The sequence below is a fragment of the Phaethon aethereus genome, assembly GCF_964289735.1.
Source record: "Phaethon aethereus genome assembly, chromosome: 4".
NCBI classification, from domain to species: Eukaryota; Metazoa; Chordata; class Aves; order Phaethontiformes; family Phaethontidae; genus Phaethon; species Phaethon aethereus.
In genome coordinates, this window is record NC_138578.1 from 38872478 (window position 1) to 39016656 (window position 144179).

At 41.5% G+C, this 144179-nt stretch overlaps 2 protein-coding genes across 3 annotated transcripts in view; both read left to right on the forward strand.

Annotated features, from left to right (window-relative positions):
- Positions 1-1332: 1332 nt before the first annotated feature.
- FNIP2 (folliculin interacting protein 2) lies at positions 1333-49795 on the forward strand (the record flags this gene model as incomplete). Its single annotated transcript, XM_081999021.1, has 18 exons — positions 1333-1427; positions 24282-24408; positions 27845-27979; positions 28831-28931; positions 29009-29080; positions 29731-29831; positions 29976-30065; positions 31209-31280; positions 31882-32011; positions 35438-35639; positions 36219-36307; positions 37146-37292; positions 37419-37588; positions 40996-42307; positions 43111-43267; positions 44443-44643; positions 48337-48452; positions 49717-49795. The coding sequence occupies 18 exons, from the start codon at positions 1333-1335 to the stop codon at positions 49793-49795; spliced, it is 3396 nt and encodes a 1131-aa protein (XP_081855147.1).
- Positions 49796-111377: 61582 nt separating this feature from the next.
- Positions 111378-144179, forward strand: part of RAPGEF2 (Rap guanine nucleotide exchange factor 2) — a gene marked incomplete at both ends in the record, with an annotated part of 191771 nt that continues 158969 nt past the window's right edge. For both annotated transcript variants that reach the window (XM_081999653.1, XM_081999654.1), the window contains one exon: positions 111378-111781. In XM_081999653.1, the coding sequence (XP_081855779.1) occupies positions 111713-111781 (69 nt within the window). The remainder of the gene's footprint in view (positions 111782-144179) is intronic.

Genomic DNA, 144179 nt, shown 5'->3' on the forward strand with positions numbered 1-144179 from the left:
ACAAACAAACATAAAGCTCCAAATGTCCCACACACACTGTAGCATTATCTAATTATTTTGTGAATGAAATAGATCAATTAAAGAGAAATGAGTGAAAATAGGCACCATCCCAGCAGAGATACCTTCCTGCAAAAATGTTCTGGCTTGTCTCGTCAAAGGCTGAAGTCAAAGTTGAGATTCTCGAAGGGAGTCGCAGTATTTCCACCGTTTCATGCCGGGGGTCTCGCTGTTACAGAGACCAGGATTAGAAAAAAAAGCAAATTAAAACTTTCCCAGACTGGTGACTGCAATTTGTGCGTGGGGCAAAACCAGGGATGTGAGCTTCCCGAAAACCCAACGGATGTTTGTTGGGCCATGGGCTTGGCTGGTGTGAGGGGACAGGGAGGAGGGGACACTGGAGCAGCCGCCGCCACCGTGCTTCACTGTCAGGCCAAACGGGGAACGGCCCCATCTTGACGCAGGCGGTTGCTTCATTCACGCTTACTTCAGCGTGCAAAAATGTTGCTGTAAATCACATAATTTACATGTGTTTATATACAGGGGATGCATACATACATATGTATGTGTATTCATATGCACACATATATCTATGTAGAGAGAAATGTATTGCAAAATATACATTATAAATATATATGTATATGCACATGCTTATTACTACGGATATATAATATACGTACACGATATATGCACATATATCCGTACCTCTGCGCGCACGTACAGGCCCACCAGGCCGCCTAACCACAGGCACAGGCACAGGCACAGGCACAGGCACAGGCACAGGCACAGGCACAGGCACAGGCACAGGCACAGGCACAGGCACAGGCACAGGCACAGGCACCTCTCTGCCCCGCCCCCCGCCAACGTCCTCAACCGCCGCCGCCCAGCGCGGGGCAGGGCCCGTGTCCCTTTAAGCTGCCTCCGGCCCCTTACCACGTGCTGGGGGTGGGGCAGGGAGCGCCGCGCAGCCAATGGGGAACGCTCGGGGGGCGCGGCGCGCTCGCGTCCTCGTTCCCGTCGCGCGGCTGCTGGCGGCGCGTTGTGCCGTGCCCCGTCGGGCGGGCGGGCGGGCAGGCAGGCAGCTAGGCAGCTGTCAGCGCCGGCGTGCGGGCTCGGCCCCTCAGTCAGGTGACGGGCGGTCGCCGGGAGCGGCGTGGCGTGGCGTAGCTGAGCGGGCAGGCGCTTCCCCTCGCCTCGCCTCCGCGCAATGCTGGGCGGCTCTGCGGCGGCGGGGATGCTGCCGCGGCCGCCGCCGCTCGCCGCCCGCTGAGCCGCTGCGAGAGGCGCGGGTGGGGCCGCCGTCCGGCGGGGCGGTGGCAGGGGCAGGGCGGCAGTATGGCCCCCACCCTGCTCCAGAAGCTTTTCAACAAAAGGGGCGGCAGCGCGGCGGCCCCCCACGGCCGGGCTCCGGGGGAGGGGCCCGCCTTCAGGTGAGCGGCGGGGACAGGGCGGGTCGGGGCTCCGGATGGGTGCCGGGGGCGGCGGCGGAGAGGCCGGCAGGGAGCGAGGACATCGCTGCCCGCTGCCGCCTGCGGAGGGGCTGCAGAGCAGGTGTTGCCGCAGCCCTTTTGGGGTTCCTCCTCTGCCAAGTTTCCGCAGGGGCCGGAAGGAGCGGCCGGCGGGGAGGGGGCACCCTCGGCCGGGACGGGCGGGGCGGCGCCGGGAGGGTGGCTCTCCCCCCGCCTCTCCCTCGTCGGATCCCTCAGCCATTTTATGTCCGAGTTGGAAGCGGCGCGCTCGGGGGCCGTGGGGCGCGCACCGCCCGGCCCCTCGGCAGCAGCGGGGGGAGGCGCCTGGCCTTCCCTTCCCTTGCGTTGGTGTGCGATTGATGTGGTAACTCGTGTTCAGGTCTCATCAGCACAGGAAAGTGAAAAAATGGCTTAATTGTCGTGACTTAAATACACGTGCATAGTCTGGTGACCCACTAGAGCGTTAGGTACTTTTCACCCGTGCTCTCTGCTTGTGATATCGCAAATCCTTAAAGGTGCGGTTTAGCCACTTCAGGGCTTGAATATGTAATCTTTCTTAACCCTCGGGGACAGCATTTTGCTCAGGTTTGGTGGTTTGGAGCTTTGTGACTTTCAGCATCTGTTCTGCTCACAAGACCAAACCGGTCCTGGTGAGCTCAGTGACTATCACATGCATATCTGGTAAACTCTGTGTCTTTTTTCTGTTCGGCATTAGTTGAGTAGTCCTGTGATCAGGTAGTATACAGGACTGAATTGGATTCTGGGCTTTCACTGCTGAACTACTAAGAATGGTAAGGGAGGGGGGGGGAAAGTAGCTTCATCCACAAAGTGCCATGGTGCCAAGAATGAAATATCACGGTAGTGGAGCCATTATGATTTCAAAGATGGTCTATGTGGGCCATGGTCATATGCGTGGCCAGAGTTGCAAGATTGTGGTGAAGAATGGAGTAACATCAAAACTGGCATTAGGATATTTGGATTATAAGGTGATTTATTTGAAAATGGTAGGACACAGTACTGATTCTGCATTCATGTTGGAGAACAGGGCTGGTGAACTTTGGGAGGCTGTAAAGTCTATATCCTATACTTGCTAGTTACTTTTTGTAGCACCTATCCATCCTATGAATTAAATATCTCCTTTAATTTGAAGGAAAACAAATATATTTTCCACATTTAAACTGAGTGTCAATTCCTGACTAACTCTGTTTTGCGTTGTACTTAAAAATCTTACCAAGTACTCTGTATCAGAGACCAATGCTATTAATGAAGGCAGATTCCTTGCACAGTGTCTCCCCCATTAAAATCAGTAAAATTGCTCCATTTGGAGTATTTTGTGAGGTTAGGGAGTGTATTTTCTTCCTGTTTGCTGGGTAGGATATTCCATACTCAGTTTTCAGTTTGAATAACATTTAAATGATTTAGTACTTCAAACAAAAACTATTATCATTAAAATACTATTGTATGTACCCATCACTCTTTATCCCTTATTTTCCCTCATTTCCTTGCTATCTGATTAAGTTTTGGCAAACTTAAGGTTAGTAAAGTTATCTGGTGCATTTTGCATGTGGGGTGGTGTTTGTTTTTTTTTTTTTTTGCCTGTTAATATTGCATTAAGCTTCTTCCTTACAACTTCTAAATGTGCTGCAATGCTTTTTCTTTCTTTCTAGTAATCTGTTGATGACCTGCAGGAGCATGCTTACAGGGTCTTAGAAGGTCTACTACAACATTTTTAATAGACTTTCTGTTGAACACTAATCTCTGTTTGAATCGAGAGACGTGATTGGACCCAAGTAAAAGGGAAGACTTAATCCTTTGGGAGCTTCTGTATTAAGCATATGCTGCTGGTCACTGTTAGAGGCAAAGCAGCAAGATCATTTTCAGTTCTAATGGCAAGCCTGTATTTTTAAGGATTTTAGTTAGTTTTATTCCCCCTTTATTATTTGGTTAGTAAGGTCCCTCCACATTCAGTATGTCTTGCTGTGTATAGTTCTCTTAAGCGACCCTGTAAGACCAGTAACAATCTGTATCCTTGGACTTTGAATTGTTATGAAAGTCTTGAAAGCCTCTGTGTATTCACTCACCCTTCTTAGCCAGAACAATAGCAGAATCACCAAAAAATCTCTTTAGTAGATAATACCTCCTCAAATTAACTTAATTTGACAGCTTTGTTCAAGTACGTTGTTACAAACTTCTCTTGGGAAGACTAGGAACACTGTAAGTTCTGTTGCAGAGGGCCATCAACCAGGCTTGAGGTTTGCCTGTAACAAGAACCACATATGCTTGTTCCGTTGCCCCCTCCCCTTTAACAAGAGCTAAATCTTGACCAAATATTAGTGCTGCTTCCTCTCTTTGGCTCTGAAGAAAACAGCAAGCTACAGGGTCCATGCTGCTTACCAGGATGAGCTGGCACAGCCTCAAAGAGAGAGAGAGAGACATAGTGCCAATAGCTGAACGTGGAGCCACGGGAAATGGTTTCTTGGGTGCATGAGCATTAACATCTTAATTTGGATCAGGAGTGCTCTTTTAAAGAAAACCTCTCAATTGTCTCCACTTACTATACTTTGGCTCACAGAGCCAAGCTTCTTTGGTGCGTAAACTGGATTCCTCTTGGAATGAATGAAATTAGAAAGTGTGCTCCAACCACTAATGGGCATTTAGTCCCTGGGACCAGAATACAGCTGGTCAAAAGTAAAACCCCAGAACAGGTATAGTGTGGGTGTCAGGTCCTTAGCACCAATTAATTTGCTCTCTGCATCTAGTCCTGTTGGGCTGCACTACACATTCATGTAAACACAGCCCTTACTTGCTGGGTGAGGAGAAAGTAAACATAGGGTGTAGATACTAATATAGATCTATTAGGATAGTAGGACTTTCTACTGGCCTGCACCTGTATGAAGTGGTAGAAGAGTAGTAGTTAGAATTGTAGAATATCTTAATTCTCTCTTCTTTTTTTTTTTTAAAGAGAAATTATAAGACAGCTGGAGAACAGATGGGTATTAGTGACATGATATAGTGTTTGTTCTGAGCAGTTTTTACACAGTTCTTCAGCTTCTGGTTTCTGTTGCTACTGCTTTTTGCTTCCCTTAACTAAAAATATCTGTAGATGTGTTTGTGTATGTATGTGTATAATGCATACATAAAAATATATGTGTATATACATGCGCATCCCTTTCAACAGAGACATTTGAGTGACTGTAGTTCAATATATTTCTTTTTAGCCTCTAATGCTCTGAGGAAATCCTAATTACTTTGTGTGTGAGAAATGTGTATTTATGTGGCTAAATTCCCCTAGTATTTCGTATTTCCTTATCAAATGTTACCTCCCTTACAAGCTTGATTTAGAGTAGTTTGTATGGGTTTTTGGAGTGCTACCAGGGTCATGTGCTCAGCTGAATGGTAGTTGTCACTGCAAAACCAAAGCATCCTACTCCTCATGAATTTTAAATTTTAGGGATTAAATAATTTTATAAGCACATAGTATCTCAAGACTAGAATGTCTCAAGTGCTAAGCATATATTTGAGTAAGGTATGGGGGAAGGCTGTGAGGAAATGGGTATGAGTTGCAGATAGTTTGATTGTACTTAAATTTATGGTAGTTCCTCTGTAATTGTGTTTACCTGACTCTGGAATGAGATTTCACATTGATGTTTTTCTGTAGTTTTCAACAGGAAAGATTGGTGTTATCCTTAAACTGAGGGCTAAGGTTTGACACTAATTTCAGTCTTTAATAGTTGGTTTTGGGGTTTTTTTGGTGTTTGTTTTTTTTTTTTTTTAAACAAAGTACCTATATCCAGGCATGTAAGAACGAAAAGAAATGCCTTGGAGTTCTTGGAAGTCTGTGCTTTCACTGCTGAATGTTTAATTATCTGCATTGCAACCTCTGATGAAATTACTTTGATATTGGCATGTTTAGTGAAGGAATGTTGTAAAGCAGGGAATAATTTCATTTCATGTGAATTCTATTTAAAAAAAAAGGAGGTTTTGTTATTTCAGCTGTGTCTGAAACTTGCAAATGGGCTGTTTCTTCAGCTTCAAGTATCAGCTGCTCCTTCTGGTGTCTATAATGGAGCTGATGTCATGTTGTAACTGCAGGATATCTATCTGGTAACAGTTTGTTAGCTTTGGTATATGAGATCATTTGTTTGGCAGCTGATACTAGTAATTCCTTTGGTCATAGCATTGAAATGCTTGGTGAGATCCTACTGGCTAAGCATTATTTCACAGCATTTATTACCAGCCTGGCAATGTTCCATCTTCTGAAAAAGGAAAGAAAGCGGTAGTGAGCTTTGAGTCTGCTTGCATGTCAGCTTGTCGTATCTTTGTTAAAATGAAACACTCCTCAGTACATTCTTGTAGCCTAATTGGGTTTCTCTTGAGCTTCTTGCAGCTTTGTAGACATCCACACAGCAATAATGCTACTGAGCACCCATGTACATCTTCATAGATGGAAAAAACATTAAACATCTGGCTGTAAACCCTTCAAAAAAACATTTGAAAGAAAATAGCTATTTTATATGCTGTAGGAAGGGCGATGCAGCCCAGGGCCAGATCTAAGCATGGGGGCAGGGAAAGTTAAACAGCAAGTCTAAGCCACATAGCTCCTAGCTGAAGGTGAGCCTTAAGTTGCAGTAATGCCAGCACTCCTGCTCTGGCATTAACCTTTCCATAGTAATGACAACTAAAGAGTAAGTTCTGTAGAAAGAGATTTATTACCGTCTCACTCAAGAAAATGGCTTAGAGAGGAAGGGATTGAAAGCATGGTCTTTTGACATGGAAACCACACTTCCAGCCTGAGGCTGTTTTGAAGGAAAACAAAACCAACCCCAAGTCCTCCAGCTTTTGAGCTTTGCATGAACCAAGGCCATTCTCCTCAAGTTGTTTGGATTTCCCCTCCCCTACATACTTGTGTAACTGAACAACTCGTGGTTTCCTCTATCTTTGCTCTGAGACTAACTCATTCTCTCTTAAAGTTGCAAGAAGACACCCCTTTTTTCTTTTTTTTGCCACAGATACAAATTTCCATTGTGTGGAAATGCATAGCTACTGACATTCTGAGAGGAAGGGATGGATGTACCTTGGTTATTTAATTTAATTCCATGAAAAGATGCATTCTTGCCTGACTGATCAAATTGGGTTTGCTAGTGGGTTGTCTTATTTCTGATTTACAGGTAACTTACCCATGTGGCATAACCAGCTAGTAGTGTATTTCCTACACACCTGACTCTTAAATTGATGTGCATTTGGATGGTAGGTGCTTGATTCCTTATTCTTAGGGTACTTTTGCTGTTTACATGTCCAAAGTGGGTAGGTGAGTACTCTGCCACATCCTATGCTCAGTAGAAAGTGATTTGGGGAATAGTAGCAACAGAAAGCCTTGGAGCTACCTTCCCTTGTTGGTAGCACAACTTAAAGCAGAATATACTACAATCGGGAGCAATGTTGCTAATGCTGTAGGGGAATACTTGTCTGACGTAAATGGATTGATGTGGGCGAGAAAATAGAGCTGCTTGGGGCTTAAAAATGTGGACATTCGTTCATTCATAAAAGCTGAATTCATAGAGAAAATTTTTAAAAGCTGATGCAGAGCTTTATTGCCAGTAGAGGCTAGCTTCATGTTAACTATGTAAATTTTATAACTTTTCTTCTGTAAACTTAGTTGAAGTAGCAGAGTAGCTTTATTAAAACTTGAGAGGAAAGGAAGATGGAAGTGGTTTGGCAAAATGTTGTAATCATTAGTCATCATGTCATCCCACTTTGACATTGTGGAATTTAGGTGTTCTGGTGCATGGTCATGGCCTTTAGCTGTAGCTTTGGTCTGAACAGTGAGTAACAGCAGAGCAAAAGCCCGGAGAGAGTAGGTGTGACGAATAGTTGGAGTCCGAGGGGCCAGAAAATGGAGTAATTGTTTTCATGAAAGCAATTTATTTCTTATTCTGGCATTTCAGTAACATTGAAGCTGCTGAGGACTTCTTTTGCAAAGAGAGTTCTTAGGATTAATACTGACTATGTGTGCTGCAAACCTTGGTGACATACCTGTTCCTTTAGGTATTCCTTCTGACACTAACAATCATGTGCTTTCATCTGTAATTTACTTTGCACCTTAGCGATGTTCAGGGATGGCTTGTGAAGAGAAGACTTAGTTTTAAAGACATGGGTTGTGTTTTATATTTGTCAACAGTTGTTTCTACTAAGTAGACTTTTCATCAAGAGCACGCTGTCATCTTGCATGCCTTTTAGACAAAGTGTTGCAAGAAGAATGTTCTTATGCTATCCTAATTATCAGTATTTGCTATGTGAAGGTTTCCATGGGTACACTTGTTAGACAAAAGATGAGGAATGCAGTTCTGTAGGATGGTGGTTAACAGGCTTGCTAGAGAGAATAAGCGAGAAAAGGAAGACTTTGAATTGGGCACTTCTTGTGTGAAGACAGCAAATGTGTCTGCACCTTTGCATGCGCTTCCTGCGATAGTGTCAGATTATTACTGATCTGACTAACAGGCGTGGACGTGGTTGTTCACCTTTGCCTGCCATGAATTGTCTCCTCTGTGTGCTCTGCCTCCGCTTCTTAATCTTCAGGCTCGCATTCTTCTCCATTCTGCTTTCTCCTCACCTTAACAGTTCTTCCTGCCTTTCTTGCCTCACCCCACTTGCTCTGTTTGTATGCATTTGCCACTCGAATACTGTAGCAATGTCATGTTCTTATATGCAAGATTGAGGTCACAAGACAAGCTGTTGCGCAGACTGCAAGGTGAAGCATTCTCCTTAGGCACTGAGAGAACTAGCTTAGGAGTTTCAGTAGTAGTGCCTGTGCCTTCCGCACTACAATTAGGGCAAGTACAGGTGCTTTTACATGACCAACGGCCAATATATCTGCTTTGTCAGTCAGCACTCTTCCTGGATATTGGTGAGATTCTTAGAATTGTACTGATAAATGGGCACGAGGGATTTACACCACACTTGCTGCTGTTGAAGCTGACTCATGGTTTTCCTTCCATAGACAGTGCTGAAGTGAAACTTGAGCTGTGTGTGATGTAATTACTGAATCAGTATGGAGCTTTCTCTGCAGCGTGTTCTCACCTCAATGCAATACACTTCAACTTTTCTCCTCCAAGGTGCTCAGTGGAGTTTCGCACGTGCTAATGAAATCAGTTGTATTAAGTAAACAGTCTGACAATATTTATTTACTCTTCTAATAGAGGTGCTAACAGGCTGAATTTGGTATTAGCACTTTCAAATTAGAAACCTGAATGCTTTAGTACTTCATATTTTATAAGAAGTCAGGAAGTTTCTTATAATAATAACTCCTAGCTTTTATTGTCATTAAGTTTACTGACCTTTATGAAAGAAAACAGTGGCTTGAATGAACTCAGTGTTCTGGATTTCTGTGCAGAGTCTCTGCTCTGAGTTCTGAATCCAGATATTATCTGACACCTGAAATTGCTCAACTGTTGGGGCTGGGTATGTGAATGCACAGCTTCAGGGGCACAGAAAATCTGAGCAGAGTACCTAAGATGTTCTTGACAGAAACCCCAGGGAGAATGATCTACAAACTGTTGAATACATATTTCTAAGCAAGTTATTCTTAAATTGTTATTCTTTCACTGTGGATCGCTTTACAGAATCCACCATAATGTAATGTTAAAGCCCTCTGTGGTCTGGAAAAGACAGTTATGGAAATTTTTAAAAATCTGCAACTGAAAGGAATTAGCTTACATTCAGACAAATTTTTGTGTCTGTTTTCTATGTGGGCACATGAGCTTGTCCGGCTATCGCTGATTAGTTGAGTGCTTGTATCTGTCATCTCTCCATGCCTTTCCTTTCATGTTCCCACAAAATGACTTTCTAAAATCTTCACATTTAACACTGCTCTCTAACTTGCATTCTAAAATGGGTTGTGATTTTTTTAAGACAAATCCTGCTATAGGGAAGGTCATGGGTCTTTTGTTTCTAAGTCCTGGCTTGTTTAACATGACTGGGTTAAACAAGCTGGGCAGAGACCTGTTAAGCTGCCAGAAGGGAAGGTTGGTGACCTCCAGTGCACGCACAAGGAAGGAGTGGGTTAGGTGCAGAAACCACTTTGCCCAGCTGTACAGCAGAGTGGTTAGTCCATGTGTGTTAACGCTCTGGTCTTGGCAGATGGCTGCAGTGGTACAAGATGCTGTTGCATTCTCCGATGCTGTGCTGAAATTGATTATTTTCTGGACATTTGTCACTTCCATGGTAGTGTTGATAGAGAGTGGTGGAGCCCTGCTTGGTCATGTCCTGTGTAAAGGTCAGTGATATAACCATCTCTTGCAGTAGATTGTGTTAAGCTGTCAGACTTCACGCAGAAATGGTTATGGAGAGCTCATATGTTCTACTCCTCAGTTGTTTTGAGAAGACTGGAGTAAAGAGCTGGGGATTGGTAACCACTTCAGTTCACTTGGCTGACAAATGTAGTGACATGTATGTGAGCTCTTATTTGATCTGGACTTTTAACCTGAAGGAAGAGGTTGCTCTCATGGTAGCCAGTTGGAACAGCTTCAGGAGTGCCAACCTCTGCCTTAGCAACTGTTAAAAGAGGTTCTAAATCACATCAAGTTGAAGATTTGAAAAAATTAATCCTCTCTGATTATAAAGATCTTTATGACATCTGGCTGTGGATATATAGCATGCTTACTAAGCACTAAAACGATTTCACATACAATTCCAAGTTCTAGAGTGGGTGAGTAACACCTGATGACTAAAGTATTTGAGAGACTCAAGGGTATAAGTCAGTCATCCACTGTGGACTAGATCAGAGTACTAAACTACTTTTCTTCAGAAGTTCCTGTGTGCAATCTTACATACAGGAATATGTTTGGGAATGCTTTTGAATGGAACTAGGAAAATAACGTGTGTTATTTGAAAACTAGCTTTTTCTGTTTGTCACTTTATGGTGTCATTGGTAACTGTAAAATGCCTATATGTAGCTGGCGTGGATAATAGGTCCACGGGTAGGTATGCACTGGAGAAGAAAATGAGAACAGAACACTGTATTTTGTAGTGGACATGTTTTGTTTTTTTTTAAACAGTCAACTCAATGAACCTGTGTACACACTGATGCTACATCTGCCTGATTTCTTTGTTTTTAAGCAAAAAACACCTGGGTGGAATGTCAAAGGTGACTTGAACCTCTGAATTAAGCTTTGTTTACAGCCTAAATAAATAATTGTATATTTGTATTGAAATGTGGTGTTGGCATGTGAACTAGAAATCTGATTGAAGCAGTGGCTTTTCGTTTGCATTACTGAAGCACTGAAAGTTGGCTATGGTATAGACTTCATTAGAGTTGTATCCTTGGGCCCTGTTTTGACTAGAAAAGAAAGTGAGAGTTAATGTTTGTTTTTTAATGAAGTTGTCCTGAATCTGTAATTGTTAAGAAGGCTCCTAGTGAGTCTGCTCTTGTAGACTTTCTCTTGGGAGAAAGTCAGGTCCATTATAAAGTGCTCTTGTATACGATGTTTTACTGGGGAACGCTGACAGAGCTTGACCAATTCTTACCTTCGCCGGAGGAGAAAGGTTTCCAATTTGTCTAAATAGATAATTGCTACATAAGCTTGCTGACTGAAATTTTAGTTTGTTTCTATCACTGAATCTTCAATGTGTGAAGCATTTTCCTATTGCATGACAAGGTTGCAACTGGCTCTTTTTTTGTGATTTTTATTTTTTTTGTCCAGATATTTCATGATTGACAGGCTGCTACTTGGCAGCCAAATCTTAGCATGTTACTTGGTGTGGTCAAATGTAATTATGTATAAGCCTGGCTGTATAAACTTTTAAGTCTAATATCATACCAGTATTTTGAGAAAATGTTTAGGATCCTATGTGAGTAGTTAGAGTGGTTGGCCTGCTTTAAGGAGGAGGCTAGTTCATAACTTAATGACTATTTATACATTCAAAGTCCTACGCAATTGGTGGTAAACAGAACGTAACTCTTGCATAGTGTCTTGCAGCAAGGTTAGGTTTGTCCATGCCAGTCGACTGCAGGACTGTGGTTTGTTTGGTTGGTTTTGTGTATAGTCTTTTTCATTGAGAAGATATTATGGTATGAGTGATTTAATTACCCTGATCTTCTGTAGGGGGTCCTAAGACATGGCTTTTCCTCCCCTTTCCAGTGAAACTTGAAAATAAATGTAGGTAAGCCTTCAAGATTCAGTGCTAGTTACTGGAAAGCTACCTTCCACACTGTCTACAAGAGAGGGTTAAGGAAAGTGTTTTGGATGGAATAGGCAAATTATCATAACAACAAGAGGAACAAAACATATTTTTAGCTATAACTAGTGAAAAATGCCGGAGCTGACGTTATATCCATCAGTGTTATCGCTTCATTCAATCTAAGTCAGGATTTCCTGGCATTCATCTAGACAGAGGCAATGCTGTTCATGCTATAGCAACTTCTGGGTGATAAAGCATGGCTTCTTGTGTATGTGGTCTTTCCCATATCCTTGCAAGTTGGGTAAAATTTTTTTTTTTAATTTTCACAAATATTTTCAGTAAATTTTCACAAATATTCAGCATAGTTTTTCTTCATTCCTGTCCTGATTATTGCAAACTAACTTTTCAGTTACAGTCTCTATTTTAAAAGAATCAAGAACTGCCTTGCTCTTACAACAGTCTGACATACCCATTTACAGAGAGCTTACCAATATTATGTTAGCGGATCAAAAAAACTGGGCTGCTTCAGCTCTCAGCACTGGTAGAGCACCACATCGATATCTTTGTTTTCCTATATTATGATATGGAAGGTTGCACCTACAACTAGGTAACTTTTAATTTATTATTTTTTTAAACTGAAATCATACTCTGAATATGCACTTTTGAATTAATTGACAGTGACTTCGTCTGAAGCAATTTCCCTTGGAAGAAGGGCATGGGGTCCCCAGGTAGCGCTTGCCTCTAGCCCCGCTTGAGGGCGTTTCCTTGTGCAGTGGAAGTGCGTGTTCAGAGCAAGGACAAGGATGGGATCTGCAATGCTTTCAGCACCCCTGGAGAGAGTACCCTAAACTTATTTGGCTGTAAAGTTTGAGAGAGAATGCCATTTCTTCTTTAGTTTACAAAGCCTTTTTGTGAATGTAGCCTTTCCAGAGGAGGAGTGGAAGATGTAAAGAAACTGTTTCTGTTAATAGGTGGGCATTTTTAGTTACTTTGAGTGAAGGTGTTTGTGTGTGTTTTAGCAAAAAGGACTATTTTTTCAGTTAACTAGAAAAAAATTGGGGGCAGGTGTTGAATATCAAACATTGTTGTTCATATCTCTGTATCAGTTGGCGTTAATATGTATTTACTTATGTCAAATCATTGTTTTAGTCATGTTTTTTATTTTCATATTCTAAAACTACTCCTTTGAACGGAGGCTTGAAAGTTGCGTACAGGCTTTTTCTTATTAAATAAAATAAATTTAAAAATAGGGCTTTACAGAAGAGGGAGAGGAAACAGGAAAGAGCAGGGAACCAAACCCATGCCTCAGGATACCGCCCCTAAGATGTGTTGGTGATGTCTGTGCTGGCCTGCTCATTTACATAGGAGATACTAAGGTCTGAGATCCGTCAGTACTTCCATACAGCGTTGAAAAAAATGCTGGTACGGTGTTATAAATACCAGATTCTGCCTTGCATTATTGCTCAAAATTCTCCTTCAGCTGTGCAATGTGTAGTTCTTCCTTCTGTTCAAGAGAAGGTGGGGAAAGGCAGAGGCAGTAAAGCTGGTAGGATAAGAGGTTTCTATTCATCTAATTTTCTGGCAGAGGCAGTTGTGAGACGTGCCTTGGCAGTGTCTGTATTTAGTAGCCGTGTTCCTGGACGCTGGCCCAGTCACATGGCGCCACTGGAACAAGTGACATGGGAATGATGCATTAGCTGAGCCCCGGCACTGCCTGCCGGAGGAGGTGGGGTGGCCCTGCCGGCCAAGCGGCCTGCGCCCGGGCCCTCAGCAGAGACGCTGGACTGAGCACCACTTGCTTGTGGATAGCTGCTGCCATTTGGCTCAACCTGTTTGGCCCCAGTGAAAGCTGGAAGTTGGCTACTGGAGGTGCCTTTAAAAAGATAAACAGGAAAAAGGAAAACCCAGAATGCTAAAGAGCATTAAATTAACAAGTAAACCTTCATCTCTTTGAAATGATAAAGATTATTACTATGAAACAACTTCTGCAAAATATTTGACTTTATTTAGATCAGCTGAGCTCTCCCAGCTGTTAGGAGCTATGAGGGTTAGGGGAGAAAGTGGGATGGAAGGGAGAAAGCTGATTAAGCAAGACTTTCTGTACTGAGGAGAGGACTAAGTGGTGGATTTAGGGTGCTAACTTTATTGTATATTTTATCCTTCTTTGTTTAAAGACCTAGTTTAACAAAAATAAACACAATTTTCTTAATGGTAAAACACAATTATAGATATGCACTTCTCATGCAATTACAAGTCTTGAGCTAATGAGGAATTCCATTTCTGGAGCTAGCACTGTCTCTGTGCTGTTCATGGTACTACTTCAAACGCATTGTTCTTTCTGGGTGTTTTGTTTGGTTAGGGTGGGTTGCTTGTTTTTTCTTTTTCTGTTTTTTTACATTATTGCTGAGACAATGTATGAAATGTAGCTTCCAAACTTCTGACTTGTAGATAAACCAATGAACAGTGAATACAAAGTTAGGAAAGTTGGATGAGTTGTGAAACACTGGTTTAGTAGGCTGTTCTTGATGTTTGTGGAAAGCTGATGTGGGCAATTTATGGTGACTTTAACTTGTATAGATCTGTTTGTTAGCCTCTATCAGGTGTGTGTGGTTTTTGTGGTCACTTTTTGTGCATGTGTGTGGTGATATTGCTTTCTAGCAACAGCGATGATGAAAAATGCTTCCAGCCTTGCAAAAATCTGGTATATTCTCCTTCCCCAAGCAGGGAGTCTGTGGAATTTGAACTTTTAAGTAAACAAATATATCCAACGTTGGTTTACTTTTCATACAGTAACATATAGAATTATCTTTAAAAAAAAAAATAACCTTTTTGTACAGTGGTGTGATATTGAGAACTTTATTTTTCTCCACCAGAACTCTTTCTACAGGAAAATCTAATCTGAGAGAAAGAAGTACTGCAAATAACATGTTCCTTCACTTGTTGCATGACTAAGCTGCAACGTATCCCGCCTAACTTGTGTGAAACTAGTAACTATGTATCATGCTTGAACAAGGTGGTTCATCTGAGGTTAATAGTGCTTTACCATATTAGGACTACTTTAGATCATGGTGGAAAAAGAATGTGGTGTGGCATCAGCACAACTCTTCCATAGCCAAGGTTTTAAAGAGAGGAGCAGCAATGCAGGGTAAATACTTCAAAATGGAAGGGGAGAAGGGAACCTATATTTTCTCTATAAGCTATTCAACAGACTGAAAGGGGGAAATTCATCACTGAGCAATCCCAAATAGATTCCACTTCACCTTTAAACATGTGTTTTGGCACTCATCCTGAATGTCTGGGTCATAGGCATTTTTTTGTGTATCAATTTTGTTAAGTGTATGTTTTGCAAAAACAAATGCTTACTGAAACAGCAGGCATCATTCAAACGTTCTGTTTTCCTGTGCTTCTCTAGCCTGCTTCTAAAAGCTGTTTGGAAAATAAAAGCTTGCAGGGGGCCCCGCAAACATTGTTAGATTTGAAAACGGGGCTTGAGTTCTACTGGACAGCTGTAACTTATACAGAAAATTATTCCTAATTAGATAACTCCATCATATATATTTCCTCTTTCTCCCACCCCAAATTTTCTTGCTGAAGTATTACCTTGAGTTTAAGTCATTTAGGCAATTGTCTTGTAGTGGAGGTGAAGGACAGGAAATGACCTACAAACAGAGCAGGTGACATGCTGTCACATAGCCTAGAACAAGAGTGATTAAACTCTGCTTCCCAGAGGATTATATCTGGAGAGCAGGGCACTTTCTTCCATTTTCTGTATTATTTACTCCTTGGACTGAGGGTGTTTTCTGTGTGTGGGTTTGCATGTTTGGTTTGTTTGTTCAGAAACTGTTCTGTGGATTTTTTGGTGGTAAATCCCCAGGTATTTTAGGATTTATAGTATTCTACAGATGACCTCACCTACAGATGAGGTAGTGTTGTGAAGCAGGTCTATTTAGTGATCTTACAGAAGTCCCTAGTTCTAGTCTCTGACAGGAATCCAATATAGTGGTCATTTAACTGAAAATTTCAGAATTTTGTTTTGGCTTCAGTTTGTTTTTGTTTGGTTTTTTTTAAAGCAGGGATGGGGAAGCACACTTTGTTCTGCAGTGGAATTACCTAAGCCTGAACAAAAGATAGGACAGAAGTGAAGGCTATCAACTGCTGATCTTAGCCTAAGTGTGGGAACCTGGCCATCAGTTGCTTGTTTCATTTGCTCTTTAAAGGTGACTAGGAACACTGATGTTTAAAGTAGTCTTCCTCCATGAGGTGAGGGCTAGGAGTAGCCCTAGATCGTTTGAATAACTTGAGAACAGGGCAAAGTTTTTCACTTGTTTCCCTCACTTGGGAGGAGTGACTGTGATCTAGTACTTGTCACTGCTCTGGGAATTGAAACTGAGCTTTTTTTTTTTTATTGCTATAGGCTTTCCTCTGCAACTGGGCAAATTGTTCAACCTAACCTTGCTCTATTTTTCTGCTTGACTTTTGTCCAGTGTTTAGAGGTTGGGGTTTATTGAGATTACAAAATCCCTTTTAACAAGGGCGCTGTGCTATTTAGCAGGTAGCACGTAGCACTAGGTTATGAAATCTTACTGTGCTTTCTAACTCTACTGCTTTATTTTTGGGTGACCATTAGCAAAGTTATTTTCCCTTTTTAATCTTGAAGGGAAGTAGCACAATGGCTGTCATCTTATAAGATATCTGAAGTTTACTGATGGGGGAAGCTATATAAGACATGAATTATGAGCAGACATGTATGGATAAGTTTGTTTTTGTTTGGTTTTTTTTAAAGCAGGGATGGGGAAGCACACTTTGTTCTGCAGTGGAATTACCTAAGCCTGAACAAAGCACCAGGTCCCTTTTTCTGTTTAAAAACTTAAATTTTCTTGGTCAGAAGTATTTTACTAGATATTTTTGTCATCAGTACTGCCATTAAATTGTTTTAATAGGCACAGGACTATAAATTCTCATCAACCAACCTGATGTGTGTGACAAGCTTTTTTTGTGTGGTTGTTTTCCCTTCTACTTTTTTAAAAAAGCTTTTCAAAATAACAGTTTCAGATTCTTGGCCAAGTGTAAATACTATTTGTCCTTAAAAGTAAAAGCATTACAGTGCAGATTATCTAGTGTGTTTCTTGGTGTTGGTCTCCTTTTTTCCTTTTTTTTTTTTTTTTTTAGCTGATAACCATATGGCAATGATGACAGATTCTTATTTGCTCCTAAGCTATATGAGGTTGCTAGGGCTTGTCAGATGACACTTGCTCACATGAGAGCCATTAACAGGGTGTTGTAGCCAGTGTTAGAACAACCTTGCAACTAAGGGCGAGTCACTGCAAAAGCAACTATGCCTTTTTTTTAGAGGCCATATGGTTCAGTCTTGTGACTACATAATTGCCAGCTACCTAATCACATACCAGGAAACAAACATAGTTAAAGTCAATATTAGCTGTTGTATCTGCTACAGCTTTGTACTAGGCTTCGTAGGAAAACCTAACAGCAGCAAGAGCAAGTCTGCAATGGCTTCTGAAACTTGAAAGGCATGTCTACTCATCTGCCTGGAATAATTGCAGCAGTACATTAGCTACAGCTCTCTTTCTGCATTAATGGCTTATAGAATATGTGAAGATCTCTTTACATTTTTTTCCCCTAACAGGAAATTCAGCAGACTCTGTTCCTGTATAGGGAAGAAAGCCGATGGTAAATTACCATTGTTAATGGTTGATCTATAGTAAAGAAATCTGCTTGAGGCTGTATCTCTTCAGTGGGTATTAAGTTTCTTTGAGGGAGCTTTACAAGAGGATTTGTAGCAAAAGAAAATGTGTGGGGGTACACCAAAAGCTACAAATGGCACAGGGGGACAAATAGAAAGATCAAGAAACAACAACGATGTACCACTTGGAAATAATCTCTCTTGTACCAAATTGGAAGAAAGGATTAAAAAATCTTTGAGAGACCAAAGTGTCAGCTGTGTGAGCAAAGTGACTAGGCTGCTGCAAAACAGGTATGCATGTAACTTTTTTTGATATAGATGATTTTTACAGAAATGGACATTTTTATTTGATATTAGATTTATAATCATGTGCCTGAAAGGCTATTTTGTAAGTGATTGGAATAATTCTATTAGAAGCTTATTCTTGCTGATTGTGGTGACTGATACTCCAAAAAGTCTTCCTGTTGTTTGAAACTGTATGTACGTTCTTGACTCTCATATGTAAGACTTATGTATATGCAAACTGAGGCATGGAGGATAATTGCTTTTCTTTTCAGTTAAGGTTAAATAATCTTACCTTCTCTTTCTAGTTTTCTAATTAGTTTCTCCTCTCTTTTTGCCACCTCCTATGTTAGTGGGTCAAGTAGTAACAGTCAGGAGAGAATGCTGTGAAGTGGGGGAAGAATGGAGAGGGGAACCTTCTGCTTTACTTATAAATGACCTCTAGATCAAGCATTACATCAAAGTAATCTGGAGTATGAATAATATTTCTTTGACTTTGTGGTGTCTTTTTCACATGTGTGCCAGCATGTCTCCAATGTCTTGAGTCTCTTACTGCTACATAACCATGCTGAAAATATGGTTCAGGGCAGCTTCTTCCAAATTCTAACACCCAAGGGTGTTAGAATAAATATTCTACATTCAGGGTTACTGATCTAAGCAACAGAAAAATACAGATATATAGGGATACAGATATGTTTCAGTCTTTCTAGTCCTCTAGCCTATAGATGTTGCACTGAAGTAGTGAGTGGTTAGTCGCTTTCAAAAACGTTTTAAGGTCAGCTGAAGTAGTTTTTGAATAGAAATTAATAGGTCACTCTTCAGTTATTGCATGCATGCTGATTATTATAAAGGTGAGCAAAAAGCTTTCTTTGTCAAGATCAGGGTTTGGAGACCTATATTAACTGAAAATACTGATTCAGGGCAGAATGGGGTAGATTTTAATGACTTTTTTTTCTAGAAACAAATGAGTCTGCTTTCACCTAAGTAAGAGAGATCTCCTTGTTTCCATGTCTCATATCTGTAATGGAAGAAATTTTGAACAAGCCAAAAGAAAGTAGCTTCTATGCCAATTTAAGAGAAAATAAAGCAAACTTAAGCTTAATATGGTATCTGGGGCGAGAACTTGCCAGGATGTCTGTAAGCTGTTCCAAACTTGTGGCTTTCTTACAACAAAAACAAAACAAACAAACAAAAAAACCACCAAAAAACGAAAACCACTGTAGTGTTTTACTGTCTTTAGTAGACCTGGTTTTCCTGTTGTATGAACAGAGACAGCTTGGTTTCATTTATTTATTTTACCTTGAAGATGATGTTTGTTCTAGCATCTTCCACATGCAGGAAAGATCCACTCTGAAGGTGAGGCTAGATAAGCTGAGCTGTTCAGACAGACTGCTGATTCTGAAGGGAGTAATCACATTGCCTCTTCTTCCTTTGCTTTCTGACACAATGCTCTTGTCCTTTTTCCCGTTGTGCTGGCTTTGGCCTTTCCAATCCTTCTGGAACTGGCTCGCCTTAGGGAGTCAGTTCAGCTCACTAAGCAGGCAGAAAACTGGCTCGGGAGCAAGAAAACTCAATTAACATTCTAACTAGCCCAAATATTTACTTGGAGTGTATAAGGAATATTTTCTTTGTGCCCTTTCCTAAAGGTATATAACTCCATGGATGAAGTGAGATAGTATAACTCATGCTGCCACCAAGAGGTGGAGGTTCCATTGCCTTCTACTTCTTCCTTCTTTTCTCCAGCTATGTTTCTGATCTGTTTTCAGGTGCTGGGACAGACTGCTGCTGCTGCAGAGAATTCACTTAGTTTACAGAAGGGTCCAGCAATTACCAGAGCAGACATGAGTAATAGGAAGGGTCACGTAGTTACAAAAAGGGGAGAAAGGATATGTGGGGCTTTTATTTTTGTGGTCAAATAAGGAACATTACATTTGGTCAAAATAGCCACATTTAACCTGAAATATGAACATCCCCACAAGCTCTCATTACTTTAATGCAGCTAATTTTTAAAGAATATGCCAGACCTGGCATAATGCATTGTTTTTAAGCCAAAGTAAAACATTTCAGTTATCTCTCAGTCTTTTTACTTCCTTACCTTTCTAGGGTGTAATGTTGTCAGAAACCTGTTTTGTCATTTTGTAGTACATTGACACTCAGGTGGCTGAACCCTCCTCACACTATAATTTCCTGAATTTTATTTGTAACATTTGTTTTATAAGTCACTTAACATGTATTCCTTCAGCACAGTTCTCTTATTCTATTTATTAAGTGGTTCTTAAAAAGGAATTGAACATATAAGATCTCTCTTGTATAAGCAGAATATATAGACAGGGCTAAGGCAAATGATATTTCATTTAGTGCTTATCAAAACTTATTTTGAAGATTTTTTTTTTTAAGCTGACTGAAAGAAGCAACAATTTTTATACAAAAGTAGCAATTGTAGCACATTTATTCTTGCTAAACAGTCATAAGAAATACGAAGCTTACGCTGGGGATTACGTGGGTTTGTTATCAGAAGTAACAATTTCAACAGTAGGTACATATGCAAAACTACTCATATAAGTCTCACATAACTTCCTTCAGTACTTAAGTATGTTTCCTTTTTCTCTGTTTCTGTCTAAAACAGCTTACCCAACCAATCTACAGTGTGCCAGTTTAGATTTTACCAAATGAGTATAAGGAAAACAACTGAGTCTTGATACATGAAGTAGGAGAGTGTCAGGAGTGGTGGTGAAGAGCTAAAGGGGCACTTCTGATATGAATAAACATCAGTATTTGTTACAATTGGACATGGGGTAGATTGTTAGAATCTCATAGTGTAGTGCAGCTGGAAAATAAGGGGCTGCTTATAAGTGTGTTGAGGGTTTGCTTTCTAGTCCAAAAGTGGAAGAATTAATAATATTGTTACAGAGTTGTCAATGAAAAATAGAAAATTCAGTCTAATAATGTGCAAGTTCTGGAGCAAGCTTTCCCCGTAACACTTTCAGAATTTTCTCCTTCCTCATCCTCTACCTGTCTCTCACAAATACATCCTGAGAATTTTTTTGTTGCCTTAAAGTTAATATTAGTTCATATTGTGGCCTTGGAGGGGGAAGGGAAAGAGTATGTTATCTCCTTCACTATTTATTTTTGCAGGATAGAAATATATATCCCTTGGTCAAACTTGGTGGTTGAAATTGATCAGTGAATTAACAAATAATTGGGAAGGTGAACCTGTATGGATATAGGTTGCCTGTGAGCATACAAGCCTTTTTTCCCTAGGAAAAAACAGGCTAAAATATTTCTGTTGCTTATTTCAGATATTTTGGCCTTACAACTGATGGAAGAGTGAAAGGTTTTTTCTTAGTCAAACCCCTAAGCTATTACTTTCGAACATCTAAAGGAATGTTAAGCTATACAGTGCACAAGTGTGGTGGGTTTTTTTTATGAACTGATATTTTGTGCAAGAGAATCTTACCTCTTTTTAAAAAACTATATATGAAGAAGCAGCAAAAGGATGTGCATGCCTTTCAGCATTGCTAAATAAGCAAGAAGCTGATACAGAGCTAAGTAATGGTTTGGAGGTTTTGTTCTTACGCATGTGAAAGCGGAGCTGACTAATGAGTCTGTGTACTGCCTGTGTTCTTCAACATTTTGTGTTTAGGAGATGATTGAATGCTCCCGCTATCCCTGTTTTGGGGGCTGTATGTTGTATAAGCAGGCTTAAACAATAAAGGGTAGAAGTACGGTAAGCAGTCTGCTCATCAGCTTTTGTGATGGGGAAAAACATCCAGTCATCTGACCAGTCTTAGGCCTGGTGCTAGATTCCTCGTGAAGTAATGGAAACTATGGGTTTATATGCCTGAATAACTTGCCTATAGATACGCTCAATCTTCTCAAATGAGGTTTTAGTAGGATGGGTCTCTTCTGTAATGGGTAGGACTGCTGCAGGAACTGCATCTGTGTTCCGGGTAATTCAAAGCCTGAAAGCAAAGACTTCATTGAAGTCTAAGTTTGATAGTTGGTTAGTACTGTAAGAAGTACTATCTGAAGTTACTTCCCTAGATTTGGTTCACTAGTCACATAAAGCTTTGTATGCTAGATTATGTGTAACTTCTTAGCTTGTTGCTGTCTGGTGAAGAATCTGTGTGAAGCTCTGAAAGATTGCAGCAATCTTCAATTCTAGTGTGGTATGTGGAAAAGGCACCTCAGCAGGCCATTAAATTGGCTTCTACTTCAGCATCTGTTATAAAACCCAGTTCACGTCTTATACAGAAGTTGGCACCACACAGACAACATGAAGTTTGCTTTAATGCAGAATGTGGGGGTTCACCTGTTTATAAGGAAATCTAAATTCATGCAACACAAGTATTAAGCATGCTTTTAGCATTGGTGAGCAGATGCAGGGCTGGATTGGCTCAATCTGTACCTGAAATGAACCTTTCTCAAGGGTCTGAACTATGGATCCTGCTTGTGGCAGTCCTGGAGATAAACAAGGCTTTGCTCTTGTGTACAATTTAAATTAAGGCCATAGAGATGTACCTTTTCTTTGTTGTTAAAAGGACGGAAGACCTGTGGCCTTTTTAAGAAAGCAGCATAGTTACTTCAGGTATCATCTGTTGCAGAAAGCATATAAATAAATAGGTAGCTGTATAACCGAAGAGGTATCAGAGTATCTGGTACGGAAGAGCATCAGATTCATGTGGCAGACTAGACTGAAGTCTATTGGTGGCTCTGACTTCTCTTGCATTCTGTATAACTGGATTTTATAATGGCATTGCACAGGCAGTGGGCTGAGAAACTAGTAACAGACTTCTAGAACAGATGGTGTAGTTGCAGCTCTCTCTATATTTGAGGTGTGTAGGATCTTTGTTGGGCAACTATCAATAATGGTATCAGATCTGATTTCATGCAGGTTAACTTAATGCGGTGACTCCCTTTGAAAGGGAAGACTTGAAAAGAAATCTGCCTGACACTCCTAGCATTTTGGAGGCAACATGTTACAAACACATCAACAAGTTTCTTCACTGTTGATGGCGAAACAGCCTTTAGCATTGTTCCATGATCTGGCTTTGATGTGTACTGGACCCCTGTATATTATGAGCATAGAGTATACTTGTATCGCAGTACCTTACAGTGGAGATGAGTACCTGGTTTATTCTGTCCCAAGGCATTTAAAAATGGAATAAAACCTTCCAGATTTATGAGGTCTTTCAGCTTTGAAAAAGGTACCTATTTAGGCTTATTTTTCTTTCTAGCTACATAGAAAGGGCAGTTGATCTCTGAAATGTGAGATGAAGCACAAAGAAGAAATTAAGATGGCTTTACTTACAATGATTTTAAATTTGCAAGTTTCTGAATGTGCTCCTAAAACAGTTGCCCGTGATTACCTTTACTGACTAACAGGAGTTGATGGTGTTTACCTCACTATTGATTTATGGCTATTAACAGAGCATGGAATAAAAGAAATAGCTTCAGAAATTCTTGTCTTTCAGCTGTATAGAGTTTTTGTGCTCTCCCCTCAATTCTCTGCTTTCCTCCTCTATAGGGCATAGTTTGGGAAAGTGCATAAATAAAACAACCTTTTGAGTGGGAGATGAGTGTGGCCTTGGCTGAAGTCTGTTATGCAATTTGTTAAACCAACAACTATTAATAACACTTGTACTCTTACCCCCTAGATACAGTCCATCCAGGTCAGGGATGAGGCAATATGACTGAGCATTAGTGCTGATTGGCACTGCTTTATGCAGTAGTAGTTTTTTCCCATTAATTCAAGATTGTCAGCTGCATAACACGAAAAGCATTTTCTGTAGCTGAACCTGAGACCAAGCAAACCTCCGTGCTCTGATGTGCAGGCCAACTGCCTGTGGAATTAGGAGGTAAAGTCTCTTGCCATCGCAGCCATGGTCAGTTGTGCTCCTCAGCCTCCTGCAGTAGTACAAGGAGGCAAGTCATGTGCTATGGTATCTCTGAAGAACACACAGATTCTGGTTTGGCAGAGTTGTTTTGCTTCAGATTGAATCTCAGTGGTATCTTGGTTTCATCTGTTAAATGAGTTTCATCGTAGCCTGAGATCAAGTCTCGATAATCTATAATTGCTCTGTAAACCCTGAAACATCTCAGAAAAGAAAGGGGAAAAATAATGGAACAGTATAAACCTTGTCTTTCAGTTACAAGAATTAAACTTTGGAAAAATTGTAACTTATATTGACAGGAATAGGTCAAAAGGAATTGGGTTTATGTTGTCTAGAGGAAAGAAGGCTGAGGGAGTATGTAAGCCTTGAGCTTGTGAAAGTCTGTAGTAAAGAGGACAGTAATCCGTTGTTCTTTATTGTGGCTGAGAACTGTGCAAAATAGTCCACCTACCTTGCAATAAGGATGATCCAGACTGTACAGAGAAGGGAGTAAATTCCCTGGAGCAGATTGCTGAGGCAAAGTTTTGTGTTCTTTCTGGAAAATTTTGAAGGTTGGATGAAAATTGAGTCTGGCTGTGCCTGTTTGTCAGTGGCACTGGGCTTGGATGCTCCTTTGAGTTCCTTTTTAGTCAGTTCTGTGACTAAAGCCTAATTCTTGTAAATGCTGAGTAAAAGACATATTTGCCAAATACCTGCTTCTTCACTTAAATAAGCCTGCAAAGTAAGCATATTATTTTAACTTTTTGTGTTTATAATCTGCAGCTGGTCCTCTTCAGAGTTTGACTTGAATGAAATCCGCCTGATAGTTTACCAAGACTGTGAGAGGAGAGGCAGACAGGTCTTATTTGATTCCAAAGCAGTCCGCAAAATTGATGAAGCTGTGGTTCAGGTATGAAATGCTGATTTTTCTTTTGTCCTACTGCTCTTTTGCTTCCCTTCTCAAAAGCAGGACTTCTAATATGACAGTGTCAGCTGATTAATCTTGTGATCTTTCACTTGATCTCGATTCTGTATGATAGCTGCAACAAGAGTGTGTTAGATCCCAAGAAGCCTATGAACACATACCTGGTATTTGGTATTTATAATATACACAAGGTATTGAGACTCAACAAGTTGGACCTGATTGGCTTTCAAGCAAAGCAATTTGAACCCCTTTAAACTGAGTATCTCCTTAGCCTTTTTAATGTTGACTGGGATTGCTTTTTGTTGTTAGCCTTGGCTGTGCAGTCCCATTGTTCCAGTGATGTCTAGCATGTTTCTAAACATGCTTGTCGTCTTCTGGTGTTTGGATTAGTAAAGTTGTTGGCTTTATGTGAATTAAAGCAACTCTACTTTGGCTAACCATGCTGTAATGTGTAAGACTGACACATGGCAATATACAGCCAAGTAAGTTTTGGTGACTCACGTAGAAGGAAGGGTAGGTGCTGTCAAGATACAAATTCTTTGTGCTGCTCTGCAGGCACACAAATTGTGGGGTAATGCTTCCAGCAAACTTAGGTGATTTTAGAACAAGTAAAACAATATTTTTTTCTGGTTTGTGGTTGTTGTTTTTTTTCATACTAGCTCTGTGTTTCTCTTCTACATTGAATTATTTCAATTTTTTGTTTGTTTTGAAGCCTTTGTTACCACCAGCAGCTTCAGCCTGTCAGACTAGCATGGTTTATTGTAGAATCACTAGCTATATACGAATAGTTGTGGCTTGTAGAAATTACTTATGAAGATGCTTAAAAAACAGCAATCTTTATTCCAGTCACACTGCAGATATGCCATTGTGCCAAATCAGTAAGACTGGTGAGCATAGTCAGCTGATGACTGATCATCTACTTAAGAGGGTAAATGGGTCAGACTGGTCTGTTAATCTTGCCCCCCTCACCCACACCTCCCCCCCCCCCCCCCCCCCCCCAAATCAAGGTTATTACTTTGTATCTTAAAGTTGGTTTAAAACACATAGCATCTGAGGAGGAAATATATTTCTGACTTCATTTAAATACTGACATTATTCCACTTGCTTGAATACTGTAAATTAAAAGTTTACTACAGAATGTCTTATCAGAAACTCTATGCAAGACTGACATAAAACAGATTATAGCCTCCCTCATAATACATGATACAGGGTATAATCTGTTTTCTAGCCAGACACTAATCTTGGTACCCTTAAAAGGGTAAGTAAACAGCTTTTTGGCAGTAAACAGCCAAAGCACTTTGAATGGCATGCAAACACATAGATGTTAAAAGTGATCTTCCATGTTTGGTCGGTTGTTTTGTATATTATCAAACAGCGAGCCTAAAACTTGATTCATTTAAAGTTATGGCAAAATTACTCTCAAGCTCAGTCCTGCTTAAACTAAAGTCAAGCAAGTGTGTGTATGTGTATACTGTGCATTTATCCATTTTCCTGAAATACAGTAAAGTTTATTCACTTTGAATGTTCAAATTAAAGTATGCAATGAACTTACCTGGGGGAGAAGCTCTGTAACCATCAGTTTGTTTAATATACTGCATTTCTTTTTGGTATTCTTAATCTAATCTACAATTCTTTATGCAGATGGCATATATCAGACCACTTTTATTAGGCATTGCTCATCAAACACGTGACTACTGACACTGGTGCATTTCTAAACCCCTAATGACAGTCACATTGGGATTAGATAGCAATAGTACATAAATACTATGCCAGGAAAAACTGCACAAAAGGAGTGCAAATATGGATAAAATATAGAAGTCCAGGATTTTATTGTTTTTAACATACTAGTAGGCTTAATTTTAAATCAGTAGAGGAGCTGTACTATCACTGTAGTTCAAACTAAAATTTTTTAAAAATCACAGATCATCTACTCCACTTTTCTTGGCTTGCTCTTCTTCTTTTTCTTCTGCATCTTTCCTTCTGCCCATTTCATCACCTTGTCATCATGACTTGACTGTTCTAAAACATACTACAGCTACTGCGCTGTAGTAGTCAAAGTGTTCATCTTAAAAATCAGGCTTGTGGAATACTGGATTCTACTTTTATTTCCATTTAACTTCCTGTTATCATTCCTTTCTCATCTTGCTGAACCAAAAATGTGATGTAAATTTGGCTATGGCTGCTTTTTACTAGCATCTAGGTTATTACTACTTCTTTTTGCCTGCTTGCTTTTTTTTTCTGTAGACTATCTACCTGTACCTTATTGTCATTTTAAAAGAATTTAGTTGATCTCTACCAATGCACGTTCCGGATGAGGTAAACCATGCTGGTACAAAATGAGACTTATAAAAATACACTTAAATTCTGATGTGCACCAAATGAATGAATGTTTACATTAATACACATTAAATATATGTTCATTAAGGGATTTTTGAATTTCTTAAATATATGAAAAGTTTAGGGGTATGAGAAGTTTTCTGAGACATTCTAAGCAATTTTCATTGCTGCAAGGTTACAGTTTTGCTCCCTTCATAGAAATCATTTCAAGTGTGTGTGAGAAGTATGTTCGAAATAATGTGGCCCTTTTAACTGACATCTAATGGACATTCAAGCTGGAAAATAAAAAAGCAACCGTTAAAGAAAACAAGAAACTAATTGGGTTTTGTTCAAGAAACCTGTATTAAACAAACCCCAATTAAAGAATTGCAGCTTGTCTTATGAAATGTGTACGAATAGTATTAATGTAATCAATATCTTTCCAATACTTCCTTTACACCTTTCTGATCAGTTCTAAGGTGTTAAAACACAGTGACCTGAGACTGCACGTTGAATTAAACAGTCATCTGGATTTAAGCATTCATTTGCTTGCTCTGTTTTTTCTAACACAACTCCTTTACAGGTTTAACAACTAGATTTTATAACCTGGTAATTCTACCAAATGATGCACTATTCACCCCTTGTTTTTCCTGGCTGTTTTTCTGTTTAATCTGTTAACCAGTTGGGGAGCAAAAGTTTTATGCAATTTGAGTGACTAATTGTGCAAACGACTACAGAAACTGGTTTGTAAGCAACCCATAAGCTGAGATTTTGTTTACATAAACTTTGGCAAATGTTACACAGAGCAATTTATAACAATTAGGACCGATCTTCCAGTGAACCTTTTGACTAATTACTCTGACTATGTGTGATACTATGAAAACTTGTCTGACAATATAAATGCGAGAGTAGTTCTGCACTTTCTCTGATGCTGGCCTTTTTAAAAATCTTTTAAAATTCAAAACTCTTTTTAACCAAATAAGAGTATCTTTTATTTCTGTTGCTTACCTGTAGTTTAAGAAAAATCTTGCCATGGTATGTTTACAGATGATAGTTCTCATGTTTGCTTTAATTGTTTTCATCATACTGCTCTGTTTTGACACAGAAAATGTCAGAGGATGCTTCTGTAAAGGCTTCTGCCAAGAACTGCCAAGTAAGCAATGGGAACAACAATATTTCTTCCCATAGTCCCTCAATAAGCTGTATGCACAATATCAAAGAACAGATACCGAAGTATCAGGTAACGTTCATTACTTTTCTTGCTTATATTTATCCATTTTACTGAAAAACTTTGTATATAAAAAGCTTAACTTACATGCATTGAATGAGTAGTTACGCTTCTAGTATATTACAAGTTAATCTGAGCCCTGAAATATCTACCCTATCTTAAAATTGTAGAGTAAGAGCATGTGGGTACATCTTAACCTTTTGGTCTATCTTGGTCTTGTCTTTGAAAGAGTTACAGAAGATACTTAATAGCAGTATTATTTGTGAAGGTCATAAAAAGCACTGTACTGTTCTCTGTTCTTGTTTTGAAAGATGCCTACCTATGCTTCAGGTAGTTCTGAAGAAGCTGTTGAACATGATATATTGAGTCCCTTTAGTCTGTTTTACTACAACATGAAATTTTTGAGAGAACTATTTTTTAGGTACTCTGGCTGTTTTTCAGTAAAAGCATAAACATTTCATAAGCTAAAAAAATGTAATTTGAAGAATGTATAGATTAAGGTAGAAAAAATATTTAAGTAGAAGGTAAGTGATTTCCTTCAGAATTAACAAACTTCTGTCCATATTTACTATTGAAGATCAGTCTTTGAAACAAAATAAGAAATCGGTCATCTTGTACTTCACGAGATCCAGGAACAAGGGTAACTATGCCCATCTAGTGAGCAAAACGGAGTATGTCTTCCAGCTGTACTTGCTTGTACTTGCACTCAGTGTGTTAGAACCACACAGGATCTTAGTCTGTGTGGAAAAGCAGAACTTATTTTGAAAGGAGAATACAAATATAGCACTATTGTACTAAATCAAATTGAAATAGTATGCCAAGTTATTAGTGACTTTGCTCTTTCCATCATCTTGTCTGTGTAGTACACCAGACCAGCCTCTGACGTCAACATGCTGGGAGAAATGATGTTTGGCTCAGTGGCAATGAGTTACAAAGGCTCCACCTTGAAAATTCACTATATACGGTGAGTGTCCTTTTCTGTGATGCACTCTCAGGCACTTGGAATTGATGACTCACTGAAATGACTGTTTATCCTTTCAGCTCTCCCCCACAGCTGATGATAAGTAAAGTCTTCTCAGCCAGGGTAGGAAGCTTCAGTGGAAGCAACAATAAGTAAGAACATTTTTTTTTTTTTTTCCTTCCCTATCCAATGCAGTTGTCTTTCCTCCTTTCTCCTTTTGTAGTCCTTCTGTTGCTGCTTCTAAATTTGACTTAGCCGAAGTGGAAAAGTCTAGCAGAAAATCAGAAATGGCAGCTGTGGAAAAGGATTCTCTTGATAGATCCCAGCCAGGCCACCAAAGTTTAAAAAAAACCCCAAAATCTCTTTGAATTTCTGCTCCTTAATTTGTTCAGGGCATGCAATAAAGTTCAGAGGTTAGGTGCTTTGGGCAATCAAAGACTATCTCTTCCTGCTGCTGGAAGGGTGAAGAAAAGGGGTGTATATTGAAAAAGCTTTGTGTCACTGTACCCCCCTTCTGTTTACTTCAACAGTGATACACTATTTCTAATCTCTTTTCTTTTTCCTGGTCCCAACTGAATCCCAAATGTGACATACAGAAACTTGCAATAACTCAAAAAGGAAGCCTATGTAGAAAATTAATGCCTATTTCCTTACAGTTTCAGAAAACCTACTGGTCCTTGAGTTTGATTGTAAAGTTCATCTTCAGTCTTCTTTTTTCCATAGAATGAGCTTAATTCTCAAGCTAATAGTAATGCCTATTGACCACATTCTTAAGGAACACTGGCTTTTTCCCCTCTTTTAGCTTACAAGATAGCTTTGAATACATCAACCAAGATCCCAGCCTGGGAAAGCTGAGCTCGAATCAGAATGGTTTGGGAACCTGTCGCAGTGGAAGTAATTTAGGTAAATATTTCCAGGTTCTATGTCTTTCTGACAACATGAGGCCATCTGTTCATTCAGTTGGGTTTTTTCCCTGTGCATTGTTTTCTCTCTTTTTTTAGTTACTTTTTTGCATTGCATTTTCTCTACATTGCTTTTGTTTCCTAGGTGTGTTACAGCTGTGTAGCAGCAAACTGCTGCAGGGTGTGTCTGAAGGAGGTCCCCTCCGGCTCATCCGCAGCGCTTCTTTCTTTGCAGGTTTGTGTGGAATGCCAGACACAGTGTGACCCATCCATATGCACACACAAATCCAGCTCTTTCTGAATCCTTACAGGACATACATAATTACTCTCTAGAAACAAAGGGCTAAATAGTGACAATAGATGTATCTGGCTTACACTTAAAAATCTTTCTTCCAAAAGATAGCTAAATTAATGGCTTTTTGCTTATATTTCTTTTCTAATTCCTGTGTTTAATTTTAAAAGTATTTTTATAAAGTGTTTATAATAATAAATGAGCCCTTATGTTTCTTAGAGAACTTATGTTTCCTGGCTTATAGCTGGTTTCTTGCTAGTGTGCAGGTGTCTTGCTGGTGTACAGCTTTTTCTTCTCTTACCTCTTGCTACTTTTTTTAATTTGATGGCTGACATTCAACATTAATTCTTGAGCTAAGTCTGGGAGGCTTTAAGGTTTTTTCTTTAATAATATCAATTTCTTTAATTTTCAAAACTTTAAACTACATAAAGTCTCCTTTTACAGGCATACCGATGACCCATGCAGGTGGGTAAATCTTAGGCCTAATTAGTTCTGTTAATTACAAAAATGTGAACTGGAATACCAATGCAGTTTCTTCACAGCCTTTGCAAATCTTGCATGCTCTACAATTTGAGTGACTCTGTAGTACTAACACTTCAATGTGATACAACATAGGCTGAATGTTTCTTACTGTGAGGCTTTGTGGACTGTAAATCTCTGCCTGGGGAGTGAATCGGAAGCTTAATGGACCTCATATTTGACTATGTCACTTTACATAGGTTAACATCATAATGAAAATCTTGCACATGCAAAAAAATGTCAAGAGTGACAGATGGGGGTACCACCAGCCCTCATTTTCAAAGCATATCTGATTTCTGATAATGTAGATTATATTCACATTCTTAAGCTTCTTAGAGATGGTTTTAGTTGGTTATTTGCCCCAATCTTCCTCTAGTAACATGATACTCAGTATGAGACTACTGTTTGCTACCAGCTCTGCTCACACCATGCAGCTTATTTGGAGTAACAGTACAGGATGTAACGTTGCTGTTTTATGACCTTTAAACTTAAAGATTTTTTTAAATGCTGACAAATAGTATGATGAGTTATGTAATATTTTCTATTGATCTGATCTGTTTGTTTTAGCACACAGCACGCCTGTTGATATGCCTAGCAGAGGACAAAATGAGGACAGAGACAGTGGCATTGCTCGGTCAGGTATCTGCTGTCTGTCTTGTTTGCCTACTTTTGTAATTATGTTACAGTTCCTTGAAGTGATTCACCTGAAATCTAGGCACCTTATGACCTGTAAATCCATAATTTTTTGGATCTGCTAAGCAGTTTTCCTTCTGCTTTTGCCCCAAGCCTTAATGCAAGAATATTTGTAATGATATTCTTTGTTTACAGTCATCATTTTCTGGGTTCTTAACCAATTTATAATTTGGAGAAAGAACTAGCTGGAGCCTTTAAAGCAAGGGAAGAGAGGATGCTTTTGCACTGACTAGGAAAGGAGGCCAGGGGAGCAGGAGATCTGTCTATTATAATGGGAGGGCAACACCTCTTAGGACAGAATGCTTTTAATGAGAATAACATGACTTTTGGTATGTTCTAGTAGGGAAGATCTCTGACTTAATAAAAAAGGAATGTCCTCAGGCAGCAAGATTAATTTAAAATAATTGTCTCTCCTGTTGCAAGTGAGTTAGGTGAAAAAGATCAGCAAACAAGAGCAATATTTGTTCCTAGTTAGAGTATGAAGAAAAATATTTAACCATCACTCTTTGTAATTTAGCGTATGTGGGGTTTCTTGCTTTCTTGATAGCATCTCTGAGCAGTCTTCTGGTGACTCCTTTTCCATCCCCAAGCTCTTCATCATCATCTTCTAGCAGCTACCAACGTCGCTGGCTCCGAAGTCAGACAACCAGTTTAGAGAATGGAATTATTCCAAGGTGGTGAGTGCAACGCCTTTCTTCTTACAACAGCTGTTTGGCAGTAATTTAAGCTAAATAGAGCTTAAGCCTCTTTTCTTTAAAAGGACAAATCCTGTTATTAAATGCTCTCAATTCAGTCTAACTTCTGTGCATGTAATATAAGATTGCCAATATGAAGAAAGATCAAGTTTTGGCTGCATATGAACTGTAAGGCCCAAATTTGAAATAAACTTATTTTTATTGAACATATAGGCTGTATTTGAAGCCACATTCTGAAAAGCAAATTAAACTGTGTCTGAAGGAGCAGAGCATCCTGTTGAGGTGAAAGGGACTGTAACAGCACTGCTGCCATAATTACATTATACTATGATGAAGTCTGACTCGTGAGCAGTTACTGAAATTTTGGAGTAATCGCCCATGACGACTGTCTTGGCTGGTACAGGATGTTCCTGATGTGGCTTCTGCCAAAACAGGAAGAAAAAAGGAACTGTGATCAAAAAGCTTGGCCTCTGTTTTGGAATTTTATTAGCTTTTGTAGCTCAGTGGCATAACAAAGCATGGAATGCAGCAGACCTTTCATAGCTAATAAGCAAATTCTTCCCTTGTCAGTTGCGAAATAACAAATGGTTCTTGATTATCTGCTCATATGTACTCATCCACCTATGCCCAGAGACAGCATGGAATTAGTGGAGAACTAAAAGAAACTGCTACTGTTTGGCATCTCTCCCTCTTCACTGTTTTCAGTTAACAGAAGCTTAAAAGCTGCCAGTTAAAATATGTGGTCAGTAAAAAAACAAAAAAACTTTTTGAAAGGTTTTGGTTTTGTTTGACAGTCTTTTATTTTTGAGGAGACTTCTTTCCCTAGTGTCAACACATGAAGCTTTTTCCTGGATATTCTTACTGAATCATTTTTAACATGAAGAATCGTGTAATGGTGCTCATGTGGCAGTCATGCTTTCTAAATCATGCTTGCAGTTGAGAATAAGATAGTAAACGTTTTGCTTTCAGTAAATTTAAATACTTTTTAGTCTAATTTCCTAAAGAAATAAGACTGAGAGCAGTGCATGCTAAAAAGTTAAAACATTTAGGGTAAATAAGAGAATTTCAGCCCGGTTTAAGGAGTAGCCAAACTTTCACAAATAGAAATTCCCTGAAGGCATTACAAAAAAAACCAAATTGTTTAGAGGAAAGTAGCCTTTTAGGCTGCTTGTTCACTGTAGGGAGTAGGTTGTGTTTCTTCCATATTGGAGAATCTATATTGGGGAAAGACATTGGAAACAGCACGTTATTATTTTCGCTATCTAGATCTACTCTTAAATTGGAGTTCTTTCTAAGCCAAAAAGCCTCTTGCTAGGGAAACAGTAGGCTTCTTGTTGAATACTTCTGTGACAGCAAAGTTTGCACTTCATCTTGTACAGCCAAGAGTCTACAGTCTCTGTGACTGATGTTTTAGGCCAATAGCTCAAAGAAAATGAGACGTCTAGCTGGAACGCCATGTAGTCAATTGGCAGGCAAGCTAGTTTAGCAGCTTTGTTGAAAAGGCTTCTCTCTCAGACCTAAATTCTTCAATTTCTGTTCCTGGGAAGCAGTACAAAAGCTTGTGATGTTTCTTAGATGCTGACTGACCATCCTTTCCCAACTTCCTTGGGTATTTCTGTCTCTGCATGCAAGTTCCTGGAGTTCAAATGAGGTTATGTTTTTGTCTTGAACTCGGGTTTCCCACAAGCTGTTTTTTGCTGGGATTTTATTGTGTGTATCTTTTCCTGTATTCCTGGACTCATACCTCTACGATGAGAAACTTTTTGTATATTTAACTTTTTCAAGCCATTTAAACTCTAAACCACTTATTTTTAGAATGAAGTCAGAATGAATACTTAGCTTGCAAGCTTTCCTCTTGTTAATTGCTTCATAGTGGTCTATAAATGCCACAGGCTCCATTTCAAGATAATTCTGATTTAAAAGCTTGAAGGCTTTTCATTTACCATTCACTGATATTTCAGTCTTAGCTTACAAAGAAACTCCAAAACCAAGTTATTTCCATAAGAGCTTCTGCTCTGTATGTCTCCATTAGTGTTCTAATGGCATTCTTGTCCTTACCCTTCTCCCCTTATAATTTCTCAGTGGATTAAAAGCCATTATTCAATTAAAGTTCCTTCCAAAAGACATTTTGACCATACTGTTTTACTCATTGATGTATATGTCTTTTTAAAGACTTCTTTTCAGTGAAATTGATCAAGAAATTTTAAGCAAGCCAAAAAAATAGTTCTGTAAATCCAACAACATCAATATCTAGCACTGCAATGCAAGTATTTATGGAGAAACAGGGTGAGGGGATTGCCACTGTTTTGTGTTATCGCAGAAAAACTTATGCTGGACTGAGACTTGTGCATATCATCCAACTCAGTCGCCTGTGCAAAAGACTAGCTTGGAATTTAGATCAGGTTGCTGTAGAACTTCTCTAATGGAGTCTTGAAAATCTCCAATGATGGGAATTCCACAACCTCTCTGGACAGTGCCCCTCCAGTATTGACCATTTTCCCCCCATTTAGCATCCTCTGCAAACTTACTGAAGGTGTGTTTTGTTCCACAGGCCAACCTGATAATGAAGATATTGAGCAGTATTGATCCCAGTATCAATTATCATGTGTAATATTGAGAAGTGGCATAACTGTCAAGAGAAATGTGGCAGAACTATCAAGTGAATAAGCAGAACTTGGGGAAATAATAATGGTTGTAAAAGAGCCCCTGTGGGGTTTTTGGGGGTTTTGGTCTTTTTTTAGCAGAAAACAAAGCATTTTAAACTGAAGTATATCCAACTTTGAGCTAGGCATACATGTACTTGTAGGCGTTAAGTTTGTATTTTCACAGTAATTATTAAGTGGTGACATTTTGTCTTCAGTTAAAATAGAAAGTTTTATTTTGCATGGTTAAGCGCCTTAAAACATCCATCTTAAGATGCTGGAACAGTTATAGGTAGCATGTTTCCCAACTTCCCTCATGAGCAACAGTACAGATTCAAGAGCATCATGGACATACTGCTGAGCACCTAGGCAGGAGTCTGAGTGCTGGATGCAGTTCACAGGTCTGAAATTGCCTTTAACCTTTTTTGCTAATGATTTAGTGTGTGTCTCCAATCCTTTTTCTTAATCTCCCTTAAAGATAAATACAGAAAGAGGGATTTTGTAGTAGGTCTGTTTCAGAGGAAAGTGTTCACACCACTTTAGGAGCTGGCTTCTTTTGGGGGTTGCCTTCCTTCTACCTGAGCAAACAGAGGTCTTACCCAATATTTTGATGGATATCCTCTGTTCAGAGACAGGTGACAATAAAATCTTATGTAGTCAAAGGAGACCTGAGAATGAATTACCCTTTACTATGTAGAGAGAGATGGATAGACGACAAATAAGCTCTCAGTACATAGGTAACTCTCCTAACAAATCTGTCTTACAGGTCCACTGAAGAAATGTTTAGTATGGCTGATGAAAGCTGCAGCTCCAATCCTGCAATGGTTCGGAGGAAGAAAATTGCAATCAGCATAATCTTTTCTCTGCCTGAAAACGAAGAAGCACAGAGAAACTTCCAGGATTTCTTTTTCTCACACTTCCCTCTTTTTGAATCTCACATGAACAAGCTGAAATATGCAATAGAAAAGGTACAGAATACTAGTTTGGCTTAATGTGGAAAAATAAGTGTCAAACAGAATGAAGTATTCTAGAATCTGATAAATGAAGAGTGGGAGAAGGTGCGTGGTTTCAAGCTTCCCTTCCTCCTTACACATGTAGTCCTGAGCCTGAGCCCAGTGTAGGAATTCAGCATTCACTGAAAGAGGTGCGGTTTCTTTTCTAGTCAGAATGAGAGTGGAGAGTTTTATGCTATGGGTGTTTCTTTTTCTTTTCTTCTCACCATATTTCACTATGAGGTTTTCTTGACTCCCTGGAGACTGTGGAAATGATGGCATTCTACCCTTTCATGCTGTCAATGAAACAGAGACACAAAATACGAGTTGCTGACTTCCCCTTACTCTCCCAGAAATGTTCTCTTCTCTCCCCATGTCCAGTCTTAGGGCTTGATCTGTCATGAGGTGGAGGGAGGTTGGCAGCTATTGCTGTCCTGAGTGGCTTTATAGCACTGGGGCTAGATCTTAATTATTTTGACATGTTAATGAAGCTTAAAAAGATGAAGAATGCGAATCCTTTAAGAAGCTGTTTTGTGTCTTTAACTCTTAATCAAGGCCATGATCTCATGTAGAAAAATAGCAGAATCCAGCCAAAGAGTGCAGGTTTATATCAGCCGTGTCATGGATGCCCTGGGAGAATTCAGGTGAGTTGATGGAATTCTGAATTACAAGGAGAGCTCTTTTCATGCTCCTCTAAAGATTTGTTACTTCCAGTTATAAGCAGCTGAATGCTGGGTCTTGTAATTTAGTGAGTCTTGAAGTTAGTGTGAATGAATTTTCAGGGTAAATGTTTTCAGAAATGTTTAGCAAAACCAGCTCAGCCATTTTCAGAATGAGAGTAAAAGTAGTTCTGTTGCACTCAACCTGTACCTGGGACTGTCAGTTAAAGTCTTTTAAGATCTCATCAAGAGTTGGTTTCTGCTGATGCCTATGCAGATGAGTGGTTTGATTGTTGCATCAGGCAGATGAGTTGTTCACTCCTACCCATAAATGTTGAACAGTATAACTGACAAGTTGCTGTCAAAGTCTCTCTTTTTGGTACCTAAGAGAGGAAGCAATAGCCAGAGGCCAGGAAAGGCAGCCCAGAAGAGAGAGACAAGGCTTTGGTGGGATGGAGTTTCTGTAATGTCTGGAATGTGGAATCAAATCACTGCAATGAATAGAATGGGTTCTATCCCCCCTCAAAATGATTTCTGAATCATTTCTCTGAATACAAATACACAGGGGAATGCAAGAAAGGGAAGACAAATATGTAATTCATATGAAGATACTAAGTTATGCTACACTGAATTAAAATAGACTAGTGTTTTGGGACACTAGTAATCAGTGTGTCTGGAAAAGTCTTCCAGTTTGGTTAGTCTCCTAGAACTTACCAAATAAATAAAAATCAATGGACAATAGAAGAGGAAGGGGCTACTTGTATTTTTGCAAGATCGAAACGTGCATGTTAACACTTACTTTTGGGTAATTTTCTTTGAGCAGAGTTACCATCTGGAACCTATATTCTGTTCCAAGGATTGCAGAGCCTGTGTGGCTTAATATGATGTCCAACACTCTGGAAAAGAATCAGCTATGCCAGCGTTTTCTTAAAGAATTTACATTTCTGATAGAACAGATCAACAAAAATCAGTAAGCTTCCCCCATCTCCTTTCTCTTAAAAAAAGCTTGTGTGCTTCCCAGTGCAAGTGGATATGTTAAAGCACATAATGGGATATTATTTTGCTGGTGTTACTTTGGTCATATTCTTTTTCCTAGGTTCTTTGCTGCTTTGTTAACGGCAGTGCTGACATATCATCTGGCTTGGGTCCCAACAGTAATGCCGGTTGACCATCCTCCAATAAAGGCCTTCTCTGAGAAGCGCACATCACAGTCTGTGAACATGCTGGCAAAATCCCATCCATATAACCCGCTCTGGGCACAGCTTGGTCAGTAGGAAATGGAGAGCTTCAGACTTACCTACAACTAGCACCTTCCTGCATCCACTCCTCTTATCTAAGAGCTACTTGTGATCCAGATCACATTTGCTGATTTGCCTTGTAAGCTGGGCGGAGCTACCAACAGATGTCTTTCGCCTGGTTAAACAGAGCATTTGGAGGCCTATTTGCATAGCCTGAGTGCTTTGCTTTTTAACTTGGTCCCTTGCTGTCATCCTCTCTTACACTGCCTGGTTAAGTAACTTGGTATAGAAGTATTAAGATGGTGCAAGAGCTGTGAACAATCTGAGCAGTTGGGGAAGAACAAAAGGGAACAGACAGGATTGAAGGGAGTTCTTTAGGCCTTAGAGACCCTTTGTAGTGGAAACTGCTTCTGGTACTTCCTTTTACATCTTTCTCACAGAGCTAGGATGGATACCAAGACAACAGAGTAGAAGTCTGGCAACTGGCAGTACCTCCATTCATTCAGTTATATGAGTGGGCTTTGGCCAAGATTTCCTTTCTGTTCCCAGCTCCTCAGGTGTTCTCTGACAAATATTTTATAGCTTGTAAGTTATCTTGATACAGGGGATTAAAAAACTGCTGTCAAATGAGTAGGTGGGTGAGAGCTGAGAGAATAACACTGCCAGTGGTAAATCCTTTAAAATTCCTCCTCCTTTTGGCAGCAGCTGAGTCTGACATTAGCTTGGCCTTAACTTTTAACTGGTACACTATAGTGCCATGTAAAATAACGCACATGCACACTAAAGCAGTAATGTGACTTTTACACTGTGCTACTAGTTGTTTTTCTTGCTAATTGTCTCAGCTACGTTTGTTATTCTCAGCAATCTTTATGAAACTAAGAATTGCTACCTTGGCCATGTAGTTGTAGTATAAGTGTTTCCTGTTTTAGGATGTCTTTAAAACATTACGTAGGGGAGTAGTGGATTAGAGTTGGAGAGGAAAATAGAAGTTTGCTCAGGGTGTTGAGGATGGAGCCAGACCTGGGGTTATAAAAACCAGCTGGGCTGGAGGCATAAGATTGGCAGTAGCTCTTGTGGTCACTCCCAGGAGCCACCACTGGTGGCTAGCCAAGAATTTCTTTCTCTTTTTGCCGTCTCAGGCTGTGCGCTGCTATCAGCATTGGCCTAGCCAAGTTCTCAGCCTGAACTGAAAATGCTTTCTGGTTTTGTTTTGTTCCTATAAAGCCTAAAAGCCACTATCAGGTGGTTGCAGTAACTGATAATGAAAGTAAGATGTTGCCCTCTGCTGGTCTCCGCCTTTAGAAAGGCGGTGGGTGGAGAGGGGCAGAATAAAAATCATGGGGCTTAGTGCTTTAAGTAGGAAATGACTTTTCATTAAGGAAAGGATTTTGATGTACCTGTCTTTCCACCTTCAGACCTATGTTTTCATTACATATTATATATATATTACAATTACATACTGATGCAGCTGTAAGTACCACTTTCAGGAAGATACAATACCATCTCTCAAATATCAGCTTCAATCTAACAGTCTTAACAGTAGGCATGAGTATGTTTTGAAGACCACAATTTTGACTTTTTGTACTGTCTTATTAGTAATGGTTGTATGTAAAAGTCAATTGTGCAAATGAACACGAAGCCTGAATCTGATTTCCATAGCAACTGTGCTCAACTTGAAAGTAAAAAGATATCTTCCCATTTCCTTTCCAGATTGCCAGTCCTTGTGGCCCACAAGGCATAGAGGTTGATTCCAGCTGAGTAGTCTGAAGCCCACTTTCCATTACAGAGGAATGAGTTTGCTGGCATGTTAGGCTATGGGGCTAGTTGCAAGGGTGTTCTTAACTGGGAGAAGACAGCACACTGATGCCACCACACAGCAGCCTCTCCAGTGTATTGCTGGCATCATGGGAAATGGCAGTTCTTAGCAAGGGAGACAGTAATTCTACTGCTCTCACTTATTGGCTCATTGGTCCTTGTTTTGCAGGGTTGGAGTCAGAAGCCTTTTTCCTTTTTATGTTCTGTATGGTGAGGAGGAGTATGGGAATAAATGTGATGTTTGGGTTTTTGTTGTTTTAGTCTCCTCATGTTGAAACCAGAGGTCCCTTGCCCTTGGTAGAAACCTTCCTGAAGCTCTGATTATAACTTTCATTTAGTGTTGTTTCTTGAGGTCTAGTACAAAATCCTGGTGGTAAACTCAGTCCAGAATATTTGAGCAGCCCTGAGCAAGGACTTGGCACCTAAAACAATCTAGTAGATTAGCAGGTAGCTGATAAAACCTCAAGCCAGAGAAGCCTGCTTTTAAGGTGAACAGTTATGGTGGCTAAAGAAAATTGAGCTTTTGGTGGTTGTCTCCTATCTGCTCATCATAGCAGCCATAATTTGGTTAGGCAAAGACAATTCAGTGGGTGTTCTCTAATGGGTGTCAGGTGAAGACAACTGGGTTAACTCAACTTGGTAATAGACATTTCTTGAGTTAACCCATCTTAGCCTTATAGAGCATGTTCCCTTAATGGCTATCTATGTTTACTTCTCCCAGAACTTTGGAGTAGAAACCCTTCAGCTGACAGAGGACTATAGGCAGCTGGAAGGTAGTTACCACTCTCCCAAACAAGTATCTTGAAAGTAGGATTTGTATGACCTTAGCTCTATTTAAAAAACCAAATGGTTCTTCAGGATAAATGAGCTAGCAAATAAGCATTTCTTAGGCGGACTCAGATTATGTTGTACCTACCTTTCATGTTACAGTTGTATTTTAAGTAGTGAATGTATTTTCTAGTTCTCTGCTACCCTCTACCAAAGATAAATGCTCATGTTAGTGAGATTGACTCCAGCTATATAGAAGTGCACATGCCTTGCCCAATCAGGTAGTTACATCCATTTTTTTTCAGAACCTTATTTATTAAGCTAATACTGAATTCTTTTTGCTTTTTTCATATCTTGGTGCTGAAAAGTATAATTTAGATTTTTTTCTGTATGAAAATTCCTGTGTTTAACAGCAAAGTGACTGCAATAAAACAGAGTAACTTTGATGTGAAAGAAAACTAGTAGAAAAATAGAAATTAGTATAGTTGGCTGCAGAATTTAGCTGGATCTTTTCCCCTCTTCACCCCCTGTTGTGTCAATTTCCAAGTGATAATATCTTGTAAGCATCAAGCATGCAAACCTTAGTGGCTTACAACACAAAGAAACTGAGTAATAGTAGCTAATCCCTCACAAACACACCAAACCCCTTACGGACACAAGCTGGGTATAAGAAGAGCTAGGGGGCTTCTTTTGTTATTCTTTGTTTTAAACTTCTGTGAACTTACTGTGAAAGAAATTAACTGTCTGATTTGTGTCCATAGTAAATGCTGTTTCAAAATGTGTTGAACTTAATCGGTATAGCTTACATCACAATCAAACATAAACATGTGACATGTTTGGTTTTCTGTATAGGTGATCTCTACGGTGCTATAGGCTCTCCAGTTAGATTGACTCGAACTGTTATCATTGGAAAACGCAAGGAGTTGGTGCAGCGCTTGCTCTATGTTCTAACTTACTTCATTCGGTGCTCTGAGCTGCAGGAAAATCAGCTGACATGGAGTGAGAAGGCTGGGGAAGGAGAGCAAGTGCTAAATGGAAGCAAGATCACAACTGCACTAGAAAAGGGGGAGGTAGAAGAGTCTGATTATGTGGTTGTCACTGTTAAAAATGAACCTGCTCTTGTGCCTCCAATCCTACCTCCAAAGAATGATGGAAGTAAGAACAATAGTATTGGCGTACGTGACCCGGAAAGCATTCATGCTGTCCCAGCCTCTTCAAAAGAAAAGAGAGAAGCAGTAGGAAAGGCCGTTCAGAACTCTGCAGCATCTGTTGATTGCCTAACTAGCAGTTTCCATAAAGGAGCAGCTGATGGTAGGAAAAGAACTGTTGCTGATACAGGAATCATATCCTACCACTTTGAAGAGCCACCTAAATTGGAGGATTTAATGGATATAAAGAAGAATAAGAACCAGAATGAGAGAAAAGTGGAAAAGCAATTGTCTAGTAGGTCATCTGCCTTACCTTGTCCTGAAAGGTCTGGCCACAGGAGTTCACACTTAGAAAAGGTCACCTTTCAGATTGGAAGTTCTGCATCACCAGAGTCAGACTTAGAAACTCATAGAAGAGAAATGGAAGAAAATCTGAAGTCATTCAGAAAAAATCCAGAGGTGATACATCGTGCCTCAAGTTCCATAAATCTGAATGTGGATGCTTGCCAGAATCAAAAAGAAAGTTGTGAAGCTGCCTTTATACCCTTCAGTAAACATAACGTTTGTTATGCGCAAATCCCATCTTGTGAGGGGAAGGAGAGTATACTTAACCAACATATGGAAAGTAAAGGAACTGAAATGAATTTAGGTAACGCAATATCTAGTGAACCACTTTTGCCCATAGATAACGTAGAAACAGTAAAATTGCCAAGCCTGAAAGAAACTAGAACTTTATGCTCTGGCAATCTGGAGAACTATTCTTCTGGCTGCATGGAAGTAGGTTCTGCTGTCAAACAGGATTCCCCTAAAGTAGGTGCTAAAGATGTCCCCTATGGGGATGCTGGAAGGAAAATCCCCTTCAGAGTTGAAGGGGACATTCCAAGGAACGAGAGTTCAGACAGTGCTCTTGGAGCCAGTGATGAAGAAGGTGATTGTTGTATCCCTGATGAAGTGCATCATGATAATGTCAGTAAAAGATTTGAAGAGTTTGCAGAGGTGGAGCTTCCTTTACCAAGGTAAAGAAGTTTAAATTTATTTAGAACTAAATGGAGTCAAGAGCTGTTGTTACTTTAGAGATGTTCAGGGTTTCAAGTCTGAAATCCTCTGGGATCTTTGACTAAGTTCCTTGCAAGCAAATCCATAACAGACACTGGATTAGTTACAGTTAGGATTCCTGTAAACAGACTTGGCAAAAAGAAAACAAAGATAGAGCAGGTTTAGGTAAGTGAAGTTTTGTGTCTAAGAAATGTCTAAGAAAAAGTGACCAAACTTTTTTTATATAAACTGCCTGAAACATTTAATGTAGATATGTAGACAGAACATCTGAGGACAAGCAAAACTTCAGCTTTGCTTAAACTGATAACAGTTTAGATCTGATATATTTGACAAATCAAAGACAGATTTGAAATAAGTAAGGGCATCCTATTTGAAAACTTCTGAGCTTTACAGGTGCACATGGAGCTTGCTGATGCTTAGGGTAGGTAGCTAGGAAGAGTTTGCTTCTTGGGCTGAGTTGGAGAAAATTCAAGTTTAGCAAATATGTTAGCTGCAGAACAGGGAGTTCATACATACCACAAGCTCTAATACATGTAGATTTACCTTTTCATAAATTTGAAGGAATCAATACATTGTTAAAGTTAAGCTTTTAAAATCTTGGTTTCAAAGAGCAGCAGTAATAGGTTTACTGTATTTTGAGTACAATTGTTGATTAATATTTGCAGTAGAAGCAGGGGTGATAAACCAAACTTTGTATTCGTGTAAAATCTGAATGCAGTTTGTCAAGCAAGAATCTTACCTGCTTTGTATTTCTGTATTTCAGGTCAAATACAATCAGCAGTCAATACGTGAAAAACTTTGGAAGATCACTTCTCGGTGGTTACTGTCATACGTATATACCTGATCTAGTGCTGCATGGAATAAATAATGATGAAAAACTCAAGCAGTGTATACTCGCAGACCTACTTCATGCAATGCATGTGAGTTAAAGTACTGTTCTGAGTCATAGTAGCAGTTGTGATATTACTGAGATCTACAGAAGCAGGTCCTTTGAATAGGTCTTGTTTCTTTCTACTTACCTGTTCTTAATAACCACACCTGACATGTTTTCCTCCTTGAAAGGTGTAAGGCCTTAATTCATTGTGTGCAAAGCCTGTTCATGCAAGAATCACGTGTGCTTTCTTTTATACTCTCTTAAAGACTACTCTTCAAAGATAAACACAAGGAAAATTGTTTGCAACTTCAAGTTACAAACAAGGAAAAAAAAACCTCAAACTGCTTTTCAGTCATGATAGCAGACAGAATTATCTGTATTTCATAAAAATGATATGCAAGTTGAAACACCTTATTTTGCCACCTAGTGGCAGGTGTTGCAAGGCAGACGAAGTCTTGTGAGGTCTATATGATACTAGACTAGAAGAAATGGCTGACTACAGAAAGTAATTGAGTGTAGATAAGAACGTTGCCATGTTCCTACTCTACTTTATGTACTCCTAATTATATAATTAATTTAGAACTAACCTTTTATTAAAGTAACTGTGTGACCTTAGTGTGCAATTTTAAATGTTTATCTAGTAATTGTCAACAGCCTCTCTATAGCAATTAAGAATCATCCTACTGGAATGAGTTCATGTACTATCTAAAACAGTGATGTGTGTGTATGTAACTTCTTTAAACAACATCAGATTGGTCTATTACAATAGTGTATTTTCATACATACCCTGCATTGATTGTACGTAGTGAAATCCCTCACATATCTCTGAATCATTAAACGTACTTTCACCATCACTGGATCAGTATAATTATTACTCTTTTCATTTTGGAAGAAACTTACCTTTTCAGGAAAGGTGGAATACTTGAAGAAAAGAAAATTAGAGTAGTGATTTTTGAAGTACTAATTAAACAAAATTAAATGCCTCGATCAAATTGACAGTTAAGACTTAACTGACCCAATGTTGCTGAGTGTAAACTCTGTCACTGAAGCTGGTATTCCTTGATGTTTTTGACATGCCTTTGGTTTCCTATTGGATAAAAACATTCATTGTATCACTTCCTTATTCCCTGCCTCAGTGAACATAAAAGTGGAACCTTAAATTAAGCTGTAGAAATGTATATGAAAGTGTCATGTAATGTTTGTGTTTTGTATTTGTTGCAGCATCCAGTGCTAGATGAGCCCATAGCAGAAGCTGTCTGCATTATTGCAGACACAGATAAATGGAATGTACAAGTAGCCACAAGCCAGCGAAAGATGATGGACAATATGAAGTTAGGCAAGGATGTTTTGGTTTCAAGTCAAGTATCCAGTTTATTGCAGTCTATTTTACAGCTTTACAAACTCAACGTCCCAGCTGACTTTGTAAGTATGTCTTTACTAAAGACTGAAGCTAATGAAAATTGCTTAGCTTAGAAAGCAAATGCAGGGTTTTGTATACTGCATTGCTATACCAATGAACTAATGCCTGAAATAATGCAGGGTTGGTACAACATAATTAAAAGAATGCATGCTACAGTCCAGTAACAGATACTGTTTTATCAGTAATTTACATCTTAATAGATCAAAGTTAACTACTCCAAAATACATATGCCAAAACTGAAGTTGTTTACGCAGTTTTAACGTGGTCCTCATGCATTTATGATTAGGACTCTTAAGTCTGGCTGGCCTTTTTTTTTGTTTGTATAATTTCCACACTTCTCTACTCTTTATGTTGTTGAAGCTTCTATCTACACAAGCCTGTTTCTAGCATACCGCTTTCTATTCTTGGGCTTTCTATCCAACCCCATGCAATGGATGCCTCTTCTCTCCTCCCCAAATAATTGTGCCTCTGTGTGTTTACTTGACCCGTTTTATGCATATTTTAGCCAACCCTTTAGTGCTGTCTTGGACAGCCTTGCCAATGTCTCCATAGGATTGCTGGGAGGAGACTGAAACCTGAAAATGCCTGGGGCTCGGTGGGTTGCAGCAGGGGATGTTACTTTGTCACATTGTGTACTCCCTATCCCACAGCATCCCTTCCTGTCGATATCAGTAGTGGAGTTCATCAGAGCAAAACAGTAATGTTGGTTTTGCTGATTACAACAATTACCTATAGGTCTGACAGTGGTAATTATAATACAATTTTTAACGTAGGATTGTAGGTGAGGGAAGATGGGGTGTTTTTTTCAGTAGTCACCCCTTTTTCCATAAACAGAATTGGTTTGTCTTTCAGCAGATAGCCTTGAGAAACTTTGTAGGAAGCCTGTGTAATGACTGTGCTAGCAGATGGAAGAGGAAGATAGAGCTAAACACTAACAGCTGTAAATGGTATTAGTTGGCACTGTTTTAGATAAAATTAGTGGTATTGATTATGCTAAGTTCTTTGAAGTCAAGTGCTGGGCAAAAAATATGTGGGTATGTTGTCAATGCTGTCTCTGGATTCTTCTGGGCATCACAAAATATGCAACATTGGTTAAAATTATATCCTAACGTTTGCACAGTAACACCTTAAATACTGCATTTCTAAACTGAATAACTGTTTCTGCAACTGAAGTGTTCTTTCCAATATTGCCTTGGGGTTTATATATGCAATTTCTGTATGTTTTGTGTGGTGGTGGTAGTTTTGGAGGTGGAATGTTTTTTGGGGTTTTTTTATTTCCTTTTTTTTTTTTTTACAAAAAGGAACAGTGAATTAACAGTGCTAGTAGTTTGTAAATTTTCTACAATCCATGTTAGAGACACTTTGATCCTTCTGTCCATGGATTTTACACCTCTGCTAAAATAGAACCATGGGTGCGTGGAAGTCAAGTGTTCCACTAAACTCTAGGGGGAGAAGTGTGACTTGTTTTATTGTAGTAATTCTATTGATTTAAATTTTGACAAACATACATACTAATATCGATCAGAGATGAGCATAATGCAGTATGTTTGAAGTTTCTTTTACGAGTGTATGTTTCCTTATATGCAGTTAGTGTTCAGATGAATAAGTTTTTTGGGGTTTTTTTTGTGGTACAACAGAAAACAAAACCCAACTTAAGACCGGATGAAAGGCAACTGGTGATATCTTTGTTGTGGCACTTCTGACTAGTAAACATACTGCAAAGCTCTCTTCAGTATTCCAGTGAGAGGGAAGTGATGATTGCAACTGCTGCATGTCAGCAATATGTCAAAAGTTTTACCTGCAGCTTTAAACTAATTTTAAGCTACTTGTCTAGTTTTAGAATTGACTTGACTTTTTTTTTCTATTTAGTCAATGAGAAGAGCTGCAGAGGAAGATAACATTAAAAAAAAAACTCCAAAGTTCTCTTCTGTACCTTGCTTAACATGGACATTTTGAACAAAATGGGTTCATGTACTGAGCTGATGAGAACTGTCTTTTGATTCTTTGGCATTCAGGAGGAGCAGATAATCTTATGTAAAGAATATATCTTTTTAAAATGTGGGATTCTTCCTTACTTGCTCCCTCACAACTTAAAAAATAAATCCATAATCCTTTAGCACAAGTACTGGAATTGAAATATATTGAACTGTGACTTTGTGAATCAGCTGCGTGCCCCCTAGAACTGCTGAGGAAGAGCTCATAGGTGTTTTTGCATTAGTGTTACCTGTAATGGAAAAGATAAGCACGTTTCCCTTTTGGCTAGAATCAGAAGTGTTATGATTATGACTTGAGTGAAAACTTGCTTGAAGTAAATAGAGCAAATTACTCTCAAAAAGCTTTTACCTTTCTTCCACTTGTAGTAGTAGAATGAGATAACTGCCATGTAGCACACTTTTTAAAAATGCTTCTTTATCTTCCGTGATTAAGACTTGATATAAGCTCAGAGAATCATAAAAAAATCTTGCTCCAGACCATCAGAAAAATACATGGTAGGCTACCTACAAGCATGAGGGTTTTTTTCCTCATTATCTTTTAATTAGCAAAACTGCTTTCACAGGACCTTATTTCTAATACTTACGGTTTTCATTCTATTTGAAAAGTACAGTGGATGATGCCCTGAAGCTATTTGCTGCTACTGTTTCTGATTGCTGTCTGTGCCTGCTGGATGATTATGCACTTGATAATGTGAGGTTCTGCACGTGTTTCCTGCTTTCATCTCCTGGAATTTGGAGAGCTGAACTAATTTAACTTTTTTGAAGTGGTCATTCCTGTAGAAGGAAGGAATATATCAAATTGAATGTACCTTTTATCCTAGAACGAAATACCTGATAACACATCCTACCTACTCACCTTGTGAATACATCCTACCTACTGACCTAGTCTTGCCAAGAAAACTTCTCTCTCTTTGAAGCTAAAGTTCGTCTGCTCTCCTGCAGATGGTGTATGAGAAATTACCATGCATCACATGACTGTATTTAAAAATAGTACGCATTTCTAGCATGTTACTGCTGAAAGAAAAGGGGAGTGGTTATGTTGGTATTTCAACTTGAACTATTACCTTTGGGAAACAAAAGCAATGTTAAGTAATTTTAAACTAGAAGTACCTAGGACAGATAAAAACAAGTGCCTAAAAAGGATTTGTAACCTCACTTCTCCAGTAAAGTAGTGAGCCAAAGAGCTATAATTTCATGACAAATAAGATAATGGTGTCTTCTACTTCTTGAGTCTTAGTTTCTTGAATGGCAGATCCCTAGAGCTAGAGAGTGCTAATTTCAGGAACTGTTGTCTAAACTGAATCTTTTAGGAAAAATAATACTGATTTGTAACAAAGACATCTTGATCCAAATATTCTGGTTTTATTCTTAATAAGATGTCTTGAGTGCCTTTGAACCTGGTTAAAACTCTTTAAATCAGCAGAAACGCTGTGGCTGACTTGAGTGCAACAAACTTGCTGCCCAAGAAAGCTGGAATGCCCCAGTTCTTTGAGGGGGTTCCCCTTTGAGCGGGTAGTGTAACTTTTTAAGTTGCTAGCACAGCTGTAAACAAAACCAATTGCCTGTTCTGGATTTTGGAGTGGAGATTTAGTTTGAAAGATCTTCTAGCTAAGATAGAAGCTAAAATTATACGCTTACATTTCTGTAAAATTTGCATGCCATTGCTAAAGCCATTCTGAGGTTTTTGGTCTGTGTTTACAGTGCATAATGCATCTTGAGGATAGACTACAAGAGATGTATCTCAAAAGCAAAATGCTTTCAGAATATCTGCGAGGACATACAAGAGTGCATGTAAAAGAACTAGGAATTGTATTGGGGTGAGTATTGCAGACATTGGTCTTAAACAATGGCAAAACACTTGGGGCAGTTATTTTCCTTTTTGGTTTCTGCATGTTGACATCTTGTTCCCATGAGGACTTGCTTCTCCATATTTAGCACCCTCCTCTCATGTGCCTAATAAAGTGTAAAAATGGGTTCTACAGAGCCATCTGGAAATCAGGAGGAGACACAGTTCAACAGCAAGAACAAATCACTCTTCATTCTTAAATCTTCAGAATGAAGGAAGTTTGGCTTTTGGTCATTAGGAGGTTATCCACACATTCATACACACTCTTTCTGTTTTGATCTCCTTAAGGAAAGCTTCGTACCAACAAATACTTGAGAATTTTTGGGAGGTTAGGTAGTGCACTTGTATCTTGAGCGAAGAAGGGTTCTCAAAAAGCAGATGTAGGAAAATAGACAGGTGTCCTGTTTGGCAGCTGTCGTCTTATTGTGTCTTTTGTCTTATTAGAAAATAACTTGATTGGCATACAACTTATAGGGATGCACCTGCTGACAGCAGAAGGGGGAAGAAGTGAATACTGATTCCCAAGACTGATGGGTTTTAGCACTGTAGGTAAAATGCCATTTATCTTTATCCAGACTGTTCAAGATGTCATACTGAGAAATGCAGCTGTAAATAGTGAAACGCTGAAATTAGCACTTTTCTCAGTGTGTGTATATGTGTATAAATATATAGGAATATATATAAGTGTCCTGGCCTCTGAGCAGCTTTGCATTTGGAAATGGTTGAAAACTGGCCATTGCACTTGAGACACATTCCTGGTACTGTTATTACATAATAGTTAATAATTCCAGCTTTTGGTCAACTTTTGTAAGAAGGTGTTACTATATGATGACCCGAGTTACATTCAAAACAGAAATGCACAGTCTTCCGTAAGCTGATGTTTAATACTTTCTTAAACTGGGCTTATTGGGGCCCAGTCTGTAGTCTGGTAAGACTTATGGTTTAGCAAATAAATAAAAGTTTTTATTTAAATCAGAAAAGATTATATACCACAAAATGTAATACTGCTATCTTTTGACTTAAATGGTAGCATACTTCTTGGTTTTAAACATTACCACCTGCCTTTACCCGGTATGTTACGAGTAACGGCAATAAATAATAATTAAACAATGAACTCGGTTATACCAAGACTCTTCCAGTTTCTTTAAAGTATATGAAGAATATCTTTTGTGGGGGTTTTTTTTGTGACAATGACTGTATATTTTAAAGTCTGTCTCTCTTTTTTTAATTTCTAGGATTGAATCCAATGACTTGCCTTTGTTGGCTGCTATAGCAAGTACTCATTCCCCATATGTTGCTCAAATACTCTTATAAATTAAAATCTCAGGATAGTCATTCCCTTCCAGTAAAATAAAGAAAATGGGAATGTTGAATGAAGAACAGAGGTGCCAAACACTGGTAAAGGGGAACACTGAGGAAAGCAGGTGATGACTGTACATTCTACCGCCTTCCGATTCTGATTTCAGCTGGATGTTTTATCGGAGGACTTCAGTTTACATAATGTAAAAGGCATTCAGGTTTTTCTTATGATCTCACTTCTGACTTAAATCAAGAAAGTGACTGCATCCTTGTATTTTATTTTTATTCAAAGGACACAAGTTAACACTATGTGGCAGACCAGGAGCTGCCATCCAAAACGCTGCTCAAAACCATGAAGTAACAGTTAAAAGAACAAGTGGGTTAGAATGGATTTCGTAATACCATGCTTGTGCGTGTGGTGTGGTGTATGTTTCTTTGCTGGGGACGAGCTGTAAACTATGTATATAGCATTCCTATACACAAGTGTATTAGATGGGACATGATTTTTTTGCAGAGCATACGCATGATTTTGTATAGTAGAAGCGATGGGCTCAGAACAAGGAACATGGATTCAGCAGCCAAATGTTATGTGGGAATGGAGACGTGCATGAAGTGATGTGACTTTTTGCTTTAAGGACAAGAGGTTAAGAAAGCTGTGGCTGCTTCTGTTTTAATGAGGAGGCATTCAAATGAGCCCATGGCTAGAAGTGGAATGGAATGGACTTCTGAGATAGGGATTTTGTGGGAAAGCCTTATGGAATTTCTGATACAAGTTTACATTTGTTGCTGATGCAACTTCAATAACTCTTTTGAGTTTCTGTATGACTGTAGTCCTGGGAACTAAACCAGTGTCTTGGTGTCATCAAGTATTACTATCTCCAAGGAGTATGAATTTGACAAACTTCTGTATAATACCAGTGCTGTTAGTGCGTGTCTGTGTGCGCATACACCAAGCAATTGGCATAAACTGAAGGCAATCTTATAGGGGAAATAAGACAACAGACAACACCCCAACAAACTTTTACTCAAAAGTATTACTTTTTTCCAGCTACTAGTTGTCACTCTGAGTAAGAGGGGCATTGTTTGAAGTAAAATGAAATGTAGGGGATAAACCCCAATATTTGATATTACTATGAATGTTTGCAATTACCCTTTTTGAATCTACAGAAACCTTGAACTGTCATCCGGGTGCCTTTCCTTAATAGGTTAACTACTCTGAGACCAGGAACTACTTCTCCACTAGTAGATACTGGCCTTCTGTGTTTCTGGAAAGCAAAATAAAATTTTGTAGTTTACTGTTTCCATGTGGTTGATAACATGAATGTAAAAAACCCCAACTTTTTTTTGCATAAAGCACTGTTAAGCTGGATATGAAACTATGGACCAGACTGAGGAAAGAACAAAGGAATCAAAACAAACATTCTTAAAGAAGCGGAAAACTAAATGTTGGGCCCTTCTGTTCTGAGCCAGAATGAATGAGGTGCCTGAAATTGTCTGCTTGCAAGCAAATTGCTAGCAACACAATTGCTTGGGAATAGCGAATCAGAAACTCCCGGTCACTGGTTGTGAGTTCTCCTTGTTGGTGATTACAGATTTTTAACACTGAAGGGACACACTTTTATTAAAAGTGTTTTTATTTCCTACTACTTTGATGTTTGGACTTTTCTACAGTAAACTTTCAATGATTTGAAATAATGTGCATATTGTGAGTTGTTTAAATGTGATGGGGGTCTTGATTAACCTTGTGTTGCTTTCTGAGGGAAATAGGTAGACTGACCTACCATGAAGAGAGGTTGTTTCCAAGTGGAAGGATACTTAATATTGATACAATGCTTCTAAAGCTGTTCCTTATATGCTGGGTTTCTGACCTGACATTCCAGATGTTTCTTTTATTGCATTTTCATACTTGTCCCTAGTATTCTGCCTAAAAAGGCTAAAATCTTTCTATGGTTCAGGTTTTCTTCTACTGCTTATAGTTAAGCAAACTTTTTGTATCTTTAGTCTGTGAATCCTTCTATCTGCTGGAAAGTAAACTTACCTCTGCATATAGCTGTTAGCAAGTGTCACTCTATTCCACAAGGGTAAGACAAAGTCAGAACCATAGAGCAAGACACATATTCCTAAACTACCCCTGTGATGGAGAATGTGTGCGTGTGCATGTGTAAGACTATGAAACTGCTTCTGTGAGTGTATATAGAAATCCTCATGTACTTTCTCTATTTCATGTCACTTAAATAGTAGCTGGGTTCATTAAAAGTCAATTCCAGTTCTCTTAAAGTATTAGTTGGTTTTTTTATCTGAAGAGAGACTATAACAATTCTTCCAAGAAATACGTGGTAACATAGAAATAGGTGTTTTGTTACCATAAAGTATCGTAAGGAAGTCAAAGGTCAGCCAACATTCAGTGATTTTTTTTTTTTTTTTGAGACTGATACTATGCTGAGTAACACCCTGATTTTACTACATCAATTATTTAAAAAAAAAAAAATCTGCCTTTTGGCAAGACATCACATTAACTTGCAGGTGGCATGTGAGCTGATGGTCAAAAGCACTTGGATTTTTTTCATCCTAGGCTAAAACTTTATAGTTCTTGCTGCTTTCTCTTAACATTTTGCTGCTCTTCAGAAATTACATGATGAACTATCTTGTTCTCACAGTTTTAGTTTTGGGGGAAAGAAAATCCAAAAGGAAAGCTGTTTATTACCTTTAAAAGACTTTAGACTAAAGAAAGTTAAACACATATTTTCCCCTACATCGAATATACTACCTCAGTTGATAGGATTCCACTTTCTAGGGCTTTTTTTGACTCTAAGTCTTTAACTTCTTTTTGGTAGCATCTTGCTGTTTATGTAAATTAGAGTGGCATGACAGGGCAGTAAGTATTTACAGATGTGGTGTTAGACATCCTTAGGGCATGTTTCTGTTTTTCTTTTAATAGGAAGAAAAGTGATATGAATGTACAGATGTGTTTAAAGTTGATAATGTAGCTTAATTTTCAAATATTCCAAAGTTGTTTTTATCAGTATTATGTAGTTTTTTGTAAACTTAAATACATACTTTCTTGGTTAAGTGGGAGTGTACAGTCTTTCCAAAATCCCACATAAATGCGGTTTACACAGTGCGATTTAAAGAATGTATGCTTTTTTCAGGCATGACTAAACTTTCATACACAAAAGGGAGGAATGAACTCCTAAACTGTAGAATCTAATCTAAATGAATTCTTTAATCCCAAACAATACCAAGATCTAAACATTTTAAGTAGGTACTTTCTGAACTAATGTATACTACTTTCTTCTGCCCAAAAGAAATGAATAGATACTGATTCTGTAATTCACATTTCTAATGGCATCCTCCAGAGTTACAGATTGATCTTCTTCACTCCCTGCATCTTTACTCTTAAAGTCAAAAACCCTTTTCAGACACACCAAAATCTTGTATATAAAGTTTACTCAGAATGATCACTTATCCCTCAAGTATAACTTCTACTTCAGTTAAAAGGACCCAAATCAAAATCAAGTCTGAACTGCTGAATATACTCTAGACTTTTTTTTAGTTCAAGTGGGCTAATTTGACATACATAGCAGGTTTTCCATAGTAGAAAAAAATGTGTGTTGCTATTGCATGTTTGGAGAGCATAGGCTTTTCTAGGAATGACTGAATACCAATGTCAAACTACATGTTTTTTTTAGTTGTTTATGTATGCTATTATTTTGGTCTATTTCTTTGCGGCATTTGGTGCAATAAACTTTCTGAAATGAACGTAAGTGGTATTTGGTATCTTCCTTTACAGCTGCTCTTGTTATAGCTGAGATCTAATAGCGCATGGACATCTGATAACCCGTTAGTGCAGTAAGTAAATGTTGGAAGAAATGTCTAATAGGAAGACTTCACAAATTTGGAACGTGATTGAATGCTATTAGCATCTTTGGAAGCTTTACCCCACTTAGATATCTAAACAAGAGCTCTTGCAGTGTGAGAAACAACTGCAAAAAACAATGGAAAGTGAAGGCACTGACTATTGGAATAGGTCCTGTGAGGTTCCACACACCTATATGGCTGGTGCTGTGCTCAAGTGCATTTGAAAAGAGCTATCTGAAAAATGTGCTGCTACCACATAATATATCCAATTTTAAAAATTACTCAACACAAATGAGTGACACCTTGTGTCTGCTAGGTTATGAATTGGTTGATGGACTTGACATGAATTAGTTTAAAATAAAGAGGTCTTAAATTTGTGCCGAACTCTCAATGACCTAAATTTCTATTTAGTATTCTGCAGCTTACTGGGAAGTCCTTTACGAAATAAAAATGGAGAAGAGATGATCAACTGTAATTACGCTGAACATCTTTGAACAGGTCTGAGGTATAGCCTGATTTGTAGGATGTAAGGACTTCTTACCTGTAGACTGAAATGTTTGAGGTTTGCTTGTTGGTCAGACTAACAAGGATTGGAAATAAAACAAAAGCCCAGGAACTTTGGCATCAAGGACTTTTCACAGTGCTTTGAATACAGCTTCTGGCATTCTGGTCTGGCTGCAGTAATTATCAACTCTGGAGCACTTGGATATTTATTTTCTCATGCTCAAAGGTGCTAAATGCTTACATGCACGGACTTGAAATAAGGAGAAATGTCTTTTTTGTTGTCTACTACAACTCCTGTGTAATTTGTGCTCTTGTTAGTACTCTTGCACAAATGGTGACCTGTTACAGAGGTTAACCAGATAAGATGTTTCTGAGAATGAAAGTTTTTTAGTGTGACAAGTACATCAAATGATGGTGCTGTGGTGAGCTGTAACATCACTCCAGCTCTCCTTGCCAAACTGTGTAGCTACCTCCCTCTGTCTAAGTTGGTGCTTCATGAGAAGGCTTGAAACAATTGAATAGATGACCCCATTGTAACGAGGCGCAGACCCCATTACCCTGTCAGGTCTTTCCTCCTGTCATACCACATCTGCAAGGTGCTTTTGCTGTGGCTTGCTCTTTTGCTTGTTGAACCACTCAGGCAGGTGCAGCATGTTTGCAGAAAAAAAAGCTGCTGATGGTTGTCCCCTGGGTTAACAAGTTGAATTTGGCTCCAGTAGTGTTAGTGTAAGGGCAAGGGAAGAGATGGGACCCCTCAGCTAGGAAAAAGAGAGAAAAGGAGTGAGATTGCTCCAGCTCCTGTCTTTGATACTTGTGGGCCACTGGACTGGCTCAGCGGTTTGTGTGGGGCAGCAACCTGGGCTTCCACCCAGGCTTCCCAAGAGTCCATGAAGCTCTGCTGCTCTGACTTTGCTGCTTTAAAAAAAAGCAGTAGTTAAGCTGTTGGTCATATCAACTGGCTTACCTTTTTTTTTTTTAAAGGACACTTAGTCAATCCCTTTCAGAACTCATGTGACTGGGACTATAGCAGGTTAGCAAGATGCACAGGCTGACGGGTATAAAATGGCCAAGCACTGGGAAAGGGTGGAGACATGTATTAATAAATACTTATGTGGTATGGCTGGGAGGGCTTCCAAGGAGCTTTTAGAACTCACGGCTCCAAAAGAGAAAATAATACCTAGATTTGAAAAACTGTTGAACTCTGCAGTCATATTCCATGATTTATTCAAAAGGTGTGACTTGAAATAATACAAATACTAATAGTGAACAACTGATTTAACCATTTTCCCTCTTATATAAATGGCAAGGAGGATCACAGAACTGATGAAGAGATTCTCCTCATATATACAAGGAGTTCAAGGCTATAGCAGACGTAAGTAAACATGAACTATATCACAAAGTAATTAAGTTTTGTGCCAAAATTCTGCCAGTCTTTCTCCCTCCTCTCTAACATAGCAAAGCTTTCTGCTAATCATCCATGCACAATATTCTTTGGTTTTCTGTACATATACGGTTGAAGAGAGCACAACTGAATATACAAAACAGGATTTTGGACATAAAGGACATGTATCTGAGTGACAAACCATAAGACTGTGACCTATAAGGCTTCTGATCCCATATAAAATTAGCTTAAGTGGCCCCATGCTAGTAATCCACATGCTGGGAAACAACTCTTAAAATAGTTGCAGTCAGTTGTCTGTCTGGCATGATCCCAAAGCTAAAACAGTTTAAGCAGTATGAGTAGAATTTTGTCTCGAAATCTTAAAGGTCAACACAAGGCCGAAGGGCTTAGGAGTGGCAGTCAGGCACTTAAATATCATCTCATAAACTGGATTTCTTCTGTTTGAAGCTACAAGAGAGATTCCACTGTGGTCTGACAAAATGGTGTTTGAGAGAGAGCAGGCTCGCTTGAGGAAGGAGTTTCCCACCAAGGAAGAAAGCTCCCGCTCCCACAGGCAGAGAGATGTCTGCAGATGTGGAAATACGACGTGATACTTAGGTCTGCTTGAGATCTTCCCAGGGAATCGTGCTGTCTGATAAGAGTGCTGTGGGGTCAAGGGCTGGGATATTTGGCTCAGAAAAATGTTTTGCCTTCCATTGGGTCCAATTCCAACCCCGTACATAACAAAATTGTTTCAAATAGGTCCTTAATTTTAACTACTATTTTAGATTTATTTTACTACCTCATCTCTTTTTCCCTAGGCAGAACAACCCTGAAGAATTTTATCTTCTTTTCTGCTTATTACTGTCACATAAATGTTTTAATTTTTAATTTTTCTCAGTATTGTACCACTCTTTTTCTTTTTAAGAGCTGCACAGGCCCTGTTAGCCTTAAGATGGACAAATCTCCTAAAATTGTTCACTTTAGTTTTGAAAAATATAGAGGTTTTTGTCCTGAGTATTTTTCTTGATCTATTTGTGATACCCTAGAACATCCAATTTTTTTGACCTTGAAAGATGGCCACACGAAGAGCAATGTGAAACTAAAAATCCCATTTCCAAACCCTTGGCTCCTCCTGCCCTCTGTAAGGGATTGGCTCGTCCTAAGGGCACTATGGTCGTGGTGCAAGAGCTTTAATTCTTCAGGTTTGTTTCTGGTGGAGGAAATACACTTTACCTCTTGGGTTGGGAAGCACAGGTGCACCCTGTGTGGGTGAAGACAGCCCTTGTTGCTGCCCGAGTCCGAGGCCAGCCTGGCCCTTGCATGGTGGCCTTGTTGTTCAAGAAAAGGAGGAGCAGGCTGCCTGGCGGGAAGGTAAAACAAAATGGAGTTAGCGTGAAGGGGGAGATGACTTTTTTTCTTTGCCCCGCTGTGTACTGTAATAGCACTTCTGTCTGTCTCCCAGTGGGGTTTGATGTCCCTGTCGCGAATGGATAATTCAGGCCACTTAAAGAAGCACCACCAAAGGTATCAGAAAGCAAATGATTTTAATATAAATTTGTAAAAAACGCGATTTGACAGAATTTGATGGCGAGGTTCACTCGCTTACTTATTCAACATGGAAAAGGTATACAGAGAGAAACCAAATTCCAATTTAATTGGAATGATTTGCTCATGTATCGAATCAGATTAATGTGTATATTGAGGAGAGAAAGTAGGGGAGACCCTCCTGTTGAGTCACGAGGTTCAGAGTGGACTGAAATCCACCCCTAGTCCCAGACTTGGTCAACGGATTATGTCTAGGGTTAGGTAAGGGAAGTAAAGGAATGCCCTCCCGTTGAGTCACAAAGTTCAGAGTGGACCCCCTTGCTTTCTAAACTCCTTCTCAGAGAGGAGTCTAGGTGTGGCTGAATCCACTCCTAGTCCCAGACTTGGTCAACGGTTTATGACTAAAGGGGTAGGGTATCGGGGATTCTGGTGTAGTGATGTATGTTGTGCGTGGTATAACTTTAGGATGACAACAATCTAATACAAAATAACCAATCAAATTCACTAACGATACTGAGATAAAATCGCAGTATCAAATCATATAAAATTTAGCAGCATAATCAACGTAAACTTACTAAGATTCCTTAATCACATACACGTATAGGTGTAGAGGTAGAGACACATAGAGAGATATAAAGAAAAAGAGATAGATACATACAAAGGTACCTATTAAATATCCCCCTCAAATTCAGTCAAATACTCACATCAAATGCTTTGCATCGCTCAATGGGTGCACAGTCGAGCCTCTGAGTTGATCGCGAACTTGAGGGTTCACAGACTCTGAGAGGTGTCCCACTCGGAGGGAGGTGCTGGTCCAGGACAGCGCAAAGAGTCTCACTTGGGGCCACTATTGACAGGACTGGGAGATGATTGACTTTAGGCATCACTGAGTTTCCACGATCCAGGCAGGTGGTTTCTCAAGTTTTTGCGGTAAGGCTGCCAGGATTGTCAGGGGACAATTGATCAGTTCTGTTCTTGTTCTGTACCTTGTTTAGGCGATCGGTTCCTGATACCCTCAGTGCCATTCTCCTCCTTGGCTACACAAGAGTGCTTAGTACAGTTGAGGGGCTCTCAACCGCCAAACCCGTGGTTCGGAGGCCAAGGCTTGTCAGGCAACTTAGAGCAGCCCGGGTACCAGGTGAAGGAAGGCGGGGGAAGCGCACCAGCACAGTCCCTAACGTGAAAAGGTTACTGAACCTGAGGGCTTGCTGAGCAGGGTCCTCTGCACGCCTACCTGGTGCGATTCCCAAAGTGAGTGATGAACCGACCTGGGTCAGTGCGGTACAACTGGGGACGTGACTTAGACACCAGTACGTCAAGTGGGTTTGTCAGGCCTCTGGTATCTAAACCATTTGTGTTAGACCTAGCTATGGCTACACCCCGGAAGGTACATGGCTGCCTCCGACTTTCCATGTGCCATTTTCTTCCCACAAGAATGCAGTAGCCTCTCCTGTTGCTCAGCAGTGGGTAAACCCCAAAAGCAAAAGATGCAAAGCCCATTTGTAATGTTGCTAAATATATTCTGAGTGACATAGGTAATTTGTTGGCTAGTGGGAGTGGTTGGAGGAATAGTTGAGCATTATTATATAGTTGAATTAAAGAAGCTCTGAAGAAGACCTGGGTGGCTTCCCAGATGTGAGTGCCTATGCTCTTGATAGATGAGGAAATTGGCAACTCAAGAACACGGTTCTCATCTTCAAAAGACTCCTGTCCTGAGCCTTATGGTGTTTAAACTACGGTGCTGCTAAGGACCTAATCTAACCAGTTCATCCCTGGGATCATACTTAACTTCACAGGAAAGCTGACTTACCTCCTTCTCCTCTTGCTTCTTTTTAAAGTAGTATTCTCTGCTTTTCTTCTAAATATTTGAAGCTTTTTCTGCACGTCTATTTTTGTGGCTAGCAACTGCTCTGCCAGCCTTGGAGAAAACTGGTGTGGACTTTGCGATTTTTTTCTGAGGAGATTTCAAACCTTGGTCTTGTCGGAGCTGAGAGCTCGGTGGTCCCATCCCGGGAGGCGAAGTGCTTGGAGCAGGGGTCCCTAGAAATTGCTGTGCCCATGTACCCTAGCAGCGAACTGCACCTGCAGGTCGTCCCGCTGCTGGTTGCTGCGTATCACTAAGTGTCACTCTTTCCCCAGCGAAAGGGGACTGCTCCAAAAAGCATGTAACTACAGTTTTGCACACAGATGAGCTTGTTAGCGGTCTGGGGTCGAAGTCTCTGGCAGCGTCAGACTCTGCTTTGCATTGTGATGCTTCCAATAGTTGGACGATCGCTGGCTGCCAACGTGCAGGCTGCTGCCCTTTTTCTCAGCGCTGTGACGCTGAGCTGGGTTGTGTTGTAGTTGAGGTTGAAACGTGACTGTGAACTTTACAGCGTGGAGGACTTGCTCGAGTTAAACGCAGTTTTACGTGCTCTGCGATGACGTATAGCAGAGAGCATCCTGACAGCGCAGCTTGGCAGTGTAGCACTACGCGGCAATACCGAGATCGTTTCTGGATTCACTAAACCTGTCTCTAGTCATTCTGTAATGCGTCTTAATCTCAGCACCGTGCTGAGTTAACAGCCCTGATTAACCATTCCGAACTCTTGATTAAGCTTGGCTGGTGGCAGGTCAGGAATTTTCACCCTGTGTCTGTGGCTCAGCATAAAAGCAGCTCCTGTTTGTTTTCTCAGCGTTCTGGTAATTACTGCTGTTCATTACAGAAGGGTGAGGCGACTGGCCAAAAGTATGCAGGGAGGCTGCGGCAAAGGTTAGTACCTGATCTTCCGAGTCCTAAAATAATGCCTTCATCATTGGACAGTCCTACCAGGCAAGCTGGGGTGGGGGGGATGCATACACCTCCCTTCTCCCTTCCTGGCAATTGCTTTAAAGAGTCAGAGACATGGTGTCTGGCATCCAGACATCTGTCTTTTAGGAAAGGAAGAAGAGAAAAGACCTCTCATTCTTATATACTGCCTTGAAAGCTTGTTTTGTACAATTGCAACTGTGCCTATAAGGATAGTTTAGCTGAGAGTATCTACTAAATGGATGCTGCCAAACAAATGTATTTTGGTTCTCCAAGCACCTGCTTCTTTGCTCTTATGCATCTTTATTTTTTGCTTGGGATGCATGAATGATGTGGGGAAATAACTCGTGACAAGCTGCTGAGTAACAGTGAGAAATAGCAGGAGTCAGTAACTGCTCCAGAGAAGTGCCAGTTTTCAGAAAAATAAAGACAGAATTGAAAGATCAAAGTTTTCTCTGAGTGAGTTTCTTGTTTGAGGCAGTGGGAAGGTGTTACAGGCAGGCATGTGGAGTGTACAAGATGTTAACTTAGTGCTTCGCAGAAACAGCTTATGCACTAGCTTTTACATATTGGCGTGCAGGTATCTGTAATGAATGTTCTGCTGTGGCAATGCAGCATCTTTATATCTGTCTATTTTAATATAGGAAATAGTGATATAATGTATTTTTGTTCCGAAGTTCACATGCAAGCTGAAATACTGTAACTGGTGTTACGGCTTTAAACTACGTGAAATGATAAGGGCAGGAGGAAATGTAAGAAGAATGGGCAAAAAAGTAAAACTATGGGTCACAATTTCCACTTGACTCTGTACCAGTGTCTGTTGTAAGTTCCTGATTCAATCTCAGTGCTGCTTGTTCTAATCCATGTGGTGGGAATGAGAAGATGAAAAGCAACCATGACCAGACAAGATGTGACTGTCATTCTGTAAGGGGATAAATTGCCATGGCAATCCTGGCCGCTGTTGGTGGGGAGCTGGCTGATTTCAGCCAGCTGCTGGGTAGCTGGAGGTGGTGGATCCCCTTGAGGATAAGGTGCCTTTTGGATAATTAGACAAACATATAAACTGTGTCTCAACACAAAGAATATTAAAATATTTCTTTCTGCTGCTTGAGATTAAGTAGTGGCTCTTGTAAAAATGAGTGGTTGAGAGGCACCACTGGCTTCTGAAGGACAACAGATGCCAAACCCAGTTGGAGCCTGAGTTTTTCCCACATGTCAAGGGGAAGAAATGCAAGATTTGACAGCAAGAGGAGGAGAAGGCTGGGTGCCTGTCATGGGAAGGAATACTGTTTATAGAATAGTTTGGGTTGGAAGGGACCTTTAAAGGTCATCTAGTCCAACCCCCCTGCAATGAGCAGGGACCTTGTCACCTAGATCGGGTTGCTCAGAGCCCTGTCCAACCAATAAGCACATTATTTTGATCTTTGTGCTCATCAGATGAAGTTGGGTCTCTGAGCTCATCACCTGAGTGTGCGGGCGCTACCGCCAGCGCAAGGGAAGCGGCCGCAGCAGGTGAAGGGGACAACAGGCCTGCCCCTTTCAGCGCAGTTCGCTTAACGTGGTGGTGCAACGGGAATCCTGGGCAGTGAGTTTTGCGCTAGTTAAGCCAATCTACTGCTGATCACTTGTGTTTGCTGGTGGAAACCTACCCTTACCTACCTGCTTGCAGTAAGGGCTCAGATGAGAGCTACCACTGATGCTTGTGAACCCATAGCCAGGTGTTGAGGATGAGAGGGCGAAGCATGACTTCCCTCTCCAGCATCGCCTGCCCATTACTTCTGCTTAGCTGTAACATGAAAGCTGCGCCCTGAAGGGCTGGAGAAGTTAACAGAGCTAAGCTGGCTGTAGCACCGAAACACGTGTTTTGTGGGACTGGGGCCAATTCAATTCTCCTTTTCCCCAGCTGCAGTTAGTGTAACAGCTGGTTTCAGATTGCTTGCCTAGCTCTAGATTGGCATCAAATACCTCAGCTTTGCAGACCTATTACCCTTCACAGTATGTTGTATCGGACCCAATTGTTATTCCACTGGAGACTGTCTAAGGTAACCTATTGAGAGAGATCCTAATCCTTCCCTTCCTCACCACTAAAGCCCCCTGTGAAGGTAGCTGTCACTATTTCTGACCTTAGAAATACTCTAACGAAAGGAGTAACTCCTGGAAAAGTGCAGAATATATTAATTCCGTTTCCAGTTTGTGACTCTGCTTCCTGACCATTACAGAGCATCGACAGGGACACGGGGCTGGCGGTGGGTGGGAGCAGGACCCAGCAATCCAGCCGAGCGTCCCCCACGGCTGTGAAAGCTGTCGAAGGACATCATGTAGCTCTTGTTTCCTTCAAGAGTGGAGCCCCAGTTCTGTGTGAGTTATGGCCACGAGTGCCGGTGATCTGAGTGCCGGCAAAGCAAGCTGCTGATAAATTAGGTGCAGTAGCAGCAGCTGCAAAATCGCTGTCCCGCTGGCTGGCGAAAGGCAAAGTCATTAGCAAATTAAGATGAACTGCTAAGCGTATTTTGCATTCAGAAGGCAGCTTCAGAGGAATTATTAGGAAGACAGTGCCATATAAGAGGTTTTCTAACTTCTGCTGCAGCTACAGCTGTTGTTCTTCAGGCCTAATATTCTCCCACGCAATGGACTGCCCCCACTCAGCTTCTTCAAATAGGATCAAAAGGGTCAGCTGGAAAAATCCATAAAGAGGTGGAACAATTCGGAGAAGAATGCAAAGGCTTTGAGTGGTGGCTGCTCGGAAATCAAGGTCAAATCATGCCTTAATAGTTAAGAGTACACACCAGAGTTCAGCCATCTTAAATCAGACCCTAAGAGTCATGAATAGGTAGAAGACAAGATTCCACATCCCTCTTTAAACCCTTGTCTAGTGCGACGAAAAGTGGCTGTACGCTGCCAACAGAGAGTAAGAAAACGTCTTCCTCTTTCAAAGCTTTTTGCTGATGCGAGATTGAGGCTTCACACTAGCCATCCCATAAAAAAATCAATAGGGAACCCCAAAGTACAAACCCCAACCACTCAAGGTGTGCTGTGTTCGGGACATGGGAGTCACACTGGTACTGGGAGTCGGTCAGCTTGTTAGTTTAAAAAAAATTATATTAAACAATACCAACTTTTAAATTCTTTTTCGAACCTATACTTCAGTGTAACTTGTCCTCAGTTATTTTGGTCACGTGTCCGTCCAGTTCAGGACTTGTGACCACTGTAGTGCTATTGGTACCTTTTGCAGCGTATTATTTCAGTTATACATTAAGTGTAACAGACCTTAAGTTTCTGTAATTTACTTTGCAGCTAGCTTCCTTTGCCCAAGCTAACTGGAAGCTATTGAAAACTTGCCTTAAACCCAGCAACATAAATAAAGCTGCCTTCCGTATTTCGCTCTTGCTGGCGCCCAATGCTTCCTGGCACGGTAAAAATTCAATTTAAAATTACCTGTAAATGTGGCCAGCTGCACATCTGAACATTGAAATGCTAAAACTTTGAATTAAAAGCATTTGGTTAGTGTAGGCCCGACACTGTGCCATCTTCAGAAATCGCTTGGACCTAAAGGACCTGGCAGAAGTCTGTTTTGCTGAGCAGCTGACTTCTGCCTGGTCAATACAGAGTAGACTTAAGTAGACCTTTAAGGCTAGTCCTCTATGCATTTCTCACTCTAGAGCTCATGAGCAGTACAGGATGCTTCTAAACCGTGAGGAGTGGCTGCCCACCCACAGCCTCTGCCTCAGGATAGAGTTTTCTCCCACATGTGGTGTCTGCAGGCCTGCAGCGGAGCTCAGGGTTTACGCTTGGCCTTTCTCCCTCGGGTCTAAAACCAGACTGCGGGCTAGGAGCAGATGGATCCTCCTCTCTCGCGTTGGCAACGCTGCGCTCCCTCAGCACAGACAGAGCCAACCCCGCTGCGGGCGAGCGGGTGGTGGCTGCCAGAGGCACGTGGCCGAAGCAACGATTTAGTCCTTTAACTTGACAGATTGAGGCTCTTTCACCATCTCGGTCTGCCCTGGGACTGTGAAACCTCTTAGCACACCGCCAAATTCCTCAGCAATAGTAATTCCTCTTTCCCGAAGGTATAATAAGGTGAAAAGCTGGCCCCTCAGCCTGGCCTGATTCATTCAGTACGTGGCTGATTCGTTCCTCATTCACGAGGCTGCCCGCGCCGCGGTGCAACGCGGCGTTGTTCCCGGGGGCTGGCCTTGCTGAAGTTAAATACCTGCCTTCCTTTATCAAACTGCCTCCTGCCATTTCTGCGTGTTTCGCACAGACGGTTGAGCTGCCGGTGAGTAAAATTTACAACCAGAAACCTTGGCCCCTGTAGAAAACCAAAAAGGAGTTGCAAGGCATTGTATGCACTTGAAAAATTAGTTTTTAGGTGTTCTGAAGCACAAGTTTAACTGAGGCTAATGCCAATGATTTTTTTTTTTTTTTTTAATAAGCTCTTTGCAGCTGGAAAATGTGATCACTCCAACAAAACAAAAAGCTTAACCTGCAGAAATGAAGCGTCTGCAGCTGGTGGTTTGGCTGTTTAATAAACTCCCTCAGCTAACAGCCTGTATCCATGCTGTCTTGGTACGTGAAAAATGTGCTTGGTGCCACAGTGATGTCATGCGCCCCGAGGCGACAGCGCTTGCGTCTTCCAGCCGCGCTGCTGAGTGCTGGGAGGCACCGCCAGCCGAGCAGGTCTCGGTTTCGGTGGAAGCAGCATCCAAACCCTCCCTCATTTCCAATGTCTCCTGACCCGTGTCCCTGATTAGTTGGGAAAAGGTTGTGACCCCCTTTGCTAGAGCTCAAATGCGGCAGCGTTCTGTTCGCTTTCCCCAGCCCTCCCCCTTGCTGAGGGCTGCCGCTGGTTGGGTTCAGGTGGCCCTTTCGGCGGTGACTGGGGTAGCTGGTGTCCACTGTTGCAGTTGAAATCTGCGCTATCGGAGAAGGGCTGATGTGAGGCTGGCTGAGAGACAGGGACCAGATTTAGGAAGAATTCCTGTTCTGATGAGAGGAGAAACTCCAGGCAGGTGTTCGAACGCTGCGGATCAAGTGATACGAACGGTGAAGTCTTTTATCCTTTGGGTTGATAATGAAATGTCATGCTGTGTGGACGCGCACTGATCGAGTCACTCTTGTCTCTTCCTGGCCAGGATTCGTTCTTTGCTAACCCTACTCTCTCCGAATATTTTTTTTGCTCCTGTTCATCTTGGCCTATCTAAAATTAGATGAGCGGCTTTCCCAGGCAGGCACCTGTCCGTGCGTATAAAGTTTCCGGCGTACTCTTTGGAGGCCGCAAATGGATTAGTTAGTTCTTTCCCTTACCGTATGGCCTCGGAAGGGAAACTGCCGAGACGAGATCTTTCAGGAGCGTAAATGGCTCCCTTTGTCTAGGCTACCAATGAAGAAACAAAGATAAATGTCACCCACGGGTGACTCCTTTGGAGAGTGCTCAGGTCCAGCCAGCTTGCTTTGGTTCAGGCATTCCAAGCCAACTCCGTTTTCATACCCGGGTTAGGAAATCAGCGCTGTAGCTGATGAATGCGACGCATGTGTTTTCAACAAACCACAGCTGTATGAGGGGTTCGTCTGCAGGACAGGGTTCAGGGATTGCCGGAGTGCTTCGCCCTGCTCTGGAGGCCGGACCGGAAGGCAGAAGACGACTGAGGGTGCAATCCAGCGCTCCAGGCCAGGTGGGGTGAAGAGGACAGCGTGCCCGGTGACCTGCCTGCGCGCGGCGCGTGCCGCTGAGCGGGGCTTGACATACGTGTTTGCGTGCGCAACATTTCAAGAACGCTGGCTCTTCTCTTGCGGCGACTGCTCTTTGTCACCTTTTTCACGTCAGGCAGAGTAATTCCCAATGTTTGTGGTTTTTCTTCTTTTGAGGTAAGTAATAAGCAAACCGTGGTGGCACATCCAGGCTGCAGTTTCAGAATTTTCTTGAATTTAATGATGAAAATCTGATGTTCCAACTTTGAGTCAACGCGGCATGTGTCAGGCTTTCAGCAGCATTAACTTGCCAATACCTATAATAAAATCTTTATCCATCTGGCTATCCTTAGCCATAAAACCAACAAAAAAATCTCAGCTACTATCCAACCCTGAACCTGTTTTCTTACTGAACCAATCTGGATGTGTCATATGCTATTTAAAAGCTCATATCAATAACAGAGTTATAATCAGCGCTTTTGTTTGACTATTTTGCCATTTAGAGCATTAATTTTCTCTCAAAACTTGCCTTGAGTAAGAGAGCATCAATTATGGTTTTTTTTCTAAGTTGCATGGATAATTGATGTTTAAGATGTACGTAGGCAAAAAATCCTGTGTGTAACTGATAGGAAGAAGAATTTACATTCCACGCAGCAGTTATTCTGTAGGGGACCAGAATTTCTAGGTTGTCAACTCTTTGTTGATTATTTGCATTCCACCTGTGCTTTGTCAAATCTGATTGTCTTTTAATGCTGCTACAGTAGGGATTTTTTTATTGCACTGAAAAAAACCAGAAATTAAAATAAGGGTTGCAGAAGGCAACATTTAAAGGTAGGGTGTGTGGGGAACGCAAAAAGCATGTTTTTCCGCCTTGGGTTTTGTAGCTGTTTGCTAGACAGCAGAGGTATGTTGAGGCTCAAGAGCTATCTGTTCATTGTTTAATTCTTAAACAAAGTGTGAGAGAGGAGGACTGATTTAAAGACTTTTTCAGTTCCCACCTCTACCTCTCCAGCTTCTGCCTTTGTCTCCTCCTGGCTTGCAGCCTTCTCCCCAGTCCTCTGGTCCTGTTCTTGATTTTGGGCTCTTTTGCTACCATCTTTTTCCATCTTCACAGCCACCTTCTCTTACTTTGCATTATTCTCCTATCATCTCCTCATCGTTAGACCTGTCTTTTCCTTGTTCAAAGGACATGGAGCATATGCAGTACTAGGCTTAGTCACTGAACTTAGGCAACAAATTCTTATGGTTTGCTTCTGAGAATGATGAACTGTGTGCCCCGAGCTGTAGGGCTTGGTCAGCTGGAAACTGCAAAAGCACAACCTCGTCATGATGGCAAACTTGAAGAATTTCAGGTGTCCTTTCTGGAGTTCTAGGTGTGACAGCTGACAAAACCCGTTCTTTTTACTTGTTTTCTTATAATAAGGGGAAAGCAATGTACTTTTCCATTCCCAAAATTCTGAGATAAAGGTGATCCATTATAGCTGAATCTTTTAAAAAATGAGACTGCCCATCTACCGTCAGCCATTTTAATTGAATAGTTTCTTTGGAAAAGATAAAAATCACCAAAAAGTAGCTCCTTGAAATGGAATCATAATTACAGGTGCTGCTGCCTCTAATACTTGACATACAGAAACCTGACTTTAAAATATCACTTAGGGCCAAAAAAAAAGAGAAGGATGAATATCATAGGCAGTACTCTATCTCTGGATAGAGTACTATCTGGACGACATCTATCTGGACTGATGAGTATTAATCTTTTTGCTTGGACAACATTTTAAAAGACAAAAATTTAGCCAATACAATCAGCAAAATTCTCCTCCTTCATTAACTAAGTGCCCAAGAGACAAATGGACAAAGAGCTAGGCTCTTCTATTCAAGAGGAGGCTGCAGATTAAATGATGCAATAAATTTACCCCTAGGTTAAAAGTGAGTTTTCTTCTAGCATAAAAATCACCTTTCAAAGTTTTTGGAAACTTTACAGGATGCAGGCTGAAATGATAGGAAATAGCACTTTTAGAGCTATGGATGAGATAATGCAGAAGTGGTGTACATCTATGGCAGTGTCCTTTACACCGTCGCTGGAAACAGCCTGCTACGGCTGCAGTCATATAGGTGGAGAGGAGAAACTCCCTGAAATGGCAGTTAGTCTTAAATATTTAAAGTTTATTATCAAGTAGCTTTCTTCTAAATAAATGCTGTGGGATGTTGTGCACAGTTAGGAAAACTGCTAAAACTGATAGTTACTGGTTTTTCCATGATTACTGTTTTTCCCAATGAGACTCTTAACAGTGCATTTCCCATGTTATCCACTTTATGGAACTGTATGTCTTATTTCACGTGCCTCATTTTAAATATTCAGCAGTATATATTTTTAATTTATGACCAAATATTTCAGCATCTGAGAAGGTAAGTAAATACTATTTGTGTCATTTCTGCAGCTAAGGCAGCTAGGGAATAGACAAGTCAATGCTTTGTGATATGATATATTGACATTTTGGTTGTGACTAGCAACCTCCTCAAAACTGAAAGCATGACCTTTTGTGAAATGGCATTCTTTTATTGAACAAATGTGTTTTTAATGTATTCTGTTATAGCTGCTTGCTGTTGTGATTATATGAAATTGAACTGCCTTTTGGCAACAGTGAAAAGTCCAGCAGGAACAAAGGGACTGAGTTGGTTTTGACTCTATTCTCTTCTGCAAATCTGCGAAAGGATTTGTTATAGCCTGTGCAAATCAGTTGTTGCAAATGTTAGATCTCACCTTCCACAGTTTTGCAGCGGGGTAGCCTTAAGTCATGAATTAGTGACATGAGAAATGACAGAAACTTGAGCTGCAATGTTTTAATGATTTTTTTTTTTTTTTTTTAAAGTAGAAACATTTAGTCAAGCCAAGTAAATCCTTACTCATTTGCTTTTAACCCAAACTATAAACCAGCAGTGGCCGATAACAGGTTATGCGAGTTCTTTGTGAAATCCCTTTATGAAAGGGACAACATCCTCTTTCCCTCAGCTGAAGGCTGAGAAAACAGCAGGTCAAATTTCTGCTTATACCAAAACCCCACTTCTCAGTAGTCCTGCAGCAAGCACAGCGTCAGCAACTGTAATCCAAACTTCAATCCCTGACAGTTCTAACTTGGAGGAGGGGAGTGAGAAAGGTGGAGGAAATCTATTTATTTCAAGGAAAAATGGAAGATATGTTCATCACTGAGAATGTATCAGCAGAGGGCACAGACAAGAAATAATTTTTGTAGTTCATCGCTTAAAACAAAAATATATTCTAGGTCTTGTACATAAAGAAAACCTTTGAGATTTGAATCAGTGTGCAGCTGACAGCGTGAAGGTAGGACAACTGACTTCTCAGTTGGGAACAACACTGTGTACAGTGAGACATGACAGCTATGAGCGGGAACTACCGCCGTCATCTCTGAACATGTCCATGTTTTGAACCATTTTGCTGCTGCTCACTTCAACAAATAGAAGTAAATACATAGGCAAAGCTCAGAAGAATACCACCATAGCCTTATCACTAGCCTTGGTTTCATCCATGGAGATAGAAGCTGCTGAGAATGTACATGACTTCTTCATTACAAAGAACTGTAAGATGTTAATTATTGAGATATTCAGTATTCCATTTTGTCTAAAAGGGATATACCAGGAAAAATACATTAAAACTGGGAAGAAAAAGATTGTCATTAGTAACTTCTGGATTAAAGAATTGGCATAGACTATTCTATTAATACACGTGGAGGGAAACTGAAGGCCAGACAGACTCCCCAAGGCGTTTGTAACTTGAGATCTACTTAGGACATAGCTTGGGCTGGTGGTCCCTGGGTCTGCTTATGAGGATGTGTCTCCAGAGGATGTCTGGCTTTGAGACATCCTTTCTCTTCCTCTTCCAGAATAACTCACAGCCCATACAATCATAGAATAGTTTGGGTTGGAAGGGAGCTTCAAAGGTCATCTAGCCCAACCCCCCTGCAATAAGCAGGGACATCTTCAACTAGATCAGGTTGCTCAGAGTCATGTCCAACCTGACCTGGAATGTTGCCAGGGATGGGGCATCTACCACCTCTCTGGGCAACCTGTGCCAGTGTCTCACCACCCTCATTGTGAAAAATGTCCTCCTTAGATCTAGCCTAAACCTGCCCTCTTTTAGTTTAAAACCATTACCCCTTGTCCTGTCACTACAGGCCCTACTAAAAAGTCTGTCCCCATCTTTCTTATAGGCCCCTTTGAAGTACTGGAAGGCTGCAGTAAGGTCTCCCTGGAGCCTTCTCTTCTCCAGGCCGAACAGCCCCAACTCTCTCAGCCTGTCCTCACAGGAGAGGTGTTCCATCCCTCTGATCATTTTTGTGGCCTCCTCTGGACCCACTCCAACAGGTCCATGTCTTTCCTGTGCTGAGGGCTCCAGAGCTGGACACAGGGCTCCAGGCGTGGTCTCACCAGAGCAGAGTAGAGGGGCAGAATCACCTCCCTCGACCTGCTGGACACGCTTCTTTGGATGCAGCCCAGGATATAGTTGGCTTTGTGGGCTGCGAGTGCCCATTGCCGGCTCACGTCCAGCTTTTCACCTACCAGTACCCCCAAGTCCTTCTCAGCAGGGCTGATCTCAATCCCTTCATCCTCCAACCTGTACTGATACTGGGGGTTGTCTTGACCCAGGTGCAGGACCTTGTGAGGTTCACACAGGCCCATGCCTTGAGCTCGTCCAGGTACCTCTGGATGGTGTCCAGGTACCTCTGGATGACATCCTGTCCCTCAGGCATGTCAACCGCACCACTTGGCTTGGTGTCTTCTGCAAACTTGCTGAGGGTGCATCCGGGGAGTATCTCCATGGTATGCAATCGTAACTGCCCTCTGCATAGGGAGGTAACTGCTAGCATTTCCTACAGCAGCCATGCGATGGCTGGAGTGTGTCTGACTCACAGTGGATCTGGGCCTGAAGTTTCCTTTCTTTTGTTTTGTGCCTTCTTATGTTTGCATCTAAATTAAATACTAAGGAGTAATGAAGAAGAAGGATGGTCTTGTGGTTAAATGTATTCAAGCGGCAATCTGGAACTGGGGACTATATCTGGCTCCATCGCATCTATGGCCAAGGACAAATAATTTAAGACCTCTGGGTTTCAGGGTTTTCCCATTCATAAGATGAGGATGAAAGCCCTCTGTGGGTGACTGGATGGCTTGAGTGCTTTGATTCCCAGCAGAACGAGCTAGAGAAAATTAAAAAAAGGATTTCCAAACTGATAGTAAAAATAGACAGCAGATAATTATTCTGCCACTGGCTCTTCTCCACTCTGCCAGAGCAGTTCTGGTTCTCGGTGAGAAAGAGGATGCCCTGCGCTACCTGCCCCGCAGCCTGTTTGCCACAGCTGGACTACCAAGTGGCGAGACAGGCGGGTGCTGATCGACGTGCCAGTGAGACCCGAGACAGAAAGTGGTGTACGTGTAAGAGTTTATCTTCTTGCCTTGCTCTGTAGGTGTACCTGGACAAGTAGGTTATCCTGTCATGCATTCAGGAACAACACTGAGCAAGAGCAAAGCAAGAGTCAATCTCCGGCTTTCTCTCACTACTCCAGTGGGCTTTACAGCGTGAACGGTGAATAGTGGAGAAACTGCATATTTATTCATTCTGATTTTGCTTGCTGTAATGGGAAGTAATTCCCCTGAAGTCAGGGCGTCTGTAGTGGTGTAAGAACTGTATCAATTTCTGTGCCTTCAGGCTGATGAGAAAAATAATATATAACCATACCATAGCAAATGTGTATAGAAAAGGCCTCAAGGCAGGGAAACATTCTGTAAATTATATAAAAGAAATGTATTTAGAAGACGAGCATTTAAAAAAGTAGAAGCCTGAGGAAGGCTTGTGGTTTGGCCACTATACAGAGCTCTCCCCAATATTTTGCCTTTCCACCTCAGCACAGAGCTCTTCTAGAAGCAAGCCTCCTTCACTGGCCACCACCGACGGGCCAGAAAAGTTCGCAATAAGGCAAAAATGTTCGATCCCAGTAAAAGATGGATGTGTAAGAGAGGTAGTTGGAAAATGTCATCAGTCATCTTTTTGGCTGCTCCAGGTTCATGGTTAGTGCAGGAAGGCAGACCAAAAGTGGGAGGAAAAAGAGGAAGGAGGCTGAGGAACTGAGGAGACAAAACCTATGACTGTAGCAGAGGGCAACTCCCTCGTACGGCAAAATTGGAGCACAAGGCCCAGCCACGGCCTGTGACCTTCCCTGCCCTGCAGCCGCAGCCCCGCATGGGGACGTCCCACTGCGCACCCCCTCTGCTCCGTGACGCTGGCCCCGGCACCCCAGCAGCTGGAGGTGACCGAGCAACAGGTAGGGAACCGAGAAAGCGGGGTAGATGGAAGCTAAGAAACCAAAAAGGAGTTCAGTAACATGGGGGTACATAATAAGGATGAAAGGGGGAAGAAAACAACGTTGCTTTTTGGCATCAAGAATGTGATATGGGTCGTTACTCCTTAAAAAAAAAAAAAAAAAAAAAAAAGGGCATTTGATCTGGCCTCCCTGGGGTGACATGGCTGCAGTTATTCAGAATTGGCAGCAGCCACAGGTCGCTGGGTGCAACCAGGATGATGCCTCTGTCCGGCAGGTGATGAAGGAGAAGTAGTAAGGAGATCATGAAGAAATGATTTCTTTTTGGTCTGCTTTCATTCTGAAGGGGTGGGAGGCTCGAGGGGGGCAGGGAGGGGAAAGAGAGTTCACACCTCCTGTTCTTTGCCTTTTTTCATCTACAGTAGAGGATTTGGGTACATTCCACACACAGCCCACACCTGATTAGTTAAAGGGGATTATATTAATGCAACTTGGAGCGCAGGCAGTCTTTAATCAGCTTTAATTCACAGAAACATATTAACAGCAGTGATTTTTTAATATTTTTTTGTTTAAATCACTACAAGCATGCCCTTGGAGAAGATTGCAGCAGTTTTACGGCAAGAGCTGAAAGCTTTGCGAGCTTTGTGAAGGAAAACCCCACATTTGCCAGTTTGACATTGACCTCTTAAGTCAAGCCCAGAGAGATTCACTCAGTAAAGGACAGAAAGAAAGAGGTTATTCCGAGTAGTGGCCATGGGAGGAGGAAGGGTCAGCTTGCTCTAGGGAGTTGAGGGTGGAAGTTCTTCACTGGAAACCCACCAGGGAAAGTACCAGTACTGGGCTGGGAGAGGGTGACTGGGGGATGGGGGAAGCATTTTTAAGGTATGGAGGGAATAAGGGGAGCAAGCCCAGGGAAGCAGTTGGGCTGGGGGGATTGTGGTGCTGGTGGATATTTAGACAGCTACATCACCAGTCCAAAATATCTCAGTTACTAAAAGCTGCCTGCAACTTATTTGCTTTTTCCAAGAAGGAAAATATTATGTCTTGTGGGAAGTCATGAGGATGATATATCCAAGAATATTGCATATTTGATCACTAATAATATAAAGTAAACATCTTTTAAATATTTCCAGCAACATCTGTCCTAGTTTAACTACTGGTTCATGTTGCATTCCTTTATGGAATAATACTCATCCCAGAAAGCAGAGCGTGTGTCACTGCCATCCATTACAAGAATTAAACTTGTGGGATTTTCCCTGTCTATTGAAGCTCAATTCCCTTCAACCTTTAAAAAATGCTTTCTTCTCATTTTCTACCATTGCATAATCCTGATTTTCCAAAAGTTTGAGTGCTTGCCTGTAATCTTATATGTTTAATATTTGGCTTGGATAAAAAAGGAGCATGGTGAGATAGTGATTTCACTCATACTGGGGGAAAAATTCAGAAAAAGGAGCTGCACCAGTTTAATAGGAATACAAGCTTAATTTTCTGGGAAAACAAAACATCTTAAAACCAATAAAAGTCATTAGCCTCATTCTCCAAAGCGGGGGGAGGGGGAGCATATCAATAAATTACTTAAAGCTGAAAATAGCAAACAATGGCAAAGAAGAATGTGGACAAAGCCATGGATACTGAGGCCACACCAACAAGGCATATTTGTCGTGTGCTGAGTTATATATATATATATGCTAAAATAGAATGTAATATATTAAGCAGGTATATGTGTTTGCAATTTGGAGAAAAACATTTCATTTTTACTGACAAGCACTGCATTGTTTGTAGATTTACTATTTTTGCCAAAAAAAGTAGGTTTTTTTTTTTTACAGCAGAATTTACAATACATCCTTCTTCTAAGCAAAAGTGTGGGCATATCACAACTGAAATAATTCTTTTTTTTCTGTAAAAACAACCTTCCTTTCTACCAGTGAAGATCCAAATTTTTTTGTTAGAGTAAAAAAAAACAAAGGAAACAAAGGAAACCCTTTTCTGTTACTAGAGTAGTAAAATTCCAGCAACTTTAAAAAGTTCTGGATGTGAATTCTCTGTGACTTTGAATAATGCAGAAAAGTCTTTGGAGGCCATGAAATACAGACATCTATTGGTCCTTGAACTACATCTGAAAAAGTAAAATTTTTCTCTCGCCAATATACAAAGTGGCTTAGAAAAGCAAACCAAAGAAATGCAAGCACCTTATAGCTCCATCAGCGCTATAAAGAAACCGAGGCGTCTCAAGTACCAGTTTCCCTATAGGGATGTTTGCCTCTCTTGTATCATATACCGGGAATGTCGCTGGTCCAAGTTTGGGTAAACTGTAAGATGAGGGTTGCTGAAGTTGTGCAGAAGGAGAAAAGTCGGGAGGGAGAAGGAAAACCCTGAATTTCTCAATAAGGCAGATGTCCCGGCGTGAGATGGGGCCGATCTGTTTTACTGAGATGGTACCAGCTCAGTCACTCCCGTGGCAGCAGTTCTCCTTGTTCACGCAGCGGTAAATCCTCCCACTATCAAGCTACGGACTGGAAAAGAGTTGTTTAGCATTTCGGGGCCTCGGTGAGCGTTTTGGCTTGCTCACCCAAGCAAGAGAGCAAGGAAGAGAGCATGGTTGTATGAGGCTGGGTTTCCCTAATGGGGGTGTCTACTCCTGGAAGAGGTCAGTTTGCCTGCTGATGCTCCTGTGTTGACTGTCCACGCTACCGGCATAAATCCCCTCGCTTCACGTTGGCACCGAAACCAGCACCCTGGCACTGGACTGCTGTTATCACCACCTCTCTTCCCTGCAAAGGCTGTTGGACTCTGCTTTTGCCTACAGAAGTGAAACAAAGGGTAGTGGGACTGAAACAGCAAATACAGCCAGACTTTGATTTTTTTCTTTTCTTTTTTTTAAGATTAGATGCAGACTCTGCAAATCGGAGATAGCAAGACTGACCTAAAGATACAGAGTTAGTTTCCATAGCAATGAGACCTATGAGTTCTCAAAATATTCAAGTCTCTCTTAGGCTAGAAGCAGATAAAAATAATTTGCTTACATAAGGGCATGGCAGATCTCATCCAGCAAAGCGCTCGATTTTAAGCACGTGAGTATCAGGATAATGTATCTTCATATGTACCTGACAGTTTCGCTTGCTGGGAAAGAAACACTCTTGGAGAAAAGTGCCTTTATGTCCCTAGCTAGCTCTTTTTCAGCCCTGAGCCCCCGCCCAGGACCTTTCCCAGTGCTTCCTGCTGTCGAGCTACCTTTAATGCAGACTTTGGGTTTTTCTATGGGACGGATGAGTTCCGCTCCACTGGGGACGAGAGGCAGGGCCGAGCACCGCTCCTTCCTCCAGCCTCCTCTCTAGCTTGGCCGGGGGCACCTTGGGCCGGCCACCTTGCGCTTCGGGTGACATCAGATAGGCTGGTGAAGAGGAAGGAACGCGCTCCGAAAATGCGCGTACCGAACAGGGATGTACTCGCAGGGACCCTCCTTCTCCCTTCTCCCCCTGTCCCTTCAGCAAGGGCTAGATGGAGTTACAACGTGACCGGTTGCGGACAGCATTTCCTAACCACAGGCCCCACCGCATCCCGGCAGGATCCCCCGCATCCACGGGGCGGCGTGGGAGGAAGGGGAAGTCTCTGCCGCCATGCCGAGTGCGCCGCTGCGGCAGCGCAGCATGGAGGTACATCTGGCTACCCTGTAGCTGTCCCCAGCAAACGCCACGCTGCTGGTAGTTAACCTAACGTAAGCTGGATGGAGCTCATCCAGAATAACATTGCAAGGGCAGGGCCACAAATTCAAAATACTTCCATCTTCCATTTTCCGTTGTTTTGCTGTAAAAAGGCATAGGAAGCCACTGGTGGTACTAAATCGTGTAATAGCTCATGAAACTGATCTCCGAGAACACCAGGTTCTCTTAGAAAAATCTGAAATATGTTCCTTGTACTCATGAATTGCACCAAATTTATTTAGCTTAGAAATGCTTGTCACAAATTAGCACTGATTGTGAGACTGAAGAGAATCAGGACTGAAAGTTATGGCGGGGAAAGGAAAAAGCCTATGGTGAAAAGTAATTCCCTGAATATTTCAGGCAGGTTTGGTTTTTTTTTAAAAAAAAGGGTGTTAATGACTTAAAGAATCTCAGCATATTAGGAAGAAGTAATTCAATTTTCTAATAGTGCAACCTTTTGTGAGACACTCCATTAGCTAATTGAGCACATTTAATTTATTCGGTTCCAACTTGGGTGACACTGTTTCCCTATCCACCTTCCTCTGGTGAAAAGCAAATAAAACATTCCCCCACAGCAAACTGCTGCTTCCTTGTTCAGCAAGCAGTTTGAGCTAGGATTACTTTCCGAGCGCTTAACAAGGCGCGCGTTTTCCGAACGCTCGACAAAACCGGCAAAGCTGGCTGCCGTCTAGCCGGCGCTGGCAGCCATTTTCGTGCTGTAGCCCACCGCCAGGCGACGTGGGCCTCAACCCACGCGCTCCTGCGATAACTAAATGAGCAGTAAGTTGACGATGGCTTCCTATTCCCGGCACACAAGGAAGCACACCCGTGCCGTGGCTTAGCGATGACAGCTTTTGGAGACCAGCCGGCCCTCCTGTTCCTGGCGCCGCTGCGACGAGCGGCGGCGTGGACTTCAGGCTGGAGGGGCTGCTCGGGCGTCTCCCGGCAGCTGCAGCAGCACCGCTGCCACTCCGGGCTGTGCGAACGGGCGAGGGGGAAAAAAAGAGACCGCTTCGTATGTGGGAGCTCCGCTACCGCGGGGCAGCTCCCCATCGCAGCACAGGCAGGTGAGAGCAAAGGGGAGGGAGGAAGCGGCTGCGCAGAGCCACGGCCATGCGCCCGTCTGCGTGGCCTTGCCCTGCCGCGGCACGTCCGAGGCCATGCAGAGACACGGCCCTGTCTGCCGAGCAGGGTCCGGGCACCCTTCTGCAGCCTCGGGAGCCGGCGGGCACGCCTGGAGACCCGCTGCGGTCATCACCTGCTGCTTCCCAGGCTAGTTCCAGGGAATTCAGGCGTTTCCCATTTTCCAGCGGAGGACATCGCCTTGCACTCACTAATGTGCTGATTTCCCGGTGGGTTAATTCTTGTGGTAAGCAGAGGAGGTACAACAAAACTCCTCGAGCGGTCTTTCTCCATCAACGCCCTTGGTCCTTTTCACCGTTCTGTGCTTTTCTGAGGTCTCCACTATGAACGCCTGAGCAGGCAAAGCTCCTCGTCGTGGGGGACCTCCTAAAGTCTTGTACGTTGCTGGCATGGCCTGGGCTCTTTCCACATGCATGGCTTTGCTGGAAGAGCTCTGCCAGTCTCGTAAGGGCTTTTTCTACCGTCACTCTCCAATTTCTGTAACACATACCTGGCTGAAGATGATTATTGCTAATTATTGCTTTATAAACCTGAGATTTCTTTCAAGATGCATTAATCAAAGTAACCGGGAAAATTAATTCTCACTGAAAACTAAATGGGGTTCTGTGAAGCAGGACAGTCTCTTCAAAGGGGATTAAATATTCCCCAGAGAGCTCTTCTAGCTGCTTGAAATGTATTGTAGTTTGGCGCTGGAATACTTCTCTTGATTTATGACAGAATATCAGCTGAATACTCTATTGTCAACGGTTTTCTGCAGCAGTGGGTGCCATGGTAGGCTTTCATTAGATCTGTTGAGCTTCGAAGTCAAGCATGCCAATAATTTTCTTATTCCAGGAATTTGCAGAGAATGTCCTCATATGGCATTGATTAGAGCAAATTTAAAAAAATTAGTAAGCGGTTACCATGGGCTTTGGTACCAACATATTGCTTATCTTCAGCAGCCTCTTGAATCATTCCTCTCTCAAAAAGAAACAAAACCAAAATGTGGTACAGTGTTAACCTTGAGGCATACGTGCCCCTCTCCAATAGTAGTGGGAAGGAAGACTAGGACCATTTCCACCTGGAAGATTTAGGTGGAGTTATGACAATGAAACTAGAGAATGTGGAAAATGACAATCATTACTTGCTTCCACATTGTGCAAGGGTTGCAGCGACAGTGAGCTTGGCAGCGGTTTGACTCCTTTAACATTTTGAAAAGAATTGCCTAAAGACGTAATAAAGTGTCACTTAGAAAAATGTTTTTCTGCAGATTTTTTAAACAGAGGAAGAGCTGTTGGAAAGGTAAGGGATGATTTAAAACTCATCTAAAGGTCACAAACAGAAAACAGAAGAGGGATAAAACCCGAAGTCCAAGACAGACTGTACCTCTCAGATCACAGGACACAGATGCAGCCAGGGTAGCAAATAACACTGTCAAGGTTCAATCTTCAGTAATAAGCTGGTTTTCTAAACCTAAATTGCTTGAGTGAGATAACCACATGCATTGCACCTGTCTTGGGGAGAGAAGCAACACAGTGCAGCGTATGTGTTTGTCAGCAACACCTACACCCTGAGCAGCCTTTATCTGAATGCCTGTCATGCTTACCTGCAGGTAGGACTTGGACCATTATGTTGGGAAAAGTGTTGGTACAAAGAGCTGAAGCAGAGCTCCTCTGAAGCTCAGCGAAAGAGGGTGGCTTAATTGCCCTCCCTGACTTCTCTGCTTCTTGGTCTTATTTGCTCGGTGTAGTTGTTCAGGTCCTGTGCAATCGAACAGTAAAAATGTCAGTCATAGGCAAAGCGGTGACAACTCCTTAGGCAGTTTCTTTTTCCTTAACCCACAGAATTCAAGTAGTGTTGAAATTGTAGCTCATGATTTGCCTAAGCTGTACTGAAACCAGTAGCCAGACAAAGGCTTTGAACTGGCCCATGTCCTCCAGTTTGTCTCCCCACTCACAACTGTCCTTCCCTTCATCCCTGCTATTCTGTTCTCCTCTTTCTCTTTGTTTTCCTTAGGACTGTACTAAAAAAATGCATCTGTCTGGTGGCCTCCTTCAACTGCTGAAGAATTTAGACATGTACTTGAAAAAATAAGAATCCCTGTTCCCAACCAAAGGCTGAAAACAGAACCCATTTGACGTGTGAACCAGCGCCGCAGTTGCCGTACTGGTGAGCCTAAGCATCGGGGAGCAGCTGCTTAGAGAGAAAACTGCATTTCCCTCGTGCAGGTGTCGCAGCCCGGTTAGAGACGTTAGGAGGAGGCAGCTGGGTAGACGTTGGTGCTGGGACTCAGGCGTGCCAGTTTATCCCCTTCGCTCAGGGGGAACGGGACCAACCAGCGCTCCTGCGGCCGTCACGGCAACCCATGGCGCTGAGGGGGACGTGGACCCGGCGCTGCAGGCTGAGCAGGGGCAGGCTGCAGGCGGCCCTCCCCGCCCCGCCCCAACAGCCCCCCAGGCTGCCTCAGCTGCCATCCTGAGGGGACAGCAAGGCAGCCTGCGTGGGGACATCCATCACAGGGGGGTTACATTTTTGGGGGCTGTTTTGTTTTTTTTTTCCCCTGATAAGTCATGTTGAGAGATAAGGGGAGCACATAGCAGCTCTGTTTCTCAGAGATGTCAGAGGAGATTAAACCGAAGTTTTCTGTGGCTTTCTCCAGCAGACGTGAGCAATTCAGTGTACAAACCCTAGTAAAAGGAGCAGCAGCAAATTGCTCCCAAAAACTTTAACTGAGTTTGACTCCACTGTACTGTTTCCCCAAAAGGGAGATGATTCCTGCTTTGGGGAGGTTCAAGCTCCCAGGTCACTTTTTCCTGCTACAGCTTGAGAAACAGAGCTTCACTGAGCCTGTCTACCTGCTCTGTACCAGCTGTGTGTGTCCAGGCTCAAGTTCACCGAGTCAAGTGCCTCAAATCCATCGAATCCATATTGCCTTTAGGGTCAAAATCACACGTCCCCGACCCACCTACCCCGCGCTTGCTTTTCCTTCTCAGGAGAGGTAGCCTGGCTATTTCTAGCAAGTGTAAGTGACATCAAGGACCAGGGGATTTGGGCCAAGCGTAAGGTCAAAGCCAACATGACAAAGCAATTAGATAATCAGCTTCTGAAATCAGTGGCTCTTAGGCATATGTAGCCCAGACACCGCGGTGATTGTCACGTAGCGGTGTTGATGCCGAGGGTCTGTTAGCTGAACCAGCAGCTCCTTGCTCCAAGCACAGGCGGTGTTTGGGAAGGGCAGATGATCTGCCTTCAGTCCCTCTCCTCCCTGCCGTGGCCATTAGAGGTGGCAGGGCAGGCGGAGTTGTCCTCTGGGTTGGGTTTGGCCCACGGGTCACAGTGCAAAGCTTTCCGTGTTAGGTGAGCGCTGATCACTGCAGAAACATTTAGATTATTATCATTTGATGTAAGCTTAATCAAATTGGTATTTTAAGGTTTTGGTTTTGTTTTTTTTTTTATGGCCCTAGTTGTCATGGAAACAAGCACAATTAAGAAAGAATAAGCTAGAGTAAAAGTCAGAAAAAAGAAGCAAAGCAAAGCAACTGTTTTGATCAGTAACTTAGAGAATGCTGCTCCATGGGTCTAGTGTGGGGTTTGTCAGGACTAAGGCTGGGGGAGCCAACTGCAATTGCATCCAGCAAACCAAACTCCACACACATCGTTGACTGGCAGAGACATCCTACGCTGAACAATGTGGTTAGGCTCAAACACGCTCAGTCCAGGGACACAAGCTTTGTGATGAGGTCCCTTCTTGTATTAAAATAAAATATGACTTTTTGCTATCTTATATAATTTTCCTTGCTCTTAATAAGCACTTCTGCAGAACTGTGAGTGTGCGTGACACTTCACCCATCAGAGAAATTGCTTCCCTGCAGCGATTGCTCAACGGGGGTGGGGGCAAGGGCTTCTTGCGGTGAGATTGCGTAGCATGAAAGGCAGCTAGCTTCGGAGATGGAAGTGCATAGCCCTTCTGCACTGCATTGATTTTCACTCTCTAGCTGTTATGAAATAGGGCTGGGTAGTTGTTTTTGTCATTAGCTTATTTACTGGAAAGCAGCTAACAACATTTATGAGTTTGAGTTCAATTTTGCAAAACTTTCTAAGCGGTAAAAAAGAAAAATGTAAAACCAGTTTCAAAATGTCCTTTTTTTCTATTTTGAAGGGGAAATAAGTGGGTTTGGTTTTCCAATCCTTGAAAAATATTTTTGTTTTGGTTTAACTAAAATATTTTCTCTTCTGTGTTTTCAAGTTCATTGGCCAAATACAAATAACAGGTTCTTTCATCCTTTTCCATGGAGACAAAGAGAGTGTCTGTTCGTTCTGCCTGTCATTTTAACTAAGGAATTTCCTTTGCATTTATTCAAGCTGATTGTTGTCTTTCTTCTATCTGAAGGGTTACTGTATTCTTTATCTTGAATAATTCACGGTACTACAAAATATTATTCATGTCTCTACAAAGAAATTATTTAAAACATCATCTAGAGAAATCATCCTCAAGAAACCAAAAGCATTTGTCTATCAAGAGAGTGAGTTTGGTGCAATCAAGGAGACACAAATAAGGGTTGCGAAGTGTCATCACTATGGTGACAGCATTAAGGCCCTTGTTCAGAATGCAATGTGCTTTCACTTTCAGAAATTTGGGGGTGTTAACGCTGGCAGAAGCACTGCGAGTTAAGAATTACCACTTTGTATAATAGGTTTGAAAGCATTATTCTAATAAGGCTGGGTATCTTAAACATGCTTGGTTAGACTATCTCAACAGCGTATCTATGGTGTAAAGGAGAGTAAATATAAGCTCTGTATTTTAGCTTAAAATTTGTTGAAGATCATCTGGTAAATAATGAGCTAAAAGCTTTATTTTCCTAATAAATTGTTCTAAAACCTATTTATTTTAACTTCACTAAGCAGCTTAAATTATTTTTTTTTAATCTGTGTTGAGAGCAATATCTGCAACTCAGAAATGGGAGTAGTGAAATTATTTGTTGATGCTTAGATATTTGAGAGAGAGACTTGGAATCAATGTCTGCTATTGATTTTACATGAAGAAAATAGTTCATATCCATTTTAGTACTAGAAAAAAAACCACTTAGAAATACGAAATAGACCATAAAATTTATAGACTATAAAAAAGAAACCCTGCTGAATACTGAGAGTTCATTCTATATTGGAGAGTTCATTTATGAGTAGACAGCTGATAATGGAAAAAACCCTGTTGTATTATGCTAAATCTAACTGCCTTTTGAGGAGGGGGCAAGGCAGGAGGACCTCTGGTCACCTACGCAGAGCCCAGCTTTTGCTGGCCTCTCTCATGGCTGGAGCTGCAGAACATGTCAGGCTTGGATAGTACATTAGAATGAGAGGAAATGGCCTCAAGTTGTGCCAGGGGAAGTTTAGATTCAGTATCAGGAAAAATTTTTTTACTGAGTGGTCAAGCATTGGACCAGGCTGCCCAGGGAGGTGGTGGAGTCACCATCACTGGAAGTGTTCAAAAAACATGTGGTCATGGCACTTTGGGACATGGTTTAGTAGGCATAGTGATCTTGGGTTGATGGTTGGACTTGATGATCTTAAAGGTCTTTTCCAACCTTAATGATTCTGCAGCATCTTCTCCCATAATGTAGGGAGACCTAACATCCCCCTTCCCTGCTATTAAATTCCATACTGTGTGTCAGCACATAGCAGTGCCCCTAGGACATACCTGCTCACACTGGACAAGTCTTTCCTGATGACTGCTGCTTCCTAAGAATACACAGCTCTGTGCAAACGTACCAAAGTTCCCCTTAGTACTGCACACTGGTGCTGTTTTGTTAAGGAGGAAGAGAATTCAGGTGCACGTTGTTAAATTCAGAAAAGCAATATCACAAAACTAGTGTACAGGTATAACACACACTTGTACCTTTACATGGAGGTTTTGAATATGTGTAATATATATGCACACCTTTATTTGTGTTTTCACAAGTTTGGACTCACACCAGATTCGTTTCAGCGGGAAATGTTTTTTGAGTAATGGCAGGAGATGTTAGTCAATACAACACTTCTTGCCAGGACTGTAAGTCTCTTCAGACTTTCTCTTCATGCAGAGGAATGATCAACGAAGACTCAGAGTTTGACCCAGAATGTGGGTCAAACCCACCAGTGACAGATGATGTACAGCAGGAAAGCAAAAAGGCTGTCCTCGGGGATGAAATGGGGATTGCAGAGTGCCTGAACGCTGCTGACTTTTAGCTCCTTGCATCACATCAAGCCACAAAGAATCAACCCCTAGAAACTAAAGATTTATCAGTTTTGTACTGATACCGCTTCCTTTCAGATGGATCTGATACAGCCAGTCTTCTTAATTCCAATGGCTAGTTAACTTGGACAAGTAGCTCCATCCACTTAATACACTTCCACCTGCAGCTACTTTCATCCCGTGCTCCTTAACGTACTTCTTTGCTTGTGAGCAGCTGTGAGTAGGGGCAAACAAATGGGGGGAGTTCCTTCTCTCCCTCTTCTCTGCATCCAGGTGGGAGGATCAAAAAGGAAACTCTACCCCTCTCTCTTGCTTTTCTTCCCCCCTGGGGGGGCAGTCTGTTGTGTGCTTGGGAAGAGAACATTGGATGCCCATGAGGACCAAAAAGGGCAACTGTTTGGAGCTGATAACCCAGTGGCTGGTCTCATCTACTTGAGGGGACTCCAAGTCAGCTACAGATTCAAGAAAGCCCTACAACTTTTCTTCAAAGGTCCTCAAGAAGCGCAAAAGACCACTTAAGCTCAAAAGTTGGTTTCACATGAGCAGATATTAAGGCAAATTTTGTAACTGCAGAAAACTGACTGAAACCAGACTCTGAAAGGTTTGTACACACACCTAATCCTGCTCGCTCGGTCCATGTGGCATGAGTCCTTTCTTCCAGGTTCAATCCTTTGATAACCTTTCACCAGCTTCCTGGATTCCAGCAAATGCTACACACTGTCCTTTGGATCCCCAAATTATTTTTCTTTCCATCACTTCAGGATTACTCTGCGTCTGTTACTCTCAGCAGTTTTCTAATCCCACTTATGTCACAGCTTTTCAGTTCCCAAGATTTCTCATTTCTACCTGCTTTTTCTAGCTGTCTCACACTGTCCTCGGGAAGTTTCCTCCCTGCCAAGCAGGCTCATTTGCTCCCAGGAGGAACCAATTTCCCTTCCCCTCGCCATGTCCACTTAATGAGCTACGTCTATTTTCAACATGGTGTATTACAGACAAAACCCATGAATAACTTCTGTACTTTCTCTATTTTTGGTGTTTTAAGAAGCGTATACTTGGAAGGGTATACAGTGTTCAATGTAGACACAGTGCAGCACAATGTAAGAGCACCTTAACTACTGAAAAAGCTTGTTTTAAGGAAAAAAAACATGGTAGTATTTTTTCATACAGCCCTAAAAAAACCAAAACCCTAGCCTATTCTGGGCTCCTAAAACTACTATGCAATAAACATAGCAATGTTAAATATACCCATATCAACATGTGTGAATTTGCATGTGTATGTATAAGAAAAATGTGATGTGCTTCATATCTACATATATAAATAGAAACTAAATTTTTTTCAGGCATCAGGCTGTAGGACTTTTTATTATAACCTTATGCAAATACAAATTCAGCTGCAACTAGATGTGTAAGTAAGAGGTTCAAAGTGAGGACCTAGAACAAGTGGAAAGAGGAACAAATTCAGGTGTTTGAAGCTTGCTACCTACTTCTGCATCCCACACCCCGTGTGGCACGGAATAACATGCCGGTTTGCAGAGTTACCGGGGGTCTTTAAGCACCTGCAAGCACTCAAACCCTGCAGGATCCTGGTCACACAGAGGCTGCGAACGTGATGCTTTGGGACTCTTGGCAGCGTTTGGGAATCAGCCGGGTGGGATCACTTGATGGCTCATGTCATGTTAGACTTCACTCCCTGAGAGGGTGGTCAGGCATTGGAACAGGCTGCCCAGGGAGGTGGTGGAGTCGCCATCTCTGGAAGCGTTCAAAAAACGTGTGGATGTGGTGCTTCAAGACATGGTTTAGGGAACATGGTGGCCCTGGATCAATGGTTGGACTTGGTGATCTTGAAGGTCCTTTCCAACCTTAGTGATTCTGTGATTCTGTGAAATAGCTCTGGCCACACCTCTGTCTACTCTAGTCATGTGAGAAAATCCAGCCCGTAGCCACTCGGCCCTTAAAAGCAACTGTTGTATTATGTTGAGTGGGATGTTTTAATCAGGTTATTTTTTAAGCATCATTGTCCACCTGGGAGCCTTACTTCGGGCAAACTTACAAACATATTTCTTGAAGCTCCTAAAGGCCTAGGCTGATGTTTTGCTTTGCACAGTTTTTAATCCCACAGCTGTATTGTCTCTTGTTCCTTGCTTAGTCCATGAATAACCTCAGCCCTAATGAATATTCAGAATGAAACGGCAGAACACAACTTTCTTCTGCCTTCCGCAACTCAGGTAATTCCATATACAAAGTCTTCCTTACCTTACTTCAGTCTGGAGATGTTTGTTGGTGAAATGGCTGAGCTCCCCCACACCCCGCCCAATCTCACCAGGTCTGGGGGGTGACAGGTATGAAGGATGAGGGGCCGGGCACCACAAGCGGTTAGCATCACTGGTACCCTCTGTTGCTGGAGGTGTTGCTCCTATGTAGGGAGTACGTTCAGGCTTCCTTGTTCTGTAATCACGTATAGCATCTGGGCCTTATAGACAGAAAAGACAGAGAAACTCGCTATTTAAATTATTTTTGCTACTAACCTATTTCAGTATGCTTTATTTTCTTTTATCTTACTTATAATGCAACAATTTTATATAGCTGTTCCACTTTGCAAGAGCATAGTACTTGCTATACCTTTTGTCAGAGTGTGTTTCCTGGAGTGAGGGTCACATATGGGTTTTTTCACTGAAACATTCCTTTTTCCTGCTCTAAAAATCTGGCTATTGAAAAAGGGACATGACATGAAAAAAAATTAGCCTCCTTCTGGTAAAAAGCAACTTTTTGTTATTTTTTAATTGGGTGCCTACTTGTTAAAATGGTGCTTGGCTTTCAGTTTTATTTATATAAACATGTTCAAGAAATGAATACATATTAGCCAAAGATATGAATTTGAAGTGGCTTTGGTTTACTAAATTAAGTCAATATAGGTATTCTATCCAGAATTAAAGTGGCTTTAATTCATTTTAATTGATTTCAATGTCAAGTTAAAATATTGAACACGAAGTCACTTTAAATAACAAAGCCCAGTGATTTCAAGAGCCTTTCTTCTGGTCATTCAGAGACTGTCTGCAAGGAATTTTAGTGCAGAATTACAAAAGTGTCTGAATTTAGGGAGTGAGATGCTGTTCCAGCTGATCAGGCGCAGTACCAGAACAGCGAAGCCGTACCCCGCATTGCTGGTCCTCTGAGCCTTCAGGTGGGTCATCTGCCTGGGAAGCATCACAGCTCCCACCCAGCCTGAGCACCTGAGCTTTCCTTGGTTGAAACTCAAGGTGTGGGAGAGTGGAGACTAAGGCACAGAGCTAACCTCAGAGTTTCACTCATGCTGAGGATCACCAGTAGCCTCCACGCCACAACTTTCACAGTCCGTACAAGAGAGGCAATGGTGCTCTTTGCAAGGAGCTCTGTGAACTTCATAGGCTGCTGTTACAGCCTGTATGGACTAAATATAAATATCTCACTCAAGTATTTAGAAAACTGCTTTAGGAACACATAGCTAGAAACTTAACCCGAGGGCTCGTGATTGCAAGCTGTGTCTCTCACCTTTGCAGACAGGGCAAAAGTGTTATGGGAACTCATAAATCACCAAAGTCTCTGTAGCATCAATTTACAGCCTGAGATTAGTATTGATATCTTTTCTGCCCAGACTGAGGGTTGTTAGAGCTTGACAGCATCTGAAGGCAGATTCTGCCTTAATGGCTATTACAAAGCATGTGGATAATAATAGATTCAAAAAAGATACCCCAAATTTAGTATGACTAAGTTGTTAAGATCACAATTGCCTGAGAGGGACAGTCCTGTTACCATTTCCATCATCACCTCTATAACTGGGACCTTATCAGCATTCAGCCATCGAATATCATTTAGCCAGACAAACCTCACGCAGGTTTTCAGCTGAGGAGCAAATATCTGTTGTCCATGTCTGTGAAAATAAAAAGTAATGCTCTAGAAATGTTTCATCATTATAATGGAAGACACATCTTTGGGCATCAACCAGAGCTGCTTTTGCACCAGGCTCAGCCCTAAAGCTTTGTCACACAGAGAGATTATAAAGCGTAGAGTTCAGGCCTCTGGAAAAGCCACAAGCCATGTTTTCAGTTAAAAGGACAAACCATCAGAAGTGTGCTGACAAAGTCTCCTACTGGAGCAGCAGCTGATGATGCCAGACGACTTCATTGCTGGTGCAAGATTTAAATCAATTCCCTGCTGGTCTACTGATATTTATGTTACTGCTTTAGCTAGTAGAGCTGTATTGATCCAGGCTGAGGATGAAAAAAAATCATTCTCCAAGCTACCATAGTTAGCAGAAAATAAAAACAAAGGTGCAAAACAGGAGGGTGAGTTTTCACACGGAGCAGCTGTTGAAAACGGATGAAGCAAAACTGGAACAGAAAGGAAGTCTTTCTGTGAAACGCTTGGGGAGTTATTCCAGAATATTTTCTATAATTATATGTTAATCCAACTGAACTTCCAAGTGTAGATAATACTGGACTCCTACTCCTAAGCAAGGGATTCATTTCCAAGCCATGTGTCTTCTCAGGACCCATATTGACTGAAAATAGATCAACTGTGTGCAGAGACAGTTGGAACAAAGATCACTCCAGTTCAGTTCAAAGTCAGGTTAGCCTCTCAGTAAAGGCTGATGATTTTGGGTTTGACTGTATTGCATTAACAGGGAAGGGCACCTTTTAAAACCAGATTCGGTCCTATTCAGCATGGAGCTACATTTTAAGTGTGGGTAGTCCCTGCAATGCTTCCTTCAACGGCGTATTTGTATCTCCAGCGTCCTGTAATTAGCAGCTGAGCTCTGAGGAGCAGGTACTAACTCAGCCTGCTTCTCCGAGTTAATAGGCGATGCACGGTGTGGTTCCAAGGCCTCTGCATGATGGAGTCCTGCTAATTTATAACATTTTTCACTATTCATTGAATGTGATGGGGAAATTTTCCCAAGATTGTTTCACTAATCCATTTTACAGCACAGCCCAAGACAGTCACATCAGCAGAAGTGCAGAGGCAGTGGACTGTGTCATAGGTGCAAAAATAAAAAGCAGGAACCTCTTAAATCAACGATGCTGCCAGAGGAAATACAGCTTGGAAAAATCAGGATGCAGTTCCATCAAGTTTATTATTTTTCAACTCCCTAACCTGGGCTCTCATGTAACTGTACATTCCCCTTTCCGGAGAAGAATCTTCACTAATTGCGTGTGTTATTGTTCTGTCTGGGCTTCAGAAGAAACAATGTATTTGAATAATCGGTAGGAATCTAATTGTAATTTAATAGAAAGTCAAGCAGTCTGCTGGTGCTTCCCACTGTGTGATTGATACTCTGTTAGGAATGCCTTCTTGTTTGTCATCCAGAAAGCAAAGTTTAGGCTTGGATTCTTCCTTGTAGAATAAGGCAAAGGGTAAAAAAAGAAAATAAATTATAAATGTCCCATTAATAAGGATGAAGATGGAATATATCTGTCACTGGGAAAATCCTCAGCTTGATTCCCGAGGGACTGCCTCTCAACAGTTTTGGCTTAGCAAAGGCATTTGAGCAGGCTATACTTGGTCAGATAAAGAGAGGCGCTGCTAGCAGTGCACACTCTGTGGAGACTTGAAATCTCTGCAGTACACTCCCCAGCCTGGTCCAGACGCACCGATTCTCTAGGCATGGTGAAAGACATATTTATTTGATCAAGGTTTTGGAGAAAGCTGTGGGTATGTTCTCAGAATGATGAACGGGGGAAGAGATGGTGGTAAGAACGGTAAGAATGACAATTATCTAAGTAACACTGAGACTGGTTTTCCAGACTGGTTTTTCACTGCTGAACTATTAATTATAAGCTAGCACATTAAATTTTATTTATACTAATGTAAATAAATAATCATATAAATCCTAACAGTCTTATTCCCCAGCAAGCACATATGCTAGTAGGGTATATATAAATCACAGAGAACCAAATTGTTGCTAAATACAGAACCATTGCTTGAATTTACAACACCCTTTAGGGAATTAGTGTCCTCCCACTCACTCAACAACAACAGAAATAGTTCATTCTACTGGCTAAACAGTAACTTTCAGATGACAATAATTTGACCAGCTGGAGCTGGTGGTTAAGATTACCAGTCATGATGGATAGAGTTTAGCATATTTTGTGTAAGGTTTCAGAGAATCAAGGCCAAAATTGACCCTGTGATGAACATCTTTAACCTGACCTAAACCATATAAACACATAAGAAATACTATGAGTTGTGCTTGGTATTGCTCTGTTTAACTCTTTTCAAATTAATTCCATGTGTGGACTTCTTTTTCTGGAGTTTCTGGTTCCAGTTTAACTGGAACATCCCGATTGCTTTCCAGTATAAAATGGCCACAGCTGGTGTTATCTAGGAATAGCTATTTCATGAAGGCTTAATGAAAAGCATAAGCAGGCCCAAGATGTGTGTTTGCAACAGAACCTATTAATTTCCACATGAGCTGCAGGTACTCTGTGATTTGCAGGAGGAGTGAGCAGCCCAGAAAACAGAGCGCCAGGGCCAGTGATTCTGAATCAGTGATAGGAAGGTTTTCTATTCTGTCTTAAAACTGATAAGTCAAGCCAGACCGAGTGCTAAATATTAATTTGTGAACGAGAAATGGTGAAATAATGAAAAGCTTAAGCTCTGTAACAGACTATAACTGCAAACGTTACTCCAAATGCAAATATGTCTCTCCGGATTATTTCACTTCCATTATTTTCTTCAAAAGATGGAGGCAGATTTTCAGCATCATAAACTGCTTTCCATCTTTCATCCATTAAATATATCTCCTCTTGAAAGCACCACATGGCAGTCAGTAAACAGAGGTAACCACTCATCAGGGACAGCACAGGTGTTGACAGTTTCTGCATCTCACTGCCGGTTTTTTGCCTTTTCTTCTGCCTATCTTTAGACAAAAAGATATCTCAGATATCTCAACCTCCTGGATACACCCATGCAAATAGCAATCACAGTGGTCACCTGTTCAGTGCAGGAATCCACCCTCTGAGAACCACCCTGAGATCACCATCTACTACGAGCCACCCGCACTGGGTGGGATGTCACATGCCATTTCTTTGCAGTGCCACCAACTCCAGCCCCACCAGCTCCAGCCCCCCCGCCTGCCTACCCAGGGCTGCCCATGGCACTGAAACAACTGCTTCTCAACCGCATGGTAAAGTGCTTTTTTTTTTTTTCTGGTTATTTTTAACACAGATCGCATTTTCCATGTGGCCTCGGGGGGTCGCTTGGGGAGAAACAGTTGTGCCAGAACAAACAATGAGAGATGGGGACAAGTGGCTGAAGGTCAGAACTGCTGAAGCCCACGTTGCCCTGAGGAGGACGGCATCTGGAGTGGTTCTTCCACTTCAACGCATGCACAGCTGTAAATGCTTTTGGGTCCCTGGGGGGACTGCATGCAAACCAGGGGCTACAGGAATCAGCAGATGAAGGCTGGTGCAGAAGGAAGGTCTAAGTCTTTCAATCTAGCCCTCATGGAGGCTCTGAAATAGTCTCCCGTAACATCCATCTCTCTAAATTGGAGAGAGATGGATTTGATGGGAGGACTGTTTGGTGTATGAGGAACCGGTTGCATGGTCATATCCAGAGGGTAGTGGTCAACAGCTCAGTGTCCAGATGGAGATCGGTGACAAGCAGTGTCCATCAGGGGTCCGTATCCAATACAGACCAGTGCTCTTTAATATCTTCATCAATGACAGACAATGGGATCAAGTACACCTTCAGCAAGTTTGCAGATGACACCAAGCTGAGTGGTGTGGTTGACATGCCTGAGGGATGGGATGCCATCCAGAAGGACCTGGACAAGCTCAAGGCATGGACCTCTGTGAACCTCATGAGGTTCAACAAGGCCAAGTGCAGGGTCCTGCACCTGGGTTGAGGCAACCTCCGGTATCAGTACAGGCTGGGGGATGAAGGTATTGAGAGCAGTCCTGCCGAGAAGGACTTGGGGTACTGGTGGATGAAAAGCTGGACATGAGCCAGCAACATGCGCTCACAGGCCAGAAAGCCAACTTTATCCTGGGCTGCAGCAGAAGCAGCGTGGCTAGCAGGTTGAGAGAGGGGATTCTGCCTCTCTCCTCCACTCTGGTGAGTGACTCCACCTGGAATCCTGTGTCCAGCTCTGGATCCCTCAACACAGGAAAGACATGGACCTGTTGGAGCAGGCCAGAGGAGGCCACAAAAATGATCAGAGGGATGGAACACCTCTCCTGTGTGGACAGGCTGAGAGAGTTGGGGTTGTTTAGCCTGGAGAAAAGAAGGCTCTGGGAAGACCTTATTGCAGCCTTCCAGTACTTAAAGTGTTTTAAACTAAAAGAGCGTAGATTTAGACTAGATCTGAGGAAGAATTTTTTTGCAATGAAGGTGGTGGAACACTGGCACAGGTTGCCCAGAGAGATGGTAGATGCCCCATTCCTGAAAACATTCAAGTCAGGTTGGACGGGGCTCTGAGCAACCTGATCTAGTTGAAGATGGCCCTGCTCACTGGGCTAGATGACCTTTAAAGCTCCCTTCCTACCCAAACTATTCTGTGATTCTATGAAATCACAAATGGACCATCAATCGTGGCACTTGCATACAGTGTGGAAGTTCAGACTCTTGTATAGTCATGGTTCTTCTTTAGCACTTCCTTCTTTATGTTATGAAGACAGAGATAATGGGGCCCTTAGACAAAAGAAGTGTCATTTTAATACCCCAGTTAGATATCTTCAAGAGGTAACATGTATCACCTGCACCATACTTTAAGCAGTACTTAACTCTGCTTTTATTTGTTTAGCTTTTTCTCCTAAATTTGATTAAGAGCCTAAGACTGGAGGAGACCAGAAGAAATAAAAGCAAGATCTACCCTCCTGTCACCTGCTAACAGTCATTCAAGCAGTTAATCAGGATCCTCTATGAGAACGACTGAAATGATGTAGTGAAGAAGTCCTGCTTGGTCAGGTTTATCATGCAATGTATTATCTTTGCTTCTTTGAGAGGATGCTTTTGGAGGCTATATGAGAAGGTCAAACCCCTTTTGACCTTAGGGTTGCCAGTTGGATCAGGAGATCAGTAGAAATTCTAGGAGACAGCTGTGGAGGTATGTGAGCACATTATTTTTTTAAAAATTGGATCACAACAAGAGAGTTGTATATTTTTCTGAAATCAGAACAAAGAAGCTTACAGATACTATCACATAAATAAATCCCATTTTATTTTTTAGGTATTAGTTAAGGGATTTAAAAAAAAAAAATCTTCTAATCTTTAAGCCGCTGGAAATGGAACGGTAATCATAGATCTATCTGAAATATTAGGAACTTGAAACATAGATGCTTGGCTCTTTATCTGAAGAGTCCTAGAATGCATATGAATAATATGCTAATTGTGAACCAATCTGCTACCTTGTCAATCTGCAATAGCACACTTGCTCCATTACATGCAACAGAACTCTATAAATAATCAGGTGAAATTTACTTTTCCCTTTGCAAGCTACCAGTGTCATTAATAGCAAGCTGCGCGTTCTCAATTAGCTATTATGTCACTGCGATTAAGTTACTTCTGGTGCTTTAAAAATAACCTTGACTACTCCTCTTGTCTCGGAATTGCCTGGCAGAAATCATTCACAGGAGCAGCGCCTGTGTCACACAATACGGTTGCAACACGATTGGATTAAGGACAGTCAGCAAGAAGAGTCCAAAGCATTTTCCAAGATTAGTTTCTCAGGAAAAGTGCTTTCCTTGGAAAACCTATGCTCCTAAGAGAGTGTAATCCACCATCTACTGAGAGTAACAGCAATCTTACCACGATGTTAGATAAAAAGCAGGGTAGAAAAGCTCTTTGGTAGAAAAACCTCCTAGGACAGCATGTAGCACAGTAGCTGGATCGAAATAGGTTTATCCAACTTGACATTTTCCGGAAACTTGCTCTATTTTTTAATGGTATTAGCAATGCCGCGGAAGAGTTGCGTAGGTAGACTGAGAGGCTGGTTTTGTTCGTACAACTTAGGCCATGCAATTTTACCACTCTGTGCTCCTTCTGACAAGGAGTGGGGACGGCACCGTGCTGGCTTGTAGCAAACAGGCAACTCAACGTGACCTCCAGATGCTGTGCCACTGAATACACTGGTGCTGCTCCTGTACCTGGAATGTTGCGTGATCTTCTAGCTCCCCATTCTTACCAATGTCATGAAATGCTCTGTTAAAATCAGAAAAGGTACTGAAAGTGGTTGGTGTGGACGTACTTATCTACCTGTGCCATTCCGTCAATCTTAACATCTGAAAATTAGCAGTAATCTGGAATTAAAGGCAATGTATTTGACTCCATTTTTTCAGGAAGTCTAAATAAATTTTCTGTTCTCTCTCTAAGCAACGACTGAGAAGGCTGTAGTAGAGAGCTGCTAAATAACAACCTTTCTGAAGAAGGTGGATAAGGAGCAATTGCAACATTTCGTAAACCAAAAACCTAGAGTTATATTGCTAGGAATAGATTTAAAACATCAAAGAAAATTGTTTTTCATGCAGCTCATAGATAAATTGAGTCACCTTTTGCTGCAAAGAAGTGGCAAGGCAAAAACTGTGAATGAGATTTAAGAGCAATTCTGGCAAGGATATTAGATTATATGAATTCTTAATCTGAACCCAAACTGCAGGTTTTATGTTCTGGTGACTTCATACCCCAACAGCAGGAACTACTGCTGTGTATAAATTGAAGAGCACATACTCATATATTCAGTACTACTGGAATACATATACTGTATTGTATACATGTATACATATACAATATATGAATTGTAACACAATTCATACCGTCCAGATACTGTTTCTAGTACCTTGGCATTTAAGGAAGAAAGAGATCATCAAAGCACAACTTGGACAATTACTGTTTAATTATTACAAGGTAGAAGGGCACTGAAATGTGTCAGTCTCTACATTTGTACTACTCAAAAATCGCTGGTGTGAATCTGCATACAGACCACCGGTATAATTTAAAAGCAGGCTCCAGGGCAAATTCAGTTTCATTTCATAACGGTACGTATTTTTTAGTCCATCAGTTTTATTCTTCAGTCTGCTCCTCTATACCAGCGCATTTGAAATTCAAACAGTGCTGTAGGAGAAAAACATCTCTGTAGCTGCTGTGAACTAGAAACACTGAGAAATCCCTTGCTGGCGCTCAGCAGGAGGTTTCCATCCAGCCCCTCGGACCAGAACCTCGTTCTCCCCTTGAATACCGCAAGGGCTTTTTCCTCAGCGTGCAGGTGCGGGGCACGCTTTCCAAGTAACGCAAAAGCATTAGTTCTGAGAAGTTTTGAGAACCGTGGAGTGGGGCACAAGAGCTTCCAGACTGAAGAAGCGTCCAGTTCATCCGACTGCCTCCGGGTGCGCAGGCACGCGTGCACCTGGCACGCAATAAATAATCCCTTGTGGCCCAAAAACACCCAGATACTTACGTGATGTGAAAAGTGTGAACAAGGGAGGTAAGTTTTTTTCCTCTTTAGGCATCAAATTGTCCAACGAAACAAAAACCGTGGCACCGTTTTTCAATATATTTTTGGCCACGACTTAATCTTTCTCTCTGTGCTGCTTCTACTATAGTCACCAACCCGCTGCGCTGAACCAGCGTTCACCGGACACGCGCCAGCGATGCAGGCAGCCGGCAACACTGCCCTTCCCCTCTCCCCTAGGGCCCGCGGTCCTGCTCCAGGCGGAAGCAGCATCCCCACCCCGCGAGGGCATCCGAGGCCCCGGCGCCATCACCGACCCGAGACTGTCACCCTCGCCACCACGAGTACCTCCCCCACCGCGGCTCTGCGGGGAGAGGAGGGCACGGAGCGGGCTCTCCCTGCCCGGGAAGGGGCCAGCCCCTTGCTGCACCTGGGCTCCTCTGCCCGCCACCATGGCGGCTGCAGGCTCTTCCCCCCCGCGCAGGCGCTGAGGACTGACGCATTGTGTCGTGTCCTCCCCTGGCTCCGCCAGCCTCCCTGGCGCCGGCCTGGCCCCCTCCCCACCGCCAGCAGGGTGGCAGCCCTGGGGAAACGGCTCCTGCAGGTGCCCTTGGGGAGCTGACGCCAGGTGAGGCCCACGTCTGTTTCCACAGGTGCAATATGTCTGCTGGAGGCTGCCCGTTGACAAGCAAAATGGTTTGTCTGTAGGAAACTAGAGTTGTAGAGACCCCGACTTTTGGGGTTTCATCTGCTATTTGGTGCCTTCATCCAAAAAGGTGGCTCCTGGGCAGCCCTTGTGGCCCTTCAGAATCCTCCACTCCATGAAAGTGATCTAACTGGAGGCATGCAGGTCTTTTTCTAGAGTTACTTTTGCTCAGGTTCACCCAGTAATTTTGTTCTTCTTTTTCTTTTGTGCTGACAAAAGATATGGGATAAGGGAGCCCCAGACAAAAGTCTGGCTGGCGTGCCTGTCGGAGCTGCCTCGATTTCTGCCGATCCTCCAGCTGGTTCCATCTGTCGTCTCTTGTTTGTTCTTTCGCTTCTGAACACCTTAGGGCGTGAGCCATTTCTACGTGTACAAGTCCAAGGGGACCGGTACGGCACATTACAAACCCTCAGTGCTTCAGCAACACATGCAATATTAAAAATGCCCAGGAAGAGTTTTCCAACCACAACTAAGATTTCTAGTTAACAAATAAACAAGGATAGCACAGTGTTCGTTAACAGTCTAGTTAAACATACGTGGCAGCTCTGATTTGTATACTGAGGCTTTTTTTTATTGTCGCTTTAATAGTTTTCTTTTTCTCAACCATCCCTAAAGGGCAGTACCTGAGCGTTTGGTCGGCGATGCTTGTCTGTGCATGCTTGCTGGCAAATGCCGATCTTCTGAGTAAGAACGGAGCTGGTGGACACTGGCTTTGAATCACCAAGGGTTACTTGTTCAACAGCATTTTGCTCCTGGCTCCTCCTCTTGACCGTCCAGCTGCTCCTCCCAGTGTGACTTGTCTGGGTCTCTCCTCCTCTTCCCAGGCTGGCCTCTCCCATTTCTCACTCCTCCTCCCTTTACTTGCCCAACAGCTCCTTGCCCAAGCCTTTCAGCCAGATTGCCTTGCGTTCTGCCGTGCCAAGGCGAGAGCACACCCAGCCTCCGCCGGGCACCTCCAGGGCTGGCCGCAGGCTCCTGCTGTCGTCTGCAATGGTGGTCGCCAGTGGTGTGCCGCGCTGCCTTGCGTCTGGGAGCAGCACGCGCAGACAGGCTCAGGGCTGGCTTCGTCCTCCAGCCTTCCTCCTCACGGAAAAGCGTAGCCACTGGAGGTACCAGTGTGGTGGAAGAGGTGTTACACAAGCGGTGCTACGCTTGCCGGGTGTGCTTATCTTGGTTTGATTTTCATACAGGAAGGGGGATAACCTTTATTTGTCTTGTCTGTCTTTACGCTATTCAAACTTCTTCCGCAATCGACGCTGTATGTCTAATTATGAAAGTAAAAGACCACCCTTCTAATTGGCATGGTTATATCTTGTATAGAAAAAGCCTAATAAACCACAGAAAGATAAAAAATGGGAAAACATCACTGCTGTGTTGTTGGACTACAGATTAAATCATATGACTTCAAAATTTTCAGCAGCAACAAGAACAGTAATGTAATTAAAACAGTTTGCCAAAGTACATCCCGTTTTGAAGCAGCGCATGGTGGACATCAGGACTTCCTCAGGCTTTACAAACAAGCTGGGAGGGTCTGTTTCTGAGATGGAGGGAGGTATGAGGCAGCACCGCAGCTGCAGCACGTTCAGCTTTTTCTACCTGCTTAGGCTTGGTAGTTGGTTTTATTTTAAAACAGAATTTCTAAATGAACAACTGTGATAGCTGAGTGCAGCAATCTGTGAATGCAAGAGTGTATGAAGTTTCTGCCAAGGATTTTGCTGAAAGGCTGGGGAAAAAAACCCCTTATGTTTTGCTTACTAGGATTTATTGGTAGCAGATATTAATGATGCTATTTACTTGGTAGCAATGCCACTGTAGGTGGTGGGAAGATGGTAAGGCATGCTAAAGACTTTACCCTAAATATGTGATTTTCATGCTTCCCGAGGTTTGACTCTGAGGATTGTGCTTTGTCTGTCACTACACAGTGGGTTTTGTTGTTTGTGTGGTTGGGTTTTTTTGCTATGAGAATGAATATGTTTATCTGTACTTATGGCAGGTCTGAATCTGGTTTAAAAAAGTCCTGGAGATCTCAGGCAAGTCATTGTTTTATTGGAGTATTTATTGGCTTTGTCTACATTTGAATCACTTCTCCCAAGCTCAAGTTAGGGCAGCTACGCTGTGAAATACATCCAAAATAACAGCCAAATGAGCGCTAGTACCAAGTTCACTTTTGCGTGCCACAGATCTCTAACGCCACTGTTTCCAGTTGCCAGACTCTCCGCTGCAGGTTGCCATCCCTGCAGTGACGGACTGGATGCCATATATCCCCTCCTAGGTGAGCAGCAGTTGCTTCAGTCCACAGTGAGGCATCTCAGTTTCAGCTGCAAAGATTTTGGGTTACAATGCCAGGCTCCCACGTGGAACAGCTGAGGCGAGGACACATGCTTTTCTGCCAGCCCTGCTGCGGGGAGGGGGAGGTCAGGAAATCAAAGGCTGGCATTAGTAACACGATATACCATGGTAGGAAAATTCACCAGGGCTCATCTGTTGGATCCTGAACACTTTTGAGAGCATATTCAAAGTCTTTTGCTGTGGTGTGGGGTTTGGGGCTTTTTTTTTTTTTTTTTTCCCCCAGTGGACTGAGTGCCTCTATGAGTTATGCTCCAGTGAGCCACGGTAGAGCTGACCTGTTGTCCCTGGGCTCGTGGAGCGAACCACAGGAAGACGTTAAGAGGACTAACAGAACTCTGATGTAGATGACCTGCAGCCACATTAATTATTGATCATTTTAGCAGTTGATGAGTTGTGCTAAATTGATCTGTGGCAAGATAATGTGAATTAAAAGCTGCTTAAATATTTAATTCCAGGTTCTTTCTATATGGCAGGAATTTTGAATGAAGGGCTGCACGTGAGTCATGACTGGAATCAACTTTTCAATAAAGAAGAGCTATGAGAATAAAAGGTACTATCTAAATGTAAATTATGATTTATTAGAGGAGAAATTTCTTGCATGTAAACATTTTAATGGAGAACTGGAAAGCTTTCCAGATGAAATTCTCTAAATATATGGTGACAGATGGGCATTTTCCTGTTATTAATTCAGTTCCTGTGTATTTTACTTTAATGAAATCTTGCTGCACCCGAGCTAGTGCATGAGGCGCTGTAGGGAGGGAGAGAGGCTGAAAGCCTGTAGGAGGTGAGGGAGGGCTGCTGGCTGAAACTCCATGCGCTTGCTGCAGCATTGCAACGCCGTGCAGCTGGAGCACAGCTTGAGTGAAATGAATCTGTAGATGACTGGTAAGAGGAAGTAGGGGGGCTAGTTCTGACATTGGAGATATATATACATGTGTCTGTATGTCTGTGTCTGTGTGTGTGTGTGTATATATATATATATCTCCATCAGGCAAAAGAATTTGCTGATGATTCTGCACGAGGGCTTGTAACAGTAGGGGAGGACTCAGGCAGCCAGTGCCCTGCACGTCAGCAGCACCAGTTAAAATGCCTTTGACCGTCAGATGAGTCCTGTTGAATAAAGAGCTTGGCATCACTCCATCTGAAGAAGAGCTGCTCGGACCTCCTCAGCATGCTCTGATTATACCGCATTGCCCCACAAACTTTTTGGAAGGACTTTGGGGTATTGTTAACACGGTTTTGAAGGTCAGCACGCCTTCTTGATTGGCTTTAGGTGCCGCATTTGCAAATAAATTTTTCCCTGGCTTTTCCCAGCCTCTCCACAGAGAAAGATTCTTAATGTAAAGCAGGCCTGGTCCTGAAGTAGAAATGTGTTTTATTTCAGCATCATAGTGCACACAGACTATGGATTTATTAAAGATAACTGGAGTTATCTTTAGTGAGAAGAGGAGGCTCCTGCCTACTGCAGTTTTTTCCTTCCCTTTCCTTTCATCTCACTTCATTCCTCCATGTATCAGAGAGCACTTTGGCAGTTAAGGGTATTTGTTTTGTTTTTTCTCACCCTTCACAAAGGCTGTCCTCTGCTTAACATGCACATTTTTTCCTTCGGAGCCGTTTTCCTCCGTAGGGTCTCCGAGCTGGCCGGCCGCCAAACAGTAGGGTGAGCTGCATGAGAGAGACTTGATCATTGACAGGCTGTCTTACAATTTCTTTCTTGTATTCAAGATGCAGATGGATGTTATTAGAAAGGTTTTTACTTCCAATGTGCGCGGCTTGTCCGCATGCCTGAGATTAGCGCTCGATACTCGTATAATGCTTTTCATCCTCAAAAGGGCTTTACAAGCGCCGGCCCTCAGAACGCCCCTGCGAGGTAGGTGCACACATTTTGTTATATGCTTTATAACAAGGAGGGACACATGTTAGTGACTTGTTCAAAGATGTATCACACAGCAAACATTATAAAGGAAGGAAATCTTTACACTTTCCTAACATTCTGTGATGTTTTTCTGTCTAAAAAAAATCATAAGATTTCACCATGGCAGGGTGTTTTTCCATATGAAAGAAGTGATTAGTGACATCAAAAATTAAAATGTATCTCAGGTTGTAGTACTACTAGAAAAATATGCAGCATTTCTAAAATTTATGAGGACGAATTTCCTACCGCACTAACCTTCAATTAATACAGCAGAACGGGAGCCTAAGGGGATCATCAGAGACTCAACTTTGATAGCAGATTTGGAGCACTTGCCTCAAACCATACTTCAAAACAGAGGGAAATGATTTTAGGAGGAGTGATGAAAAATGCCTGTCTTCTCACTTGAAAAGGCAGTGCAGGATTTTTTTTTTTTTCTGCTTTAACTGCATGATTATAATTAAAACAGCTACAGTAACAGCAATAGTCCCAGTATGAACTCCCTTCTCCTGAAAGTTCTCATAATCCTGCATCTCGTCTTAGCGAGGGGACTGAAATAAGCCATAGCTGTGAAAGGCGCCTTTATAATTATGTATTCTCACTGAGCTTTTACTGGCACGGCTACGTTGGCATGCTTCACCTTGCACAGACAAGCCAATGAAAGTTTCAAGTGTCGACCAGCATACATAATCCGGCGAGGGCCAAGACCACTCCGTGAGACGTGGTTCCTAAACTAGGTCGGTAAGCCCTTGGAGGGTGTCTAACAATCAGTGTTAAGGGTCTTTGTGACCTCAGTGAGCCTCAGGGCCTGCATAGGTAGCTGGAGGAGATTGGCTTGGAAAACAGTAGTCACCTTAGCCCCCCCGTAAGGAATAGTTGACAAGTCTGTGACATGATGAGGCGCTTGCCCTGAATAAACCAGCAGGGACTGATTGGTAGGAGATTATAAGCATGAGGATTTGCTTTGTGGACCTACACCTTCTTTGTGCTTTCTGGGTAAATAGGTTGAGAAGAGCCTGTCTAGCTCAAGCCATGTATTTTATGCTTATTCATTTTAATTATGCTCCATCTTCCCTACTTTGACTAAGCTTTGTTTTCTTTACGATTTTTATTTTTTCACTGAGTAAATAATTGCATAATTATGTCCAGTGAAAAAAGGACTCAGCAGCATCTCAGGAAAGATGTTGAGAATTAGCTACTGAACTCTCTGGTCCAGCTGACAGGACTGTTTTCTCACTCTGCACACAGTAGGGTGAAGGAGTGGAAGGGAATAAATTAGTCATGCTTTTTTAACCCCAAAAAGAGATCCTTATTTGTTTTCCAGACTAATTCTACATCCAGATCTTATCTCCCTCTTGCTGCTCTGGGAGAGGTATCTGGCCCCACAAATTACTCTGGAGAAAAAGGAAATGTGAGTTCTTTCCTGGTTTTCTGACCGCTATACAGTGTTTCAGATGAATTCAGGGAAATGATGGGCAGATAAATTCATGCAAATTATTTTATGGGAAATTACAGCTGGAACAAGTTATCACATTTTTATGGATTCCACATCCACAGCCTTTAATGTCAGCTACGCTATTTCATTTTATAATCATGCAAGTGAGTACATCGGGGCCATCTAAGCATTTTCACTTGCCTTCAAAAGAGTTGCAAATACCTGCAAGAGGTTGAAGATACTGTACAATTTAACCTTAAACATTTGGGGCAAAGAGATGCTATACCAGAGCTATGATGTACCTGCATGATTTTGATGACAAAACATATGTATGCTCATTGCAAAAACATGAGGCGTTTAAGTTAATATATCAAAGCTATATAATGCTGTGGTATGTTCAGTACTTTTATTCCTCTTTAAAATTTACAAAAACAAAGATTTGCAAGCACTGCAGAATGGGTTCAGGCCATCCATACTGTGGACCAATATTTTTCAAATGCCATCACATCTCCATCCCTTTCTTGTTTTGAGGCAGGCCTACAAATCCCTTTCTTGTTTCCCACAGAACTACCCTTGGGAGTGTCGGGTTTGAAGCTCCCACAAAGTGAAGTGCCACTGGACTCCCGTGTGCACAGATCTTTTAAGATCTAACCACGGTAGGAAAATCCTTCCCCTAGCTTCAGTGTTGGTCTCCAAGCTCCAATCAGCTAAATAGCCATACCATTATTGCTGCTTTCAAAAAAATCCATGATATTTTTGCTTGAAAGTCCCCCCTTTGCACTTTGAAGATGTGCTGATATGTGTGTTTTTAATCGATTGTATTTAGATTGACCAGGAGTATCAACCCACGACCTGGCTCAGAGATTTACATATAAGGTGAGCGGGACCCGACATGAAAGTGTATTAGTGATGAGCGTGGATTAAGAATTACAGGTACCTCAAACAGAACTGCAGGAAGTCTATTTGAATAGAACAAAATAGCCATGCAAGTACTTACCTTCTGGAGCATTGGCATTATTTTTGGAACATGAGGGACCAAGACAAATTAATTAAAGGTGAAATTTTCTCTTGTACTTCAGCTCCTCTCCTCCACAGCAAGAGGTATCTAACTTCATGCCTGAACGCAATAGTAATGCAAAGGCTTGAGGCAAAATCGTTAGCTGTTCACATCAATGGAATGAAGTTATACGGCTCGCTTCCACCTGAGAGAAGAATCACTTTAAAAGTTTGTGCGTCGCTAATAAGACACAGATGTCACCGTTGGGCAAACAGGGGTAAGACTGTTTTAGTGTTCGTCATGCACCCCTTCCCACAGGCACAGCTGAGCATACCTTAGAGGGGTCTCTCTTTCTGGGGGTTTAATACAGTGCATCATTTTTTTAGCTAGTGACTAAAAGGGGCATTTCCATCCTCTGTCGCAACACTGCGAGAACTCCCTGCAACCCCAATGGGGATCAGAGCCGAGGAACAGGTCCTTAGCTGTTTTAAACCAGCAGAATTTTCTTAATCTCACCGAAATACCTGGATTTCAACACAATGAGGGCCTGGACTATAATACAAATGTACACCGAAGCAGGAGAAATGATCCGCCCGAGCCTGCTCTTCTCCCGCTGAAGAATCTGCTTCCTCACGTGGATGCTAATTGCACACGAACTAGAGCACGTGGATGCCAATCCCCACCCCCAGCTTGTTTGCAGGAGGGTACTTCTAAAGTATTTTGAGATTTCCTTATCCCAAGGACTAAACACATCGGGCTGTCTGCATTCCAGCTAGCTCGAGCTGAAGGAAGAGAAACAAATTAAACACGGATAACAGGAATGTGTTTTACCCTGGCAGTGTGCAGGGCTCTCGTCATGCCAGTCAGACGCCAGCATATGTCAGCAGTCTTTTAAGTTGTTAATAGCACAAAAAAGGGGAAAATTCCTAGCAAAGAGATTCGCTGTGACAAAATCTTTCATGTGTTCATGTGTTGTTCAAAAATTTACATCTTCCAAAGGGTCACTTGATTTCCCACAAAACGCTAATCTCAACTACCTCTTTCTGTACAATTGCTTCCCACATTTCAGTTTCTCTTCCTGACTTAGAAAACACATTTACAAGATATAGTTGGTCAGCTACAGGTCTTCATTGGCAACTTCCCCATGCTAGTTGCTCTGCTAAGCACAACAACAACAACGAGAGAGGCATTTTTTTTTTTTAATTTTTGTGTTTTTAAAAAATTTGTTCTGGAAATCAAATGTGAACAAGGCAGCAGGTTCCCGTGTTTTTCCAGCAATGGTACAACAAGGTAATGGTTGACGTTCTCGGCACAAATCAGTTGTTTACAGGAGTAGGAAGATAGTGTTTATCACAGCTAGCTGCCAAACGTTTAGAGAGTATTATAAGTACCTGCTTCATAAATGAAACAAATAGCAAAACTAAAACAAAAAACTGAAGGAAAGTGATAATTTCTTGCTGTCTGTCTTAAACACAGATCCAGGTAACACAAGGAATACACAGTGTAGACCTCTACCCCACAGTTAGCAACTGCTTACCTATGCAGTGCTGCTTATTTTTGTCAGTTCCTTCGTGTCACTATTACTGTATTAGTCAAGGATTTCTTGCTCCAACTTAATTCAATACTTGAATTTATCATTGTGTATTTGTACAAGAGCAGCTGGAGGTCCCAGTGGAAATAGGGAACGCTTTGTATTAAGTTCCCTACAAACAGAAATCAATAGAAAGTCTTGTTTTTCACTGCTGACATTACTGGTGATCATAGAGTCCGTGGGAAACAAAGTTGGTCATAACAGAATTTTGAACACAAACTATTTTTTCTATGATCTGTCTAAAAACAGTGTTCTTGGACTATGGATGCAGCGAGGAGCTCTGCACAGACAGGGTTAGGTATATTGTCATTAAATAGTCAGGAATAATCAGGACAATTCCACGGTAAGCTTAAATCACCATGGTAGCTTACATGAGTGTTGATCTATCTGGAATATGCTTTCTTGGGATAAGTTAAAATTAGATTTTAATGCCATTTTATTCCAGTTACTAGATGGTTTCTTCTTGGAAAAATAAATGGAACATAAGTTGATGGAGTGTGCTATCACTGACTTGTAAGTAACAAAAATATTAACTTTTCTACCATTTGCTGAATTTAGTTGATTCTATCCATTTAAATTGGCACCTAGTACTTGTCACATTATGATATAGGTGTGAATGTGCTTTGCCAGGATATATATGCACAGCACAGAAACATTCACTTAAGTTCACACCCACACATCCCCATATGCTTTGAACAGATCTAAATGGTGACTGATGGATGAAGAAGGCTGAACCGCATAAACATTATACACAATGACTATTAATTTCAAAGCAACAGAATAATTTATAAAGGTTGTTAGAAAGCAATGTAAATGCAAATGCTCTTCTAATAAGCACTGGTAGCACCATGTTGGAATGTATTTCTGATGCAATATAGAGTGTTAAAGCAAGCAGGCAAAAGCACACATGACTTCTGTGGAAGATGATGACAAGAGTAAAGAGGGGAAAGCTGAAGGGAATGTGGTATTCGGGGACTCAGCCCAAGCAATAATTCTAGCACGGGCTGACTTAGCAGTGCAGTAAGCAGTGCTTGATGGCTGAGTGAAGACAGGCAATATCTGGTATAATTAATCAATAATTCATTACAGAAAAATGCTACCAGCTGTAAACTTAATTTGTAGAATAATGCCCCGTGGTAATGCCAAAAGTTACAAATATATTAATATTTTTTTAAACACCTAGTAGAGTCTGAAGCCAAGCACTTCAATCATATATAATAAAGCTGACTTTTTTTAAAAAAAGGTTTCAGCCCAGCTCAAAGAGTTGTGGTGAATGGAGTTAAACCCAGTTGGTGGCCAGTCACAAGTGGTGTTCCCCAGGGCTCAGTATTTGGGTCAGTTCTGTTTAATGTCTTTATCAATGATCCGGATGAGGGGATCGAGTGCACCCTCAGTAAGTTTGCAGATGACACCAAGCTGGGCAGGAATGTTGATCTGCTTAAGGGTGGGAAGGCTCTACAGAGGGATCTGGACAGGCTGGATCGATGGGCTTAGGCCCATCACCTTGTATGAGGTTCAACAAGGCCAAGTGCAGGGTCCTGCACTTTGGTCACAACAACCCCATGCAACGCTACAGGCTTGGGGAGGAGTGGCTGGAGAGCTGCCCGGCAGAAAAGGACCTGGGGGTGCTGGTTGACAGCCGGCTGAACGTGAACCAGCAGTGTGCCCAGGTGGCCAAGAAGGCCAACAGCATCCTGGCCTGTATCAGAAATAGTGTGGCCAGCAGGAGCAGGGAAGTGATTGTGCCCCTGTACTTGGCACTGGTGAGGCCGCAGCTCAAATATTGTGTTCAGTTTTGGGCCCCTCACTACAAGAAGGACGTTGAGGTGCTGGAGTGTGTCCAGAGAAGGGCAACGAAGCTGGTGAGGGGTCTGGAGAACAAGTCTTATGAGGAGCAGCTGAGGGAACTGGGGTTGTTCAGTCTGGAGAAGAGGAGGCTGAGGGGAGACCTTATCGCTCTCTACAACTACTTGCAAGGAGGTTGTAGCAAGGTGAGTGTTGGTCTCTTCTCCCAAGTGACAAGCGATAGGACAGGAGGAAATGGCCTCAAGCTGTGCCAGGGGAGGTTTAGATTGGACATTAGGAAAATATTTTTTACTGAAAGGGCTGTCAGGCATTGGAACAGGCTGCCCTGGGAAGTGTTTGAGTCACCATCCCTGGAGGTATTACTGAAAAGACATGTTGTAGATGTGGTGCTTAAGGACATTCTTTAGTGGTGGACTTGGCAGTTAGGTTAACGGTTTGCCTTGATGATCTTAAAGGTCTTTTCCAATCTGAATCATTCTATAATTCTATGATGGTAGACAGTGAAAATTAGGCAATCAGTATAGAATTCTAATACTGAAAATAGCACATTTGGAGTGAAAGGTTTTAATAATAGAGTTAACAACAAATTTTTCTCTTATAAATATTTCACATCTTTGTGCAGGAATAAAATTCTTACCTCCTATGTGTTTTATTTTCCTTGCAAAGCTTTACATGTTTTATTTATCATTCTGCATGATCTATTAGATAAGTCTATAGTCTTCTACTGTTTTCTTCTACTGCGAAAGCAGTATTATTGGGTATTTGATCACCTGGCTATGTACTGTTAATACACGAGTCAAATTCTTTTAAAGACTTGGCCAGTTTTGAATAAATAGTAATCCTGTCTCGATTGACTTCCAGACAATTTCCCCTTTTTATACTTCAGCACTATCACATAATATTTGGGTTGTAGAAACTTTAAATGATTATTTTAATCAACTCAATTACAGTTATTTAAGAAAGAGTAAGTTTGTATTTTCTTTTAGGAAATATATTGGTTTAAAAACAAAACAACAAAATGTAAGTTTGGGCTTTAATTTGTTCAGTAATGAAAACTTCAAAGGCAGTGAATAAGAATGAAATATTTTTTCCTTATTTGGGATGCTATTTAGAAATATAATATTTGAAATATATGTGACGCCGAATATATAGTTCACAAAACTGTGTTATAATATACTTTCAACAGCTGAAGCCGCTCCTATGTATATCCTGCCTGTCTTATATTGTGGATGACTATTTGGAAAAGAGTAGAGTGCATTTTTAAAGCTATATATCATTCAGGAAGTGTCACCTATCTAAAAAGACCCTGTTTTTATTCTGTCTGACATCTTTGCCACTGCGTAGCAGGTGCAACTCAAGAACCACCACAGGGCACGTCTCCTTGCCGGCAGCCTGTCCCGGAGCGCACCAGCACCGAAGCACCGACTTGCTGCTGTGTGCTTTGCGCCATCCCACCGAAACAACCTCTTTCACTGCACGTCCCGATAGCGACAAAAGATGCTATTGACTGTTTCTATGTCTGTGGTTAATTTTCCCTTTAAAAAAACTCAAAATGCTATGATGTTATCAGTAACGGCACTTTGCAGTGCTTTCCTTATGTCTCAGAACACTTTACCTAAGGAGTTGATACTTTTGTGCCTCTCTTCAGAGAAGGAGAAGCTGAAGCAGGTGAGGTTGAAGCGAGGTCCTGAGCACCCCTTTCCCAGTGGAGGGGTGGGAGGTACCGGGATAGGAGACGCCCAGTCATCTCCCGTCATCACTTCCACTCCTAAGAGATAAGGGGCACACCTGTAGCGTGGTCACAAGCACGAATGAAGTTTGCACAGACGTGCCTGAGTTTAACTTCAGAAATACAGGCTTGACCTTCAAGAGTTCCTGCTAGTTTGTTCAGTGTCACACACAGGATCACACAGAATCATTAAGTTTGGAAAAGACATCTAACATCAAGTCCAACCATCAACCCAACACCACCATGCCCACTAAACCATATTCTGAAGTGCCATGTCTATGTGTTTTTTGAACGCTTCCAGAGATGGTGACTCCATCACCTCCTTGGGCAGCCTGTTCCAATGCTTGACCACTCTCTCTGCAAAGAAATTTCTCCTAATATCTAGTCTAAATAATTTCCATACAGTATGTAGCACAGGGGCCCACCACCCTTACTAGGCCTCCCGGGTGCTTGCTGCAAGAGGGATTTTAGCCGCCCTTCCTTTTGCCTGGGCACCTTTATCAGCGCTGCTGAAGGGAACGCTGTGTGGGCTGTGAATTCCTCTCAGACGACCATGTAAATACTTGGACAATCAGTTCATGCCGGTGCCGGAGCTGCCACTGCTAGCATTAAACTAACTAGTTAAAGCCGGTTTGCATACATTTGCAGCTACAGCCAAAGCTGGATGATAAATATTCCCAAGCACAGCTATGCAAATAGTGGCAAATTCTGAATAGATGTATGAAATGCATTACAGTAGTCACACGTTCTTCTCTTTTTCCTTCTAAGAAAAAACAAAAAACAAATTTTGCTTTATGGCATAGGCCAGGCTCTCTTTTACAACCTTTTGGATTTTGTCCCGCCTTATAAGTACAAAAGGACCATAAGCTGGTGGTAAACATTCAAGAATTATCTTAGCACAGACTGTGTTAACCCACTGATATCTTTCTATCCCACCCTCCGGTTCAGAGGCACAAGGTGCTGGTTACATACTGTGCCTGTTACTCTAGTGATCTCTAGTTGACAAACAGCCATATAACTCGAGGATGTTGTGTAAAAAAACCTAACAAACAAACAAACAAAAAACCCCACATGCCCTTCATCATGTTGTAAAAGCTGGTAAAAATTGGAGTTGCAAACGGTAATAACCCCATCCATGTATAAATCCCAAAAGACGAGAGACGGCATTCTTGGAAAAATGTTGCCATCCCGAAAGACAGAGCATAGAGGCTAATCTTGTTGAAAGGAGATAGTTTCCCCTTGGTAGTGGCCTTCCTTGTACCTGAAATCATTCATCTGTGACTTAAAATCCAATAAAATTGGCTTCTGCCCAGCCCGATGGGGATGGCTACAGTTCTCAAGGTCAGCTACGGAGCGGTTTGCCAGGCCGATACCTCCGTTCCCCCTCACTGTCCACCTCCTCGAACGGTTATGAAAGTAACTTTTCATGGCTGCTGAGAAGGTGCCAGGAGAGAGCTGGGCAGGAGACGGGCAGCCCTGAGGGCTGGAGCTCGGCCGCATGAATTTCTTCAGCTGCCACGGCTGTCTCCAGAAGATAGATGAAAACAAGCCTTTAACCAAAGAAAGGGGGTAAAAGGACATCCACGCGTTTATATCCATACCGACTGTATATAATTTACTAAACTCCCCAAAGAAGCAATGTACTGTTTCCTTAGCGGGGCAGACCGGCCTCCCCTGAGCAAACCAGGCGTTTAACTCTGGGTGACCGATAACAGAATTAAATGCTGTGTGGCTACGTCAAGTGCAAGCCTTTGAAAGTGAGAGTATCTTTTTTAAAAATGAGGGTTAGCAAATGAACAAAGAGCTCACAGAAATGCTGAATTTGTTTCCTTGGCATTTTAGTAACTGTTTGACCTGACCGTTTCAATTTATCCCTTAAAAGAAATGGAGATATTCAGGAAGGCAGAAACTCTATTTCCAAGGCAAAATGGTTTTCTAAGATACTTTAACGTAGTGCTTAGTTATAGCTATCCAAAAGGGTATTATGCCGAGCTGTCATATTTCGAGTTGCAGCCTTTTCGTGTTGCTGGAATACCAATACTGTGTGTACTGCATGTTACGTACATGCTTAGCTCTTGGTTTTGTGGTGTAATACGGGGTAGGAAACCTTTGTAATGTAATAACGTGACCTGTGCAAACAACCGCCCCCGTCCCGTCAAATCCACTGTCAATCAGGCTGGATAACATAGACTGAGGAATAACCAAAAGGCAATTGCAAAACAGATGGTAAATTCTGATATGTTTGTGTATTCTAAAATATACTGATCTACTGTTGAAGTTAGAAAGCAGGAAAGACACTGAGACTAAGCGAATGTGAAAGTTGCGAAAATGTTCGGCATTGTAAATTGTATTTTGTTGAGTATTTGCATGAGAAATTGGGGTGTCCAGTGGTAATTGCATGTATTCTCTAATAATTAATGTCCTTACTCTGCATCTTGATGATTATTTATTGGGTTTTTTTCTGTTCAGATGTAAGAACTACTCTAATTTCAGCTAGAAAAGAAACAGCACGAAGGACAGACTGGTATCCACTGTGGAGAATATAAACAATCAGAAGCATCTGCGTTATACAAATATGTTGCTTACAGGCACTAAAAAAGGTGTAAGTGCAACACATTCTTAAACATTATTAAGAAAATGTTGACTGTATTCGTATCTAATTCTCTAGCTTTCATCATTCCCATTTCTGACAATTCAAGTGGCCTTTGACACACATTTATAAGCATCAAGATTGTAATGCTGATCGGAGTGCAATCGGAGCCCCCCAAATCCCATCGGCTGAAGTTAAATGTACTGTGAATCACAGGTATTGTGTTACCAGGTAACACAACAGAAATTAATCCGAGCAAAACACTTCACTTGCTGCTGTTACAGCTAATAGGTCTGAAATGAAAGATAATTGCATATGAAAATGGAGTGGGTAGCTCTGTTTTGATGTAGAGATATGAAGATGTCAGGCAAGCTAGACTGCAGCAGGAGGGAATGGGTGCCCCGAAGTGATTGAGGAGCGGAGCCCAGGAGAGCATTCCTTGCATTCTTGCGGCACTCGCCCTATACATATGCCCCACAAAAAAAGGGAATCTTAGCACTCCGGGTTGGTAAGGTGAGCTTCAGAAAAGCTGGCACTTTCCTATAGCTGCAGGCTTGATTAATTTGAAGAAATGGTACTCTCTGGAAGATGAATGCGAGGCGTATTTAAAACTGCTATTTTTTAGAGTAAAGGACATTACATTTTCAATCTGTTGGTTAAAAAAAGAAAAAATCTTCCGTAAGGTCTACTAATAAACACCAACAAGCAAGATGTAGTCAGGATGAGGAGCCCTCCCTAGTCTTTTCCCACGGTTTGCCTCTGCCTAGAATTATCGATATTACCTGCAAAAATATTTTGCTGGCATATATGAGTGGGATTAGCCCAAAAGAGTTATCTTTGTTAATGAAGCATATGTAGACATTCAGTAGGTTTTGTAGATTGTTGTCTGAAGACACTGCCTGTTTGAGAGCCACGTGTGTATAAAAGCATAAGATTTTGTCTCCTGAGACTGGTCTCAGTGTATGTTTTGTACGGAAAAAAATCGTTATCCCTGTGAATTTGCCCAAATACAAAATACAAATAAAAGTTACACTACCTTATTTGTGATTAAAAAGTGTAAACCCCTGCTAGTGACTGGAAATCAAACAGATTTCTTAATGTTGACATTGTTTACATTGCATGATTCATATCAGCGAAGGGTACACATCGCTTGTAAAAGCAAATACGTTAATAGTATTACACAGCCGTTAATGGAGCATTAATAATACTTCCATAATTTGTATTTATCAGGCTGCTGTTGAGACATGCTCTGTGTCATGGTAAACAAAGAAAATTAGCCATGTTGCAAGACCTTTATTCTTTAAATACGTAAGTTCACGTCAGAAGAAGCTGCCAGATAACCCCCCGAAAAAGTGTTAAATTGAAGATTTAAGTTGAACCCTCGTTTTTATCCCATATAGCAATGAGGGGACAGCCGGCTGATAGGGATTACTCTGGAGAAGAGTGACAACAGGTGGCCTCCTCAAAGCGGGGAGTCACTAGATCCAGCAGATCCAGCCTTTTTTTTTTTTTTTGGTTGGTTGGTTGGTTTGGTTTTGCTTTGTTTTTAACGTCCAGCTTGCTCATCCATTCATAGGATGCATCACCGAAGCTGTGATGATGCGCGTCCCGAGGGACGATGGCGACAGCCGGTCAATCGTCTGTTTTGGGTTTAAAAACGACGGGGATGAGGGGGGGAGGATGCTAAGGCAACGCTGGTGGGGGGGGGGGGCGGGTCGCCGGGGGCCGCGGCCGGCGGGGGGGACCCCCCCGCCGGCCGCGGCCCCCGGCGACCCGCCCCCCCCCGCCCCTCTCCACCGCTCCGCCTCCCGGAGCCAGCAACTTCCCCGTCGCCGAGGCGGGCGCGGAGCCCCTCATCAGCCCGGATGGGAGGAGGAGGAGGAGAAGAAGAAGAAGAGAGGAGGCGGCGACGACGACGACGGTGGTGGTGCCCGAGGGGATGCGGCGGAGCGGGCCGGCGGGAGGCGTAGAGCCGGTTAGAGAGGGAGCGCCGAGCCGTTGTCGCCGCCGTCGCCGCCGCCGCTACCGGCGGGGCTCGGCCGCCTCAGCCTCCTGCTCCGGGCGGCGGCGCTGCTGAGCCCGCGGTGCCTCCGCGCCGCGCCGCCTCCCCGTCTCCTCGCCCAGCGCTCCGGCCGCGCAGCCCGCAGCGCCAGGCCGCGGCCGGCCCTCCCTCGTCCCCTCCCCGGGCGGCGGCGCCGGCGGAGCCCCGGGCAGCCGGCGGCGGCGGGAGGCAGGAGGGGCGAGATGGCGTCCTACGTGGATAACAGCTTCCGCCAGGCGGTGATGAAGAACCCGGCGGAGAGGAGCCCCCAGGTAGGCGGCCCCTTCCCCCGCACCCCGCGGTACCCCCGAGTGGGGGTGGCCGCCCCGCTGCCCGCTGCCAGCGCGCCCGCCCCGCGCACCCCCGGCCGTGGGGGGAGCCCCGCGGCCCCGCGCCCGGGGTAGCGGGTCCCCCCCCCCCCCCCGCACCCCCGCAGCGCTGAATTCCCGGGCTCACGGAAAGGGAAGAAACGCATTAACGCCCAACAACTTTCCTCCTACTCCCTAATTTTTTGGGGGGGGGGGGCGGGGAGCGGGAGAAACGCCAGCTGAGTTTATTTTGAAAGTTGCTTCCGGTAAAAAGAAAAACGCACTTAGAGTGTAATAATTTTGTTTTTGTTTTTTGTTTGTTTGTTTGTTTTGTTTTGTTGTTACCCCGCAGTACGCTGCGGGTCTGGGTTTGAATTCAACCCCTGGTTGTTCGTAGCTGGCTGGAGCTGGCAGCGCTGTTTCATAATGCTGGGGCTGAGGTCAGTGGTATTCCTGGCAAGCCCTTGCTCTCCAAAGTAGGGTGAAATCCTTACACAATGGCACCAGGCAGGAATTTTTGAGATACCTGCGCCAGGCTCCTGGAGCCCTCTTGGTCAGAGGAGTACGGGAGTCAAAGCTGTTGGTAAGCGTAATTGCGCTTGGAGAGGCTAAGAAAGGTTAAATTGAGGGCTGGAGTGCCTATAGAAACATTTTGACTTAACATGACCTGAAAAACAACTAAACTGAATGAGTTCCTTCTGCTCCCGAGTGGTTGCTGCAGTGGCTGTTGCTGCCAACTGTCTGAAGACTAATAAGCTTTACACTGATCCCCACATCAAGCCGCGGTTCAATAGCTAATGATACAAGGAGTTACTTTGCTTGGAGTTGTAATGCCATCTGTTCTATTTTCTAAAGGCTTGTCCTGCTCTCTGAGCAGTCCCTGTGTTCTGCTTTTGGGGAAGAGATGGTATTACTGATTATTTTGGCAGGCGGCTGATTGGCTGGTGACGTTTTCAAATTGGGGGCAAAGAGGAAACCTTGACTTTCGGTCGTCACCCATAAGTCATTCCTCCTACTATAGAGGCGTCATTGTGGTAATGTTATTTTTATCCTCATGCTCATGGAATATGTGTGAGAAAATAAAAGCTCCCATGGAAAAATATACTGACTGCATAAGCATCGTATTTAGCGCGTCTTTTTTGCAAATCTTCCCCTCTCCTTTAAAAGAAAAAAAAAAAAGCTGCTTCTGGAATGTATTTTTGTGGTGCTAAAGTTGTTTCTCTGTCCTTGATTGACCTTTTCCAAATGTCTGTTTGCCTTCAGTGCTGGACCCAGCCCTTCAGCGTGTTGTGAAAGCTGAAGGAGGCCGAATGTTCTCTCCTGGGGAGGACACTCTCCGCAAACTCGTAGCGAGGCTCTTTGCTTTGGTAGAGGCGTAAATTCCAGCCAGGGGAGCCCGCCGGCGGTGTCCGGCCTCGGGAGATGGTTATCGAAGGATGATACAGTGTTCAGGAGGAGTGACACCGGCAGATGCTCCAAAACCAGTTGGTCAGGTAGTGGGGCCACCAGGCTGGGCTTGGGGAACCCACGCTTCCCTTGTGACATGATCCGTGCCCTGTGAACTGCTCAGCTTTCTCCTGTCCTTGCTGCTCAGCCCTGCTCTCTAGAAGGGGTAACAAAAAAAAAAAAGAGAAAAGGGGGGGCAGAAGGTAAGAAATGACGCAGTGAAGAAATTAGCTGGAATGCAGGGATAAAGCCGGTGTGAAGGGCACGGAGCAGAGAGCTAAATCAGGAACACCAGGGCCGCGTTAATGCTGTAAAACTTCCCGAATCAGCAGACTGGAAGCCTGCTGTGGCAATCGCCACAGGAAAAGAAACCCACCCTTAAATCCACGAAGCTGACACTGGCCAAAATGATCCACAAATAAGACCAAATTTGTGGGAAACATAATGTGTTGTTAGCACTGGAAATACTTGAAACTGATGATCAGACGTGCCCTCCTGTTGCTGCTGGGGAGAGCAGGGCCTGCAGCAGAAGAGTTCCCTTGGCGTTTTTGTGAATGGCTCATGCCGAATTGGATGTGTCAAGGAGTTTTCTAATGTTTATTCTCTCCATTCTGGAAATTCAGTTTTATGTTACGACAGGATTGGAATTTGAAACAAATATGCTTATGCATGTCATCTTTCAGTCATTAAGTAAAATAAAAAAAAAAGTTTGTCTAGAAAGACACGAAGACCTTGTTTTTTCTTCATCCCTTACAATAACTTTTTATTGTCTCTTTCTTTACTTCTAGTTTATTTTCCTTGCTACACTATCTTGTAAAGGTAGTCACTTAATTTTGGCTTTTGAGAAGTCATGAGGTATCTTTAAGGCTGAGGGAAGGTTGGAAAGAGAAAATATATTTATCATATTCAAGTCAGTACAGGAAATAACAAGAGAAGGATGTTAGTAGTGTATTTGCCTCTTACTTGCATCAACAAACTCATTGGGGCTCAGCTCCTCCCAAATCATGAGGGGGTAAATATGCATTTGACATTACTATTCACCCTGGATTGTCATGGTGCAAATTTGGGAAAATGACTTCACTGTGGGCTCAGAGGAGAGGAGTGACAGCAGGGGTAGCCAGCTCGTATTTGTATGTACAGCTTTGCGAACCGCTAGATTTGATGCGCATTGTTGGAGAAAGCAAAACTTAACTTTGCATGAACTTCTGTAGTGCAAAGGTTTCTCGGTGATTTGGGACTGGACTGATTTTTTTTTTTTTGAGGTAAACTGTGTGTTCTGCAATCCTTTGTAAAATTCTTAGCTTCCTATCTCTTTGCTGTGTTCTTGCTTACAGAGTTCTTCTTAATTTTGTGAATTACAACTCAACGTACCATTGACTGAAGAAAACAAAAATGAAAAAAGGAATAAGTACGTGGCCTGTACTTCAACATGCCTGTTGTGTAACAGAGCTCTCCTTTAATTGCTTTATTAAACTATTCATTTTCTCTTTGAAGATGTGAGCTAGGAAGTTAATTTAACTACTTTGGGGAATCTAACTTCTAGATGTTCATAAATTACAATGGTTTTATGTCCTTAAGCTGTGAGTAATAGTGATCTATTTTTTTTTTTTCTCCAAACGTCATCTCATATGAACAAATCTTTTCAAAACAAATCCTTGTTGGCGTCATAGGCTATCTTAGAAAGCGTGCAGTTTTTTACTGATGTACCTTTATCTGAAAAAAATAGGGCTGCTTTTGTTTTCAAACAAGAGGAATCAAGCCCTAATCTCTCTCTTTATCCTAACAACTCCTGTGCATGACATGGTATGTGCATAACTAGTTACCTCAGAAAGCCTGCATACTACTTCACTGTTTGCATGCCATGTAGTGACGTCTGCAGGAAGAAATTTTTTTAAATGTACACCTTGTATATGTTAGGTGCCTAAGGTTTTCTTCTGGAAACTGCCAGTGTGGTACATCCAGGCAATTCAGTACAGTGGTGACGGATAGCAGGGAGGTAACGGCATCGGACCACGTCTTCAGGGGAGAGGGGAGAACTGTACAATAGCCCTTAGTTTGATACCAGTGCGTCATTTAGTGTCAGAAGACGTCTAAACAGGATGCTACTGTTGAGCAGATATTCCCTTCTCGAGCACTCGAGAGGAACAATGGTTTAATTATAGGATGTACCTATGCTTTTTCCAAATAAACTTTCAGCTTGTTCCCCAGTTGTGTTATTTTTGTACTTGTAACCACTGCTGGCATGATTGTGTGCGATCTTCAGATAAGCCAGAAATGAACATTTCCTCCTTGCTGTAGTGATCTCTTAACAAATAAATACGAGGCTGCTTAGTTTCAGGGGATCATAGAAAATAAGCGTTTTATGTGTGAGCCTAGCATAAAGCATTATACTTAGTCTTGAAATTCAGGCTTATTGTGTGCCTGTATATCAAATACAACAGAAGATTAAAATTATCTTTTCCAAAAGAGCTTACTTGGGATTTCTTTCATTTGGAAAACAAAAATATTTCGAAGCTTGAGCTTTGCTTTCAGATTTTATTCACTGTCAGTGTGCTACCATGTTACCATCTTTTTTGATGCGAGTATTTAAAGAGGAAGGTAACCCCTGTTATCATGCTGCTAACAGCGGTATAATGCTGGGAACTGGTTCTGTTGCTAAATTCTGCTGGTTCTCGGTAGCCCTGAAAGGTGAAGGGCCGTGACAGCCACTGCCTGGTATTTGGCTGTATTACATGGTTATAATGGTCTGTCCATCATGCATCCCAGGGCTTTGTAATGTGGTTATTCAGGAGTAGCTTTAGTTTGCCAAGTCTGATGTTTGTGTTTTTTTGGTGGGGGGAGCGCGTTTGGGCGACAAAATGAGGTTCCTAACTGCACTTCCCGTGGCAGCGTTCAGGCTTTCTGCTCTCTGCAGTAACTAATTCTGCAGCGGGGCCACGAGCCTCTTGCGTCTCACGTTAACGTTGTGAGCGTGGTTAGTAACACAGCTTAATGAAGAAAGGCTGTGGCAAGTTCTTGGTCCAGGCACTTTTGCTTGGCAGTTGGCATGAAGTAGTGTCGCCATCATAAAGTCAGATGTAAGGATAGTTGGTCTGGGCGAAAAAAGCCATCCAGATGCTGTGGGGTTTTGGAAACTTGTTCAAAACAGTTAATATCCCCAGAATGTGGCTGATGAACTGTAAGTTTAGTGGTGTCTTTCAGTGTCTCTTGGGCTGTAAGTGGTGGGAGATGGATACAGATAAACCAGAAGTTATAATAGACGTGTATATAAACCTTGGGCCATGGATGTTTTTCTTGCTGTGTTTCAGCATTTAACTGGGAGGACAAAAAACCCAAAGTAACTATTTGGAAAAAGTGAGACTTTTACCTGACAATGCAAATAATGTATTTGTTTAGTACAGAAATAATATTAGCAAATGTATTTTTGAAGCAAGTATAGTTTTTTTTTTTGCTCTTAATGTTTTCTCTCGAGCTAGTATTACTATGCAGCATAATTTCATGCCCAACACACTTAATTGTATGAATATGTCTTTATGTGGCTGATAACTAAAACCGAAACCCCTTGTGTAGCTCAGATTTTCTTGCAACCTCTCTAATCTCAGTCTGTTGAAACAGCCTTGGAATGTCTGATTCTGAACTTCCACTGTCCATTTTTATGTCCTTCCAAAACTAAGGGCAAGTACTGCACCAGTATCCTGTTTGTTTTGAAAGAAAATATGTCTATTTCCCAGTCTTTTTGACAGAGGGTACGTTTTCCCATAGCCGTTCCTGTCTTTTTTGGTTAGAGCTTTGAGAACGGCAAGAATGCTGAATTTTTAATTTCCTTTGCAGTAGTTCTCCCCTGTCGTAGGGCTAGTACTTTCTGTGTTTGTGGACTTCGGTATCCTGTAGCAATATGAGTTTCACCAACGCTCACGAAGGCCTTGGTGTGATCAGGAAGCCTTCATCTATAGTGTAGAAATAGCCGGTTTGAAGCCTCGTCCTGAACACTTGCCTGCTTTCTCATTACCTCAGGAGGGTGCTGCTCGGTTAGCTGCACATATTCGAGCCGGTTTGAAACTGGGTAACTTGGAAGGTGAGGGTTTGACTGTAGCACCGATAAGCTCCGTGTAATTTCCTACTTGATTAATTGTCGGTTTGGTGGAGTTTGCTTTTGATTTCTGCCCTGCTGTGGCTGCAGAAGTGTTTGTGCTGGGTTTGGGCTGGCTACGTTCCCGTGAGCCGCGAGCGTGTTTTTGACAGCCTTATGGACATACTGTCTTGCACTTAAAACCTGGGAGCGCAACAAGACCGCCTTGCCTTCCCACGGCAAGTCTTGCCTAGGAACATTACTGAGGCGAGCAGTGCTGGCCCTGAGGCCCAGGGATCTTCTACTCAGCCCCAGCGTTTTTTGCCTACGTGCCTCCTACGGCGCTGTGCAGGTGTAAGAGCGTGTGTCCATACCCGCAGCGGTGCCAGAGGAGCTGCACCGTCCCACCCGCCCCGTGCCGCTGGGGAGGCTGCGGTGGAGGAGGGTTGTGGCAAGGCAAGACCGACTGCCATAGCGGGGCTTGCCCTTCTGCTCGGGCTAGGCGTAAGCCAAATCCCTTGCTGAACTTCTGAGGCAAAAAGGGCTCATGGTTCGTTCTTGCCATGGCAGTAAAACTGTAGATGAGTAAAAAGTAAATGGCACACAGGCATTTTCCCCAAAATCCTGTTTTTCCATAGTAGGAGGGTACACTGTTCCATGGGTTACCAGGTTATTGGTGGCAAACACTTTGTACCTGGAAAAATAAAGAAGATTTAGCTGTAATCTCTGAAGATGCTTCATTTATTTTATGCTATATTACAATAGAGGTTATCTAAGGTTTTGTGAAAACACTTCCTGTTTCTTGAATTCCATTATTTTTAGAATCCTGTATGCTTAAAAGTCTTTAAAAGTCTGTGTGCCTATGTGAATTACTGAGTGGTAGCTACTAATTCACTCTGATGAATTACTGATCTGATTTTGATAGCTTTTTTCTTTCCCCTAAATCAGAGTGCTGCTAGTTAATCTGTTCGCATGTTTCAAGAATAATCATATGTATACTGAGCAGTCATTGTAAGAACTTTGACTTCCTCATTGAGAGTTTTTTGTATCCTCATGAGAAAATATATTTTGGCTTGTGTTTTGGGAACTTTCCCACAGTGGGAGATCTAATTTTTGCGAGGTATTGTTTGGGAATTCAAAAGGAGCGCTGGCAGAAAGATAGCTCTACAAAGATGCTTTGTGAAGGGCAGCTGAGCCTGCGCGCCTTGTTTGCTGCAGCCAGTGTTGCAGATTTAATTTGCTGGATATATTTTGTCTGAAGGGATGTATTTGAAAAAGTCTCAAAATGGAAGTGGAGCTCTGCTTCCCTTTTTTTTTTGAAGTTGGTGAAGTTGACCGCTTCTCTTGAAAAGGGAGAGAGGGGAGCCCTGCCGCAGTGCTTTTCTTACAGCTTTGTTTTGGAGTTAAAATTAGCTGTTTGTTCTCTCTGGGTATCTCTGTGTTCTTCCCGTATATCTGTAGATGTGTTTCTTTGTGTGTCTCTGTCTTGTCTGACCTGAATAAAAGTGATTTAATAGCTGATTTTTAGCAGAAATGTGGCCAACAATAAGGACCAGCATGTATATCATTACCTGAGGATTAAAACACTGAAAGAATTAGATAAGGTTAAAATATTTAAATGTTCTTAGAAAAAAAGAGCATGAGTTTACTTTTGAGCACTGATAAAAATAGAAGGGATTTTCTTGTATTACTATTTCTACGCAGAGCAAGATATCCTCATTTTTCTCTTACTTGTCTGTGTGCTGATAAACACAAGCAACACAATGAAAATGCATCTGGTATAAGTGTAATTTACCTAGGAGAGGGTATTGAGTTTTGTGGAAGACATGTTGGTCAAGCATGCCTGTTGTTGACTGTCTTTACCAGATTGTTTTTGTTTGCTTGCTTTTTGTATGTCTTAAAGTTAAAATAAACTTGGCTTAATAAATAAAAACATTTATTTCTGGTTCCCAAAGGTGAAGATGGATCCTGTTCCCTGTGGGATGATGCTTTAAAATTTTTGAGGGTGGGTTTTTTTTTTAATATTTTTATTTGCAGTTCTGTATTTTTAAGGATACTCTTGTCTCCCATCTTTATTTTACTTTTTTTTTGTAGTTGGAGGGAAAATACTGGTACAGTCTTTTCCATTTGAAATTAGTCATGCTGACAACTTGTCCTGTTAAGCAAAAAATAAACCAAAATTTAGAGGGGTGAGATAGGATGTTACGCAAATGTGGTTTGTAAGCAGTTGGTGGGAAAAGAAGCCTGTACCACCAATACAGTTGGAAGAAGCTTCTGCTTGAGATTGACTTGCTAAAACCAAAGTCTAAATCTTTCATGGTACATAGTATTTTTCTAGCAGCAAAGCTTGTTTAAGAGCTTTGTTTCCCATGCCGATGTTCTCTGCTGCCTCATTTGTGTCAATCCAGCTGTTAGTGAGGCTACAATATAAACAGGATAAGTGATACATTCTTGTTAGATGAACAAAAGAAAAGTGAATTATTTTTGAAAGGTGGTGTGTGAAGGTTTTTTGTCTTTCTAAAATATAAGTGACTCAATCTGGTTTAGATTATGGCTCCAAATGTCAGCGTTGGTGCAGCTGAAGGTGCGAAGACTTGCGCTACAAGGCTGAGAATAAATGCTTATGGCTGTGTGTAGGAATCTCTGAAACAGTTTAACCTCCTCCAGAGAGTAAATGGTGCTCTATTTTCAAACACTACCTTGAAGTATAAAAAAAAAATTAAACTGGGTGGAATATTATGAGATTATTTATACATGAAGCATTTCCTAAAAGGAAGATTTTTTTTTTTTTTAAATTTATGAGGCTTATGTGCAAGATGCGTCTTGAGAGAGAAGTCTTCTGGTTTTGTTTGTTGTTCTGAGGATTAACCTAAAAGGAAACTTTCGTAATAAGTCTCTAGCTCTAAGGTTTTTCCCCATTAAAATACAGCAATGGTAAGAAACCTGGGTAGTAACACTACCTTTTTGTGCACTGAATTGAGTGGGTAAGAGATGCAAAGGCCTGATACATTTTTGTGTTGCTAATACCGAATCTTGTTTGTATTTACCTCGCTTGGTTGTATGGTAGCTGAAAAATTGATGCTGGTGGGCTGTCTTCCTGGTGGCAAGGAAAGATGTGAGGCGAAACTTAATTTCGTTGGTGTGCAGGCTGAGAGACTTGCACACTTTTCCATTTTGGTATCGGAAATCTACTGGGATGCAGCTAAAGTACGTACCCTGTAAACAAGAAGTTTTGACTTTGAGATAAGCGCTTGATCTTGTCGGGAAGCCGTTCTGTCACCCAAACAGAACATTTTCTCAAAATACGGGATCTTGCTGAAGGCAGTAGTATGCTACAACTGTGTGAGTAGCCGGCCCTCATGTGAGCGGTCGCGTGGGTTTCGACTACTTTTCCAAAGACGTGTCAGAATACACGGCTTGCACAGGAGTAAATATTTAGATACGCTTTGAGCGGCGAGAGGCTTCGCCCTGCGACAGTACAGCGTTCTCTGTCGTCGGTGTTCCTGTGGGCGTCCCCCGTGTCCCGGTGCGGCGGCGCCGGCGGGCGCTGCTGATGCGGACGCCGTGCCCGACCGCTGGCTCTTACCCCCTGTGCTGCAGCTCATCCCGTTTTTGAAGGTGGCGTAGCTATAGTAATAAAAAAAAAGACGCACTTCTGTTTAAGTAGCTTCGTCAGTATTTTGAAGTCATGGCGTTTTGCTACCTTTAGGTATGTGGTACTTCGTGTTGAAATAGCTTTGAACTTTGTAAGTTAGCAACTGCAAAGCTAAAATGCAGTTAAAATGTATTAAGTTGTGTCATCGAGGAAGAGCAGGGCCCCGCAGCAGGCAAGATGACATTGGTAAAGTATCTCTGGCTTCCGTGATGGCTGATTAGAAATTGTTGCTATTAAAAAGCAAGAGGAAGGGAGGTGACTGTGCCTGCACTGAGTGGTCATGCTGCGCAGCTCTGCCTCTGGAGTCGTTCCTCGGCTCTGGAGGAACCACGGTCTCCTAAAAGGCTAAAAAAACTGGAAGAAAAATGCAGGTGCCAGGTGCTGCTGAAGCAGAACGTGTGGCGAAGGTGTTTTGTGCGGTCGGGCTTTTTATCCCGGTTACTAAAGCCATAACAAGATGCTGAAGCGGTGTAGTCGGTCTGGAGGCACGTTGTGGTTTCCCGCTGAGGGCAGTTAGGGACTGGCAGCTTCTCCAGTGAAAGCGGTAAATGGCCCATCGATTGAAACTACGTTAGTGCTGTTGCTTTGTAAAATATTAATTTAGCTCGTGGATGAAATACATGTCGGGAACGTGGAGAAAAGAGAGTTTGATTGCATGGGTTCCTTTTCGGCTGTGGTCTCAAAGGAACAAGCAGCAAAAGAAAAACGGTGAAAAGGGAGTGAAGTTCATGGAGGATGCTCTGAGTACGAAACAAGAAACGAGATAAGCACTGGTTAATGGTGAGTGCTGGTCAGGTGGCCTCTCTCTCTGAAGTCGTCTTTTTTTAGTGCAGTAGCGAAGTAGGTTGTTGAATAAGGAGGTAGCGAGCGGGTGGTGAACACTCGTGGTGAGGCAGTCCTCGCCCCAGATTCTGGAAGGGTGACTGTGAGGGTCCCAGCCCGAGTTGGGTTTCGCCATCTCCGCTGATCTATGGTACGCACTTCTAGCTGGGCCATCAAATTTCTTGGGGGTCTATAACGTATTTGTTAAAGCAGGAGAAAAAATCGGGCCCCGGTGTGAATGGCACGCAGCGACTCGATCTGAAGGCCGAAGTATTTCACGCGCGCCGTAGGTGCGGGAACGCCAGCGGCTCCGCCAGCTACGTGCTGGCCGCAACGAGGGTAATTGAGTTTCCATCCCCGTCACGGCTTCTCTGTTACTGCTGAAAGCCGCTAATTAGCGCCGAGGCCTTGTTTTAATTCGTGATGATTTAGTTCGAAAATGCCAAGTCCTTGGTGGCAGGCCACCGAACGACTGTCAGATGGCAGTGCAATTCAAGCTCAGCTGTTAAGAATGATTTTCAGGTAACAAGGCCAAGGGAAGGATGATAATTGTTGTTGTAGGTGTTTGCCGAGGTGGAGCAGAGGAGTATATTCCATCTCTGCCATATTTTAGGTAGCTGTCTATTTTAGCGCTACTGGCTCTTATTTTACCAGGACCCAGAGCAAAGAAATTTGAGATATGTGGTAGAATGCTTCTTTTTTGATCCATGTGAGAAGATGGTACATTTCTGAATTCCCAGCTGAGTTATTAATCTGTATTTCATTTTTCCCTGCTCTTACTTGTTCTTTGTACCTAGCACTGTACATTGGTTTAACCTCTGCCTTATTGATTTGATGTCTTGTAGTTTCTCCCTTTCTAAACCTCTCTTGGTGGTGTTTTTTAATTTTGTGCTTTAAAATCACTACTTCAGGTATTTTTCTTATTAGGAGAGTGCTTAGAAAGAAATGGCAGGGTGATTTTGGCTAATGCTTTCATTCACATGTTTTAATTTCTGAATGGGAAGTAAACTCTTTATTTACAAATTGCATTATACATTATACAAGTTATGGTCCACCTTTAAAACAAAAAGTACAAATACCCTCAGTATGTCCTCACAGGAATTGGCGTATGTCAGATTTCTGACTCTGTGGGGTCGGTAAGCTAGCATTTCTGTCTGAGGTCTAATATTCTTATGTGAATGAATATTCTATGTGAATTTAAAAATAAAGAGGAAATAACGGCACTTTCTGACAGTCCATCTTAGCTTGATAGTAAATGAACGTTTAGCCATGACGAAAGTAACACATTTTTATAGTGACACAACCTACATAAATCCAGTTGGATTTGCTGTTGACATTGGCCTGTGTTCCAGCGTATGAGTTACCTTACATTTCTTTTGAACAAAGGAGGTTTGTTTGAAACAGGTGCTCTAACGGTTACCCTGGCCTTTATAAATAGCTTTTAGGTGAAGTATTGCTTCTGTTAGCTGTGGGTAACTTCACAAGGCATCTTGGTTTCAACCTTGCGTGAGGTTTCCATTTGGAAAAAAAAAAAAAAAAAAAAATCCATCTTGGCTGTAGTTTCGCGGTGCTTACTGCCTCATACGTTGCTGTTTATTTTTAGAGCAGGCTTGTCACAATTTGTCAGCCCAATATTGGCCTGTCACCTCTGCTGTTAGATAGCTGCTGAAATGCCATTCCCAAGATGACTTTTTAAAACTACACATAGTGAATTAATACGTACCGTGGTTGTTCCAGGGTAATCTTGGTTCCGGTAGGTAATAACACAGCTAGAACTTGCCAACTTTGCAAAACCCATAAAGCAGTAGAAGAAAAATCAAATGCTCTTATTACATATTGCAACCATACCGTAATGTGTTAAACTCAATTAACGTGCTGAAATGGTTTTGAGAGTCTGTGGTAAGTTGCCTGAGTTTGTCGAAAAGGTTTGAATGTTATTTATGAACAGTAGTGAAGAATATTTCTAAATCAGTTGTAAAATGAGCCAAGAGATAATGAAGAAATAGCAGGGCCAGTACTTAGGCTGCTAAGACATGGCTACTTAGACACTCTGCGTTGCTTTAGGAGAACTATTTCGGAAGGGTCTGCTTTATACAAGTGACATCTGATATCCTCCTTGATTTCTTTTTCTGTTTCTTCTATTTATAGATGTCTTGAGTTTGGGACTTATCTGAAAGCTAAGGTCAGGAAGCGCCTTCCTCCAAAAATGCTACTTGTTGTGGTTTTCTGGCATGTCCTCTCCCCTCTCCTTCCCAAAAGGATCTGTACAGAAAGTATTTTTCCACAGTGAAACACAGATCCTCAGCTCTGCAGTTTTCATGTTCTGACTGTGTCATATATTGTTTCACCTCCAAAAATGAAACTTTTTTAATCATCTCTTGGTGTCCACATCAGTTATATGACTGATTAACGTGCAAAAAAAGGCACTAACCACTTTTTATCTTAGGCTCTATTCAAAGCAGTAGTAACTATGTGTGGGGTGGGATCTGAAGTCAGAGGAACATAGGCTGTGTCCTGTTTGGTAGGATTTATCTCCCATGTGGATTTTCAGATTACCTTAATGACTCTGTGTTAGACAGGAGTATGTATATACGGGGGGAAGGTGCTCATCTATTCCCTATGCTTCCACCAACCATTTAAGGTCATGGCAGACCTTAAATGTGGAAGGTCTCTCCCACCTTGGAGGTGATGAGAGTAACAAGCACGTGGTCATGAAATGCATGAAGTTTTTTTGCTAGTTCTGATGTATGGAAGAGGTTGTCCCCAACTTGCAAACAAAAGGCAATTAAACCGGTCCTCTGAGGAGGCAATATGGCAATTCTGAGGGCAGCAAAGATGTGGGAGTGCAAGGAATGCTTTTGACTAAATAACTGCTTTTGTCATAGTTGGGGTTCAGCGCCAGGTCTTAAATTCAGGATCGATTTCTCACAAACAGCCCTGTTCAGTCACTAAAGTTTGCACTATTGTTTATTCAGCAGAGTAACTGAACTTGTATGTACAGCGAGCATGTACCTTAAAATACTTTTGAGGAATAGCTATTGCTATAAGGAATTTAAAATGAAGTTATATTTGAAGACATGATTAAAATTTTTAACTAAAGAAGGGCCCTGCACCCAAGTCTTCTTGTGATGTTGCCCTCTTTTAAATTTATTTAAACCTATGTACTTACTGAAACTACTGATGACCAGTAACTCCTCCTTTTTGGAATACAGGTTTGACAGTATGTTATATAGTCTATAATGACTGTTTTGTCATTTGACTTTGTTTTATGTTGTTTCATACTTCTATATGCAGTAAACTAAATTGTATTTAGAATTATGACTGTCAACAGTAGTTGAACATTTTGTTTAACTTCTGATTTGTGTATCTTGCTGTCATATAACTTTGTAATGGACCTGGTTTGTGCTTAGTACTTTGCATTTACTTTGAAGAGCCTTTGCGATCTGTTGTCTTCAACAGGCTTCAAGAAAAGAAATTGAGTTTAATTGTCACTGTTTAACAATCTCATCGTCAGTATGCAGTGCCAGTTGAAAGAAGCTTATGAAACCAGCTCTGTATGTCTGAAAGTTTTCTTAGCTGTTGAAATCCAAAGTACTGACCAGACCGTTTGAAATTTATTCCAAGAAGTTGTGTGGCATTTGTTAAGAAACAATCACGAAAAAAAAATCTTTTCCTATATTCACCCTGTTTCTAACCTTCTTGGTGCGCTGATAATTGGGATGTCAGTTTTTTATTCTGTATTTAACTAAGGGATGGGATAGAAACCGAAGTGTCATTTTGATACGAACCCCAGTGCTTAGAAGGCTTGTGAACTGGTGGTCCTGCTCCTTTTTTCTTGGCCAGTATCTTCCATAGACTCTGCAGAGGGAGAGTAACTTCTGTGTTTTCACAACTTTACTGTTCTTCTGCTTTCAAACAGTCACCATAATAATTAGTCCACTTTCATGTTTTTCTTGTATTCCTGTGTGCTGGGCTGACCCTGGCTGGGCACCAGGTGCCCACCAAAGCCGCTCTATCACTGCCCTCCCCAGCTGGGCAGGGGGGAGAAAATATAACGAAAGGCTCGTGGGTCGAGGTCAGGACAGGGGGAGGTCGCTCACCAAGTACCGTCACGGGCAGAACAGACTCGATTCAGGGGAATTGAGTTTAATTTATTACCAATCAAATTGGAGTAGTGGAGCAGACGGCTCCAGCGTGGGTCCCCCACGGGGTCACAAGTCCTGCCACCGAACCTGCTCCAGCCTGGGCTTCTCTCCCCACCGGGCCACAGGTCCTGCCAGGAGCCGGCTCCAGCGTGGGCTTCCCACGGGGTCACGGCCTCCTTCGGGCATCCCCCTGCTCTGGCATGGGGTCCTCCCCGGGCTGCAGGTGGCAGGTGGAGATCTGCTCCCCCGTGGAGCTCCATGGGCTGCAGGGGCACAGCCAGCCTCCCCGTGGGCTTCCCCAGGGGCTGCCGGGGAACCTCTGCTCCGGCGCCTGGAGCCCCTCCTCCCCCTCCTGCTGCCCTGGCCTGGGGGTCTGCAGGGCTGTTCCTCTCACATGTTCTCACTCCCCTCTCTCCACTGCAGATGTGCAGGGTATTTTCTTTTTTTCTTGTGGTTTTTTTTTTTTTTCCCCCCCCCTCCCTTCTTAACTCTGTTCCCCCAGAGGCACTGCCACCATCGCTGATGGGCTCGGCCTTGGCCAGCAGCGGGTCCATCTTGGAGCCGGCTGGCACTGGGCCTGTCAGACACAGGGGAAGCTTCTAGCAGCTTCTCACAGAAGTCACCCCTGCAGCCCTCTGCTACCAAAACCTTGCCATGCAAATCCAATATATCCTAACTACTAACCCTGTAAAATAACAGTCTACAGTTAAGACAAAAAACGCCCTTAACATCTACTAACTTCTGTGTCTTGTCTTCCAGCTCTAAAATGTAGAGGGGTGGTAAGTATCTTTTCAGGTGCTTTGCTGTCTGCTGAAAGTTGGCCTTGAAATCACTGGAATTGGGTTGCATGGCAAAAGTAATTTTGTATTCAATTTAATGAGTGGAATTGGTAGCTGTAAAGTAAGGCGAGAGGCCACGTGTTGAGTGCTGAAGGTGATCCTTTTTGCATCCACTACTCTATTCCTTAGTTTAGTATCTGAATGCTGCCTAAAATGTCAGAATGGACACTCACCTTTCAAGATGGATGTGTGGTTTTTTGGTTGTTTTTTTGTTTTGTTTTTTTCCCAGAGAAAATGGAAAAGTAGTGGCTGTAAGTAGTTGTAAAAGCAAGATCTAGTTGCTCCTTAGATGAGCTATGACCGCGTCCTGTGACATACCATCAGACATGGTGGCCCACAGGCAACGCAAGGGTGTTCAGCAGCAGCTTCTTGACGGGGGGGCATTTTGGCAAATTCCATCTGTAAGGATAGCATGGCCCCTGTGATACCTGCATCGCAGCGGCTCTGGAAGGATAACTTGCTCGGTGTAAAACTTGCTGCTGCAATCATGAGTCATTTAGAAGATTTTAGTTGGGAGCCTGCTGTTCAGGAATGTACACTTATGTACAGTAGCTTTTCAAATAGATTCCAACTTAATTCACTGACAAATTCTTTACTTTGAGAATATGAAAAGGAAATTATTCCTGGGGAATGAATTCACCATTTTAGTTAATCTCAGGAGATCTAAGAACTTGGTAAAGGTTTTTCCTGTAAAAAAAAAAAAAAAAAAAAGTGGGGGGCGTGGGGAAGTAAATAAGTGATGTGTGAGACCACCTGCTACCCAGAAGACGGTCTTTTGATCCGAGATAGATGCAGAAAATGGAGTGAGAAGCTTCCAAGTAGGGGCAAGATAGCGACCTGATAAAGCCAGACACAGAAAAAAAACTTTGGACTAGTACTACTTAATACAGCATGACCCACATAATGGGTCATTTTTGCATGTGTCAGTTTGCATATGATGCTATCATCACCTAATTCTGTTTCCTGGGTGAGCAGGAGGCTTTTTTCCTTTCTCTAATGGAGAATCTCCCAGTCAGTATCAACTGTGATTTTCAATATTACTTTTTTTTTTTTCTTGGCTACTCTCCTCATTCTACTGTTTCTTCTTTCTGCTCTCCTCATTCTCTTCACAGTTGCAGGCTTTTCTGTATGTGAATCTTTATTTCTGATTGGTTTGTGCTGCCAGGATTCAGCTTTCTAAAATTCCAAAATTATTCACTTTGGTAATGAACAATGCAAGAAAAATGCTTTAAGGGTAAAAGGGAATTCAGTCTGTCATAATCACTAAAGTGTACTTGCTGCTTGTGGACAGATTCCTTCCCCAACCTCAAAAAATGCCCCTTTTATAAATCCCATATAGTGTCAAAATGTGAAGGATGGGATGGGAATTGCACTGACATCTCTTAGTATGCTGAAATTTAAAAAAAACACTAGGATTATTTTCTTTGGCTTGTTACTTATGAAATTTCTATTTAATCAATAGTCTGTGGTTTACATTTGCTTTTTATTAAAAAATGAAGTTCCCAGTAATAACAACATGATACTGAAATGACACACATTAGAAATGGTTTCTGACTGTGTTTATATTAAAAAAATTCTATTCAAACATCTGTTTACACTTGGATAAAATCAAGAAAATGTCCTTGCTCTCCTGTGGGGTGTGTGCGGTTCCGTTTTATTTTGCATTAAGAATAAATGAGTTACGGCAACTGAAACTAACATAGCTATGCTGAAATTGTATTGATTGATAGCGTGAAATGTGGGAAACAACAGGAATATGCTCTAAACATTCAGTTGTGGAGCGTTTTTTGTTATTTTGTTCTCATTATGATGTCTCTAGTTAGTGTGAGTTACAGTTGCTGTTAATAGAGATGTAGCATTTCATAATTATCCTCACTTTCAACAAGTAAAGTATGTTCTTTAAGAAAGGAAACAAAAGTTCCCCACTTTGCGTAGGAGGACTGTAAAATACCATAAATGAGTGTAAGAATGAGGACGTACTTTCCAAATTGGTGTTTCGTATTTGGGGTTGTGGATAGCAGTTTGTCAGTCTTTCCCCTGGTCCGTCAAGGATGTAATCTGGAAAATTGGCTGGCAAGTAAATTACTCAAATGTTATGCCAGCTTTAAAAATATAGATGGCACCCAGAATTAAGTACTAATTAATAAATTTTAGTGGAACCCTGAAGGTGTTTAGTTGGATTTCTAAGTAGTTTTGAAAAATAATGCATTTTCTGTTAGCTGCTGCTTCTTTGGCACTTGACAAAGTAGCTGTGGGAAAAGTTGTGGATCTGGATACTAAGAAATGTTTTTATAGTCAATGTAAACTTAGAGTGAGAGTAAAAAGTATATTTTTACATGTGTAAGCAAATATTTTAATGCCAGACTGTTTTGCTCTCTATTGTCATTAGAGCTGGGACAGCAAGCAGAGGGTTTGAGTGCTCTTTTTTCCAGCCAATTTGACTTCTTATAAATAAACTCGCTGGTGTGTATTTTTGTGTCCAGCTCCTTTGAGCATCACTAGAAGTTACAGTGCTTCCAATGACAGCAATGTAGAGGAAAAAAACCTATTTTGGCGTTTCTGCATTATGACTGTACTGCTCTTCTGTAATTGCTACCCTGTGGAGATGTGAAAGATGTTGCCTGTTTCACAGGGCAGATCTTAAGGCTTTTCTGTTGATGCGACTGGTGGTAGGCTGCTGTTTGGAGGGACCTTAGAGCTATTTAAATTAGCCACGTCATTAAAAAGTTAATTTTAAAATACCACAGTAGCTTTATCTGCCCCTGTCTTTCTGCCACCCATGTGTACTTACTTTTAACGCTCCCAGGAAAAATTATTTTTGTGTATCTTCCAGTTCTTTAAGGATGACAAAAAGATGTTTCTAATGCCCTGTAGTTTGACTTGGTATGTGAATGTCTAAGGATCACGTAGTCTTCAGCAGCTAATTCAGTTACGCCGCATCCTTACGTGGGTTCTTGGGTCTCCGTGGTTAGCCTACAAAAATATTCAAAATTGTGAGGATGAGATAAAAGCTTTCAGTAGTCAAACTTAATAGTGACAGAAGTGATTATTAGTGAAACTATCTTTGCAATCTGGAAGACTTGAGCAGACTCTTGTCAGGGAGCATGCTATGCTTTCAGGTAACTTTGACTCTTTCCTAACTGGAGGAGGGGAGAGTGTTTTATCGTGGTTAGGCTGGTGGAGTCAAGGTGTACATGCTGTGCTGCTGTCTGTGTAGGGCTTTCATGCAAATAACTGTCTGTAGTTCTTTTTTTTCCTTCAGAATGAAGAGAGCATCCTGTAACTCTGCAGAGTGCATTTTGTATACAATTAGTGGTTTTCCATGTTAATGTAACCTTTTCTTCCTAATGGAATATTGTCCATTATCCAAACCCAAGAAAGATAATTTGGTTATTTTGATATTTTGACCTGTTTCTCGTAGAGAAACTTAGTGTGTCTTATTTGAGGGGGGGAAATGTTCATACGCAAAAGAGATGTAATGGCTAGCTTGACAGTGTACGTTGGATCATGTCTTATGAACAGGTGCTAATATTTAAGAATAATATGGGCAGTAATTACTGTCTTGGACAACTTGGAATAGTAGCTGCAGGCATTTTAAAATGTTAATAATCTTCAGCCCATTAGTCCAGCCAGTTTCTGAAGGCTGAGGAAGCTGTTAAATAATGAAGTGCAGTGATGTTCGCCAGAAGCAGCCTAACAGCCAACAGAGTAGGTACTACTTTGTGCGGTGTTTTAACATGCAGTAGATGAATATTAACCACTTTACCAGAAAGATGTCTTTCTAAGTGGTGGATTTTTTTAAAGGCTAAGCCCCAGATGGGTAATAGAGGAAAAGTGAATGAAGTAGAAGAGAATAGGAGGTCAGAGTATGTGGTGCATGTTTCCAGGTACCTCCTTTTTTCCCCCTCTGTTAACTGTCCCCTCCAGCCACTTGGCACTTGATTTCTAGTTCTTTAGAAAGGCATATTGTTTCATTTACTGTAGTAGCAGAAGAAAGTAACTTTGGGAGGAAGGTTATGTGAGGAGAAAGTAGTGGACTTGAGCTCATAGTGACTCAGCCCATATCTCGCTTAAACACAACTGCGTTGAGTTTTAAGATGAACTGTTTAATTTTAATTTACAGAAGCAAGTATCTGAACAACTTTTATTGCAAAATAGTGTGAAGGGCTTTTTTTAGCATGACCAACTTTTAAACTTATTTCTGGCTTGTTTTTTTTTTTCTACCCGCTATTTGTTGCTTTCATTCCGATCCAGGTAGAAGTGTGCTTTAACTGGAAATGGAATTTAGCGACTCCTTGATTTAAATGAACTGTATTGGCAAAGCTGTTCATCCACTGACTTAAGTGACTATCGTGTCATACATAAATTTCATACAGTACTGTAGCTGTGGGATTTTCTTATGCCTGGACTGGGATTCTCAGAAGGAAGAGAAATGTTGGTGATGCTCTCCTGTACAGTGGTACCAGCCTAACTTATGCTCTGATCAGTTTTACATCAGCAAAAATGCTTTTGATCATGTCGTATCGCCAAATACTCATTTTGTTCTGAGAAATGACATGAACTGTGCTGGCAAAACAGCTTTTGCAGATGTCTCGGCTTGTGTCAGTGAGGTTTGACTGCCTTTGCAGGCTGTTCTTTTTATAGACCTGTCTGGAGAGAGGGGGAGTGTAGGAGTGATAATAACAGCTTTCATTTTAATGAAATTTAGTGAAGTGTTTGCAGTCTCCTTCATATCTTCCTGTACAAGTATTACTTCACCAATGAATTAAATGACTGTTAAAGTAACTGATCTGCAGGTGTTCCTAAATTTTTGGACATCTGTGATGTGCATGGGCATGTCTCATCTCACTACACTGCTATTCATAAAAGGTACCAAGAGAAATGGAAACAGTCTTCTGTCTTCCAATAAATAACAAAAATATGGTGCAACACATTAGGAACCCTTTTTGGAGAGCAAAAAGGGGGAGAGAAGAATGCTAAGACGATAAATATTGCTTTAGGAAGCCATTAGGCAGGCTGACTTAAAAGTAAGGGCTGGACTACTGACTGTATTTCGTATTTCAGGAGGATGTGCAGGGCCGTGGGCTGGCTGGATCTTCTGTAATATTATTTCTGATCTTGTTGGTCTGGCCTGTCTTTCAAAAAGAGGGTGCTGCTGTTGTAAAGGGAGGGAAGACTCCATAGATTTGTGATTGTGTGGTTGGGGGGGAGGATAAAATTTTCCTGTGGAGAGACCAGATACACATTTAGTAAATTAGTAAGATAAACAACCTTTCTGTACTTCTATGCTTGGCTACAAAAGAACACTTATAGGGGGGAAAATCAGGAGCTAAGTTAATCTTTTTGTCCCTCTTCCACTGAGAACATAATATCTGTAAATACAGGTCTGATACTTCAAGTTTTTGTTGCTTGAAAAATTGGTTGTGACAATTTGAAATTGAAAGCTGCTAATGTCAACTAAAACAGGCAAGAGCTTGACATTTTGGTGAAGCATCCTTACATGAAAGACCTACATTCTTTCTTCTTTACTTAAAAATGGGCAAATCAAAAGAAGATTGAAGGAAGCACTGCTGCAAAACAGAAGCAACATCCAAAATTAATACATGAAATAAAACTTAACTTGCATGTGTGAAGAAAGTAAATAACACTTCAAGATGTCCATTAACTCTCAATTTCTTCTTTTACAGTAAAGCTTATACTCTCTTATTTCTGTGCAGAAACACAACCTAAAACCTGACAAAGTGTCTATTGTATGCAGGGGGTTGAAATATAAATAATGGCATAATGTTTCTAAATATGTAAATACTTTAAAAAGTTTTCTTTCTTAATTCTTGGTGCCCAGCTGTACTGGAGAGAGAGGTTATATTTTGGTAATCTGAAAACAGATCTGTTTTCATCATAGCTAAACAGTAATTTTAGAGACAATGCTGCTTGTGTAAACTATAGAGACAAAAAATAGACTTCCAGTCATCGTAAGATTTGCTTGGTTTTTGTAGCTGCATTGTTGCTCATAGGAAGATTTGCAATTTGTTTAATTAAAGCTTGCTCTGTAAATAGTGGAAAAAGTTATAATTTTTTTAATCTGATGATCCTTTTTATATCTTTTGAAAACTGGCATGCTAAATTTGACAGGAAAACTGATTATGTGTGTTTGCTTGTTTTCCACAGATGAAGTTAAGAAGGAACTTCTTCAAGTAGTCATAATCTAGATTTACCAGATTTAAAAGTGAATCATTTTAGCGCTCTTTGACAGCATGCATTTAACAGCACGTGTTGTGCATAGCAAACAGAGGGAGCAGCAAGTAGATGGAGTGGTCTGTCAGCAGCTGCCAAAACTGTACCCTGGATTTAAGCCATAGCTATTAATCAGTACTGCTATGAAAAGGAAAAAAATGCATCAAAAGCCTTCAGGGCGTTGGGAGTGGAAATTCTTTCTCTCTACTAAATAAAAAAATACACTTTATTTAGTCATACAGCAGCTTCTTGAGTTGTCTGAACTAGTGGAGTTGCCTTTAAACCATGTTTCACTTCGGTGAATTTCATTTGTTGTAGATATGCTAATAAAAAGTTTTTTTCTGAAAACGCAACTGAGGCAATCAGGATTAAGTTGTTATCTTTTAAATGAAGCTGCAAAGATATCATCTATTAAATTTTCTTTGTGTTTCGCCAGAATAGAGAAAGGAGGACATGAACCAAAATTGGTTCTTGCTGTTTCTTTCATGTCTTTTGCAAGTTTACTTTCCCTATATTCCCATCTGAAATCCCGTCTCTGAATCTCAAGAAGATAACGCTGTATTATTTCTGAGTTATAAATTATACAACACTGAAAATTACGGAGACATTCTTTACTTGTGTGCTGTTGCCCAGGAAGTATAAATTGTGCTGGATTGAAAGTAGGATTCTAGAAACCAGTACGTTGGTGGAACCTGAGGAAACTGTTTTCTTTCAGATTTATGTAAGCTACCCATACTGCCTGACTTGCTCAGATTTAAAGGGACCTATCTGGCAAAACCCCCACAGTGAGTCACAAACATTTTTCTCTCAGGAAACTTTGAATTTCCATTTCAGGAAGTGGAATATAAATAACCTTCTGTAAGAAGACTGAAAATTCTTTAGTTAACATAAAATTTTAATAGTAGATATTAGATTGCTGATATTTTCAAGGCCCAGAATTAATCAAGTGGAGTCAATAGTAGTTGTGCAGCTTTCAAAATAATTTTTCGTCTAAAATATTCTCCTAGAGCACCAATGCTAAAATAGTTGCAAAGATTGGAGATGGATATAGCTGTAGTGAGTCTGTCTTGATTTGCTTCTTTAAAATTCTGAATTAGGGATTTGGAACAGGGGATAGAGGTTATCAGAAAAGATAATAAATGGGCTAATATGCACCAGTATTTCTCATTTTTATTCGGTAAAAGTTGGATTTTTTTTCTTATGAAACTATTCTGCATAGACTGAAAATTAAAGTTACTCTTGGGTTATGTAAGGAATGACTGCCTGTCAGTAGTCAGAATGTCACTTCTGTTGCATCGTGACTTAAAAAACCCCTCTTGTGATACAGATCACATCTCCAGAAAAATACCTGTTTTGCAGTGGTGTGTAGCTGTTGAATTGCTTATGTGAACTTGTGTATTTGCTCGAGTGCTACAAAGGGTAGTATTATTTCACACGAGACAGACACCTTAAAATTTTTCAAATAAATTTTGCAGAAGCAATACTGATGCTTCTGTTTTTCTACCTAAACTTTATAAAATGTGCCCTCAATATGAAAATAAACCTCATTACAGGTACTTGCATATTTCTGTTAATTTGGAAGGGGACAAGTCAGAGTTTCTCAGTTTTTACTATAGTATCTCAAAAGATGTCTACATAAAGGAAATTTCTGGCTCATGTTTGAGATTACTAGGGACATTTGGCAAGTTAAGGTGCGTGGGTTTTTGGTTTTGTTTTGTTTTTTTTTTTTTACACTCTGTATTGTCACAGCTTCAGCATTTCTGCTGCTGCACATAACTTTCTCACAGTATAAGAGAAGAATTACTTGGCAGCAGGGGAATGAGAAGGAAGATGCTGTTTCTCCTGTGAGTTGTAGTTTCATTAGACATCCCCAGAGGAAAACTTGCCCATATGTTCAGACTGAGGCAGGGGAGTGTGGACCAGGTAAGAAGTTAGAAAATGAGATCTTGTAGCTAGTGGAAAAGAAAAACCCGCTGCTGGAAAGAGGAGGCCACTACTGGTGAATGCTGCTGCTGCTTGCTTTTGGAATGAGTAGGAGTGGTACAAAACTAACTTATTTGACAATACTGGCTTTCAAGGCCTTCTCAGCCTTCTTCTACAGTTTCCTTGTTTTGCTGCAACAGTGGCTGGAGGGGAATCTTAATGAAGGAGAATCCTAAATTAGTACCGAAGCGTGCAAGGAGGAATGTTGCTGGTATCTCTCTTAGTCCCGACGCTCCTCACGTTTTTCATGTTCTGTTCAGAAATTATGCTGTCAGGGATGCTAACTGATTGACAGCTATGTTTTGTGTATTGGACAAGTGAATGACGGAAAAAAAAATGGTCTTTGTGGCTTTGAAAGAGGCCTGTTTTGTATTGGGTGGAATATATGCAATTTTATGCTGTTATTTAAAATGCAGGATTTAATTGAAAGAAGTAATGCCAGCTCACTCGTGTAGCAAATAAGAAGGAAGTAAACACTGTAAAATAAATATGCAGATATATTCTTGTTTTCTAGGCTTATTAACTTGCTATGATGTCTTTATGGTACTGCCTAGTAATAGCAAAGCTATCAATCCTAGTGATCTCACTGAGATGGATTTTTTTTTTTTTTGGTGATTCTTCCGTTGTCTCAACTCATAAAGGAGCTAGAGAGTAATGATATTGTGGGAGAAAAATTAATTCTATGCTGTAGTTAAATATCAGTTTAACACGTCTCAGTGGAAGACAAAGTACTATTTGCCTGCCAAGTTCAAAGACTCAGTGCTGCCTTTGCTGATACTGACCTAATGATAAAGGCCTTTCTTGAGGCAGCTTTCCTGTATTTCATAGTTTTTAGGAGGCTTAGCTGAAATTTCTATAGTATTGAAATATTTTGTTGTATGTGTTTTTTTACTTCTGACATTCTCCCAAGTGCAGGACTCTCTAAGGTGAACTGCCCAAGTAAGCAGAATTCATGAAATGCCCTTGTCTCTCTACACTGGAAACAGTGTACTAGATCCTACAAGTGCATTTTTGATGTGCACAGTCTTGATACTTTTTATAAATGTGTTCAGAAATACTTTAAACACATCGAAGTACACAGAACAGACTTCCTTGCAATTTCTCTGTATACAAGCTTCAGGTTGACTATAAACCTTCAGTGGCCAATTCATTTGAAAAGGTACACAAGGATTTCTTGTAAGTACTTGTAATAAGGATTCTTGAGTTCTATGGTGTGATTACACCAATCTGTGAAACACAATGTTGTTAAGAAAAAGGGTGTGTGTACAGTTTTTATGGGGCAATTAAATGAGGCCTAAAAAGATAGTCCTCTTCAGTCCTGACCCTGTGAATTGATTTAGCTTGCAGTCTTGTTATTTTAGTTAAGAGACTTTTGTAATGCTTGAACTTGGTGATATGAATCAGATCCTTTCCAACAGTAAAATAGTAATTCTGAGTATATAAATTGTATATGTATTGGTTGGCATTTACCATCTATCACCTTAACCTCTGAGATCCTCTCTTCACAAAAACTGTCTTTTAAGGAGTGTGTTTTCACTCTGGTTCTGCAGTCCATTGTGGATATTGTGGGCTATGACCTGCAAGGGTTTACAATAAGGTGCTGAAAGCCTGTAGCTTGATTTCTTGGGCTTGCTTTATAGAAGATGTTGTAAAAATAAAGATTTGATTTGCACTGAAAGAGAAAGTGAGATATTTTACCCCAAACAAAATATGTAAGTAATTCATGCTGTCCAAGGGAACTTAGAGTTCATTAAAGGTCATTAGTCAAATGTCTAACTTCTTGGCTTTCCTTGTCATGGAAATATTTTCATGTCACTGTGATGTGTCTAAAAATAGTGACCATATCCCCATGCTTTTGTGCAGTTCCAAACGAAAATGCATCCTGTTGATCATGTAAAAAAATCCAATGGATATCTACTTAAAAAAAAAAAAAAAAGCTGTTTTGCTTTCTTGAAGATTTAAGGGTGGGGTCACTGAGCAGGAAGAAGGATGTTTGCAGATGGGAGCTCTCAAGTTTTTTGGAAACAACGACCTATCTTTCAAAAAGAATTAATTATTTTATTCTGTCACTTAAATTTATATAAGCCTCAGAATGCCGTACAATCCAAATGGATAATAATACAATGGAAGCTATTTTCTCATAATACTTTCTATCTGGAAACAAATGGAAATGGTACATGCTTGTCCTTTCTGGGGCAGAAACCTAACAGTCCGGGAATCTAACATACTTAGACAAAATGCAGTTCATTATGGGAGCGTGGATATTCTAGGAGCTGTAACTTGCTTTAGAGTGTGTTTATTCTCAATCTTATACTTAGGGCTTCGTCTTTACTCAAATCATGTAATTTTGTTCCAAAAACAAAACTCCAAGTTTATTATAGTAGGTGTATTTGATTTTTATTTTCACATTTTATAAAGGACTGACTTCATTTTAGAAGAAGAAAAAATGTTAACTCATTGTATTTGGTAATAATGAGTCCTACAGAAAGTATGGAAGAGTAGATTGATTCCCACCCCCGAGGAATATATAATCCAAATAACAGCATTGTCAAAAATTGAATAGCAAATGTGAATCATGATTGAGGAGGATTGGGGCATGAGTGTTGGCAAAAGATGTAAACCTGAAACATACTGGAAGGCTGGCCATAGCACCAGGATGGGCGCAGGCTTGTGATGAGATATTAGGGTTGTGCTGGAATGCCAAAAGTATTGGGAAACTGTTGGTATGTGTAGTGGCGTAGGGAGGAAGGTGAAACCAACACTTCTAACAATACATTGCCGTATACCAAACCATTTCATCTATTAGTATGTGAGTTTCTGACACCCTTGTTGGGACAGCATGGACGGAGAGAAATGAATTTCTATGGAGTAAACCAAAAATGACCACTGATTCTTGGCTCGCTTGAGTAAGTTGCTATCAAAGATAGTTCTGCTGGTCTGTAACCCTTCCTAAAGATGCTCTTCAAGGGTTTGTCTAGCTCCTATTCACCTGGCTTCTCATAACTATTTCGCTTCTCACCTTCTCATCGTGACCCTTTACCTGCTTTGACTCTGTAACTTAATGTCTACTTATAGTAAACTCCTCCTTTTAACTTTGAAATTAAAAAAGGTAGATATGGCAAGGATTAACATATGGATGCTTAGCTGTTATATTTGCGTAACTTAGTTGGAGGGAAGGAAAGAAGAGAAAAGACGGTTGTGTTGACTTGCAAGTGTTTTCTGGCCTGGGATTCAGAAAACCCTAGAGAGGGGAGTGGTGGGGAAAAAAGGTGTTTATAGAATTAATGAAAAAGGGGAAGGAAGACAAAATGGAATCAGAATATTCAGAAAACATGTTTCTAATGAGCTACTGCACAGAGAAAGTTTCCTTTCAGAAAACCACACTGACTCATTTGCTGCTTGGTTGCACAAGGTGGCCGAGGATGTGCTGTAGAGGAAACTGGGGCGCGTGTGCTCGTGGAGGATGTGCCAGTTGATGGGGTGGCAATCTTTTTGGCTCTTAATTTCTCTGATTCAGTTTTACAGCACAGCTGCTGTGTGGGACCAGCTCCCGTGTGCAACTGTTGCAGTATTTATGCAGTGCAAATGAACAGGATTCGCCTTTGTTTGTGGCAAGGCAGGTTGGAGATAATAAATGGTAATTGTTTGGTAATGAGAGAGGTGTCACTTCCCAAATGAGCTTAGGCTACGCTTTTCTTTTAAGCAATTGTAGTCTTTTGTTTGCTACGGCAAATGACAACTTTTATACAACAGAAAAAGCCGGTGTACAGAAATTATCCTAACACTGAATAAATCTGTTCAAATATGATCTCATTCGGTTCCCTAAATAGGTTTTATCCTGACCTAAAACAGCAGCTGGCAAGTTGGGAAGCGTGATACCACAGTCTCCTGGCCTCCCGGAAAGTGCAGCCGTGCAGGTTTCTCCCCACCTGCACCTCATGAAGCTTTTGCCTGTAGTAGGAGTTGTTATTTTTAAATGAACCAAACAAAAACATTTGGGATTTTTCATGTCATAGTGGAACTGGGGAAAAAAATGTATAAGAAGTTTTCTTAGAAGTACTAATTCTGAGTAGTGGGACCCATCACTCAATAGCTATGCAAAGAATAAACACTATGCTCTTAATGTCAATATTTTTAAAGCTGGATTCACTGTGCACACTACTTAATGCAAAAAAATGAGTTTAATACAGGAAATCCTGTTTGGGTGCCACTGGGAGGATGACAAAAGAATGTATTTCAGAAACAAACTTGTTTGGCCGAACCAACAGCTGGTTTTGAGCCCTGTTGGCAGACATTGATTGCTCTGTTTTGTTTTTTTTTTTTCTTGTTAATGTTGTGGCTGCTGTTTTCCAGTTACCTTTCTTGTATTGACTTTCTTTTTGAATACCATTTTTAATTGGTACTCCACAGCACAATTATAGAATTACCCCTTTACATTCCAGATCATAGACTTACGAAATTAGAGTAATGTCACTGGACAATTTTGAGCTGGCATTTTCCTTCCTGTACTCATGCCAGGGTGCGATTGTTGGGTGCATTAATCGGGGCATATAAAGAAAACATATGGAGAAAGCTGAAGTTCTGTTGAAATGGTGCTGGCGTATACTGTGTGCCTGATACGTAGGTTTGAAAAGGGCTACCTGGAAGGCATTCAAGGGAACCACCTGAATGATTTGAACTTTTAGAGACTTGGATTTTGCTGCTTTTTCCCTAAGCCTTTACTTTTGGGGGGAAGATCCCTGATTAGCAGAAGCCTGTGGTCTAGTAGCACTAGGTAGAGGGAGACCACAAGTAAAACCAAAGAAATTAATAATCTGAATAACTAGGAAAACGTTAATTGTCAGTAAGTGCTTGAGGCAGGGGACTGTTGGGGTCTGAGCAGATTATCTTGCTTGAAATACCGATTGAGTGCTGTTCTGTACTAGTAGAAGTTGTGGGTACGCTCCTGCACGTGGTGGTACGTGATCTGTGCCTACGGGAGATCGGGCTGGTGCTTCGGCATTTAAAACTGATGAACAGCACACTGTGAATTCCAGCTATTTACTCTTTTTCTGCAACCTTTGGAGGTATTTGGCATGATTTAGTTGCAGTCCATCTTTTTGCCATTAAAATGTTTAATGAAGAAGGGCAACTCTACTTGGTGCAGGTTATCTTGATGTTCTCTAGTTTAAAAAAACCTCATAGACTAGTAAGATCTCTACACTTGCCTGGATCAGCTGGCGTCTGGATTTAAGTGACTGACTCTGAATTATATTCCGTCTAAATTTCTCACTTTGGACTGATAGACTCAGTGCTCATAACAAATCGGAGCTTTTATTAGCAACTTAAATAAAGTTACATTTAAAATATTATCTATACTAGCTTTTCTAATTTTATTGTTGTGTGCCTAGTCTCATTTGTAGGCACAGAGCTATGAATTTGCAGCTCCATCTTTCCTCCTCCCTTTTTTGAAAGGAATCTGTTTATAACTTGACAAAGCAAACAACTTGCCAGCATTGATTGCTTTTTTTTGAGCTGTGTAATTGCTGTGAAGCATGAAAACTAAAGAGCTGAGGAAATACTTAAAGTTGCTATTTTCCTCACTTTAATTGGTTTTGCCCTTCTCGGTCACTTCTTGTGAATGAGAGGACTGAATTGAAATCTTCATTTACAGTAAATATATTGAATAGGGAAAAATTAAAGGATAAATTGGGGAAGTAATTTTTCATCTTTAAAGAAAATATTGAGGACTTTCCTGTCTTGTTGATTGTGGTGGGTTTATTGAATGCTGAACTGTGCTGGACTTATTAGTGAGGCAACCCTGCTTCCCCTGTTACCTCAGGTGCTGATCAAAAAGGGTGCAACTAAGGATATAAGTTGGTTTTGTTGTAGTTTTGGTTGGACAAATGTTGCTAAGTAATGTCTAAACTCAAATTTATGAACAAATTGATACTAAGTATTATTCTTCTGTCTCTGATCAGAAAGCTAATTGTTACATGGGCAGCTTAATTTTTTTCTCAGTAGTGAAGGTCTGCCCAGATACTTAGTTTTTTCCTGGTCCATTCCTTTAACTTTCATTTTTCTTAACATAGCTGAGTGTCTTCAGTGTGCATTAAGCTCAGAAACATGAGTTTAATACAACTGTGACCAGTTTTGAATTTTTCTGAGCCACCTTGAATAAGCCCAGTGCTGGCAGGAGGAGAGAAAGCAGGAGAAACAATAGTTTGTACCACCCAAGTTGAGCAGTAAGTTATGGCTGCATGCGGCTTCTCAGAAATCCGAATTGTGTTGGTCTCCAGAAGATGGACCTTTAATTATACCCTCTGAAATGTTGCTTGCCTTTATTTATCTTTTCAAAATTCTGGTCAAGGTTTTCTGTCCAGCATTATTCCAACTTTTGAACTAAAAGAACATGCTTTCTTTTCACAAATGCAAGTGAACTTTTATATTGGATATCTTACAGCATTGGTGTCAGTTCAGAGTTGCAGGAAAAGGAGAATAAAATGCTTGGCACCCAGACAGAGTGAATTGTGATACTGGCAGTTCATGAGTAGTGGCAGGGGTTGCAGAAAGCATTTTAAGCTTAATATTATGCTCATTAGAAGAATCTCTTAATAGGTATTGTGAAGTGGAAAAAACCACTTTAGGCTCTAGATTCAGTGTTGATAGCTCTACTTCATGCAGGGAAGTTTTTGCTTGTCTTCAGTAACCAGTGTAGTCTATGCAACTCTGTTTTTGCTGACAGCATTGGGTGGGCACAGTTTATTTAAAATGGTGTGTTTTGAAAGCTTTAATGGCAAGAAGAGATCATTCACCTGTTTGTAACTCATAGCTCTTAGGGTATTGGTGAGGGCTGAAAAAGGACTCTTGTCTTGGAGGTATGTAAGAGCTACAGTTTCTCCTATGCAGCTCATGGAAGAAAATGATCTATGGTTAATCTTGTCACCTTCCTCCTCTTAATTCAGATGCCGAAAGGTAGGAAGGATAATAGGGGAAGGTGTGTGCCAGAGCAGAGTATCGAAGATAGATTCAAGGGAACTCAACTTGCTGGTTTGGGAGTCCTGAAACCAATTACTATACCTGGGCTGGTACTGAAGTATGAGGAACTGGAGACACCACTCTCCTTAGTAACATTAACTTTGTAAGTGTCAAATTGACACTTGAATGTAATCCCAGGTGTCTGTCACTCATTCATCTGCATGTCCTATTTCTTAAGGTGAAAACAAGTAGCTTAGCTTGGGACAGAAGGTGGGCAGGGACTTGTGAAAAGTGAGTGGTATCACTCACCAGTAGCTGGTATTACCCTTGGGGAGTTATACAAACTTCCCAGCTAATCTGTTAAATTGTGATTACTATTCCAAACAGTAAAGTATGCAGCTATAAACCCTTACCTGTTAAAGTTCCCTGTGCAAAGCAGGGCACTAGTCTGCTTACTAATAGTAGGAAATGAATTACTTACTTCTTGATTTTTTTTTTTTTAATTTTTTTTTTGGTTGCACGAATTGCAAGTTCTAAAGTGGGGTGGGACGTTCAGCTTGACTGAAAAAAACCCCTTACTAGTATTTAATTTGTGGTGGTTTCTTTTTTTATGTTTTTTAAGCTTTTAAATAGCTTTCCCCAGTACTACAAATAGTTGAATAACAGTTCTTGGTAAATATAGGAGTTGCACTCACTGTGCTTACTACTCTTTGACTTGGTAAAATGCACACAGGCTCTCTCTATTCCTTTTTATTTTATGGCGAGAATAACCATCATCTTAAAAGCTAAACCTGTTAATTATCGAGGTAATAAATGGTTGAAGTAGCCATAGTCCAATGATGCAGAGTCTTTGTACCATCTCCTTACAGGTGTTTTCTCTTAAAGGGCAGATGGCTGATATGTTAGTGACTCCTCGGGGACAGTGAATTAGGAGAAGGCAGATATAGCTTACTGCTTCTAGAAAACAAATTTAACTCCATGTAACTTCATTCTTTTAAAGGCTTCTCCTTGTTTCTGTCCTTGGTAGAAACCTTAAAAGGCTTATGAAGCTTTTATTAAAAGCAAAATTAAGAAAGAATACAGAATTTTGATCTTGCTGTTTGATTTAAGTTACAAGCCTCTAGGAGTTGTTTACATAGGTAAGCATGTGTAAATTATAATAGTTTGTATATATAATTTGTAGTATAAGTATTACTGAATCTAAGCAATCCAAAATCACATGATGGCACTCAAGTATGAAACTGGCTTATTAATGAAATGAGAAAAGTTTGTTTTGTTTTTCTAACATGATACACTTGAGCCTTGTTTTAGGACTGAAATAAGAGTTATGCACCAGGGTATTTCCTAAACTGTTTGTATTCATTCCCAAATTCCCATTGCAGTGGTGCTCATGTTACCAGGTCAGCTTTGTCTTTTAATTGTCTTCTGTATATTCTAGTCAACTTTACTTCTAGAGAGCTGCAATTGCCCATGACCTCTTCCGTGCCTTAACATAGCCAGCTTTTTGGGAGTACTCTCTTGTAGAACAGACTCTTTTCCACAGCTCTCCTGGTTTTGAATTAATTTGAAGAAAATGACCAGACGGCATCTCAAGAGCAGTTTGTAGAAAGGCCTAAATAGTTCTGCTTTATCATAGGATTTACTTCTCTCAGGGCTACATGGGCCCTCAACACTGTCATGTCATCCAGTAGTATACAAGTATTTTGTATTAGTTCATAAATGTTTTTGCGTAATGTATGACTGATTTTTTTTTTTTTTTTTTAAATGTGACTAAGATCCATTTGTTTATGTATGCTTTGTTTGTCCCTGTCCTGGTTTCAGCCAGGATAGAGTTAATTTTCCTCATAGAAGCTCGTGTGAGGCTATGTACTGACTGTACCCTCCAAATTTTGTAACTTTAGCATGTTGTTTTTGTCATAGGCATAAATGTGGAAAAAAGTTTAATAATGAAAAGATTGGCTTTAAAATAAACCCACAAAGGTATTCCAGTAATACTTTTCTATACTACTTTGCTGTTTTCCCTTTCAACTAAATAGTTGTTTTTTGTGCTTCTTTATAAATAGTCAGGTTCTCCAGCTTTACAAGTTTTCTACGTGGCACTGTATTCAATGTGTTGTTCATTAAAACCATCTAATCATTCTGGATCCTGTGTAAGAAAGAAAAAAAAACCCAAAAAAACAAAACACCAACCCCAAATGTAACCGAAACGTAA